The following is a 144179-nucleotide window of genomic DNA, read 5'->3' as shown; positions in this document are numbered from 1 at the left end:
TTGCTGTCTGTAAGCTGTTTGATTAATGCAGGGTATAGTGTTAACTTCACACGGGATGGCTGTCTGATAAAGAATGGAACTCAGGTATGTGGCCATGCAAAGTTGGAAAATGGGTTATATGTAATGCAGGACAAGCCTGTTAAAGCAGCCCAGGTGGTTCAGGATAATTTGCCAGTTCATAAGGGGTGTGTACATGAACTGCACAGAAAACTGGGTCACGCCAATTTCCGTGTGCTTTCAGAGATGCAAAAGGTGTGCAAGAACCTAAAAGTAAACAGCTGTAACTGTTTCCTAGATTGCAATGTATGTAAAATGGCCAAATCTAAGAGGAAGCCTGTGGCTTCTAAAAGTGACAGAGTATCTAAAGAGGTTTTAGAACTTGTCCATTGTGACGTGATAGGCCCTTTTCCACAGAAGACTGAAGGAGGCGCCAGATATGCTTTTCTGGTAATTGATGATAAATCACGTTTTAGTTGGTTGTTTTTGTTAAAGCAGAAATCTGAGTGTTTCCCCACATTCAGAGAATGGGTTGCCCAAGCTGAAAAGCTCTTTGCTCGCCCTGTTGTGCAGTTGCAAACAGATAGGGGTGGAGAATTTCTGAACAAACAATTTGGGACATGGTTGCGACGTAAGGGGATCACTCATCGTTTGACTAACCCTTATAGCCCTGCTGAAAATGGTCTGTGTGAAAGGCGTGGGGCTGTAATACAGCCAGTAAAGGACTGCCTGCTAGTGGATGCAGGATTGGGTCACAACCATAGGCTGTGGGGCGAAGCTTTTCTGACAGCGAACTTTTTGATTAATAGAACCTGGTCTAGCTCTATAAAAGATATTCCTTATCGTGTGTTGTTTGGGAAAGAACCAGAGTGGACAATGCTCCATAACTGGGGTGCTTGGGCACATGTAAACATCCCCAAAGCTCAGCGCCAGAAAGGGGGTGCTAGAGCGCAGAGACTGCGGTTTGTGGGATATCAGTCCTATGGCAAAGGGTGGCGTTTCAATTTACGCCCAGGACGAGTAGTTCTGTCACGAAGTGCAGACTTCGCTGACCAGGACAGATGGACTGTGATCCATGCCAACCCAGATTGCCTACTGCCCCTGCAAGTAAGAGAAGAGGCTTCTTCTCAGCCATTGGCAACGCAGGAGCAAGAGGAGGAGGAGGCACAAATTTCCCCAAAAGATGTGGCAAAAGATAATACTTCTCTAGAGGAAGAGGAAGAAGAGCCAGAGATAAGGGGGGAAGAAGAAGTAATAGTGCCTAGGCGCTCCCAGCGTTCAAACAAGGGTGTACCTCCTCAGCGTTTGACCCTAGGAGGAGTGAGAGTATGCAATGTGAGTTGTGTGGAACCACAAAGTTATAATGAAGTCTTAGACTTACCCCCTGGGGAACGTGCTTTGTGGGAACAAGCTATGAAAGAAGAAATGGACTCTTTTAAACGTAACAAAGTGTTTGAGGTCATAATGCCGCCACCTGGTGGCAGAGTGGTGTCATGCAAGTGGGTTTACAAAAGGAAAACCCTTGCATCTGGGGAACCACGTTTTCGAGCCAGATTAGTAGCCAGAGGGTTCACTCAGATTAAAGGGGAGAGTTATGATGAAGTGTTTTCTCCCACTGTAAAGAGTGAAACTTTTCGCTTAATGCTTTCCATTGCTGCTGTAAGACAACTAGCAGTGCACCATTTTGATGTTGATGCTGCATATCTGCATGCAAATTTAGACCATGAAGTATTAATGAGACAACCCCCTGGGTTTGAAGAGGAGAATGGTGCAGTCTGGCGTTTGAGAAAGGCTGTTTATGGTCTCAAACAAAGTGGAAGGTGTTGGAACCAGTGTTTAAATGAAGCCCTTGTAAAACTTGGTTTTAAAAGGAGTGTGGCTGATCCATGCCTGTACACCAAGGGATCAGGCAACAAATATCTAATGCTCTTAGTCTTTGTTGATGATTTGCTTGTGGCAGGGAGTTCCACAGATGAGATCCAGAAGCTCACAAGTCAACTGGAAAAGAGGTTTAAGCTTAAAGCCTTGGGGCCTGTAAGCAATTACTTGGGAGTAGAAGTAAGGCAGGAAGCTGATGGAAGCTTCCTATTGAGTCAGAAAGAGAAAATTCTTTGTTTGATAGAGCAGTTTGGCATGGAAAACTGCAAGCCAGTTCAGACTCCCATGACACCAGATTTCCCAAAGACAGTGTGTGATGATAAATTTGATCAGCCTGAGTTGTATCACTCAAAAATAGGATCACTGTTATATTTAAGCCAGTGGTCAAGGCCAGACATTGCATGTGCTACAAATGTTCTGAGTCAACGTGTATCTAAACCCAGTACTGCTGATTGGTGTGCTTTGAAAAGGCTTATCAGATATCTAAAGGGGACATTAAATGTATGTTTGAAGATATCTAGTACACAAGACGAAAAAGTAGAAGTATTTGTTGATGCGGACTGGGGAAGCTGTGTAGCTACCAGAAAATCTACAAGTGGAATGGTTATGATGTTTGCCAATTCCATAATTGGGTGGAGGTCAAAGAAACAAGGATTTGTTGCAACCTCATCCTGTGAGGCAGAATATGGGAGCCTGTCGCTAGCATGCAATGAAATCATGTGGTTTATACAGATCCTAAAAGATCTAGATTGTAAAGTTGATTTGCCTATCCAAGTGTATGAAGATAGCCAATCGTGCATTGCATTAGCGGGCTCGGAAATAATGAAATCCGCATCAAAACATATTGCTATCCGTCATGCGAATGTTAGAGATTGTGTACAGAATGGGGTAATCAAACTGGAGTATTGTCAATCACACGATAATATTGCTGATTTGTTCACCAAGCCTTTGCCAGCAACATGCCATAATGAACTGATGACAAAACTGGGTTTATGTATATAATGTATGTATGTATTGTTTCTGTTGGGGTTTTTCGCATTTAAAGAAACAGAAGGGGTGTCACGGCAAAAATGGCCGCTGTTTCTTTAATGCGAATAAAGCTGGGTCAGCATGACTCAGCGGTCTGCACCAAGTTGTATATATAAGTGGGAAATGTTAGTTTGTTGCTGAGGCTGGTGTTTGGGTTGGTTGGTGCTGGTGTGTGGAGTTATTCAGTCGTGTTTTGCACAAAGACTTTTAAGAATAAAACTCTGCAAGGATATTCTCGTGGACTCTTTTTGTGCCGACAAGGGTCCGAGGACCAGGCTGAAGAGGCAAAGGGAGGTCAGAACCTTTTCCTCCTTTTTTTTGCTTTTTACAAACACTGACAAATTTCTCCTAGAGTCTTTGAGCTCTTTCAATAAAGACTGCGGTGTGAAGACAGATAAGCTTTGCTTTGATAAGCTCAGTTTCTTGATCAGAGCATGTTAGAAGATCATTTTTCTTAAACAGAAACTCAAAAACGGCTGAATAGCTAGGTTCAAAACCTTAAACATCGTCTGCAGAAAATCACATACACCGAATTTCAGACCATATGGATGCAATTTGTCAAAGTTATGAGTAACTGAAAAAAGAGCTTGATAATGAAATGTTGTTGTTGGCTCTTTTAACTCTGACATATATCTGCGTGCATGCTCTGACAAATGGTATGTATTCCATATGAAAATGTCATGGATTTAATTACATAAAAATGACAGCATTACTCGTTTTTTGGGTTAGGGCTTTTTTCGCAGGTTAAAGTATTAAAATGCATTACTGATCTTACACATTAGTTCTGGCACAGGAATCATAGAGTAAATGCTGCTTCACATATTTCATGAGAATTGATATACCATTCCCTCTTACGGCTCGTTTTGCAGCTCTGCAATATCATTTTAAAGGTGCTGCAACCAGAATTGAATTAGCCCTCAAAGTTTATGCTATTTAGATACTCGCCTTAAATAAGCTCCAAAAATTCAAAAATCGTGAGGTATGTACTAGTCCCCCCACCCTTTTAAGCACTCATCAGCCCATGTTAATGCTGCATACCCACACATTTTTCAGTCTTGTCCTTTTTCAGCCCCATAGATGCAACATATAAGTATTTAGGGGAAATCTTGCTCCAGAACAGATGTTGATATAGAACCCAGGTGACATATGTGTGGATCCAGAACTGGCCTCCACAGTCACTTATAGACATGCGGTTAAGACTGTGTTAATGGAAGACAATCTTACTTGGATACGAGAAATTGTCAAAGAGAGAGGGGCAATGCATGTGACCATGGATGCCTCTCTCTTCAGCCACGAACTCAGTAAGAGACCCTGGTTACTATTGGCAGTAAGTATCCAACAGAACTTGTGCTAAGAGAGCTTAACTTCCCTTTCCTCTCACCACATATGCCCCCTGCACCTCCCAAATATGTTCTAGGGTTTCTCCCAGTCCCCTGGAAGAGACTTGAGGGTGTTGCATTGGGGAGAAGAGAGGGAAGGGGAATTCTGTCGCACAGCCAGAAGTCCTTGTGCTAATGGAACTGCTTAGGGCAGTATTGAACAATGCCTCAAAGTCTGTTTCTTTATGTGTGTGTCTAAACCTACAAGAGCTTCAGATTACAGAGAGGAAAGTGTGAAGTCTCTTATTTTTCCCAGGTGTTTCTTGTCATAGACAGGCAGGCAAATGCCAATTGGCACGTCTGTGTCAATAGTATTATCATGTTTCCCAAGTTGGAACTGCAATCCCATCTGAAGGGCACCAGGTTGGATATAGACTTAACCTGAAGCATGTAAGAGAGGATACATAGCCACAGGCTGTGTGATCCTTATGCCTTCTGTCATGTATTTTTTGTTCATATGTGGTCAAATGGAGAGTTCGACTTTTTTTTTCTGAAGTATGATTATTAATGTTGCTAACTTGGCCCGCTTTTGCTCCTCAGTACATAGTGGTGCCAATATATTTAAGTACTTCTAATTTTGACGCCCCAGTAGTGATGTATGGAAGTGAGAGCTGGACCATAAAGAAGGCTGGTCACCAAAGAATTGATGCTTTTGAATTATGGTGCTGGAGGAGACTCTTGAGAGTCCCATGGACTACAAGAAGATCAAACCTCTCCATACTGAAGGAAATCAGCCCTGAGTGCTCACTGGAAGGACAGATTGTGAAGCTGAGGCTCCAGTACTTTGGCCACCTCATGAGAAGAGAAGACTCCCTGGAGAAGACCCTGATGTTGGGAAAGATGGAGGGCACAAGGAGAAGGGGGCGACAGAGGAGGAGATGGCTGGATAGTGTTTTCGAGGTTACCAGCATGAGTTTGACCAAACTGCGGGAGGCAGTGGAGGACAGAGGTGCCTGGCGTTCTCTGGTCCATGGGGTCACGAAGAGTCGGACACGACTAAACGACTAAACAACAACAACAACAATTTTGACGCCAGGTTCCTGATTTTACGATATATAATTGCTGTCAGTATTCCTTCCAAGCAGACCATAATCATTGTACATTACTCAACACGAATTGCTTGCTAGCATCCCTGAATCAATTAATTTCACTTATTATTATTTTTTATTTGCTTACTTTGGACTTGGACATGCAAACAAGCAGTAAAAAATGTATTTGCATTCTGCCTAACTGTGCCAGCCGGCTTTGAGTGAAAAAAAGAAAGGGCAAATAGAAGTGTTGACATTATGAACAATTAAGGATTTGGAATACGGAGTAAAAATGGATTTGTGGAAAGCTAGCTCTAGTTAGCAGCTTGGTGAACAGATGTCCATGTTTGCCCTGAGTTCCAAGCTGATAGTGGCAGTACCAGTCGTGGCAGCCAAAGCAACACCTGCAAATGAAACTGGGTCTGTAATTCTATCACTTGCACATTCTTTTTTGTGAAGCTGAACAAAAATAAAACAATGAGCCCATGGTTTTCAATCTGTGATATAGGTACATTAAAATCCCATATGTATCTAATCAAGTTCTTTCTGGATTCTGGTCAAGTTTCCTCTTTTAGTTATTTTAAAATAAGCACCTTATGTTTCAAGTTGACATGCGCTTTTCCACAAGAAATGCATGGTAGTAATTGCATTTTAAAAGATGCTGCGTTATAGCATACTGTGAAAACTTTTCGTTCTAATCCCATGGAGGCAAGAGATGCTGTCCATAGCCTCTGGACATTATAAGGAACATGGGCTGGTAGGCACAGGTTACCTCATTACCAGGGAATCTCTCCCTTTAGTATCATGTGGATTAGGCATTACTGTGCCTGGAGCCATGGTTTTAAAATGCACTAATCAGACTGCTGAGACATCGTTCCATCTCCTGGATAGCAGAGAGCAGATGGTCTTGTAGTTTAATAATTCATTTTCCAAATGCAAGAGCCGGAGGAGCACTGAGAAGCGCAACTTTTATTTGATTTGGGATGTAGGTACAAGTGTCATACTTTGCAATGCTGATTTTGTGTAGCTGTCCTTGAAGTGTACCCGGAAGCTGCAGTTAGTGCAAAATGCGGAGGCTCAGCTGTTCAGTGGGTCAGAGTATCTCCATCATGCGACACTGCTGCTGTGAAATAATTGCACTGGCTGCCAATTAGCTGCCAAGCTAAGTTCAAGATGATGGTACTGGCATACATAGTCCTTGAGACAAGAATACCTAAAAGATGGCTTCATCATACAGCCAACAGTTTACTTGTTCTGCAGGAGAGGGCAGCCTGCAGATACCACCTTATCATGAGGTCCATTTTGCATGACGTATGTCAGGATGCTCCCGGCTGGTTGTCCAGGAAAGTATAAAGACAAGGAAAAGTTTCTTACAGTCCTTTTTTATTTCAGTCTTTACAGAGAGAGCCTATAGAACCCAGCTTCTTGGATAATGGTGTTGTCCCGAGTGAATCTCCCACTTCCTCATTTGTCATTCTCATCGTCTCCTCTATGGGTGCTGCTACATGCCCTCTGTCTTCAAGCTCTTTGCTCTCCTACTTTTAACGCTTGCCGGGTTCTGGGAGATGGAGGGTCTGGAATGCTTTTTAAGGACAAAGTATCAACTGGGGTGTGTGTGTTCTGGCTCTCCCATGATTTCCCAGCTTTCCCCCTCCACCATTCCCAGTCCCTGACAATGTAGCAATCAAACCTTTAGAATGGCGGACACCGATGCTTTGACCCTCCCATTGCATATCGAAAAGGCGCCATCGCTATTATCTTTTGGGTGCCTGTTGAAGACTTTCTACTTTCAGTGGAGACTTTTATTCCAGCCAGCATCTATATTGGATTTGAAATTGTTTTTATATATCCAATTTTCTATATATGTTTTTATTGTATTGTGAAATCACTGTAAAATGAAGTGTGTAACCCTGCAGGATACATGATAGTTGGAGCTGGTATGTATGCTTGTGTTGGCTGACACGTTTGAGAAATGGTATGTTGCACAAACTGGCATGTCTCCTGTAAATTTCAATTGAGTCAAATTCTTGCACAATGCAGAACATCTCAGTTTGGTTTGTAAAACTGGTGTGCTCTGAAATACGATGTCTCAGATAAGCTATAAATTTAGGCCTTGTGTTCTCTTGTGGATGGAGTATCTGAATTTTACATGCATGGCTTGTAGCAGTTTTGTTCGCTGTCAGTAAGCTCCAGCTTGCACTGTCAACACGATACAACCTGGAGGTAAAACTGGACAGAGTGTGCTCTACATGGCAAGTTACATACATTCAATTGATTTTAACAAAATGATTGCAAACCACAGCATAGAAAGAGGAGGTGCAAACTACATGATGAACTTGCTGGAATAACATTGAGAAATCCCAGTTCATTTGAGTTTGGAGTCAGAAGCTATACCACTAATATGTGATAAACAGACATTAAGTAATCTACTAAAATAGGGGTAGAAAACTTTGCCCTTAAATAGTCTTGGACTTGACTTATTCCTCAAGACTAGTCTTCTTTTTCTTCTTCTTCTTCTTCTTCTTCTTCTTCTTCTTCTTCTTCTTCTTCTTCTTCTGGAGGAGAAGGAGAAGGAATCATAGAATCATAGAGTTGGAATAGACCACAAGGGCCATCGAGTCCAACCCCCTGTCAAGCAGGAAACACCATCAGAGCACTCCTGACATATGGTTGTCAAGCCTCTGCTTAAAGACCTCCAAAGAAGGAGACTCCACCACACTCCTTGGCAGCAAATTCCGCTGTTGAACAGCTCTTACTGTCAGGAAGTTCTTCCTAATGTTTAGGTGGAATCTTCTTTCTTGTAGTTTGGATCCATTGCTCCATGACTGTTTCTCTGGAGCAGCAGAAAACAACCTTTCTCCCTCCTCTATATGACATCCTTTTATGAGAAGAAGAAATTTATTATTTATACCCCGCCCATCTGGCTGGGTTTCCCCAGCCACTCTGGGCAGCTTCCAATAAAATATTAAAATACAGTGGTCTGTAAAACATTAAAAGCTTCCTTAAACAGGGCTGTCTTCAGAGGTCTTCTAAAAGTCTGGTAGTCTTTGACATCTGATGGGAGGGTGTTCCACAGGGCGGGTGCCACTACCGAGAAGGCCCTCTGCTTGGTTCCCTGTAACTTGGCTTCTTGCAGCGAGGGAACCACTAGAACAGTGTTTCCCAAACTTTTTTGGGCAACGGCACACCTGTTTACTGAAAAAAAATCTCACGGCACACCACCATTAAAGCCCCGCCCCGTGACGTCAGCGCGCAGCGTCACGCCGGGAGGGACGCACGAAAGTGAAAGTTTTTTCCCTCCCCCTTGCCGGGGAACCTCCAAGCTTTGGGGGTGGGAGGAGGCAGCAGAGCGAGGGACTGAGGGACGGCGGCAACTGAGGCGGCGGCGGCTGTTGTGGTGGTGGCGGCGATAGCGGGCGGAGGAGGGGGCGGCGGCGGGGCTTGAGGAGCCGTCGCCGGGAGTTGCTGCTGCTGTTGTTGCTGCTGCTGCCCGGACATGCCGGCCTCCTCCTCCTCCGCTGTCTCGCGCTCCTCCCTTTTGCACGCGCTGCCCCGCCGCTCGGCACCACCACCGCGGAGCCGCCCCCGGCTCGACGCGGATCCTCGCCGCCGCCGCCTCTCACCGCCCGACTCGCCCGCCTCCCTCCCACGGCACACCAGCCAATGTCTGACGGCACAGTAGTGTGCCGCGGAACACCGGTTGGGAAACACTGCACTAGAAGGCCCTCGGCGCTGGACCTCTTTTTTGCAACATGGAGAAAAATGACTCTTCATTAAAAATGCTTCGTAGGTAATTTCCCCCTTTCCAACTGAGATATCTGCTCTCTGCCTCTTGAACAGGGCAAAAACCATTGTGCATTTTTATATTCATGTTGTCCACAAGTAGTAATTTTTATAATTTTGACAGAGTCTGAGAATATCCTAAATAGTTACTCTTGGGAGAGTAAAATGAGATCTACCTAATCAGAATGTTTGTTTCTGTCTCTGCACCACAGGCTCCTAGTACTGTTTTCTCGACTGCAATATTTTCCCATTTAATACTCTTCTGCCAATATATCAGTCTTTGGCTTATGCCTATGCCAAGACCTATTTACTTTTTGCTTCGCTGGACTAATTGCTACTAACAGTTGACTGTTCCACTATCTTCACCACCATCAATATCCTGTTCAAGTAAAAAACCTCCTTTTATCGTATCTCACTGCAAATATCACCCTTCTGTCTAAGCTTGTGGAATGCTCTTCAGTGCTTTTATTTAATGTTTTCTGACTTGCTCATATATATTTGATTATGTTGGTTCAAAAAGTTGTGGGAGAAATTTATCAGCAACTGGATGTTGAAAACAGCTTGACATATTTGTGTAAATTATAGTAGTAGTATTCTGTAGTATAGTAGTATTCTGTAATACAGGGGCTATAATGAGCCCCCTTTTCTGACTGGTATCAAGGACTGTTGTTGTAGTATATATCCTGCCCTTCTTCCCAAAGGAGTCCAGAGGGGCAGTTCACACATGTGTGCTTTTATCACTCCGTGGTCAGCCTGGATAACTCAGTTGGTTTGAACATGGTGCTGATAATGCCAAGCTTGTAGGTTCAACCTCTCTATGGGACTGCTGCATAGTCCTGCATTTTAGGGTGTTGGACTAGATGATCATCATGGTCCCTTGCAACTCTACAATTTTATGATTTCCAAGTCAAGGCTCAAGGATTGACATGCATGTGTGAATAAGATATGGGAGATCAGACACGGGTGCAAATGCATTCAAAACAAGTTGTAAACTGCCATCCAGATAAACAGTCTTCTGAGACAACAGCAGTTCTGTCTTACCTGGATCAAGTTTCAGTTGTACTAACAAAATGCAGAAAACCTCTTTGGAACTTGAATGTTCTTGTTTGGCAGTCACTTATAGTTCTAACTAGTTGTAATGAAAAAAGTAAACAAATGGAAGTTTTTCCTGTCTGCTATATAAAAAGCTGGTGGGCGAGATGCAAGCTATGAAAAGGTGATGCATTGTGTAAGTGCTGTCACAATGATCCTGTCTAATGGGCATAATAGAGTTTCCACTGTAAGAATATTTGGCTATTATTTTTGTGGCTTTGCTTTAGGGTAGGCAGAGAGGGAAATTATGTGTATGTTGTAAGGGCAGTATGTTAATGCAACTTTCTATAATGACACGTCTCCTACTTAACTCCTTAGTTGTTTCAAAGGTTGTGGGTGGTGGCATATTCAGGAGATTTTGAGGTTTGATTAGGGATCTGCTAAGCTTAGCAAACAATAATGTCTTGTGGTTCGACTTTCACTTCCTGGAGAATCCTTGCTTTGTCTAATGTACTTTGAAACACAGAGAAATGTTTAACCTGTAAAATAAAGTTAAAAACCCTCCCCAGTACTTAAGGATCTTCACACATCTTGAAGCTCAAGAAGCAAATTTCTAAATTAAGGTGTGGCAAATGAGCCCCCCTGGCTAAATCCAATCCACAGAGGGTTGCTTGGCCCTAGAGCTAGCAGCAAAGGTTGACAGCAAACTCCAGTAAGGGAGGGATTTTGCAAGACTCTCTGTATATAAAAAAAGGATGTAAAATACTTCAAATGTGCATCTGGTTGTCCCCATACTGATATCAAGGGAGGTGAACCATTCACCCCATCTGCATGGACCAGCTTGGACAAGCGAATTTTGTGATCCTCCTGCCGGTCAGCTGATGTCATGATGACCAATAGGTGGGCAATCTCATTCACTTGTCAGTGTTGACCTGTGGGATAGGTGAAGCAGCACCCAGAAGTTTTCAACTACCTAGCCACTCATCAACCAGTGTTACTTAGTCATGTTAGCTGATGGGCAGTTGGGCATGGCTTGGGAGACATGGTCTTGCTAGATGGAGGTTTCCCACCCACGCAGTGTCAATGGGGGCGGGGAGCTGATTGTATAAAACAAGCTTGGGAGTGCTGTGGGGGTAACGCCACTTTTACACACAAGGTCAAAAGCATAAATTCTCTACCCCTCCTTCCTTCATTATATAAACCCATGTCTTCATAACCAGAGGCATGACTACCCTATGGCACTCTGAGCCTTCGCTTGAAACTACTTGGGAATGCTTGGTGGTACAAAATATGGCCACATCCCTTCTGAGGGCCTGTTTTATATTGTCCGTTGAAAACACAGCTATGAACACTTGAATGCAATGTGTGGACTTGCCACAAGTATGTAAAGATCACAAATGTAAAACTTTAAGTTTGTCTGGTTTGATATTTTCTGAAGCAGCAACTAGGAATAGATCAGACATCCACTTTTGGATTTGTTAGTGGGAATTTTCCACATCCGTGCCTTTTGAATTTGTAATAATAATCTAGCATATTTTATTGTGCGTTGGAGAGAGAAAGTGTGTGTCCAGTATCTTGTTTCTACAGCTCATTGTTAACCATTGTCCCAGAAGACATGCAACCTTCACTTGTCTTCCATCTCTGGAACATTTTTGCTAACTCCTCATTTTCCATCTGTTATAAGGGGTTTGTACTATTACATGTGCAGAGAGGGGCACTAATTACAATTTATTGGCTACGTTAAAAGTAAATTGGCCACCACACGGCTATTCAGGTTAGCACTGCTTTTGACAATTCACTACCTTGAGTAGTATTAAAATCAACACTTAGTGGTCAAATGGGTGTCCCCTACTTTTGCTGTTCGTATAGTTAAAGCTATGGTTTTCCCAGTAGTGATGTATGGAAGTGAGAGCTGGACCATAAAGAAGGCTGGTCACCAAAGAATTGATGCTTTTGAATTATGGTGCTGGAGGAGACTCTTGAGAGTCCCATGGACTGCAAGAAGATCAAACCTCTCCATACTGAAGGAAATCAACCCTGAGTGCTCACTGGAAGGACAGATTGTGAAGCTGAGGCTCCAGTACTTTGGCCACCTCATGAGAAGAGAAGACTCCCTGGAAAAGACCCTGATGTTGGGAAAGATGGAGGGCACAAGGAGAAGGGGGCGACAGAGGACGAGATGGTTGGATAGTGTTTTCGAGGTTACCAGCATGAGTCTGACCAAACTGAGGGAGGCAGTGGAGGACAGAGGTGCCTGGCGTTCTCTGGTCCATGGGGTCACGAAGAGTCGGACACGACTAAACGACTAAACAACAACAACTTTTGCTGTACACAGCAGAAAACACTGGAAATTAGACGGTGTCATGGTGCCCCTGGCCCTGCCTGCTGTTGTAGATAGCCCTGTGGGCAAGAATGCTTCCCACAACATGTAACTGCTCTCAGAGGTGTTAGTTCAGTTGGTTAGAGCATGGTGCTAATAACACCAAGGTTGCAGGTTCGATCCCCATGTGGGCCACCTGCATATTCCTGCATTGCTGGGGATTGGACTAGATAACGCTCAAGGTCCCTTCCAGCTACCCAACTCTATGATTCTTTGAATCTTTGATTTTGCTTTGTGAAACTCCATAGCACTTAGCCTGCTTATCTCTTAAAAGGATCTGTTCTGCCACATGCTCGAACAAGTTCCACACCTTGAGTAGCTGTCCTGTACATATGCTAAATCTGCCTCCTTGTCAATTGTTGCTCTTTGATTGTGTTGTAATTATTTTTAGTGCTTTGGAGACATGTTGAGCCACGACTTCAGGTTTTAAAACGCAGATTCTGCAGCATTGTTTGGGTGCAGTGTGCATCTTTCCCATTTAGTTAGTGTCGAAAGGGACCAGTTTTGTTTAGAAATACGTTGTATGGACATTACATCCAGCAAATGGAAGCTTGAGCTTGTAGATGTGTCTTGCATTTTTACTCTCTTCAACCCACTGTCTGAATTGTGCATAGGCTAAAAGGCTCCTTTTGAATATCACCAGCAAATTCTGCCACCTGAAAAATAAAGCAGGTTTGGAAGTAAATACAGAATTGAATTGTGACCTTTCACTATAGCTTGAGTACAAATCATCCATGTGCTGTCCAGTCTAAGGGCCAGCAAGAACCACCTCATATTAGCATGTGGTTGCAAGCATGCATCTATTACTGCACAAGAGTCCACAAAGCCCACCACAATCATAAAATTTTAACTCGGGCAGCTTCCCCTCATCCTCTGGATGTTCAGTGTGAAACGATCCCCCTTCCACTAAGCAAAATGTTAAAATGCATTCTATGTGTCCTGTTTCTTTCTACTTTGGATCAGGGTCAGGACCTCATTGCGCAGAGAAAAGGAAGTTTAATCCCCCCCCCAGCCCCATGTCCAAGTCTTAGAGAAAATTGCCCCCTCTGCCCCAAAGCTAATTTTAAAATATGAAGCCTGTGAAGTGTCCTCTCCTCCCATGTGGTTGCAATAAAAGTTAAGTGATATGGTTTGATAAGATCAATTATATCACAACAAGTAGCCTTCAGTGTGCCATTGTTTGAGAATCACTGGTTTATAACTCCAGTACCAGATTCAATTCTGCATGTCAAATTATTTTTCAAAGTAGGGGCCTTTGAATTTATATGCACAAGAAAACAAATATTTTGCAGAGTGGGATTTTGCAGGAAACTCATAATCCACGTGTGATGTAGTCCTACCCACACTATCCTGTGAGTTTGATGAGTGGTTCCCAAACCTTTGCTTCCCACCTCTCGAACATAGCTGATTGTCTTGGCAGACCACCTAATGGTCCCCCTGCCCCAGGTTGTAGCAACTGTTATACGCTGTGATAGATGCTGCATGATTTTTAATTGCTTTTTTATTTCTTGCATTGTATTTTATAGAACTACAATTTTCATTCCATAGAATTCCAGTTGCAATGCAACAAATTGCAATGTAACGAATAAAAGAAGCAATAAGAAAACAGTTGAAATCAATATGAATATTTAACATAGACATGCCACTGACCAACCAAATGATTGCAGATCGCTGGTGGTCCATAGCTTGGGAAACCCTGTGTTAGATTATCATTTATACAGCCGGGGGGGGGGGGGGTTCTTGGAAGTTTCCACTATGCTAATGTGCCTTTCTTATAATATGTAAATTAAAAAGTGGGTGGCCTGTTTAACACTCAGAAGCTTAAAATCTACAGTCTTATTCTCTTTGTTACTGGAGATCCAGTGAGGTACAGTGAGATCCATGTTGAAGTCTCTGTTTTATCTATGATCCCTCTGGGTGACCTTGGACGTTACCTAACCCACAGCATTGTAGCAAGTGGAAGGTGGGTGGAGAACCTCCTACATGAGTTCTGTGTCTCCTGCAAAGTCCCACTCTTATTGATAGGCACGCCATCTTTTTCCCGGTGTTCTCATATTATTATTTATTCTTATTTTTTTGCAACTTTGCTCTTGGGGGCAATTTTTTTTTTAAAAAATATCAAAACAATACAATTCAAAATAAAATAGAGCAAACAAAAGCATTTAAAATTGTGGTGTGTAAACGAAGTAGTTGTCTATGTGAGGTTCCTCCCCATTGTTTTGAAATGTCTAATTACTCTTTGCAATATGATCACTCTGCAAAAGTTAATGCTGTTTCTATTGAACAACTAGGAACACATTGAAATCAGGTAGAGGAAATGTTGCAATTCCTCCATATATTTATTGCAAGGTATGCTATTTCTTAATTGAAGTGCTACTTTGTTACACACAATTTACCTGAAACCTATTTGCATTAATTGCCGAGGAGGGAGAGAGTGCACCTGCCCTTCTGCCAAAATTTGGCACATGGGGTGGCAGTGAGAGATAAAGATCTGGCCCAGAGGGTCAGAAGGGCTCCCATCCCTGCAACAGAACATTTACAGGATAATTTCCCAGAGGATAGTTTTAAGAGCTAAGACATAAATGAAGAACCAACCAGGTGGTTAGCAAAAATAACTTCTTTTTCTTCCTTCCTCTAAATATCTCTGAGCAGTGTACAAGGCCACCCAACATCAATGAGAAGTGGGTTAGGCAGAGAGTGAGAGATATTTTCCCAGAACATTATGACTGAATAATAAGACATCTCCAAGTTTGATGTTAAAAGGATCCATGCATTTATTTTCTACATTTCCTAATTTTGGTGTAAATCTGCACTTTTCACCTGCCTGGTGACAACTTTAGACTTGAGCTAGTGGCTTGAGTTGTGCTTTATTATTATTATTATTATTATTATTATTATTATTACTATTATTATTATTATTATTACAGTGGTACCTTGGCTTACAAATGCTTTGGGTTATAGAATCCGTTAACCCAGAAGTAGTACCTTGGGTTAAGAACTTTGCTTCAGGATGAGAACAGAAATCGTGCTCCGGTGATGGGGCAGCAGTGGGAGGCCCCATTAGCTAAAGTGGTACCTCAGGTTAAGAACAGTTTCAGGTTAAGAACGGACCTCCTGAACGAATTAAGTTCTTAACCAGAGGTATCACTGTATTATTCTTATTCTTATGGTTTAAGGTATAAATGCGAGACAGTGTGCAAACGTTCCGCTCTAGTGGTATTCTGTTTTGTAGTACATCTCCCCCCTCTGACCTTGAATGCAAATTAGTCCCAATAACTGTTTATTACTGTAAGAAAAGGTAGCCTTGTCAGGTTTTCTTTGAAGACAGGAAGCCGAGTGTGCCAAAATTAATTCTCTTTTGACTTGGGCCATGTAGGGTTTTAACAACCACACCTCTTTGAAGCTGCCTTCAGGTCTTTCTTGTAATCTTTGTCCTTTCCTTGTAATAATATCTGGTGCTTGTATCTATTGGAGTAAAGCAACAGCTGAAGCGTATTAACGTCCATTCTTCTGGAGCGGTGCTGGAAGTTGTAAAATTCCTTCAAGTGAGCACAGTTTTGCTGGCAGGCTTTGTTTGCTAATTGTATTCAGTTGCAGTTGGGCAGCAGCAGAGTTTGATGGATTCTGGTAGGTGGCTTTTAGTACAGAGTACTGTCTATGGCAACTCTTGGCAGCACTTTGACCTTTTGCAGATGCTTTATTGAGGTAGTAAAGTGGACTTCAAGTTCCCTCCCCTCAAGCAATAGTTTGGAACTGACTGCATGAACATATTAGGCACTGGTAAGGTTTTACACAGATGTAAAAATGCGTGGTGCCTGCCCTGAAAGGATGCCATGTGGACTGACTGTTCATTTGACCATTCTTCTTTATTTCATCTCCCTGTGCTGCCAAGGATGCACAGCAATCTGTGGCCACACTGTGTGTATCATGCCGTGTTAGATATATAAGCTAGGAGCCAAATGGCTCCTTAAACCAAGGTTACAGTCACCAAATGTCTAGTTGCCATTTTGGGGCGAGGTGGCTCTGAAGTCTTATATTTCAAATGATGGACTGACTTTGATTTGATTCTCGGTTAAACATCTGGCTAGTTCAGATGACAACCTTGAGTTAAGAGCGTAGAGAAGAATAGTCACTTGATCCAGGGACATATTTTGGCCCATTCCGACCTCTTTTTCCTAATGATGACTGCTGTTGCTCAGGCTGCACAAAAAAAGCATTTTGGTTCCAGAAATCCATTCTGATCGTGCAGATTAAATATAACTCGATAGAATTCTACAGGATGGGTTATTCATGTGTAAAAACAGTGCAGATCCAATTGTCCCTAGGCATGTAACTCCAGACAGTGGAGATGTCACATGCCATTTTGGCACCCAGGCATTTGGTCTCAAGTGATCAAAAGCCAGGTGTATTGTTTTTAACACTCGATTGGGGGCCGCCCAGAGTGGCTGGGGAAACTCAGCCAGATGGGCGGGGTATAAATAATACATTATTATTATTATTATTATTATTATTATTATTATTATTATTATTTATTAAAATGTACCTGGTGCCTGGCTAATTTCGAACACTGTGTGTATGCTCAGTCTTCATTGAGTTACCTATCCCACCTAAGCTCACACACCCTCAGATACCTGTATTTTTTCAAACCTTGAGGCCCCCCAAGCCTATGGATTTAATTTTTATTTTATTTTATTAAAAAACCTTTATAGACCACTTAATATTCCATAATTCTGATACCTCTCCTTATTGCATGGATAGCACTACATAACAATAATCACTCCGTGAATTAGCTTTAGTATTACAGGACTAGTTTCCAGAGTTACTTCATTTCCTCTAGAGAAGCCTTTCTCAGCCTTGAGTCACATCAATTAATTAATTAATTAATTTCCTGTCAGAGACTCAAGGTGGCTTACAGATAAAATAAGAACAGTTTAAAACATTGGGGGAAAACAAACTTTTTTAAAAATTAAACATTAATAGGATTAAAACCATATATAAATTGTGTGTGTGTGTGTGTGTGTGTGGATATATGTATGTATATGTATATATTCTGTCCTCTGGTTGATGGAAATCGGTTTATGAAGAGACATTGCCCCCAAAGTCTGATATATTCTTATCTTGCTAGAACATTAGTGAATATGATAGGGATTCCCATTCCTTTCAATACCCCTGCACTCCCCCTCATCTGCTCCAGAAGGCACCCAACTTGCTGGAGCAGATTTTGGTCATGCACAGGGGGCTATGGGAAGGAGAAAGGTAATCCCGGTTTGTACAAGCTGGAGTATTAAGTGGAACACCAGAACCACATGTTTCCTGTTACAACAGTGAATTGTTTGCTTGAGCATTGCATGTTCAGAACGTCTTCTCTTGTATTATGGTCACACACCATTTCACATCTCTATCTGGGATTGTTATAAAAATGTAGATAATATTTTCATTAGCTCAGTTGGTTGGAGTGTGGTGCACCAAGGTTGCAGGTTCAATCCCTATATGGGACAGCTGCATATTGCTGCATTGCAGGGGTTGGATTAGGTAATCCACAGAGTCCTTTCCAACTCTAGAATTCTATGATTTTAGCAATCTAATTTAAAAGGGGGGGGGGAATTCCCTACTTGCTAAATTTGTGGTTAAAACAGGCCATCAAAAGAATATGCACCCCTTTATGCCTGCAGCAGTCAACACAGATATAAGCAAATGTGTAGTTTGCATATCAAAACAGTTGAATTTTCCCATTCAAACACTTTGAAAATTTGGACCCCAGCGGCAAATACTTCTTTGCCAAGTTCATGATTAATCCTTTTTCTCCAAACATGCCTATACATAATGTTTGCTTGAATTAATGATAGCCATCTTTACAGGTGTTGTAAAAATTGTGAAGAACATCTAATTTTTGATCATTCTGCTTTGCATTTTCATTTAATGAATCTGTATGTGTTTCCCATTAACGTAGGTTCTCACCTAGAGAAGTAGTTTTTGTGCCATTCCTAAAAGGCCTCCTCATTGACATAGTCTTAATGGGTGAAAAATTCAGTTCCTTAGGTGAGGCTATTTGTCAATTTGTCTACTTCGACTGGCAGCAGCTCTCCGGGGTCTTGGGTAAAAAATCTTGCTCTTTGCTTGCTACTGGAACTTTCTATCTGGAAATGCATCCAAATCAAGTTGCAGAGTAGAAATTGACACATAAGAAATGCTCCACTAGTAAAAGACATTAACCTGGACAGTGATTAGGGATAGGGAGATACATCTACCCTCTTTAATGACGTACATAAAAGTTAGGAGAGGAGCCAGTGTGGTGTAGTGGTTAAGAGCTGTAGACTCGTAATCTGGTGAACTAGGTTCGTGTCTCCGCTCCTCCACATGCAGCTGCTGGATGACCTTGGGCTAGTCACACTCCTTTGAAGTCTCAGCCCCACTCACCTCATAGCGTGTTTGTTGTGGGGGAGGAAGGGAAAGGAGAATGTTAGCCGCTTTGAGACTCCTTAAAGGGAGTGAAAGGCAGGATATCAAATCCAAACTCCTCTTCTTCGAAGTTGAGCTTAACTAGTAAGAGGTTCTTTCAGGCTGTAGATTGTACCCTTTCACATGAATATCAGCAGCTGATTATGCCGAAACCAGATAATTGTGGTCGACACAAGCCCTAAGATGATGATCATGATTGCATGGACCTTTGCAACATAAAATTGAGCAGTGAAAGATTTATACGATCAAGGAAAAACAAGCCGACACAATCTACTATTGTGAAATTGCTTTCAGCGTTGACTTTTGCACTACTCTGCAAATAATTATAGGCCTCAGGATATGCCTGAGCATGCAGATGTACCTGCTTGCATCTTAATGACTTTACAGTTTATTTTTATTGCCCAAATGTTCTGGTTCTTCAGCTTTTTGCTGGTGAGTCCAATCCCTAAGTCAGCCTTTGCTAACCTGGTCTCCTCCAAAGTCATTTTGGACTATGACTTCTAACATGGGGGTGCTGGCTGGGGCTGAAGGAGTTGTAGATCAAAACATCTGGAGGGCACCAGATTGGTGAAGATTGTCCCAAGTCATTAGAAAGCTTCATGCCCTGTAGACCATGTTTAGGTGAAATGCTTAGCTTTGTAGTACGGGTAGATACCTGGCAATGGCTCTTCAACACTTCCTTTTGTTTAACTGATTGCCTGTAGTAACAACACCAGTTACTGTCCTCCTTGCTGGATCCCTATAGAACTATGAAATCAACAGATCTGTGGGCACTGTATCATCGGTAAATTAAAATTCCTGTCTTTGCTCAAGCCATTTCCTGTCTTTGTCTAAGGTGGACCTATTTAGCCTCACTAAAGGAGAAGATCTGGGACATGTCTACTCTGGTCCAGAGAATATCAACATGGATGATGATTTTTGTTAGGAGGAATGAGGATATCTGCAGCAGCCTCAAATACATTTTAGCGAGTGACTTACATGCATCTCCCACCTCTTTGTGCTCACTCACCTTATTGCAACTTCTTGTGGAAAGGTCTGCAGTTGTTGACTAGTGTTCTCGAAATCTATCTTTAGCATACCAGGCAATTTCTAATTAAAGTTTAATTGCCAACTGGGAGTCTTGGATCAAATTAAACCGTAAATTGTTCCAATTTACACTGGGTTGCAAAATCAGCCTTACGCTAATGCAAGATGAAGAAGTACAGTGGTACCTCGGGCTACAGACGCTTCAGGTTACAGACTCCACTAACCCAGAAATAGTACTTCGGGTTAAGAATTTTGCTTCAGGATGAGAACAGAAATTGTGCTCTGGCTGCACGGCAGCAGCGGGAGGCTCCATTAGCTAAAGTGGTACCTCAGGTTAAGAACAGTTTCAGGTTAAGAACAGCCCTCTGGAAGGAATTAAGTTCTTAACCAGAAGTACCACTATATACCGAAGAGTGAGAAGACTTCAAATCTGCTTAAAGTGTACAAGAGATTTGTGCACATAATAAAGTTAATTAGGTCTCATTTTGTATCCAGTCCTGGGCGAACATTGTAAGCCAGAGTCAATTTTCCCCAGGATGAAATGTTAATCTGAAGAAGTCTGAAGATAAATATTATTAGGTACCTAGTGTGTTCACTTGCTTTTATTGTTTGCAAAACTTTGATGTGGAAAATGCTCAATATTTTTGTTGTTAAAAGTCTGCCATGCCCACCTGTTACTGGACATCTTGTCCAGATAGTATTTGATTTGCATGTTCTAAGAACAAGAATAGAGTAGCAGCAGGGAGCACACCATGCATCTGATAAAATGTCAATGGAAGAGCTAAATTTATCCTGGGAGATATTTTTCTCTTAAAGAACAGTACATTTATGACTTCTCAGAAACGTCAGGAGTCAGAACCATCAAGGGGACTATTGGGTTTCCACTAAGAATCAGCTATGGAAATTTGCCTGATCAAAGATGACACCGCGGAGGTATAGCATCTGTTCTTTAGATGCCAGAGTTCTGGTTTTCTAAAATAAGCAGTACGCATTATGTTTTATGACAAGCTGATGTGCTGGGATAAAGGGATAGCCTTTTTGAAACAAAGGACGTCCCTTTGAAACTTGGGGTGAAAGTCATTATGCATGCAGAATTGCCTTTTGCTGTTTTTTTTTTTAACAGATTGCACAATATTGCAGAATTCATTTGTTTAAGGGGATTTTAGTTTAAAGACAGACTCGTGGTTTTCATACATTTACAAAATGCTTCAGTCTTGAATACTTGATCCAGAGGTATGTGAAAAGCATTATACTGTTCCAGTACTTGGCAGTTGTTTTTAACCAAGACCTAGGAATGTTGGCATTATCCGGTGATGTCCTTTGGAAGGCTCCAGTGCATGCAGATTGTTCTCATGTTTGGGATAGCTTCTTTACTAGAGGCAACTGAGGAAGTCATTCTAGATGTATATTCCTCCCGGGTATGCTCAGTGAATTGACATCGGTAGGAAAACTTCTGCGCCCAAAGAGTATTCACAAGCATTTGAGTATATGCAGATCGAAGATTCACACGGGTCTGATCATTTTTACTAATTTTCAGAGGGGGAACTGTGGTAGTCCATGTTGCAGCAATGAACGCAAAGTGTTCTATGGCATCCTAATGGCTGAAGCTGCATTCCAAATCTCCAATCCACCTTGTTGGGCGGGGATGGAGTTGGGTTGAATGGAGTGGAGGCCTTCCACCAGCAGAAGCTCCACCAGCTTCTGCCCTCAGAGTGATGCTGGCATGACTCCTCTGGTGTGGACCACCTTGTTTTGGCTGACAAAAGTGCAGTCCTAACCCTGGAAACCACTGGGATTCTGGGGTAGCCTGTGGAAAGCCCCAAAGCAGAGTGGTGAGAGGCTGACCTGACCTGGGATCCACGGGATTCCAAGCTGCCCCAGCTCCAAGCTGAAGTAGCATATGCCCCTGGCCAGTGTGAGTACCATGGCTGATAATGTGGAGTGGCTTTGTGGATGCACCATCCCTTGCTGTTGCCCAGTCAGGTTAGTATTGCTGTATAAGAAATTCATTATGGCATACACCTTTGTGGACTGTAATCTCCATCATCAGATGTATTCTCAGTAACAGGTAAGCCTTGTTGAATTACCACTTTGTTTTAGAATCACAGAATTGTAGAGCTGGAAGGGATCCCAAGGAACCCACTGCAATGCAGGAATCCCAACATGTGGTTCCCCATCCACATTTGAAACCATACAAGACCCTGCTTAGCTTTGCAGATGTGCTAGCCATTTTATTTCTGCACCACTTCACACTGGCCAGCCAGATACCTATGTAAACCCTGCAAGCAGGACCTGAATTCATCAGCACTGCTTGTGATTTATAGGTATACGTGCACACATATTTCTGCTCCATTAGTCTTTACGAAGCCTGAAACTTCACAAATCTTTTCAGTGCTTTTCCTGCCCTTATTTTTCATTTTTAAACACCTTATTACTATATTTTCTATAACAGGGCATTCATCTACCTCTTTAAGTATCCTTGGACTTGGAAATTAGCATTATTCTTTGGTTTTCCTTTGACCTTTTCCTGTTCACAGCTTGGCCCTTTTATCACCTACCCACAAACATGCTTACTGTTACATTCACTTCCTCATTTGTGCAACTATTTTGCCTTCCTTCCTGTATTAGCATCCTGCTTAGAGCAACTGAAGAGGATGAGAACCAAAGGAAGGGCAAAAAAATTCTTTTGCCTAATAAACTTAAAATCAAATTCAGTTACCAACTTTGAGGCTTAATATTGAACCATGATTTTGTGGGGAGGAGAGCATTCTGTGTTCCATGAATCCTATTTCCTTGGTGGATTGTTTTATATTTCATGAAAATTGTAAATTTAAATGTTGCGTGCTATTCTTAGTAGTGCTTTAACACCAGAAGGGCAGGAAATAAATATAATATATGATTTGTTTAATGTACTCTCTTTGACTCCAGCTCCCGAATGCAGCTTAGCGCATAGTGCAATGAGGGAAATCTCTAACATGCATTAGGCAGGTGATTGGAGGCTACATTCACGGGATTGCATGCTTCCAAGAGAACGTAACTGGCCCCAGTGCCGTGGGACACACTCCTGGAAGAGGTATCCAATGCCCATTTATTTTCTTTGTCTTTTAAAGCAGCACATAATGCAACACCTGTTTCATTTGGACTTGGAAAGTTGGGTTTTAGGATTCTGCTGTGGCCTCTTCTCCCACCTGCTGTGTATAAGTTGACTCCAGCCTTGGGTTCACCATGCATGGAGCCAAAGAGTGGAATTGTGCTTGCTGGCTACAATCAAAGCATATTGATGTGAAGTTTTAGAAGGATGCTTGTGTGTGCACACTCCAGCTGTATGCGCACAGGGCCTTTCACATGTTTGGTAACCTTGGCTGACCAGTGTCCCTGGTTGCATGGAATTGTCCATGCCCATAGAAGCCCATTCATGCCTTTGCCCTAGTATATGGAGGTTGGGGGCTGAGGTCAGCCAGTGACATGCTGTTCCTCCTACCTGCACATCAAGCATATGCGAGTGTCAGGTTTAGATTGGGAATGTTAGTCTTTCATGTGTAAAGGTTTTGATTATACAGTGGTACCTCGGGTTAAGTACTTAATTTGTTCCGGAGGTCCGTTCTTAACCTGAAACTGTTCCTAACCTGAAGCACCACTTTAGCTAATGGGGCCTCCTGCTGCTGCCGTGCCGCCGGAGCACGATTTCTGTTCTCATCCTGAAGCAAAGTTCTTAACCTGAGGTAATATTTCTTAGTGGAGTCTGTAACCCGAGGTGTATGTAGCCTGAAGCATATGTAACCCGTGGTACCAGTGTAATTTTTTTAAAGTGGATTCAACTGAGATATGAGAAGTCCTGAGTTTTGGAAATGTGGGATAAAAATGATCAAAGATCAAACGAAAAAGACCTAAGGCATCCTGGACTGTAGCTTATGCATTGGACTTTTGGACACAAACTCTTTGAGCGAATGAAGATGGCTATTGCCTCTGTGCTTCCTTGTGTTTCTATGAACAAATTCTTGCTGCCAACAAATGACATCCGGAAGATGGGAAGCTGCATTATGCTGAGCCAGACAGTTATTCCATGTAGCTGATCACTGTCTACACTGACTGGCAACTGCATTCCAGGGTTTCAGACTAGGATCTCTTCCAGCCCGAGATGCTGGGGATTGAACCTAGAACTTTGCTTTATGCAAAGCAGAGCTATGGCCCCTGCCCTCATGGAGATCTTACATTTTCTCCAATGCTATAAGTGATGAATGAGAATCGCCTGCTCATCATCTTGTAGGTTGAATTGGTCTGTCAGGTAGCTAACACCTCTCAAGACTCACTCCTCAGCTTGGACTATCCTGACCTCTCCTGGTCTATGTTTCACATTCCTTGTGAACCAAGTTAATCAGTCTTCATAATGCAAGCTAACACAGCTTTCAGGCTTCCTTGGAAACTGAAATTTAACGCTGGCATTCCTTGATAATTGCAGCAGCAGTTTTGCTCCTCTTTAAAGACCCTTGTAAGAGTCTGGATCCCTCCATATGTAATTTGTCCAACAAGCACACTTCTTGCTTCTTTATCCCTCTTTCTTGCTGAAGCTCTGAGCTGGCTTCACTGGGCTGGATTGTCTTTCCTGTGCTGAGAGACATGAGGATTCAGCAGAGGAACTTGCAGTGATGCCTCTTGACATTCTGTCTGCACATTCTCTTGACACGACCCCTTTGGCCCTTTCCTCATCAGCAAATGTGGCGCTGAAAGAGACGTTCCTTCGCAGTTTTAGAGCTTTCTCTCTCTCTCCCCTCTCCTGTCTCCATCTCCCTGGTGATGGGTTCAACAAGCCCTATTAGGAGCACTATTTCTTTTCTTGATCTCTGTTGGAGGAATTCAACATAGCGCTGCGGTATTTGTTCTGTCAGTAGAGCTTTTCAGCTTGCCGGATGGAAAGACCCCCCCTTCTCCCCCTGCATGCATGCTGGGTTTTTTTTTTGGGGGGGGGGGTTCTCCTGACCCCCACCGCCGATTCAGTTTGGGAGGAGGGGAAAGCACTAGCAGAGGCCCTTGTGCGGACTTCCCCTCGCAGAACTTGTTAATTGAATCTGGCCTTTGGTGCCCTTAGAAATATATAGATCAAACACTTTAACACTGTCTGCTTAGTGCTGTCATTGCCATCTTTTTGGCACCTACACAAGACTTTCTCTTTCTCCTTGGTATTTGTTTGTTGATCTTTCTAGCTTCTCTCTAGCTTTGGGGCTATCTGCTAACTTGGTTATATTTATGGGGATCATGTTGAGGTTGCGAAGTTTCTTTCTTTTTTAATTTAGTGCACTGCCATTTTTTGTTGCTCCTGTATGCAAGTTGTAAAATTATGCTGCATTAGTTTTTTGCTTTCGTTAAAAAAATATTGCTTACTGTACATTGCCTTGGGGCATTTTTGGCATACATAAGAATGATGATAATAATAATGATGTTGATGATGATGTAGGTAGATATACAGATGCAATGCCTGAAAAGAAATGGCAAAGTTAGTCAGGCCCTGGACTTCCAATCCACCATACTGCTCTCTATAGTGCTTTGGAAAATGTTTCATGAATTCTCCTCCAAGCTTGAGTGATTTGCTATGCAGAAATAATAATAATAATCTTCAGGCAAAACAGCAGGGAGACTCAGAGGGTAGGTGGGAAAGATGATAGCAATAGCCCTCGGGACCCAGCGGGGCTCAGTTGGATTTGTAACAACTTGGTTTTGATTTACAGTGTTTAGCTTTTTGACTTGGGAGGAAAGGGAAGTGGGTCACACTGGGAGACAAGTGCTACATCCTGTATAACAACTTATTGAAGTATGTTTTAGACTTGCCCTTTCTCTGAGTCACCACTGCACAATAAAAATTCACAGAATGTTCACTGGGTCAAGATAATTTACTGCTTTCCGCTTCTATTCTGATCATGTTAAGAAAAAAAGGAACTGCGGACCAGATGGCTTGTGTATGCAGGGATGATACCAAGGGTTTTTATCCAGCCAAGTTTTCAGTGTAGACCCATTGAAATTAATGGACCTAAGTGAGTCGTATTCATTAATTTTATGTCAAGGAGAACTTAATTAGGAATCTTCTGTATACTTCTCATTTTTCTTCTTCTTTTAAACACACAGACACACTTTTTAATCTTTGTAACATTTTTTAAAATCCAAAAACTGTTCTCAATGAAACTCTCAAATGTATACCCCTTCTTCTGGAAATTTTGTATTGGTCTGAAATGCCTATAGAACTAATGACTAATGGTGATGATGGATCTTCTGGGACCTTTGTACACAGAACCTTGATTGATTGATTGGTTGATTGATCGATGGATATGTTCTCATAGATGCAGCTTTTCCTTCCTTGCTGCATTTTTGATTTCAGGGGCAGAAGCAGAAAATCCAAAAGACTGAGCATCTTTCAAGAAAAGGGTTCATGTCTCATAGACTGTAAATCCTTATTAAATAGAAGCTGCTTTGAGTGTGTTGGCAGAAAGGCACAAGGTGTATAAATAAACATCAACATTGGTGTTTCTTGCAGGGCTGTTACAAAGATTATGGAGAGAATATCTGTGAAATGCACTGAACGCTTAAAACTATTAAAAATTGTTAAAATATTAATACTCTTGGAGAGTCCTCCAGGACCCAGGATTTGATATTTCAGAGCTGCATAAGCATTTTTGTATGACTGGTGTGGATAACTGGCTGATCTGTTTCTGTCGTGGGGAATGCTAGAGCAGGAGTAGACATCTGTACCTCTTGGGATCAGGAGTAGACATCTGTACCTCTTGGGATCAGTCCTAGGTCATGTAGCTTGAGCTTTCACAGCTGTTGCTCACCATGAACCACCATTGGCAGGACTGGCAGCAACAGCAGCAGATACCATATTTATGCGAATCTCATGCACCATCAAATCTAATGCGCACCTCAGTTCTGAAAACCTAGAAACAATAAAAGTATTTACTGGCGACTATAAATGTATCTAATGTGCCCCCTAATTTTCACAGCGTAATTTGGCCAAAAAAGGTGCACATGACATTTGAGTAAATACGGTATGGTCTGTGCATAAAATTTATTATTTTGCTAATTGTGCAGCATTAAGTATTCAGTTTATATTTGACTACCTTTAGTAATGTTTTCTCTGAAATTTGTAAGTTTCTTTTTTGTTAACTGCTGTGTTAAAGGTGAAGAAGAAGAAGAAGAGTTTGGATTTGATATCCCGCCTTTCACTCCCTTTAAGGAGTCTCAAAGCGGCTAACATTCTCCTTCCCCCTTTCTCCCTCACAACAAACACTCTGTGAGGTGAGTGGGACTGAGAGACTTCAAAGAAGTGTGACTGGCCCAAGGTCACCCAGCAGCTGCATGTGGAGGAGCCGAGACGCGAACCCGGTTCCCCAGATTACGAGACTACCGCTCTTAACCACTACACCACACTGGCTCTCTGGTGCATTCTGTAGTTGGCCTTTGTAATGTTTTCTTTTGAAAAAAAAATAACATATTTTGGTTTCCTGTTAATTTGAATTTATGCTTTATTTTTGACTTACTTCTGGGTTGTTTTGTTTGATGTTTCAATGTAGGTTGTAAACTGCTTCAAGATTTTTTTCTTAAAAATATGAATCAGTATAGAAATGAAATTAATTATAATCTTTCGTGCGTGCACACGTCTCTGTGTGTGTGTGTGTGCGCGCACGTATCTCAAATAATTCAAGATTCAGACTTGCAGCAAATGAACTGCTGACCCTTTTCATAAGCTTGGTGAGAATGAGTTTCCCTAAGAAGGAATTTATATCTGCCTCAGTGGCCTCAGACTCATTTGGTTCTCAGGAGTGACTGCAGCCTTGGAGTGGTGCAATATTCCTATTGCTTGGGGATTTCTACGGATACAAAATCCATCCCTGGAGCAGACTAGCTGCTACTAACACAGATTAGTTTTCTCTGATTAATGGGACAGTTTTATATATTTTGGACCGGCAGCCTGTGTAACAGTATTGCACAGTTATGTAGAGACAGAGTAGGTAGCAAGTGGTTATTCTGACCATTTATATTCTATTATGTGAAACCGAAAAGTTTCACTACTGTGGATAAAGCATTAACTGGTACTGGTCTGTGGAATGTGAGGTGCTGAAAAGTAGGAGATGCCTACTGGCAAGAATCTTGCGTGCTAACCTTGCCTGGTTGACACAGTTTTCTCTCTTTGATCCCTTTTCAGATTAATCGTCACGAGAGCCATATATCCTCTTTTACGTGAAAAAGATCTGTCGAACTCAAATTTGGCGTTCTTGTTCTTGGCACAGAAAGGAAAATAGTGAAAACATTCTGCTTTTATAAGCAAATGAAAACTATATTTATTGTGCCTAAAGCAACAACGACATACTTTTGAAACATCTGTCATTCTGAGAGGGTGTGTGTGTGTGTGTGAGAGAGAGAGTGTGTATTCATTCTCATGCTCTATTTTTTTTTATAAACGAAGCTTGCTTTTTGAAAGCATAAGCACATATTTCTGATTTATAATTCTCTCCGTACTCACCCACCCGAAGGAAGACTGGAGTGTGCGAATGAAAACTGATCTGCAGCAGACTAGCATTTTGTCCCATGTGTGATTTTGCCTGCTGCGTCCTCTAAATTGTGGTATTGTGGCAGGACGTAGACCAGAGAAGCCTCAGCTTCGCCTTGAAGCTTACTGAGTCATTTGGGCCGTTCATTTCCCCCCTCTTCTTAACATGGAACACCAAATGGCTATAAAGATAAAATTGGGTGGGTGGGGGAACAGGAGAACATTCATGAATTTTTAAAAAGAAGTGTGGGATGCAAATATAATTTCAAATACTGTGAGGCGAACACGGTATTCTGAGTTTTAACTGTTATAAGTATGGTGGTTCTTTTTTTTACTTGAACAGGAATTGCAGTGTTTTGTACTACATGCATAGCAAACTTCAGCTTTCTGTGGGGTGTAAAAGCATCTTAACTGGTTTTGGAGCACGCTTTGAAATTAAGGAGAAATGGGTACCAATTTTCAGATTTTAATAATACATTCTGGGTTGGATCCAAAAGCCTCTTCTGCATATCAGATTGGATACAGGAAAAGCTCTTCTATTAAATTAAGGGCTCCTTCAGACTTGATTGAAGAGTGTTGCATGAGAAAAGTGACTCCAGATGCAGATGAGTTACTGTGTTTGTGCAAATTCTTCTGTAAGGCCTTGATAAGCTCATTCTCAAGAACTTTTTATGATCCACTTGGGTTTAAATGCACGACAGTTTGCAGTATATGCATTTTATTAACTGTTTCTTATGCTGTAATGCAACCCCTCATATTTAGTGGTGCTGCACTGCATATTCATGGAATAGCTTTTCTGAATTTTCTCCTTCTCGTTGTTGACTGGATTGAAGTTAAATGTGTATATTTTTAATGCATTTATTTTGGAGAAGGAAACCCAGGAGCTGAAACTTCTGTGGTGTGCTTAGGAATAAATAGTTACAGAGTGAAAAATAGATACTGCTGCCCTAGCAAAATGCGAAAACTATGCATTCCTTTGTGGAACTCCTTAAAAATGTTGGTTCTTTTTATTGTGGTTTCTGCATTCAGTCCTTGCTACCGATAATTGGATCTATAACATTTGTATTTAAATCTCGTCCTTTCCAAAGGCTTCAGGGTGGGTAATTAACTTTTAAAGTAAAATCCCAATTACAGTCATTAAAGCACGCTCAACCCACCTTATGCCACCATATTCCAGGGTGAGAAAAAGTTATCTGAATTGTTTCTTTAAAAAAATAAAAATGAAATAAAAGCTGTTGGATTCCCCCCCCCCCATGGTAGAAATGTTAACAAGGTTAAATTGAGCCTTCCTAATTTCACTGAAATCTGACACATCATTGTCCTTGGTCAGATTCCTTCCGTCTCTCTTCCATAATTCAAGCTGCATGATGCCTTATCTTGCCAGGTATTTGAAATGCACTCAATGATACAATTACTTTATAGCATGGTAAATACACCACATCCCTTTCAGGTGGAGTTAATTGCAGTTTTGTTCCATTTGATCCATTGTTCGCAAAGAGTTTAAAAAGAAGGTGTTTCAATGTTCTGTTGGAACTTGAACACTGAAGCCTTGTTGGAAAATTGCATGTACTACAAATCATGGGATTGTCAGCTCTTGCTTGTGTAAGAAGAATTGCTTGTGTGGCCAACTGCGTTTGATGTTTTACTGCCGTATAGTGAAATGCCTTCTGTAGTAAATGGTAGACCCTGTACACTTTTAAAATTATCCCAGTAGCTATGAAAGTGCATGTTTTAGAGCATTGGTGTTTGGTATTCACAGTTGACACACAGATTGTCAATGGAATTTAAACACTTTAAAAAAATGTGTACCCCTATGTGTTCATCAGCTCCTTAGAGAGAACATAAAATTAACAAAACATACCCTTTAAGAACACAATCTCTGCTTCTATAGTTCTCTGCATCTTTCGTAGCTTTGTCAAGTGTGCTCTGGAATTTAGAATCTTTCTGAGTTGAAAATGTGACTGACTTCGAAGGGTATGAATTAAAATTCTCTCCTTTTGGAACACTTCTGATCTTGATGAAACCATGCTGGAACACTGCCCCAAGTCCATTCACTTGATTGACGATGGGTACCTAGTCTTGGAGAATAGCACCAAACCCAGGTTGCTGGCTAACCAGTGTGTTACCAGTGATTGCATACCTTTTATCTGTCCATTTGGAACAAAACAGGATTGTCTGTCCTAACCTATTGGCTGCTGTTTTATTTTGCATTGTGCTTTCTATTACCTGTATATACCACCTTGTGATTTCAGTGAAAGATGGTATATGAATATTTTAAAACAAATCATAACGTTGTTCAGGTAAGATACCTCACTTCTTTAGATTCATATAAACACAGGCATATAAATATCCCCAAATGTCTTTGCCTTCCAGAGCCTGACTGGGAACACTTTTTCCTGTAAGTGTAGTGTAACACCAGCCAGGTAGCAAACCTAAATCTAAACAGTATTTTACATACGGACTAGAAATGTTCTTTTCATAATTGCTGGTGTATTTTAAACAAGAAAGATATCCGTTTACACTATTCTTTGTATAATTTTTATTGCAACCATAAAAATTCCAAAATCTAAAATTACCACCTGGCTATTAACAAACTTGAAAAAAGGTCAAGTCTCGAAATGGACTGTTGTGTTTATATGATGAGTAGCATCTACTTTAGCACTGGCTTTGTGGTTTCCCTATTGTTCTGGACTGCTATTCACATCTTTTATTCTATTGCTAGTTCTCTGACTTGCTAGTTAACTTGTGACTAGGTCGCAGTCCTACACATACTTGGGAGTTTCCAGAGGGCACCAAAACAAGAGTCTTGTGGCACTAATAAAACCTATCAAATTTATTTTGGTAAGTGCGTGCACACTCTTTTGGAGGCCACGGGTGGTGGCAGCAACAGACTGTGAACATCAAAAGGAGACAAGTTTTGTTACACAAATCAGAATGCTTGCCCTAATGGAACCACATCACTGGATGCTAAGCAGTAGCTGTTCCTCCAAAAACAGCTGGTAGCACTTAATATCTTGGAACTGGCAAACCAAGTCACACATGCAGTGTGATAAAAATCCATTGTCCTGCTTCAGTCCACAAGTGATGAATCATAGAATAGTACAGTTGGAAGGGACCCCAGGGGTCTTCTAATCCAGCCCCCTGCAATGCAGGAATCTCAACTATATCATCCATGACAGATGGCCATCTCTGCTTAAGAACCTCCAAGGAAGGAGAGTCCACAAACTCGCGAGGGAGTCTGCTCCACTGTCGAACAGCTCTTACCGTCAGAAAGATCTTCCTGGTGTTTAGTTGGAATCACCTGTCTTGTAACTTGAAGCTTGTAACTTGGCCTTGGTAGTCTTGATGAATGTAATTCAGTAGGTTCACATCGCAGTCTGCCTTTGCGGTTCCACTGTGTCCATTAACTTCCATGAGTCTGCTCTGAGTATGACTTTAGATACAACCCTTTCAACTGAACTTGAACCAGTGAATAACTATGCCCCAAGCGTCAAAATCTTTGTAATTTCAGCATTAGGAAGGACTCGCACATTAATCTTGGGGATGCAGTAGGAAACAAGCCTGCCTTTCTGTTGGGAGAGGCTTACAGTCAGAACAGGGAGCAGCAGGAGACTCTGCACTGCCCTGCTGACCACAGAACCATTCTTGGCTTCTTGAGATGCTAATGACATCTGATTGTGGTCACTGGCTGGCCCAGGAGCTTGTTGATGGAGCAGTTCTTTAAACACAGTCTATGGCATAATTGCAGGGCTTGAGAGCTGTGGCGATAACAGAGTGTCTGTTGAACCAGGTGACTTTACATGCTATTTTTTTTCTCCTGACATCGATGTAAGATTGGGAGTTAGAAGGGGAAGCAGCAGGCGAGTGAGTTCCTTCCTCCCCATCCCCAACTGATATTAGCTGGAAACACTGTGCCAGCTTAGTTGCATGCCAACTATTCGGAGCTGCTGGAAGTTTTTTTTTTTTTTTTTTTGGTTTTTTGAAATCTGTAATTCTTGCTAGCATAAGGGTAGAACCCAAAGTGGGCTGCTCATATACAGAAAATGAGATTGGCGACGGGTGGGTAGGAACTGGGGGGAGATGGCTGCAGGCATATCTGCTCCTGTGGCATATGCATCTATGTTCCTGAATGTGAAAAACTTAACAGGTGTGAGGCATATGGACTGCCTTTGTGCCAAAGGAAAATTGTCACCTTCAAAGCCAGCTCTTGAGCAGCTCAGATACTAAGTTAGCAATTTATTTGTAGTGGGAAAAGTTGTAAGGAATGGGCTGAATGCGCAGATCTGAAGTTTGACTGGTAGACATGTTTGTTTGTTTGTTTGTTTGTTTGTTTAGTAATCATACTGTAGTAAAGGTTAACAACTTAAGTTTTGATTATTTTAATTTTTTTTTAGGTATGTTCTTATTGAGCGAAATGCTAAACTAGAACCTCCATGTTAAACATCAGCCAGGGTGAGGAAGGAGACAAAATGTATTCAATTTCTAATTTACGTAGGCCTAGAAAACAAAATGTTGAATTCCATTTCCACAATAAAAAGGCCTCAATTTTCAACTCTTTCCTAAAGCTACTATTAAATACTGATTTTCAGTAACTATATATAGAGAAGGGTTGTTTTTTTGTTTTGTTTTTTGCATTGCACCTATAGTGTTTCTAATTCTGTCCTTCTTTCCTTAATTTGCACAAAATGCAGGACTTATCCCATTTTTGTGGTACAGAAGGTAAAAGAAAATACTTCTGTCATCCCAAGTATGTGAATCTTCCCTGGTTCTGTCTTAGGTTTCTGCTTCCAAGTCAGTGCTGACTCAGGAGTGGGGAACCTGTGGCCTTGCACATGTTATTGGACTATAACTCTCATCCTTTACCAGTGGTGTGGTGAATGGGCTGATAGAAGTTGCAGTACAACAAATTCAGGAGGGCCATAGGGTCTCCATCCCTGATTTTATTTGCCATGCAAAGGGTACTTCTGAATCTAACATTTTAAAAAGTAGGGCTTCCAACTTTCCTGTGTCTTACAGTATCAGTCAGCTAACTAGCATTGGCATCTGAAAACCCAGTAAACCTCCTATGCTTACAACTGTTTCTATTCTGTGGCATAGCATTCCTGTTGAGATACGACAGGCAGGACACTATCTGCATTTTACCGGAAACAAATGAAGACATTTTGTTCAGACAAACTTCCCCAGTTGGGATATATAGCTCTCTGCCACGGGTGTCTCCTTTTTATTGTTTTCCAATTCATTTGCTTTTGTTTTGGTTCTCGTATTGTTTCAGAAAGTGCAGAGTGGAAGGAAAGGAAGACCCTTTTCTGCCTCCCCACTTCTAGCTGCTCTCTGAACACTGGAGAAGAGACCTCTCTTAAGAATATTAGGGGGGTGGGCAGGGGAAAACTAGACCATGTGAAAAATAAACATAATATTTTAACTACAGCTCATTAATTTTCAGCTTTCTATTCTTGTTATAAAAAAGTGTGCCTAGACATTCTCTTGTTGTGCCCATAACCTAGGTTTAAGGTGCCATTTAGCTCCTAGCTTTCCTATCTCAGTTTCTAACACTGAATTTTTCACAGAAAGTCTTTAACTGCTCTAAGAAAGCTATACCACAGGAGGTAGTTCCTAATTAGAAATAGGTTGGGCCACGCATTAGTATTCTGCGTCAGGAAACAGATACTGATGCAAATAAAAGAAATCAAATACATATTTGGACAAGGTGCAGCCACTACCACGCTACTAGACATTGCAAATAAGTAAGTAAGTAAGTAAGTAAGTAAGTAAGAAGACTATGCATGAAGTTCAGCTTAGAAGCTGCAGAGTATACAGGCTGTGTGTTGGGGTTACTGATAGCTAGTTCACAGAAAGGAAGAAAGTCTAGGGCAAGTTCACAAAGAAACCAAACACTTAGATAAAACGCTCAGGGCATCACAGCCACCCAGCATTCATTTAACTATCTTATATGCACCAGCCTACAATGTTTTCATTCTCTCTGGCATGTTAAACATTCATATTTGTAAACAATCCCTGTAGTTTGACTTTTTCCACTTTTTCCGTTTTATTGATTTTGAATTTTGTTGCCTATATTTTCGTGCTGCTCTCCTAGAGTGGTTATTACGTTTTAAATTGTACTATGGGACCCCGCTCCCGACATTTTAAATATATACTTTGAACAAAATAAATTTAATCATATGTGACTGAAGCCTGAGGCAGAGCCATTTCTGAACTGAAAAGCATAGGCTGATCTAAGTGCATTACTTGGGACTTTGAAGCTCTTTTAAAGCAAGGCTCTTGTGGAAGAGAATTCCTAGAGGGCAACACAGTCCCACAACACACACTCTGGATAGCCTCTTTTAGTCACTTGCACCCTTTTTGCCAAAGTCCCATAGCTGTTGTGTGAGGGAGGTGGTTTTGGGTGCCATGAAAGGGCAGCAAATGGTTAGTTATCATGGGGAGGGTTATTTTTTTGTTTCTTAATATGTTATGTATTTTTGGTTTGTTTTTTTATTGTAAACATTCCTGTTTTCCTCGGGTGAAGGGCAGTATAGAAATTTAATAAATAGTAATAAAGAATAGCTTATTGTTGATTTTTTACTCCCAGGAGGCACCTGGGATTTTTCTGCACCAGGTGCCGAAATAGCTTGATCGGCTTTAGGGTGACTTTCATTTGCTGCGGCACCTCAGGCCCATCCCAATTTTGCCTCTGTTAAAGGGGCGGTTTTTGGGTATTGTTCCAAAACCTTTCAAACTCTGTTTGACCAGAGGCAGCAGTGCAGTTAAATTAAAATGCCCAACAATATGAAATATGATGCAAGCGTCATTCAGGAAGAAATATTGTCTATCTTCACTCAAAATTCCATCATAACCCCTCAGAATTTTGACTTTATCAAACTATCAACAGCAGCCACCTAAGTATAAATATTTCTATGTAGCACTTCCAGTTGCTCATGAATCAAACCACATTTCCTCTAAGAAAGATGAAGTAAATCATGAGGGGGCAAAATAGTCTACAGAAAGTTCAGTTAACCGCAACAGAACAATGGCAATATTCTGTTAGAAAAAATACATTAGTATTAAAGAAAATGCATGCAGTGTGATTACAAGCTGGCTGTGTGTTTCTTATACAAAATTGCACTGAATAGTCGGTTCATAAACCTGCTCTTTAAAAAAAAGTTAAAAATCATTCTTTGATTTTTGTTTTATTTTTCAGATCTGAATTTTCGCCTCTTCCTGAAAATGCAAATGCAGAAGCATCATACTAAATCAATACTCTCAGATATTAAGAAATCCCCACCTCTGTCATTAAATTAGCTGACATTAAATCCATTTGCTCAACTCCTTGTCATAAAATGCTTGCAAAGACAAGAAAAAAACCTCATGGAAACATAGCGGGGGTTGCTGTAGGGGTTCAGATAGAACAGTTACATTTATGAGTTACGGGAGATAGTGGTTTGTTTTGACGTGGGTGTATGCCTCATACCTCCATAAACAGGAACATTTAAACTTATCTAAAGGAAATGGTTTAGCAGAGCTATTTTGTTTACGCATCCTGCAATAAACCTAACTGTTGGGGGGACGGGACTACAAGCCAATATATACCCTGGAGGGTGGGGCAAAGAGAGGCAGAAAAGATGTGAATAAGGTTCATTACTTTAAGCAGATATATTAGTGGTCTACTCATTCACACACACACACACACGAAGGAGACAGTGTTGGACAGCCACAGAGTGCACAAAACTTGCCCACATTTGAACTTGTAATTTATGGGTGAAGGGTGAAGGGAGTGCCATTGGAATTTCAAGGATAAAGTGTTGGACCAAGACTTGAGTGAGTAGGAGGCTATATGCACAGTAGGGGCCTTCCCTACTGTTGCTTCTTGTAGCATCCCCAAAAGAAATTCTGGAAGGTTAGAGACATGAAAACTAAGAGCAAAATGGCACCTTAAAACTAGGTTATGGGCCCAACAATGGAATGTCTAGGTATGCTTTTTTATAACAAGAATACAGTCATACCTCTGGTTACAGACACTTCAGGTTGTGTTTTTTGGGTTGCGGACCGCCGAAACCCGGAAGTACCGGGATGGGTTACTTCCGGGTTTCGGCAGTCACGCATGTGCAGAAGCAGTAAATTGCGCTTTGTGCATGCGCAGAAGCACTGAATTGCAACCTGCGTGTGTGCAGATGCGCCACTGTGGGTTGTGGACATTGCGGGTTGCGAACATGCATCCCACATGGACACGTTTGCAACCCGAGCGTCCACTGTACAAAGCTGAAAATCATTTAACTGCAGCTAAAATATTATGTTCTAGTCCTTCCCCTGCCCACCCCCTAATATTCTTAATAGAGGTCTCTTCTCCAGTCTTCAGAGAGTAGCTGGAAATAGGGAGGCAGAAAAAGGTCTTCCTTTCCTTCCACTCTGCAGTTTTAATCTGAAATCATAGGCGCAACACTGCGCCCAGAGCTCAGAAACCTCTCGTGCTAATGAAATTCCCTGTCTCAAAATGCACCTAGAACAATGGGAGTCTTGAAAACTGGAAAAGTTATTATCTGCTTCCACAGGTGACAATTGATACTTGCTGTGGAACATGACCATTTAGTATTTCTAACTCTGCAGCACATTTTTTGTTGTTGCATGTAGTGTAATATAAGCATTTTATTTACTCTATCTTTCTGACAATTGCTGTCTTGTAAAACATTAGTAATTAACTGTAATGCCAGTTTAACCTGATTTTGCCTCTCTAGAATTCAGTGAGAATTCAGTAAGCTCTGTTGGAGTGAGTAAATCAGTGCACTGAAATGTGATGACAACTGAGGGCTTTTTTAAATGCATAGTTATATTAAGTGTGAGAGAACAGTGCTGCAGTAATGCACTAATTCACTACTGTATTATATGCTACACACCCATTTATGAATAAAAATGCCGTGTATCTTTGTTAGCCAGTAAACATTACGCTAGTTCTTTTCTAGGGCTCCTTTTTCTTTGTATTAAAATCTTGCATTTCGACGGCTAGGCGCTTGGAGAGATGTAAATTTCTTTTAACATATTTAAGAGATGTTGGGGGTGGAGAGTTCTCCACACAGTAAGATTGCTTTGTTTTGACATTTATCTTGCTGTGATCGTTCTGCCAGTTGGCTTTAGGCACGGCTACCAAAAGAGTGAACACATGTTGCATTCATTAACTTTCCTCTGGCTCTGCTCAATTTTGCAAGTCAGACAAAAGCATGATCATATTAAATGGACTGTAGTGCAGTTGTAATATGAGCTCTCTCACACACTTAATGAAATGATAATCTTCGAGAAACCTGCATCTCTCCTTCCCCTCCCACCCCTCCAATTGTTGGGAGTTACTATGCCTCTCCAACTCGGTGCAAATTCTTGTTTGTGCATGTGTTGCCCCCTCCTTCTAAATTAAAACGCTGCAGCTGTAGATGTATCATTCAGCCTTATTTGCGTCTTCTCCTTCTTCCGTGATGCATTTGTACATGGGGAAATCCCATGCCATCCTTACAATGGTTGTGTTAGGTTGGCCGGATTGAGAGAGTGAAATCGACCAAAGTTTGCCCAATGTGCTTCTTCATGGTTAAGCAGGAATTCCAACTTGGGTCTCTTCCAGCCATTTGCAGTGTTCTGTCCAACCACACTAGATGTAAAACCACAGACTTAATGCCTTTTCAAACTGACTGTGTTGGATAATTCTGTTTATGTGTGTGAGCAAGTCCGCCCAGGTGCAGCTTGTTTGCTACGCATATTGATCTTTTGACGTGGATCTTCTTTTATCGCTTATTTGTTGGATCTGTTGGCTGCCTTTCATCAGTAATGGTCCCAGGATGACTTGTAGTAGTAGCTACATAGCAAATGCCACAGCTATATGCAAACTACAATTCAACTATACCATACCCTTCAACATGTTGATTCCCAAAATGGTGATGTACTTCTTCCCATAAGTGCTCCTGTATGGGTTAAGTGACCCGTGTGATATCATGGTGCCCCAAAGATGTGCTTTTTTGGGGGGCTGTGCTCTCACAGCACCCAAAAACACATGTTTTGGGGTTCCGTGTGAGATCACAGCCACCTAAATGACCACTGTGCTCTTGCCAGGGCAAAAACCTGGATGTCCTGTTTTTTTCTGGGACACGTGCATGGTATGCTATAATCATAAAGCCGTACGGGCCAGTCTTGACAGACTCTAGGGTTGTCCGCTCATCTCACTCTATAGGCCGGGAGCCAGCGCTGTCCGCAGACACTTCCGGGTCACGTGGCCAGCGTGGCAAGCTGCATCTGGCGAGCCAACGCAGCACACGGAATGCCATTTACCTTCCCTCTGGTAAGCGGTCCCTATTTATCTACTTGCACCCGGGGGTGCTTTCGAACTGCTAGGTTGGCAGGCACTGGGACCGAACGACGGGAGCTCACCCCGCCGCGGGGATTCGAACCGCCGACCACGCGATTGGCAAGTCCTAGGCGCTGAGGTTTTACCCACAGCGCCACCCACTATAATCATAAACATCCCTAAATATCAAAACACTGAAACCATAATTATATCAGCAGCAACAGCTGCAGTACCCCTGGCTGGCAATAACCTTGCACAAAGAAAGGAGACTGTAGCTAATGCTAGTCAATAAGGAGGCAAAATAGGAAAAAGGCATAGCTGGGGGACCACTACTAAGAAACCGCTGCCCGAAGCCCACTTCCCAAAAGCTTCACTTGCTAGTGGGCCTACCAGAAGAGGTGCCACTTCAAGTGTTTAAGCTCCAAGTCATGCTTTTAGAAAGCACATGATAATACTTTTTTATCAACATTGACTTAACATGATTTCAAACCACTAGTGTCTATTTATTTTTTTTATTTTCTAGGTGCATTCATAGGAAGTACAGCTCTCCCTTGGCATACCTTTTGACTTTATTTCTCATTTTTAAAAGTAAAAATAAAATATTTCCCCTTTATTGTCCCTGAAGTGACTAATTGTAGACGTATATATTTTATAAATCAAATTATGAGTTCTCTGACCATAATAGAAGAAGAGGAGTTTGGATCTGATATCCTGCTTTATCACTACCCTACCCTACCCTAAGGAGTAAAAATGCCCAACAAATGAAGGGGCCAAATCGCCCATCTCCTTATTTTGATGCTGCAGGAACGCAGCATTTGTTTATTTAACGTCTTATCTGCTGATTTGTGGGACATCTTTGGGAAAAGAAAAGGCTAAGTAGTAAACCCTATGCAAATCCGGAGTGGACTCCCTAAGACGGTGGGATGGCATCATGTTACACCTCTTTCTGGCAACTTTTGCAGCCAAGCTGTTGCCAAATGTATTGTTCTGCTTTACTTTGGACTACATCAGCGATGCTAAAAGTGGGATCTTGTCATCTAGGCCAGTGTTTCCCAACCGGTGTTCCGCGGCACACTAGTGTGCCGCGAGACGTTGCCTGGTGTGCCGTGGGAGGGAGGCGGGCGAGGCGGGCGGCGGGAGCGCAAGGCTTGCGGGCGGCAGCCGGCAGCACGGGGCGCCCTTCGGAGGCCGCCCCGTGCTCCGCGCTGGTGTCGGCAAGCCTTGCGCACCCGGGGGATCTCCCCCCGAGAGCGCAAGGCTTGCGGGCGGAAGCCGGCAGCACGGAGCACGGGGCGTCCTTTGGAGGATGCCCCATGCTCCGCGCTGGTGTTGGCCAGCCTTGCGCACCCGGGGGATCTCCCCCCAGGAGCGCAAGGCTTGCGGGCAGCACCTGGCAGCGCGGAGCATGGGGCGCCCTTCGGAGGACGCCCCGTGCTCCGCGCTCGTGTTGGCAAGCCTTGCGCACCCGGGGGGTGCCCTGAAACAGAGGGTTCCCCATGCTGCGGACTGTAGCCTGCCGCCCGACGCCGGGGCGCCCTGAAGCAGAGCGCCCCTCGCGCCAGGCAGACATGGGCCAGCCCCACAAGCTCGGGGGACAGCGGGGAGGTGCAGCACCGCCATCCCACTGTTCCCCGACCTGGTTTTGGGGGGGGGAATAAAGGAATTTTTTTTTTCCTTTATTCCCCCCCCCAAAAAAGTAGGTGCGTCCTATGGGACGGAGCGTCCTATGGGACGAAAAATACGGTACTTACTATTTCATAATAAAGTAATTATAAAATACTTTCTTTGTGTTTATTTGATGCCTATTAAAGAGAGTTACTTTATATATAGTCAATATAGGCACAGAGTTAATTTTTTAAACATTTTCTAATGGTGGTGTGCCTCGAGATTTTTTTCATGAAACAAGTGTGCCTTTGCCCAAAAAAGGTTGGGAAACACTGATCTAGGCATACACACTGTCCATGCTTGCACCCCGGAGACGTCACTTCTGTGTTGATAACACAGCAAAAGCCATGTGGGAGGCAACCTTAACGAGTTACCCATCTCTGCAGCCACAGCAGGCTCTCTGATTCTCCCAGCAGTTTAATTTCAGCTCTGGAGACACACTCCATTGTCTCTTGAGACAGAAGAATGCCGCAACATTAAAAAACAACAACATTAAAAAAAATTTATACCGCCCTTCATCTGAGGATCATAGGTGGCTTACAATATAGAAGCACAAAAATACATACCATAGTACGAAACAAAAGCAATACCCCCCATTGGCTACAATTTGTTAAATTAGCCAAAGGTCTGGGAAAGGGAGGGACGCCTAAAGATATGTAGCGAAGGTGTCAGGTGAGCCTCCATGGGGAGAGCATTCCACAAGCAGAGAGCCATCACGGAAGGGGCCCGTTCTCACGTTTCCGCCCCTCTTGTGGAAGAGGCAGATGAAGAGGAGCCTCCGATCACAGGGTCCAGGATGGCTCACACGGGTAGAGATCTGTTAAGCTGCCTGTGCAAATTGTGGCAGCAATTCAGCCTGATGTGAAGAAAATAAAGGAGCTTAAGATTTAGGGCTTCGAATGCAATCTCTTGTTTCAGCTGCTTTAAACAAAAGATTGGTCTCTATTACGTTGACACTGTTGTGTCCCAGTCAACTCAGCATGCTAGCTAATAATAATAATAATAATAGTAATAGTAATAATAAATCATATAGCCTGCTTAATCACCAACTTTTTTAAAAAAAAGAAAGAAGAAAAAGCAAACTTTTATCCCTTAGTGAGCTCTTTAATTCTTACTTTGTGCTGCAAGACAGATTACTGTGTTGTGTCTGTGCTAGTAAGTGCCTTTATTAGTGTATTTGTGACGTCTAAGGTTTAGCCACTCCTTACAGCAGTCTCAGATTTTCTTCCCCCTCTCCCCTTATGTATCCCACCCCCTTCTGCCTCTCTCCCTCTCTCTCTCTCTCTAGCACACACACACACACACTCGCTCGCTCTCAAACGCAGAAAGCTCTTTTGCTCAGTAGAGTTCCAGGGCTCGGAAGGAGCAAAGCTGATTGTCGGGACTTCTTGCTTGTGCTCTGCATAAGTGCTTTTGTGGCGGGCCATCTGGACTGGCAGGATTTCCTCAGAATATTTAAAGTATGTTGTCTGATTTGGAAAACTCAGGATTGCCGTGAAACTCTGGGAAAGGCAGCAAGCAGGGAACGCAGACAGAACTGGTTCGCGGCTCGTAACGTAGGTGGCAGGAATGGAAGACGCGTTGCCTTGCCTTGCTTCGGTGTGCAATTCATCAGCACTTATGAACTTCTGCACCGGTAAAGTATAACTTCTTTCCCTCCCTCCCCCTGCTTTAATTGGGAACACCAGTACAGCCACCACAGTTTCTTGCTAACCCACAAGGGGAAAGGACTATCTCTCTCTCTTCTCTTCCCCCCCAAAACCTTGTTTTTTTATTTTATTTTTTGTAAATCTTCCTCTACAACTTCCTTCACAAATACATACAAAGTTTGAAGAAAAGTAATTTACCTCTTTGCAGTCTTAGTTCTTTCCTAGCCTTAAAGGAAATCTGGTTTTTTTTGCTAGTTAATGCCTTTCATGTACAATGGAAAGCAGAAACCAAATGATTTCGTTTGGTGAGACTACTCTTGCGGTATGAAAAATCCCCTCCCATGAAATAAATCTGAATATTGCATGCTTGGAAAGGGGGGGGGGAGAACCTGTTGTATCATTGAATTTTAACATTCAGCATGTGTTAAACATGTTTCCATATTTGTGTGCAAGATGCTTCAGTTAGACTTAACTTTCAGTGAAAGGTTGAACCCCTAGAGGAAAGTTTTGGATTGCATAGGGGCCCCCCTCAGGAAGTAGTACCGTAAAACATCTATGCACAATAAGTCATTATGTATGCTGCAGTCTTGAGCATTCGCAGCACGGTTTGTATTTCTGAACAGCATGTGATATTTTCCAGACCAATTTATTCCTGGCTTTCTTGTGATCGTTAATCTGCAATTACTGAAGCATCTCAGCACAACTTCATATGCATACATCATTATCAGTAGCTAGATCTGTGTATATAGCAGAAAGCTGCCTATAGAAGCTCTTGCTTCATAGAGTTTTTGCAGTGGTTGTTTAGAAATTTTGGGCCAAGAGTACAGAGCCAAAACAAAAATGTGGAGGAGCTCCAAATGCAACCCTATTTTACAAATGCACCTAATGATAAGTGAGTATAGAAATATTCATCTTGCTGATTTGTCCAGATTAATACATGTGTAAAAAAAAAGGCAGGTTCTTTTCTTTGGGGGGGGGGCAGTTTTAGACCATTAAGATGAAGAGAAAATGACTTCTGCAGAAAGATATAAAATGTTAAAATAGAAACTGCTTCGAACACCAAAAAAAGTTATATCTTTCCACACTTACTTTTATTGGTAGGAAAAAACACACTTTTGAAAATAAATCCTGTAAGTAATGTTCAGTGCTGCAAAAACAACAAAAAACAATGATAGCACAATATGTAATACCAAGGTGCTGAAATCCTGGGGTGGGGGGGTGGGGGTTAGTTGGATTTTGTTGGTTTAGAATGCTTGCTAATACAAGAAGTTAAGTACTCCCATGCAGGATAATATTTGTTCCCTTGGATTATGCAGATATGTGGCAGGAAATGGAGTGGAGGGAGGCAAGAGATTCACCTTCTTTGTTTCCACTGAGTTCCATATTGGAGATTGCAAATCCAAATCCGGTTGATACTGCTGGCACTGGGTTATATTTGTGGGCTTTGATAACAACTTTTAAAGGACTATTATTTTCCAACAAAAAAGCACTAAACATAGTTGGGGAAGGGTTGGTTAAAGTTGAATGATGAGCTTGAGTTGCACATGCCACATGTCGGTCTACAGCCCTTGAAATATTTGTGCTTACAGGTAAGCAAGCGGGGAACCTAGTTTGCCTGTGGCTGACATGTACATTGCATTTGTATTTATTTTGACACCTGTAACCTTGCTTTGTATGCTATTCCAGTTCACCCCAGTACAGGTTTGGTATCTGGTTGTGTTTCATTTCATGAGCAAAGCAGCTTTTAAGTGACCTAATTCATTAGCACTAGATCAGACATAACCCACAGATATTATAAAGGATGCTTTTAGATGAAAATAACAGGGGAAATAGTTCCATTTGTAGCATTTTTTTTTATTTAAAGTGAGTTGTACCCTTAACATAAAAGGTCGTTTCAACCTTTTTAGGAGGGCAGAATTTAGAAAAGCAAAATTTGTATAATTGTGTGGGAGGAATGCATAAAATAGCTATCGGGCTTTAATTGTACATGTTCACAATTTCATTTTACTTGGGAAGCTGGTGAGTGTTTGTTGTTGTTCATTTTTAACACTTGAAACAAAGTTGAGCACTCATTTTAAACCAGTCACCTGATTTTATTTTAAGGCTATGGTCTGAGTAAAGTTGGAAAAAACATTTTATAGAAGTTCTGGTTCTGTTATGGTTCACAAACAAACTTTTTTATCAGTTCAGTTTGACTCCCTGCAAGTAAGTATGTTTTGTGCTGTAGCCACAATTAATATAGAAGTAGTATGGGCCACATCATGTCACACATTTCTGCACTTAACGAAACAGTAGGGGAGGACACTGAAAGGTCATCTGTGGACCAATGTTGTGCAAAATCAATTCATTTGTGGTTGAGCCAAATTAATAATGCAGGATCAAAGAGCTTTGCAATACAACCTGTAATTTTGATTACAATCTGACATTACAAATCAAACTGGTGAAAGCAAAATAACTAATACAGTCCACTCCATATATTCTTATAGTCTTACTGTGGACAGATACATATTCTGGAAAATCATTTTCCTGGTGGTGACAGTTACTCTCTGTAAGTTACTGTTAAAACTATCAACCAGGCAATAAGGATCTGTCTATAGGTGCCACTTCTAGAGGATAGTGCTGTATGCACCAGATCTTTCATAGAACCCGAATACAAAACAAAGCCACTTTTAGTGTAAGGTCATGATTAGGAAAATATTTCACAGCTGTTCACCCTACTGCCACAATTAAGCACCAGTATGTTGTAGGGCTGGAAATTGCTTGACTTAAACACCCCATATATAAGAACCCCGGGCACCTAGTGGCCTGGAATGTTTCCTGCTTAAGTCCCAGGCATGACAGCAAGAATATCTACAAAGACCAGTGTTCAAGCCTTAATTTGAATATTGTGCATACTATGGTTGCTGTGTCTCTTAATAATAATTGTTATTTTATTTTTAAGAGAACTAGCAGTGAGAGTAAGGTTCACATCACAGGTATAAATTTGTGGCCCAGGTTTCAGTGATGCATATTCCCGCAAAGACTTTAGGAGTCTCTATTGCTCACATATGATATCATTTTTCTTGTTTGTTAGGGTAGTGGGGAAAGATGAGGAAACAACAAGATTTTGAGAACAAATGTTTTTTTGCTATCAGGTGCTATGTATCTCCAGCTTTTGCCCTTGATTCCGAAAAATAATCCTAGGTGCTTCACCTGGTGTCATGAAATGTATTTATTCCATAACATTTATATACCCTTTGATAGTAAAAACAAACAAAACAAACCTCAAACCAGTACTGAATTGGCCTTGTGTAGGACTGATGCCTGAAAGAATTATAGTTGGTACATAAGAAAGTGTGCAGTGTGCTGTTCAAAGAGTCTTGAGTCTAAAGGTTCCCAGATGGGATAACTCTTGAACTGTGTGGAAATTGATCTAAGCTCCTCAGATGAAGAGTGGGGTATACACCTAACTCATAAAACAATTTCCCCTTTATTCCTATTAATACCTTCGATATTAAATAAAACCAAGTTGGACCAGCAACAATATATTGCAAGGTAGAATGCTTCCTGCTTAGGATCCCAGCTCCATTCCAGTCTGCTTGGTTTGGTTTCTTCACCCAACATTTAGTCAGTATTTCACAGATATTGAGATGGTGGTGGTTAAATTTATTGAGGTTGCTGAGTTCTTATTTGGCCATTTTGTCCAGCTTAGGTTTTTCTCCTCCTTAAAGTTCCCCTAGGGCTGAAGATTTCACTGTCTTGTGGGTTGATGCTGCCGTTTTGGCTGCATGAATAATGCCCCTCACACCATGAACTTTAGAAATAGTGGAAGTGATTATTCTGACAAAGGAGCTGAGAAGGTGATTTTTTTTTTTTTTTTGAGTTCCAGATTCAATATTTTCATCTGACAGGATGAAAGGAAGATTGTGGTAGGATGGTTGTCATCCAAAGAAAGTTGTTTGTTTACACTTTGTTGTTTAATCGTTTAGTTGTGCCCAACTCTTTGTGACTCCATGGACCAGAGCACGCCAGGCACTCCTGTCTTCCACTGCTTCCCGCAATTTGGTCAAACTCATGCTGGTAGCTTTGAGAACACTGTCCAAACATCTTGTCCTCTGTCGTCCCCTTCTCCTTGTGTTTACACTTAGCTATGCCATTATGTGCAAACTGGGCAAATGAATGGCAAATAAAAGCAGCAAATAACAACTTGTGCCTCTAGAGGTTTTAATTTTAATTTCTAAAAAAGAAAGAAAAGACCCAACCTGTAATGCTATCTTGAGAGGTAGCTTAAAGCACTTGCAAATATGTTAGGCTTGTTCATTATAAGTGAGAAGATGCACATATACATAAGTTTTGCAAACTGTGGTTTCCACCGTGTGTCAAAAAATGAAGGGAAGTTAGTAACTGCTTTTCTTCAGGGTTGTCTGGATCAGGCCCACAATTTTTATATTAAACATACACTCTGAATGCTTTTCTGATTTGCGTCTCCCTTTTCAGGTAATTGATACCTCAGAGCATGTCTTGCCTTTTCCAGCTGTGCCCAGAATAACCTAGACTATGTCAGCACTGTGCAGAATGATGAGCAAAGCCTGCCTTTAAGACTGAACAAACGATTGTTTAGCTGAGCAGCGTAAACCAGATAATGTAATGTGTAGCTTACAAAGGCTCCCCTTTTGGGGGGGAGAGAGGAGACTTATGGCTCTTCCAGCCTTAGTGTGGTTTCTACGGCCACTATATGGTTTGGTATTTGACTGCAGGAAGTAATTTCATTAAAGAGATTAATACTTGCATAAGATAAATATGCAGAGATTATAGGAATTACAGTTCCCCTCTCACACTTCTCTTTACATAATGGTTTACCTCTGTGTAACCTCAGAGAGCAACCAGGCAACATTAGTTAATTATTATCATTTTTTTTTGAAGCTGCTGGTCATAATTACACTGGTGACATCAGCCATCCATCATGTGCTGCTTGCACTCCCCCTTTGTAATGACCATAATAATTCATCCAAATAACTAGGAGCAGGGAGGTTGATCAGAGTATGATAATGAGTAATATACAAAAAAGTATTTAACATTAAAGCAATCTTTGTTTTAGGAAAGAGTAATTCTGCAGTTAATTGATTCTAAATGAGTATATGTAAATCAAGAAAGTGCATAACCTAGATTCCCTATTTATTATTACACCGTATTATACATACACTATATTATTACATACTCTTTACACAATTTCACAGAAAATGCCCATGTTCCCAGTTTGCCACCTTAGTAAACCAGAAACAATGAATTCTCCTTCCATGTGAGGTTGACCACCAAGGAACTGAATGAGCACGTCTGATTCCTATCTGAAATGCAGAAGATACTTCCTTAAGGCTGATTCAGACATGCAGCAGAATCTCATGGCACAGTATTTCCATTGGACTGCATGCAAGGGAATTGCAACATTTTATTTCTCCACTGAGCAATGGTTATCCTGAACCAAGGATGGGGTACTTAGACAACTAGCATGATCTCTGCCTTGGCCATGTTTGGCTTGTGGCTGGTGGGAGTTGGAACCCAAACGAACCTGGAGAACCTCAAGTTTCCATCCTTGACCTGAGCTATTCTCTGTGAAATGTTAGGTTTTTGCATTCTTCATTTTTATAGTAGAACGTATAAATATGTGAGCTCCACAATAAACAAATATTTAGCCGGATAGTGTAGTATTGTCCAGACTGTACCTATGTGATTCTAGCCATGCATCACTTCATCTCTTGGGAGTAGTTGCAGTTTTCCCTTCTGACTTATTATGTGTGTGTTTGTGTATGCAACAGTTTGAGCAAAACAGATGTAGATCCATTACAGAGGGTCTCCTTTTTATCAGTTGGAAAGTGCTTTTTAACCTCACAGGAAACAGCATGGAATCTGAGAGAACAGCGAGATTGACAACTGAACTGGGGCACTGAAACTGTAATAGGTTAGGTTTGATTTTCACTTATAAAATACGCATTCAGTGCAATAAGTGGCAGTGGTGTATCCCTATAGATTTGGGTGAACATTTTCTCCTACACACACACACACACACACACACACACACACACACACACACAAACACCCTTTTAAAAAAAATAACTAAGTGACTTTCCCAGGTCCTGTTTCTGAGGGGTTTTTCCCCTCCTTTAGATAAGTGTGCATCTAAATAGTGTAAATGAGTGCCCTTAAGACCTGACAGGACACACACACACACACTCTAACTTTGGACATGTGCTGCATGTTTTCAAAAAGGAAGAATAGGTCCTGTTGTAGCAGTGAGGGTGATCAGTGGTAGCTCAGTTAACTTGGCCTGGGAACGGAGGGTTTTTAACGAGCGTATGTAAACGTGGCTGGTGAAATTATTCTCCACCTGGTACCAGTTAGTCCACATAAACAAAGCCTTGTATGACATCCTGTATTTAAAAACAAAAGCGATGTGTAAAACAGGATTTATAAATAGCACATTCATGCAAATGATCCCATACGTGGAGCTCTTCTAAACATACCAAGTCTATGATGTGGGACTAAATTAGAACTCTGTGTGGAATAATGGGAGCAGACGTCCTGGAAGTCCCGGCCACTGAAATGCAGCTGTGCTCTTGCTGCATGTGATCCTAACCAAAGGGTCTGAGTAAAACTTTCCCATGCAAAAAGATTGTGCAGGTGGGGTTTGGGGGGTTGTTGATTACGGGAATATCAAAACACATCCAATAGCATATGGAATCGAGATGTGAAAGTTTTTAAAAACTTATTTTCAAAGCAGAGCTCATTGGAACAGGAAGTTCCAAGAGCAGCTTGTTGTCATTTCACATGCGTTTGTTGCAGAAATGATAGGGTAGTAGGATATGAACAGTCTGGTCTGAAGTTCTTTCCCAAGGCCACACTTCATTCAAGTTTTAGAGTCCTCTCTTCTGCTTCAGAATTTGTTCTCTTGGTGACTGTTCTTCAGGAAGGTACCTGCTACTGGAAAGCTAAAATCACACCGTAGGATAGGAGATAAGAGGGAGAGTATTCCAAAGGCCACTTTACATCCAACACCTGTGGATCCTGTGCACATAATATGTCCTTACTGCCACAGGTATATGGTATGTTCCAATATTGTGAACGGCCCTGACATCTTCGGATAAAGGGCATTATACAAATTCAATAAAACAAAAAAACAAACAAAATATTGTGGGATTAAAAACAATACTTGCTTCTGCATGTGGTGCCTGAAACACATTCACTTGAATCTCTCCCTAATCATTCATTGCGTGTGCAAAGACTGTTCTCTGTTTGAGTGTTTTCAGTATTGGTTAACCTCAGCAACTCACCCCCCAAAAGAACTGTTTGTTTTTTGTCAGTTTTAAGTGGTTGTGTGGACATCTAGCTGGTTATTATTTTTTTCTGCTGCTCAAGTGTTTTGTTAGACTTACCTTGTACAGTGAAACCTCTACTTAGAGCCATAATCTGTTCCGGAGGTCCAGTCATAACTAGAAATGGGGCCTCCCAGTGCCGCAGCACAATTTCTGTTCTCATCCTGAAGCAAAGTTCTTAACCCAAGGTACTATTTCTGGGTTAGCGCAGTCTGTAACCTGAAGCATCTGTAACCTGAGGTACCACTGTAACATACTCTTTTGGAAGTTCTAAAAAATAATAATATAAAGATCTATGTACAGTAGGATGAGCATGTAAGAACTATTCTCCTCCACCCTGTGCTCCCAAATGTGCCTAGTGCAGTCTACATGGTTTTTCTTTTTCTAATTAAATTTCGAGTTTCAAGATGACTTAAAATTATTTGACAAGTGTCCTAAAAGCTATGAAAGGGGGATACAGAAAGAGAGCTAAACCACAGTAGTGAAGGAAGGGGAAATTACACTAGTCAGAATTGGGTTAAAAAAAAACACCTTTGCAAATAATAATGTGTTACTGAAAAGAAATAAGGAGTTAGTGCAAACGAAGACTAGGGAGATGGCTTTTCACACTCATCAATACATGAACAACTGCAGTTTGCACCAGTTGAAGCCTCCAATCCGTTTTCAAGAGCAGCTCTGCCTAAAGTACACAGGAACCAGTGCTTAAATAAAAGATCAAAACCTGAGAGAGGAGTTCGGCTAGCTTAAGCTGGTGAAAGGTACTTTGAGCTGCCACAATCACTACCTCTGAATCCAGCAGTAGTACCAAGTCTTGAAGAGATTCCCCAGGATTATATATCTGTACCTTTTAGGGGGAGTGTAAACCCATCCCAAATTCCAACCCAGCACTCTGAATCTGCTAAACTATCAAGTTCTCTTTATTGGCCCTTAAACAGCTCATAATGGTACTTGGGCAGTATTTGGGGAAAAAACCTGCCTTGCTATTTACTTCTAGTTCTGAACTAAGTAAGAAAAAGAGTCTTATGCCAGAATATTGCCTGCCCTTCCTCACTCCTGCAGAATTTTTTTTCAGGGGAGGGGGGGTCCTATAGTTTGCCTTTTTCTGAAAGTTCTTTGAACAGGCTTCCCAGAAAGATTGCCTGACTTTTAATGCCTCTTCCTGTCTTGAAGCCTCTCCACATGATTCCCTTCGAAGCCGTGTTGTTTCTCATATGACACACACTGCTGGAAGCTGGGATCAAACAAGAGCTTTGAAGAACCACATGCAATGCATGAGTCCCATTGAAATCAACCAGACTTCCTTCTTTGCAGGTGTTTGCGATTATGCTGTTCAGAAATGTTGCTGCTTAGATAAGTAGGCACCGTAACTTTAGGGCTTGGGCATCCCGCCATCGTATGCCCTTTGTGTTTAAACTCATTGCGGCGACCTACTAGCATGGCTGTTCCACAGAAGCTAATACCTAGGAGAACAAAAAGTCCAGGGAGGAATTCAGTGTTGTGCTAAGGCGATTATTCTATATGAGAAAGCATTTCCACTTACCAGATGGAATATGATCCCTGTTCCTTCCACCTGCTTGCTGTTCTGGCATTTCTCCTGGCACACACACACCATGAGCCAATTTCAGGGGAGGGGGAAAGGCCCCCCCCCCCCCGTACAAATGGAGGTTCTTGTGCAGGGCTTCTGCCGATGGGACTCAATTGTTGAATCCCACCCATCGTTTGATAACGTGCAGGTGAGTTTCAAGCCAATCCTATGCCTAGTATAATAGCTTATACTAGTCTTCCTCAACCTATTGCCCTGCAGATGTTGGTGAACCTGCAGCTCCCATCTGTTCCAGCCAGCATGGCAAGTGCTCAGGAATGATGAAAATTGCAGTCCAGTGGGGGCATGAGCTGGGGAGAAGCTGGCTTAGTGATCCTTGAATAAAACTTGGCTGCAGAATAGTGGCACAGGCTGCAAGGGTCTGTAGTGCTTACCTGTCTATATCTTGTTCATTTCAGCAAGATGTTAACATCAGCATATCACTGGTACCTTTCAATGGTAATTTTATTTAACGATGCTTGTTTTTCTTTTTAAAAGCAACTTTAAGTGGAGCTGGAAGAGCTGATTCAGGTTAATTTTTCTTTTGAGCTGACTTCTCCTTAACAGCAGGATTTTCTTGCTTCACTACCTTGAACGGGAAGAGGTGGGAGTGTTCTGTGCTATTTGCATTTTAAAATTTATGTCTGAACAGCAGTATATTTCTTTGTCTCCTCCTGTGTTGGTTGTTGAGAAATGAAGTTGGTGGTTGTTTTTGTTAGTAGTAGTAGTTCACAATACAATAAAAGAATACAGAAAACAATTGCATGTATAACAATGATTAAACAACTACGTATATAAAAACAATTTCAAATCCAATCCAGATACCACCTGGGATAAATATCCCCACTTAAAAGGCTTGTTATAAAACAACAACAACAAAAGTCTTCAACAGGCATCTAAAAGATAATAGGGACATGATTGATATATAATGAGAGAGAATTCAAAAGTGTAGACCTGATTCCTATATTCTGAAAAATGGACTTCCTGATGAACCTATTATCTTCAAGATGCACATTCCTGCAGAGCGTAGCAATCAGCTGTGTATATATTGTATGAGACTAACAGTTAGGTATCCTATACCAGCAGCACTTGGAACTTAGCCTGATAGCTAAGTGAGAACCAGTGTAGTTCTTTCAGCAGCAGCATGATATGATGGCAATACACTGCCCCCGTGAGCAGATGAGTTGTTGTCTTTTGCACTAGTTGCAGCCTCTGGATCAACTTCAAGGGCAGCCTAATACTCTGATAAGGGGCAGGGGGCAAGGAAACACATGGAAAAACAACAACAACAGCAGCAGCTGAAGAAGAAGAAGAGGAGGAGGAGGAGGAGAAGGGGAGTTTGGATTTGATATCCCGCTTTATCACTACCCGAAGGAGTCTCAAAGCGGCCAACATGCAAAATCACATTTGCCCAAGAACTCCCTGGTCAGAATTCTAGTCCCACTGTGTTGTAGTGCTGCAGCTGATTCATGAAAGTTGGATATATTTTTCAAAGTATTTTTTCACACATCACCATATCAAGAAAGGGTATGATCCATCAAAGAACTCTTACAGCTGCTGCACCCCACTGAAATGAAAGGGCAGCTTTGTGTTGTTATTAACCCCTGTGTCCATGCCCAGGCTCAATTACATGGAAGTTTCCAGCCATATTACATTGCATGGATGGTGCCAGTAGCCTTAACTGCATGGTGATATCTCTACAAGCAGTAGAGATTCAAGCTGATGCCAACTCAGTTATGTGACCAGTGTTCGAAACTCCAATTGTTCTAGGAGCATTTTGAGATAGCGAATTTCATTAGCATGTGCAGTTTCCGAGCTCTGGGCACACTACTGCGCCTAAGATTTCAGATTAAAACTGCAGAGTAGAAGGAAAGGAGGACCTTTTTCTGCCTCCCCACTTCCAGCTACTCTCTGAAGACTGGAGGATCATAAGAATATTAGGGGGTGGGCAAAGGAAGGACTAGAGCATGTGAAAAATGAACATAATATTTTAGCTGCAGTTCATTCATTTTCAGCTTTGTATTCTTGTTATAAAAAAGCTCACCTAGACATTCCGTTGTTGCGCCCATAGCCTAGGTTTAAGGCTCCTAGCTTTCATATCTCAGTTTCTAACACTGTATGTGACAGCTCAAAATTGCAACCGATAAATTAGTTAAGTTGTAATTACTGCCTCTCCTCCCCCCTGCAAAGTTACCACTCTTGCTCTTTCCTCTAAAAGACCAGCTTTCTATTGTAGAAGTTGCAAGAAAATACAGATCCTGTTGGAATATTGTAAAATTGGGAAGTGTTCCCCATAGAGTGCCAATGTGGTGTAGTGGTTAGAGTGCTGGACTAGGACCCAGGAGACCAGGGTTCCGTATTCCTCCTTGAGCTCCCTAGAGGAAAAGATGGGTATAGGTTTGGCAGATAAATAAATGCGACCTTGTTTCGGGAAGGAAGTTCCCTTAATTTCAGACTGCAAGCATGTCTCTGAATTGGGAGAGCGAATAGTTGCAAACTAACATCAGTGACACAATAAAATAAACATGAGTTCATAAATGAAGAGTCAAGCGTGCGCTGTCTTAGATTATCTAGCATAATTACTTCAATATTTTTTCCTGTTCTGTCTTTGAAATGTTCCAGAATTGATCAGGAAATGATGGGTTTAAACAGCACAACTCTGCTTCTGGGCAGAAATGTTCTACAGGCCACACAGCACTTTTTTTTTTTTAATTGCCAAAGTTTGTTATTGGAATAAGCAAAACATGTTTACTAGGTTTGTAAAAGCTTTCTGTGCTGGTTTGAATAAAACTCCTCCTAGCAGTACTTTGGATTAATGTAGTTTACAGCACAATCTCTGTCACAGGAAAGTTGCTATGTGCACACAGTGCAAGCAGGGCACAATTGCTCAGAGATGCATGCAATTGAAGCATGCAGTCAAAGACTCTATTTACCCAATTCATTCTCTTTCTCATGTCCTTCTAGTTCACAGTCATTATGTTTCTAAAGCTTTTACTTCCTGCTAGCCCCATATGAAGTCAGCCAATGCTTCTCTCGATTCCTTCAGCCCGTTAACTCTGCTGGCAGATTACTGCAGGGGGCAGTGAATCACAAAAATCACGATGCAGGAAAAAACATGAAGCCAGCCCATGCCTCTACATAACTCCATCCGTACTTCAGGCATCATTATATCTCAGTATATTGTGATGTTTAGGTGGTGATATGTTGCAGTGTTAAAAACCAGATATTGCCCAGTCCTAGCTTAGAAGCAAATTGCCTTCTCTTGAACATGAATCATATAAAGGTGACTTCGTTGGTTCAGCCCAGTGTTGTCTCCTTGACTGACAGCTACACCCCCAGGGGTCTTTTTCCACCACCTGCCACCTGAGTTCCTTCTAAGCGGAGATGTCAGGATTTAACCCTTTGGGCTTTTGCGTGTAAAGCAAAGAGAGCCAGTGTGGTCTAGTGGTTAAGAGCGGTAGACTTGTAATCTGGTGAACCGGGTTTGCTTCCCCGCTCCTCCACATGCAGCTGCTGGGTGACCTTGGGCTAGTCACATTCTTTGAAGTCTCTCAGCCCCACTCACCTCACAGAGTATTTGTTGTCAGGGAGGAAGTGAAAGGAGAATGTTGGCCGCTTTCAGAATCCTTAGGGTAGTGATAAAGCGGGATATCAAATCCAAACTCCTCCTCTTCCTTCCACTGAGTTATGACTCCTTCTCCATGAGCAGATACCAGAAGTTCATCTTTCTAAGACAATGTGCAGTTGCTAGCTTCCTCATGTTCCCATTTGATTGCTCCTGGGATACCCTCACATGATGATGATGACGACGATGACGACAACAACAACAACAATTATTTATTATTTATACCCCACCCATCTGGCTGGGCTTCCCCAGCCACTCTGGGCGGCTTTCAACAAAATACTAAAATACAATAATGCATCAAACATTAAAAGCTTCCCTAAACAGGGCTGCCTTCAGATGTTTTCTAAAAGTCTGGTAGTAGTTGTTCTCTTTGACATCTGGTGGGAGGGCATTCCACAGGGCAGGTGCCACTACTGAGAAGGCTCTCTGTCTGGTTCCCTGTAACTTGGCTTCTCACAGTGAGGGAACCAACCAGAAGGCCCTTGGTGCTGGGCCTCAGTGTCCGGGCAGAATGGTGGGGATGTAACCATGACTGTTGCTCTTGGCAGAGGGGAAGAATATCATGGAAGAGAAAAAAAGGCAATTTAGCTTCTATTCTTCCTCTATTCAACACTAGATGCAAGTTCAAGTAGTTTCTCACCCAGGACTTAAACCTTGGTGGGCTATGTGCCAGGAACAGCAACTCTTTATAGAATCAAAGAGTTGGAAAGGGTTCCCAAGGGTCATCTAGATCAACCCCCTACAATGCAGGAATCTCAGCTAAAACATTCATGACAGATGGCCATCCAAGCTCTGTTTAAAAACCTCCAAGGAAGGAGAGTCCGCCGGCTCTCGTCAGAGTCTGTTCCACTGCTGAACAGTCAGAAATGTATGAGAGATGTTGCCATAATATTTTTTTTAATGGTTTACCAATGTGTTATCTTCTACTTGCTGTTAAAACAACCAGTTTCTTTCTACTACTTACAAAACACACCAAGTATCTCTGTCGCCAGGAGTACAGCTGCTCGAGACCCCAGGAGGGTGGGGTTGGCACGGGAGATGTAAAATGTTAAACAGTTCTGAAATGTCCGTAACGGCGTGATATTTGCATATGTTTGCAAGCTATTTAAATCCCCTTTAAAGATACACGAAAGCCAGAAATATGTATCTGTTGAATCTGGCTCCTGTTGAAATAGAATCGGGAGTTGGAAGGGCAAATTCTCTAGAACATCCCTAGACATAACAGGTGTTATTCATCCTCTCGCTAATAACCTTTAGAGATTCCACAACTTCTTGACTAGTCTGACCCCCCCCCCCCAGCTGTAAAGCTTTTCCAGCTCAGGCTCTTTATATCTATGGGATGGCCCCCAACTGCCCATTGTATTTCAGCAGAGCTGAATGTATGTTAAAGAAAGTGTTCTTGTTACTTTTGCATCTTGCACGTTTTGCTTCTGATAGTAAGCCCAAAATAGCACTTTCCATGCAATGGGGTCACATTTCTGCCACGAGTCACTAGCACTTCTTTAGATTCTTATCTGTGGAACTGCATTATTGCCCCGTTGATTTTGCATTTGTAAATCGGGCCTGTTTCTTCTTCAGTCACCATTGTATTAACTCGCTGATGTAGGTGCTGAGCAGCTATCATAATTATCGCTTAAAAATATAATCAGTTGATAATTGCCAAATTTAAAAATAATACTGGCAGTGGAACATCTTGAAATGATCAGCAGTGGGAGATGTGAATCATACACCAATGTGAGTAATCTAGAAATAGACCAGTGATACTTTGAATTGAGTCTGCGGTAGCAGATTCGCTTTAAGTACTGATTCCTGAGTAATTTCATCTTTCCTTTTTGTTTTTGTATGCCTTCATTTGATTATTGCAGGAGTGTCTTTAAATGTGTTTCTGTGTTGCTCACTAGCATCATTTACATTCAATATTCTGCTCACGAAGAACACCAGTTGTAACTGGAGCAGGATGGTATGAGAATAGGGGCATGAGCCAGAAATTAATGTTGTTCAGCAGGAAGGATCAGGCAGGTGGTGGTGGGGTTCACTTCCTCAAATTAATGAAACAATGGTGGTAAGTTTCATTCTATGGCTTGTATCCAGTCTAGCAATAAGTAACAACCCCGTCAACACAAGGATTTCTGCTTATGCAACAGGGCTTTTCACTGCGCACCATTTAAATCCATTTTGGGGGTTCACACAACCCCCCGAAGCAGATTTAGGGGAGGGGGGCAGGGCAGGTGGAGGACAGTTCCCGCTGCGCAAGAAGAAATCCTTGCGCTGATTGAACACTTACTTAGCGGTCCTTTGGATAGAAGCCAATGTATTTTTGACCCAGTGACCTCAGCATATTCCAAGGGCAGGTTTTGAATGTCTACTTCATATAAGATATCCCCTAAGATCTCAGATTGTTGTTAATAGCGATGCTCTATTCAAGTTGAGATTCTGCATTTCCAAAGATTAAGATTCTATAGACAATTCATCCCTCTTTCTTGTTCAGGAGCCACCCTTAAAAGAAAATTTTAAGTCTGATGTTTAGAGCAGCTTCAACTCAGCACTGTGTCGGATCACATTTGCGTGGCACTCTACCCATGAGATAGTTCGCCGGGAGAGGCGATTTTCATCAGTTCCTTTTGCAGAGCCCTGCTGTCCTCCTGAAAAGCTGCTTCAGAAGGACAGAGGACCGCCAGCACTGGGAGCTCTAAGGGAAATTGGCAAAATCTAAAATGCTAAACAGTTCTGAAATGTCCATTAGCAGTGAAGCTGTTTAAAGCTGCCCCTGTGTGGTGTTCCTAACACAGAGCCAAATGTGTTAGAATTGAGCTTCAGAGCTTTTCCTTCTGTTGTGCATTTTTGCTGACTTAACATTCTATACTGTGGCATTGCTTAATGGTGTTAAGTGGACTGGCTATTTTTCATGCTGATTTTGCTGCCTTCCACTTTGGGCACTTTGTATAGAAGGGTTGGGGTATAAACATGACTAATGATATATTTGCATTCATTTCAAAACCCTTCACAAACAGAGCTTCAGAACGCCGCATGACTTTCCTTCTGATTATTTCTTTCTTGGCAGATGACAGCATTTCTGCAGCAAGTACATCCGATGTCCAAGACCGCCTTTCGGCTCTTGAACTGAGAGTGCAGCAACAAGAGGATGAAATCACAGTGCTGAAAGCAGCTTTGGCTGACGTTTTGCGGCGCCTTGCCATCTCCGAAGATCATGTCGCATCTGTGAGAAAATCGGCACCAAGTAAAGGTAAGGAAGGCCTCGAGTGCACATGGTTTGGCATTCATTTGGGGGGGGGGGTGTTTATTGATTTAAAAAGAATTTGAGAGTGCTGTACAAAAGCACGAAGGGGAAAGAAAAGCTAATTCACAGAACACATTTTAATAACAATCATTAAAACGTAAAGCAAGACAAAGGCAAAAAAAAAAAAATTCCACATGAACAAACAAACTGAAAAGCAGTTCTTGTAGAAAATTAGTGAAGCTGATTGAGCTTGACCCAATGCACCATAGGAATTGCAAAAAGCTCGACGAAAGAAGAATGGCATACGAAATTAATGGACTATGCAGAATTAGATAAGATGACAGGAAGGATTTGAAACCTGCGGGACCAGAGATTCGCAGAAGACTGGAATAAATATGCAAACTATTTGAAAAGCAACTGTATTCAGCAGATTACGCTAGAAGGACTGCAAGAAGTTTTGTAAGGAGGAATATATGAAATATTGTAAGGAAGGCTATGATGAGAGAGCTAATAGATAAGATAATTTAAAGCAATAGTGAAATTAAGAAATGTAAATTAAGTGAAGAAATTGGAAAATTTTCAGATGTGATGTGGTTGATGGAAGTCCAAAAGATTGTATAAGATGTGAATTATGTTGAATGAGTGTTGAAAATGATATATTAAAAACATATATATATATATATATATATGCTTTCGTAGATTTTCACGGGTACAGGAATGCAGGTTTTGGTGTCCTCGGGTGTCTTCCCGTGTAAAAGTTGGGGTGTCTAGGCGACGTTTCGACGAGGTCTCACTCGTCATCTTCAGGCTGGTGCTTTCGGCTTCTTGTTACTGGAACAGAGCAGGATCTCAGTGTTTGAGTTCCTATAAATACTGTTGAGGGGGTGTGGTGTATAGCCTCCAATGTTCTGGGCAGAGAACATAGCCCTCCCCACAAAAACTGACACCAGATCCAGAGGCACACAGAACGCCATCACCAATCAACCACACCAGACCCAAACCCAGACCCTCTCCACAGATAAATTACACACACCTTCCAGTAGCCAAACCATGGTGGCACCTCCGGATGCTGCACCCCCCTGCAATCCCTACACAGATCTGGCTGACACAGGCCACAAAACCACAGCTCGCCCCTATACACGAAGCCAAGCCAGAGCACAACTAAGTGCAGTACAGCCATCTTCTCAGAAAAACTCTTCACAAAGTTCAAGAGGTCAAGACACAAAGACTTTAGCAACTAATCCACACCTAATGACCCACCTAAGTGGTACTCAGGATATCACTCAAGAAATCACTCAAGATATCCCTCAAGTAATTAAGGAACAAAAGAAGAAAAGGCACACTAGCCTGGGAACTTCCTCTCTGCCCAGAACATTGGAGGCTATACACCACACCCCCTCAACAGTATTTATAGGAACTCAAACACTGAGATCCTGCTCTGTTCCAGTAACAAGAAGCCGAAAGCACCAGCCTGAAGATGACGAGTGAGACCTCGTCGAAACGTCGCCTAGACACCCCAACTTTTACACGGGAAGACACCCGAGGACACCAAAACCTGCATATATATATATATATATATATATATATATATATATATATATATATGTGTGTGTGTGTGTGTGTGTGTGTGTGTGTATATATATATATGTCTATTAGCTCAGTATTGTTTGCACTAACTGGTACCAGCTCTTCAGGGAAACTGAGTGCATTTTTATTAATGTTCTTAATTGTTAATCATAGAATCTTAGAGTTGCAAGGGACCCTGAGGGTCATCTAGTCCAACCCCCTGCAATACAGGAATCTTAACTAAAGCACCATTACAGATGACCATCCAATCCTCTTAAAAATCTCCAATGATTCAGAGTCTACCACCTTCCAGCAGAGTCTCTTCCACTGTCAAACAGCTCTTACTGTCAGAAAGTTCTTCCTGAAGTTTAGTCAGAATCTCCTTTCTTGTAAGTTGAAGCCATTGGTTTGGGTCCTACTCCCCCGAGCAGAAGACAGACTTGTTCTATCCTCCATGTGACAGCCCTTGAGATAGTTGAAGATAGCTATCATATTTCTTCTCAATATCCTCTTTTCCACGCAAAATGTACCCAGCTCCCTCTATTGTTCCTCACAAGGCTTGGTTTCCAGACCCTTGATCATCTTGGTTGCCCTCCTGCATACATTTCACCTTGTCAATATCCTTTTTAAATTGTGGTGCCCAGAATTGGACACAGTACCCCAGATGTGGCATGACCAAGCTATAATAGAGCGATACTATGACTTATCTTGACCTGGACACTAGAATAGCATTAGTTTTGTTTGCTGCTGCATTACAACATTGACTCATTTTAAGCTTGCAGTCTGCTAAGATCCCTAGATCCTTTTCACGTGTACTAATGGCAAGCCAGGCTTGTTATATCGCTATTGGCATAGCAGTCACTTAGAATGAACATAGGTAGGGTTGATAGAGTGGCTGGGGAAGCCAGATGGGCGGAGTATAAATAATAATAATAATATATTATTATTTATTTATTATTAGTCCTTTCCCCAAGGTGCTTACTTAGAGTAGGCTCACTGAGTATGAGTAACATTGAATAGCATCCTAAGTTCATTGGCTAGACTATGGCTTAGAATCTTCTGTAATTCACCGAAATTCTGTGGCAGCTTGCCAGCAGGTTCTTCACAGACAAATTGGCATGGACATTCCCTCAAGGCAGAGACTCAGAAAACCACAGACGTGCTTTCTCTAACACAACCTTTCCCAACCTGGTGCCCTCCAGATGTTTAGAACTGCAGTTCACATCAGGCCCAGCCAGTTTGGCTGCACTGGTTGGACCTGATCAGAGCTGTAGTCCAGAACATTTGGAGACCACCAGACTGGAGAGGTCTGCTCTAAGAACTAATTTGTGAGCTATTTTCAACATGATACTGTTAAAAATGTATGAAGCTGTTCTCTATATGGACAGAATATTTGTCCATCTGTCTCAGAATTGTCTATTGTGACTGTTAGTGGCTCTCTAGAGTCTCATACAGGCATCTTTCCTAGCCTACCTGCAGATTTTGTGACCTTTTACATTCAGAGCATGTACTCTACTGCTAGTTGTGGGCCTTCCTCGTAAAAAATATGAGAAAAGCTAGTGCTAGCAATGAAGGAAACAAAGTGTGCGTGTTGGGGGGTGAGGAGAATTTTAGAAGCACCTGTAAAATGCAATTTGCAGATTTTTTTAAACAAACAAACAGTAATTTTCTTTTGCAGTCTTGCCACAAATTAGCAGTTACTTCATCTGCATACTATAATATTAGCAATGGCAAGAATTGCCATGCTGCATTGTTATAAAGATTTATTGGCCGTATTCCACAGTAAGTGTCTATTGTCATTTGTGGATGCAGTTAATAACTTTTCCCAGAAACGGTTTAGCAGCACCAAGAAAGCTATATCGCAGAGGTAGGTGCTAGTTCCTTATTACTTGCTAATTTGGGTCATTCATCTGGCTCTACCAATAGGATATGAAGGAAATACTTTGACAGCAAATAACCAAATGCATATTCGGGCATGGTACAAAACATCACAATCGTAGCACTAAGTCTGCTTCCTGTACGTATTTGTTCTTCCCTCCCCATAAAATAAAAAATATTAGCAATATTTATTCAGTCCAATGCTAATGAAAATGTTTCAGCTATTGGAACTTCGCAGTAGTTTTGATACATAAAATGGGGAGGATTCACAATACCTCCAGAGCACATGTCTGTACTTAACTTGAGAAAAGCTAATGTATGGAACGCCTTGCCACAAGCAAAACTCTACAGTAAATATGTTAGCAATTTCCGAAGATAAATTACCAGTAAATATCAGGTTTTTTTTTAAAAAAAGTTAGTAATTCCCAGGTGATTACACCAAACTCTGACTCCCATCTGCCACCATTTTGTTACTGGTGTGCTTCAGTAATTTCTGTCTTTCTCAGGTGGGTCCTGGGGGCAGAAACCCTGAAACAGGCCACATCTTGTATTCTTGTGCATCATTCATCAGTAGGAGGACAGCTGATATTTCATCTGTAGCTTGTGGGACATACATGCCACAGTTTAATATATGTACTATAATTTATGCATTGGCTGATACACCATCCACATAGCCTAGTGAACTGATCAACAGGTCCACTGCAAACTGTCTGGCACCTGAGAGCCCCAGCAGAATTTTATTATATTAAAAGCTTGTAACTTTTATGTTAAAAAAACACCTAGGTCTTATTGGCTTTCTGTAGGCCACCTCCTGGCCAGACACTCTTCTTTGAAACCTATGGAAGGGTGTCCTGATATCTTGTCCTCCTATGGGCTTAATAATGTTTCTAAGGTAAGGGCAAGAAGAATAGAGAAGCCTCGAATCCTGTTTCCCGGTTTCCCACATGCACCTGAGGGACCACTGTGAGAACAGGATGCGATACTAGATGGGCCATTGGCCTGATCCAGCTGGCTCTTTTATGATTCCAGGAACCCCTCCCTGAAAGCTTTTCACTGTAGTTCTGCCCTCCTGCCCTCACGAAAGTGGGAGGGAGGGAGACAGCCCTCCATTCACAGTTTCATGAATGTGTGGGTTTTTTCCACAGCGTTAATTAAAGTATCTCTGTTGATCAAGGAGTTAATCTATTATGTGTGAGGAAGGGGGGAATGGTTATTTAAAAGTACTTTGCATCTAGTTTAAAGCAGGCCAAACAGAATGAATATAATGAGTTGGCTGAAGGCTGTAATCCCACCCAGAAAATGCTTTTGATGAAGTAAGATGATATCATAAGAGGATCCATGACAAGTACATGAAGCAAGATGGCATTCATAAAAGCAAATTTGTTGTTTTAAGAGCCATTAGCAGCGTTCTAGTGCCTTTTGTTATTGGCAGCAGTTACACAGAAATTCTTATTCCAAAGTAGAAAAGCATAATAAATGTTTGGGCCATTAATTACAGGAGCAGCAGGCTGTTTCAAGGTCTTAAGAATTAGATGGGTAGCATGAAGCAATCTTGTAATCTTGTGTGGAAAGCACATTCAGCACTGTGGGCCACAATTAAAATATATAATATATGCAAGGCTGGATGCTTCTTGGGTGCTGGTTTTTAAATGTAATTGTCTTTATATGAATGCCTTGCTTGCAAAGCCACTCACGTGTTGTTCATGTTATATTCATTCTGCATATGGTCCTTGTGCTGGCAGCTTCTTGTAGCAACACAAGAGCTCAGTCCAGACGTCACACCAAGCCATGGTTTACATGAACCATAGTTTAGAACCCAAACCATGATTTGTATTTCCAAACTATAAGACAAACCAGAGTTTTGAACTGTTTGTCTGTTTTGGTTTTCCGTCTGCTCAGCTCTTCTGCTTGCAGAAACAGCTGTACCATAGAGACATAATTATGGCTGTGTCTACAGTTTGTCAGTTCAGATGTCAGTCATGGCAACCATACTTAAGATTCCTTTGCCATGGTTTGGCATGATGCCCAAAGGAGCAAAAAAAGAGAAGGCAGGTTTTATCTCAGACTGCTTTAAAAACCAGCCATGCTATTTGGCTGATTGGAAGAAATATAATTCCTGTGGCCAGCAATGCTCATGGCAAGCCTTCAGGGGGAAAAAAGAGTTCAAGAGAGAACTGACAATTCTATTTCTATCAGATCCTTAAAAAGCAGATGGGTTGTTGTTTTTTTGAAAGTCTCAGTAAATTTTTTCTTCTGCAGCATCAGTGCAGCAAAAATTATTTCTGGAAGCAAGCACATTTTAATTTATCCAATGTCATTGTGAATTTTGGGTCATCTTATGTAGAAACAATATTTATTTGAAGAAAACTAGAGAAAACTGAATGGATTCAAAATTGATAATCCCTCTCCCCTCCCCCCCCCACTACACTTATAAACAGAAAAGGTCAATTCAGTTATTGGTATAGATTTTACAGATTTTACAGTACTGTACCTAAACAAAATGGGGTGCAAATACTGTGACCAGGAAAGAGACTTGAAGATTCTGAAGCAGCTGTTATTACTTGCACATTATCGATGGAAACTACTTCAGCCACTGTGCATTTAAACTGAAAATATTAAAAAATTGGAAGCAGAAATCTTGCAACAGAACATTAATTTGGAGGGGAGGGGAGCTTCCAGAAAACTGTCTGGCAAATCACAGAAGTTGGTCTAGGTCCAGCAATATTTCAAAGTGATTCATGCATGATTAGCCTGTTACCCAAGTCCAGTTTGGGGAATCTTGGTGGCCTGGCCACGGTTCAAGCTACCATCGTGGCTGAGTGTATTGTCTAGAGTCTAGACCAGTCATTTACCTCATTGACTGAATATTGCAAGGGCAACAGAGGGCCCTTTAAACTCTTTGGATTGGCTGTCCAGCCCAAGGTAATTCGCAGGTACTCCATGAGTTTACCTACAATGCCCACTTCTCTCTTGTCAGTCAACCAGTTGGAACATCAGTTGCGTGGCTATTTCCTCCCCCCCACAGGTGTAATGAATAAAGACACAGGACACAAGAATTTTAAGTTAATGGGCGAAAATGGCCACAACTTTATTGATTACAGGAAAGAGAGGTATTGGCTTTAGGCATTGGCCCCTAACCGACTATCCGATCTAACCGGGAAGGGTTAAACACCAACAGGGGGAGCTACCCGAGATGCGTATCCCTAGGCGCTCCCCGAGGGGTTACCGCTCGGGGGCGTGCTTTAGGCCCTAGCCTCCATAGGTTTCGGACGAGGCGTCGCCCCTCGGAGTCCTTTAACGAACTACCCTTCAATCTTTGGGGGAGGTGATGGTGCTCCTCCCCCCCACCTCATTTGCATGACAATACCCCGGCCAATGCCTACCGCCAACCGGGAAAGTTGTGACGAATTGCTACGAGGTAGGCGAAAAACCAAGTGGCTCCCGAACCAGCCAATTAGCCAAATGGGAAAAATTCCTACCTGGCCCCAAGCGGCGACCAGCCGAAGCCCATAGCAAGGTCGATGGCGGAACCTAAAGGGGTGGGTGGGTGGGAAATCGCGCTCGCAGCCAGGGAGAAAAGGGGCGAGCCGGGGGCTGCCCCGACCTTATGTGGCCTCTGGAAGGCCCGCCCCGGCCGCCAGCCGATTGGCTGGTGCGCGGGGGTGTGACTGGGGAATCCCTGATTCCCGCGAGGCTGACCTCAGCCTCGTGGGAGCGTGGGCGGGGTGACTGGGGACTCCCTGCAATTCCCGCGGGGCTGACCTCAGCCCCGCGAGAGTGTGGGCGGGTCGTGAGCCCGCAACTCCACCCCCTCCTGAAGATCGGTAGTGGCATTACGGTCAATTTCACATGTACAAACGTCACATTTCTGAATGTCAGAAACTTGGTTTAAATTGCCTTTTCTCAGTCTGGTGATCTCAGTATGTTTCAAGACTCTAACTCTCATCAGTCCCTGTCAGCATGGCAATGGTCAAAGGTTATAGGTTGGTGAAGGGTGGATTTTTTCCAGCACATTGTGTTTCACTGCATCAACAGTTGCAGAGCCTTGTTCATTCTACAAGTTTTCTAAGGATGCAGAAATCTACATATGCAAACCAGAAACCTACAGTTTCCATTTCCTTTCTTCCCTTCTATTGGTTGCCTTGAAATGGATGTGTATGCATTCTGTGAAGTACTAAACTGGAATGTTGGGACGAACAAACAAATATGGAAGGAACAAAGTGCTAAGTTCAGTTTTATTTCCTCATTCACACTGAAGGATTGTTTCATCACATGCTGAAGACTCAAAGTCTGTTTCTTTAGGGTTGATTTTTTTCAGTACTGAGTGTTGTCTTGTTTTTGTTATGCTGAAATAATTTTAATTCATCTGTCTACACCCTCTGTTTGTTTAAGTACATTTTGTCTTCCGTGTCCTTCTCAACCCCATGACTTTTCAGTTCCACCTGCATGCAGTTGACATCCAGGTCTACTGCTCTCTCTTTCACTACCCCAAATTATCCCCCTCACCCCAATTCTACATCTCTGGTTTTTCTGCTTTGTTGCTTTGTTGTTGTCTCAAACGCAATCTGTGCAGAACTGAGCTTCCCTTAGTTTCTCCCAAGCCTCCCTCTCTTGTGCGCATTCTTTATCAATTCCTTGGCATCCACTCTGTGGAACAAGCACGCAGCCTTGACTTTAGCTTTGATTGCTTTCTCTCTCTTGCTTTCATTACCCATATCCAGTCTGTTGCCAAAACGTGTAGCTTCTTCCTTTCACAGCACTGCAAAAATATGGCCCTTTTTCTCAGTCACCTCAGCAAAAACTCTGGCTTCCTAGCACCTAGACTACAGTAATCTTTTCCTTTCCCTGTTATTCTCTTTCATTGTTTCATCTTGGTCCCTCCCCTTCTATCCAGTGCTGTCCTGCAAAAACCAGTTTGCAGAGACCTCTCTTTTTTCTTTGATCATACGACACACTGTCTTAAATGCCTTCACTGGATTTCTGTCATCTGGATCCAGCACAATCCCCCATGTCCTTGCCGTCAGAGCTCTCCATGGTCTTGACCCAAGTCTCTCAGCCCTTGCATCCCAATATATCCCTGCACCTGAGCTTCTCTCCTCCAGTTCTACCATCCTCCAGTGGCTGAGGATCTCTTTCTTCCGCCAAAAGGCTTCATACTTTTCTTTCTTGCTGCCTGTACGCTTGGAACTGTCTCCCAGAACACCTGTCTTGCTTTCTTCACATTTTCCACGAAGACCTAATGTGTAACTGAGCTTGCAAATAAGCCTAAGTAAGTGTAATTGAAATACATTGCTATCAATGTGCAGATGACGTGCCTCTCTGTTACTCCTTTTCATCTATGTCAGGGAAGCGAAGTGTCTTGGAAGAGGGCAAGGAGCTGAATGAGTGCTAATAAATTGAAGCTTATTCCAGACAAAACAGGTGCTCCTGGTTAGAAGAGAGGCAGATTCTGGATTTGTTTTGGGATGACCTTTAATGGATAAAACTAATTAGCACAAGGATTTCTGTCTGTGCAATGGGACTTCCGCTCTTTGTCCAATCTCACCCCCCCCCCACTCCCTGTTCTGGGGAGGAGAGGAAGTCCTGTTGCACAGACAGAACTCCTTTTGCTTAAACCCTTTATTTTGGATGGGGTGTTAATCCCCTTGAAAAATCAAGTTTATAATCTGGAAATGATCCTGGATTTGGGGTTGCCTTTTAGTCTTCTAAATTTGCACTTAGATTAAAACCACAAGGTGATCTCTTAATAGGTATTTAAGAGCTAGTGTGTTGTAGCAGTTAGAGTGTTGGAACAGGAGCTGGGAGATCATGGTTCGAATCCCCATTCATTCTTGAAATTTACTGGGGGCCTTGGACCAGTCACTACCTCTCAGCCTAACTTACCTCAAAGGGTTGTTGTGAGGATAAAATAAGGAGAACTGCGTACGCCCCCTTGAGCTTCTTGGAGAAGAGGCAGGATATAAATGAAATAAACAATTTTGAACTCCGACCTTCCACAGGTGTACTTTTTTGTAGTGTTTTTTTCATGAAGAAATTATTTACACATGATAGGTTCCTATATATCCCTACCAGCAGAGGTTCATGCAGGTGTGTATTATGCAGTGGGACAAACAGAGAGGCAGATCAGCAGCATCTCTTGTTCCTGCTAGGATGTTTTGCCTTCTGGAAGGTCTCGGAATGTCAGTATTTCATGACTTTTCCCTTCACACTACAAAATGTTGGCACTTGCATAGTATGCCAGAAAACGACAACCTGAAAGCAGCGGAGGAGGAGAAGGAGGAGGAAGGTATACTCTGGCGCTTGTGGCTGCCAACGAGATAGATTGCACCACAGCTGGTGTCTGGGAAATGCATTAGGACCTCATAGGGTGTCAAAATATATGTAACATAAGACTGCAGGCCCGGACTGCAAAGACATGTCCACAGCACACACAATGGCACTAGTTAGAGACTGCTTGGATTAAGCCTGCATTTGAAGGGCAAGATGAAGGCTACTGCGCCCCCTCTGAAAAAGCTGCTTCCAGGCTGAAAGCCTAGCGTAATGCATCTGACCCCAGAGGAAGATAAATGCACCAGCCTCTCTTGCTGAACGTGGAGGCAAAGAGCTGAGAGTTGGCTTAGATGGAATCTCTAATGGCGAAAAATTCTTTGCACTCTGTGTGCGGAGAATAGGAGAGTATAAGAATGTGATATGTTATCTGTCTCCCACATAAGCACCGTTTCTGGAGATGCAAATGTGTGTCACAGCTGGATGGAATTGTCTTACAGGAGAAGTACAGCCAGGGTTCAGTTTACATTTGAATGAATGTACAACTTTTGTAGCGACTTTGAAACTAGATGGCTCCCCCCTTCTTTTCTTTCTTTTTTTAGACAATTTCCTGTAATATCAGCTACAAACAGAATCTTTACATGTTGATTTGGGGAATATGTTGACAAATAAGCAAAACCTTTTTTGAGTAATGATCTATGGTGCAGATTTACCCCCCTGCAAATTGCGGTTTTAAAATGAAAAGATCTCTCCCCTTCCTGTTTTTCAGTTTCCTTTCTTTATGTGCTTTAACATTGCCTTATCAGTACAAAGGCTGTACCAGAAGAAGAAGAGTTTGGATTTGATATCCCCGCCTTTCACTCCCCTTGAGGAGTCTCAAAGCGGCTAACATTCTCCTTTCCCTTCCTCCCCCACAACAAACACTCTGTGAGGTGAGTGGGGCTGAGAGACTTCAAAGAAGTGTGACTGGCCCAAGGTCACCCAGCAGCTGCATGTGGAGGAGCGGGGAATCGAACCCAGTTCACCAGATTACGAGACCACCCTGGCTAATGCTAACCAGAGTTTTCATTCTTAACCAGGGTGCGTACCCCGGTTTCAGATGAAGCTAGAACTTCCTCAAAGTTTACAAGGGAAGAAACTGAGGAGTCTTGAACCTACCTCCTCACCCTTGTGGGGAACCCATGGTTGTCTTCTGCATTGAGTTTAATTATTTTCTAAACAGTCACTCAGAATTAGCATTTTGCTAACATTTAAATTGATGAGAGAGTAAGGATTTTGCACAGATTTTTGGAAACTCCCCAGTATTTTCTAAAGAATTCTGTAAAGATTGCACAGGGAGGTTTTATGCAAGCATTTCTTGATCAGACCTGTGTTGGATTTGAGAAGCTGGTTAAAGCCACTCATTGCAAATGGATCTTGCAATGGAGAATTACTGGTGGTTTATTTTATTCTTAACTGCGCCTAGATGCTAGAGGTCAGTGGCCATTTAGTGGCTTCAGAGATGCTCCCAGAAGCAATGGGATGGATAGTGCCAGAGTGCTTCTCTTTGGATTTCTTTTGTAATGACATGGAGAGATAAGTGGATACCAGATGCTTTGGACACTGCCCAGGAAGTATGAAAAGCGGAAGCGCTTCTCATTCACACTTACTCACAGCTGCCGTTTCTATTTTAATATAGAAGAGCCTACATTTGTTTCTCTTTTGAAGAAATTATTTGTGAACGTAATTTAAAAAAATCCCTTGATTATATTTTTCTGCGAGTATGAATTATGAGTAAAATGATGGACTTCTGATTAAATGTGAAAGATGCTTCAATTTTTGTTTTTAAAAATTATTCATAGGATGAGTTGTGCATTAACACACATATAGAGGCCATCAAGTTCAGATAGGGAGTTGGGGTGGGGAGATGATATGAAACAGACCAGTTAATCAACAGTTCATGTGCCTACAAAATTGAGTGTTGTGTAGTATGTCACAAAGAAAATAATAGACCTGACAGACCCTGTCCCTACAAAACTCTCACTCTCTCAACTGACAGGATCACACCAACTATCTTAACCGTATGTCATGCACAGTGCCCCCTGATGTCTGAGTGCACAGTGCAGGTATCTGTGCAAAGTCTTCTGGAATCTAGAAGGGTTCCAGATTTTGTGGACACCATCATGCATACAGCTGTATATGTGAAAGCTCCCTCATTGCAGACATGCTAAATGTGTAGGCATCAGGAGGTGAGGCAAAATAGCATTTGCTAGTAAAAGCTAGTCAGTATGGCTGATCTGTTCATGCTCTGATGGAACATGTGCTTCTTATGAACAGTGCTAATATTTTTAGTTAATCTGTGGGGTTGGTTGGACCATCAGCCGCTCATGGCAGACAGCATATCGGAAATTATGAATCATAGGCTGGAGCAGTACAGTCATACTTACTTTATGATAAAGCTGGAGAATCTGATATCCCACCCCGTGCATTGAGTTTGTGCATTTGTAAACATTAATTAAGGAAAGCAAACAAGTACATTTTACACCCCCGAATATACTTTTGGTGTAGCAGTTTTTCATTAAGGAATGCAATGCTACTATTATGCATGTGCATTGGCGCTAAAGAATTATTAAAGTATAGTAATAGCCATATTTATAACATATGTTACGTATCAGGGCAGTTGGGGATTTGGATGGCAGATTTGTAGCAAAGTGGAAGCTTTAGGGTATGAAAAGTGAGTTTTGGTTTTTAATAAAGTCATTTAGTGCGTAGCCACGAGGTACTGACAGCTTTATTTCCCTTTTCTTGCCTCACCCTTATTATGTATGACCACCCGGTTCCCTTAATCTCTGTCAGTTCTATCCCGACTCTTCTTGATCTTTCTTCCAGTCCTGTTGCACTGAGCTGTCTTAAAGCTTCCAAGGGTTCTCATAGTAGCTTTCTAACGTACCCTGTAGTCCTCCTGTCTGTAATTTTTCTGTGTATCTAAAAATGCATATTCACCGTTGTTCTCTAATGGCAACCAGTTCTCCCCATAACAGCTTGTAGCCTGCAAGTTCTCTGGGTGCAAACATTCTCAAGTTGTTCTAGAGTGAAGATTGTAAGATTCAGGTCAGTTCAGACTGTGAAAAACAAACAAACAAACATATTTTTTATCTCTTTGCAAAAAGGGTTGTGGAAAAAGAACGTTTTGTTACTTTATTATTTTTATTGTTCATTCCTTACGGTTGTATTCATTTCATGATAAATTCCATTTGTCTTCAATGTTCCTTTTTGTTGCTTTTCTTTGTACTTAATTTCAGGGGGAGTATAAGAGGCAACTAATGATGTCTGTTATTTTTGGTGCTTTTCATTTATTGACATGGAACGTTTCAGATCTTCTTACCTTCCAAAGCATCAAACATGCCAAATTTCAGACCGGCAGAGTAGGGAGAAGATCTCTCTTTTCTTACAGATAATTAAAAATGCCATTGCAGGCACAGTGTTAACTCTTTTCTAAACTGAGAGGGGAAATGGGGCAGGTAGGGAAAAGCACATTGTGGAATAGATTTTAAGAGCTTAAAGGAACTATAGGGTAATTGAGAAGCTGGAATTTTTGTGAGGACAAAGGCAAAGCCCAGAGGAACCCACAAATGTTCTGTTTCCCAAAGAGCAATGTTCATGCATTCTTGCAACAAAATTGGCCTTAATCTTTCTCTAGCCATTTCTGTTCTCTGATTATGTGCCTGTAGGAGCAACATAAAAGGTTTAAAGAGGGCTTTGTCTAAATCTATGTTATCTTTCATTCACACACACATACTTGACAGGTTTTTAATGAAAGGGGTCTCTCAAGCTTGGCAGATATTATTCTATGAAAATTATCAGAATGGAGATGGAATCCATTATCTGTGGAAGACATTTTCACTACTTTGATCTCCAGCAGTTTGGCTCTAATCCTCATTGCCCAAACACAGGATCTCATTTTACATTCAGCTTGCATCTGGCTCCTGTCCTGAGCCAAAAGATAACACCGAGAGCTAGTCTAGCTGTAATGGTTCGTTCTGGTTTGGCAATTTACATGCAGCATAAAATCAGATGGTTGTATGTATAGTAAGTGCAAAAATGTTACTGTGTTAGGGCTGTTTGAGATAACCAAGCTCCGTTTGGACTTTCATAAACGCCCCCTGCAGTGGTTACACAAGCTGGATTGCTCAGTTGTTTTTAGAGCATGGTGAAGGTTGCAGGTTTGATCCTCGTAAGGAACAGCTGGAATATTCCTGCATTGCAGGGACTAGAGGGTCCTCAGCGTCCTTTCCAACACTTATGATTCTTGGATCATGCTTCTCATCTTGGAACGGGGCTTCCCCACCTTCCATCCAGAGTCTGTTGGATCAAGCCCAATGGCTCATCTATTCCAGCATCCTGTTCTCATAGTGGTCAGTCAGATGCCTACAAGTAGAACTTGAGTGGAAGATCACTGTCCTTTCTGTAGTTTCCAGCAACTCCGACCATGAAGATGGAGCATAGTCATTGTGGCTAGAAGCCATTGTGATAGCCTTAATCCCCCATGAATTTGTCCAACCTTCTTGATGGTCCTGTTGTGCGCCTTCCTGGAAACCTTTGGGTGAAGGGCCATCTAGAAATATAAACAAATACAGTGGTACCCCGGGTTACATATGCTTCAGGTTACATACGCTTCAGGTTACAGACTCCGCTAACCCAGAAATAGTGCTTCAGGTTAAGAACTTTGCTTCAGGATGAGAACAGAAATCATGCTCCGGCGGCGTGGCAGCAGCAGGAGGCCCCATTAGCTAAAGTGGTACTTCAGGTTAAGAACAGTTTCAGGTTAAGTACGGACCTCCAGAACGAATTAAGTACTTAACCCGAGGTACCACTGCATTTGCAAACAAATCACACAACGCTACCTTTTATACATCCAGTAAGTAAAATCTATCACCCAGGACAATTTGTTCTGTTGAATGTCATTGCAACACAAATTTAGCCCTTTTCAGGTAATTCAGTGTGACCAAGTGAGGGGGAAATTGATGTGGGAGGCAGGGAGCTTGTGTACCAGCCCTCCCCCCTCCCAAAATTATAATGCCTACTGGTCTCTCCCACTCTATTCCCATCTCTCACGTATTTAAAATAAAGGTCAGATGGGGGCTTGTAAGCATGTTTAGCTGAGCAACCTTAGAAGCCTCTCCCCAATCAGGAAGCCTTTATTCTTCAGTTTATATGGATGCTAGTGATTTTAGGATAAATGAAAGGGGAAAACATTGACATCTCCCCCACCCCAGTTCTTTCCTTTCATCAAAGCAAATTTTATTCCTCTTGAACATCTGATAAATGCCTGTTTCGGTTCTGAATTTATATATTTCCTGTGAAATTTGAAAGCATGTTTTTTTTCTTTCTTTCTGTCTGACAGGAAATTTAGAGCTGTGGTAGTTGTGTCCCTCCCATTCACAACTCCATAGAACTGGCAGCCTCTGAGGTATTGATCTATTATGGTAATGCAGAATGGAAGGGAGTTCACCTACAGTTCAAGGGCGAATGAAGCGTCTCAGATATAGTTTCTGCCTTTCTGATCCCTGGGAAGGATCTCAGAAATAGTTTCGTTAATAGTACTCGATGGCACCCAGCCAAAATTTCCTCAGGTTGCTGCGTGCAAAAGGAAGTTGCTTTCGCTCTGAAGTGACCAGGGCAATTCCTGTTCTCATTGAGCAATGTCTGAGCCCAAGTGACTGAGTACACATCAGAGCTGTTAAATTATTTTCATAATGTTCCATGTGCAGTGGTAACATTTAGACATTTAAAGAATATCATCATTCTCCGTACCTGGCATTCTCATCATGGTGTCTGTGGGCATCACAATGCCCACAGACACCCCCTTGGCACCCGCCAAGGCCCCTGGTCCTTCCCAGTTTTTAAATGGTTTTCTGAATTTCCAGTTCAGGGAGGGGGAGTTGCCTCCTTTTTTGTGTGTCTTTGTGTAGCTGCTCTGCCTGTTGGGGAGCTCTCTTTAAAACTTTCTTCTGTGAAATTTATGGTGCCCACAGCAGTTTGTTAGATTGCCAAATGTGCCACCAGACTCAGAAAGTTTGGGGACCCCCTACAAAATATAAATATATTAGATATCGTCGCCATCTCCTTATAGAACAGACAGGGCAAAGAAAGGATGGAAGAAGACTGGAAGAAATTCAAGATTTATTTACAAAAATATTATGATTTATCAGAATGTTAAAAAAGATGCTTAGTTATAAATAATTGGCCATCACTAAAATAGATTAGGAACTGATGATAAGAGAGATTAAGAAAAACAAATTTGCAGGAGAACAATTTTATTGTAATTAAATAAGCGGTTTTAAAATTTGGAAATAAGATGATAATTTGCTGGACAAAATTTATTAATGATGCAAATGGGAGTGGGAGGCGTGAGGAAGTTCAAAGAGGATATGAAATTTTGTTAAACAAAGTAATATTGTATACTGTTATTGGATGTTTTCTTTTTTTTTCTGTAAAAACCTTAATAAATATTTATATATAAAAAAAAATAGAACAGACAGGGCAGTACAAGCTATTAGTGTACATTCCTACGTATTCATTGTCATCAGACCATATTAAGTAAATAAATGTAATGGCGAGCTGTCATGATCAGGTGTGCAGTGGGAAAATATTGCTGTGGACAGTAGCTCATCTTATTAAACTGAAGCAGTATGTTAATGATGGTGGTCATGAAATAAGAGCCATCTGGTGGCCAAAACCCATGGAGGGTTTTGAAGAATAAGTTGCAAGGCCAAGTTATCAGAAAAGAGAGGAAAAATGACAAAGACCTGGAATCTTTTCTGTACATGACAATGTACTCTGTCTTTCATGGAGTCACAGTGCTGGGCAAGATGCATTTTAGTCTGACTTTGTGTGTGTGTGTGTGTGTGTGTGTGTATTTGTATTCCTAGACTTCACTTTAATTATAATCTTGCTCTCTGATCTAGAGTATGGGGGGATCCGTTAAAAATAATAACCCAAAACAATCAAATGACATCTGGCAACCTGATGGTATTTGGTTTATTTTTATTTCTAATGATAGTCTTTGAAGTTAAAAGAAAGAAACTTTAAAGTTAAATTTTCCATTTCAGTATTTTATACAACAACAAATGCACTCCAAGTTCTGGTCAGCAAGTTACTTGTTTTGTTAACTGTGCATATATAGAGTTTTGATTATTAGTTTCTACAGTATTCACAACCTTTGCAGAATAGGACAATGTTGAAAGCTTGGGTGGGTGGAAAAGTGATATTTATTTTGTGTGAAGGAAAAATGCTTCCTGTATAAAACGGGGGTGGGGGGAGCAAGTTATAACTGTTTTTCCAAATGGTGGTTTATTGATTTTTAAGGATATCAAAGGGCTGTTTTGCTTGGATTCTGCTCAAGTACCGTTGTTGACTGACAAGCCGGCCACACATATACCAGATGTGCAGCCTTTTTATCTTCACTGTTGTTCTATCAAAGCCAATCTCAAATGTGATAAATCTCAATTTGAATGTCAGTGGGGGATGTTTTTGAAGGCTGTTACGAATTACCTTCTCATTGTGTTTCTCGTAGGTCAGCCGGGCCTCCGTGAAGCTATCTCCCTGTCCTGCATCACTAATGGAAGTGCAGGAAGCAGAAAAGCTAGCCATAGCCCTTCCATACCAATAGCTCGAAAAGAAACACTTTCGTCTGCTGCTAAAAGGTATACCTCGTCCTTGAAACAATAAATACATAAACTTGAGAAATGTGGAACACAAGTCAGAGTGTACTCAGTTCACAGAGCAGAGTTCAAATCCCTATCCACCCAGGAACCTCACTTGTGAATAATTCACAATAATTTATATGCTGCTTGATTGTAATAAAAGCCTCAAAGCAGTTTACAAAAAGAACAAAACTATAAAATCAACCATCGAAAAAAAAGCAATTTATAACATTCCAAAAATAAATAAAATCACTGATAAAATTAAAGCACATTTCTACATTCTACAGGCACCAAAAAAAAAAAAGGAGTCTGACTGATGTCAGTAGTCAGCACGGATATTATTATTGTTATTGTTACTACTACTATTACAAGTATTACTACTATCATTAGAAATTTTAAAAAATGGCTGGCTATATCACTTTGTAGCCTATTTGGCCTTCATTCTCCCTTTGTTTTGCCTCCGTTTTACCTGCTTCCTGATTTAGGGCCAATTATTTCCATTTTTGTCTATCGAAAGCCCAAGGCATAAAAAGAGATAGGGAGGATAGAACTTGAAGTTAACTACTTTTCTTAACCATTTGCCTGATGGGCCAGAAGCTAACAAAAACATGTTTGTTTGGTATTCTGATATATTTATAGGTCCTGGGTATTCTGGGCTTATTCATTTATTTTAAAGCTTTCTGTTTGTTGCATTTGAAAATCTCAGGGTTTTTCCTAGTAAAGACACAAAGCTGAAGCAGTTTCTCTGAAGGTCTGTGTCATATATCTGCCATGTGCCCATTTGCATGATGATGATTGTGTTGATGTCTGCATTGTTTGTGGTTTAAATACAGCCTGTCCCTTAATCCCTTCTGCCTTTGACCTACAGGAATGGCCTGTGTTGTTGTATGTGCAAATAAGTCCAAATTGCTGTTCTTTGAAATTTCATTGCTCTATCCATGGAATAAGATAGTTTCACAGTATAGCAGAGATGAGGAACCTGTGGCCTTCCAGAATGGCCAGTGATCGAGGAAGATGGGATTTGTAGTCCAATGACATCACGAGGATCAGTTTTCCCATCTCTGCCCCAGGAGTTAATGATCTTAGCTCATGCATGCTGAATCTAATATTCCCCATCAAGTATGATATATGCCATATTAGTAGAAATGCTGCTTAAATCATCAATATTTGCAACATATTTTAATAGCAAGCAGAACATCAGTGGTTCCTTTTGAAGTCTAGCTGTCACTTCCAAACGAGTCTTGATTCAGGATGTAACTACCCTGGAAGAGACAAAAAAGAAAGAAAGACAATATTTGATTCACTGTAGGATAACTGGCATGATGACTGTCACAATACCAGCAAGCAAGAGCTGCCAGTACATCTGTCATAATAATAAACTTCAAAGTTGTTTTCTCTAGTGGTAAGACATTTCCTACGGTTTGTTTTTCCATACAATATTGCTTTGTCAGAGATCCTGGAAAAAGTTGAAAGTTAATTGCAGCAGAGGTTTACCCCGTAACCCCCTTCTTCTTAACTTTATTTTTCAAAAATGTTACCTATACTTGCATCCAACAATATCGCTTATGCCAATGGAAGGTATTTTGCTCCAATGGGGTCTTCCATCAGAAGAATGGGGAGGGACATTTTTTTTTACCAATCCCTCCTCAGCTTGCAGCTTTCCATAGACTTCCAAAATCTGCTGCAGATGGTTCAGGTATCCTGTGGGAACAGCTAAGGAAATAGCATGGGGGCTGTAGGGGCAGAAATCTCCTCCTCACTGTTCTGCTGATGGATGATCCCTGTTGGATCAAAGAGCCTTCCATCAGCAGAAAGGAAACCATTGGATTCAACCCTTCAAAAAATTCATAAGAAAAAGAAATATGCATGATAAATTTGGGGGTGCATTTATTTCTTAAGCAATGAGACCAAAGCTCTCGTTTATTCTTCAGAACACTAAATGTGCATCTACAGAAGGTGAGGACATATAATTTTGATGATTTAGAAGCATATTAGACATAAAAACTACTCTGTTGCAACTGCTTGCTTTTTGCAAAATAATAATAATGATATGTGAACACCAATACAGCACATAACAACCTATACTTGTGAGTTTCAGATGATTTATGTAATCTAAAATACAGCCACTTTTTATGTTTGGTAGATAAATAAAAGATCTTAAAGCAAGCTGTTTATGAAGAAAATGAATTCCATATTTGATTTCTGTAGCCGTTAACCTGACATATTATTTCTTTTGCACAAATGTTTTCATTGTGTTGGGTTTTTTCCCCCCTTTCGCTTTTCTCCATTTTGCGTTCATTTTAAAAATACAATCTTTACCTCTTTCTTATACTTTGTTTTTCAGTGGTACAGAAAAAAGGAAGGAAAAACTTCATGGACAAACAGAGAAAAAAGAGGACTCTCATTCTAATGATCAAAACCCACAAACTCAAGCATCACCTTCACCTTCTCCCCAGCCCTCTGCACAGACTCTCCCAACACACAGGCAGACCCCAGAAGTCAAGAGCTCTGCTCCAGGCAAAAGGTTTCCTAAGTACCCAAGTACACAGCTAGGAAGTGGTTGCAACGATACTAACATTGCGCTTTGCTCCCAATTAAAAGCATGCCTATGTCTTTTATAAAACCATTTCCCAAAAGATTAGCATAACGGGTTGGTTTGCACATGGTGCCAAGCCATGCTTTTAGTGGCACAGCATATGAGCTGGAAGAAGTTTTAGGAGAATCACAGACTCACATGTTGTCTCTCTGACAATGACGCTCCCCAGCTCCAGTCCCTGGGAAATCGACTACTTCAGAGTTTAGGTTCACTTTTCATGAATCCTGGCTTGTTGGAACCAGGGGTCCTGGTTTATGACAAGCTCTGGTCAGTTTCAAAACAGCTTAGCTGCACACTGTGACTTTATGAAGGTGGCTTTTGATGAAGCACAATCCCTGGTTCATGTCTAATGGCTAGGGAGGTTTTGTGGAAAATAACACTTGAACCCAAGCCAAAAGGGGGGCAGAAATGAGCCCATTCCAGGCCGTGAGCATAACTCAAAGCCATGGTTTAAAGTGACATGTGAACCAGCCAAATGAGGATAGATATTCCCTTTCTTCTTTTCAAAGGAATGGTATTCCACTGTTTGCCAGAGAGTAGCTGTCCCCCACAAGTCCACTTCTGAGCCCCAACCCCAGGGCTTTATACTACAGTAAAGCATCTGGCATGAAAGGGGAAATTTGTGTGAGAGTGATGGGGCTGACCCAATCAGCCCTGTTGAGCATGGACTCCCTATTCTCAGTGGCATTTGGCCACTCAACTGAATTCTTTATTTAATGGGGAGGTAGAGGGCAAGAGCTGGCACATCATGGTGCAAACATACTGACCGAGCCCATCCACAGCTCCCGCTGGTACATAGGTATCATGCCTGCCCTGCTGCTGCCTCGCCCCTCTGCATTCTAGTAAGAAGCCGCAATGCAGTCCCACCAGCCACTGCTGCCACCTACTCTGACTGTATCAGCCTCTACCCAACCACCCTTGATACAACTGATTTTCTTGTAAACGCGGTAGAGACACTTTCAGTTTAATGAGCTCGAGCCCAGCATTCACGTCTATGACCATAATAGAAATCTGCAAAGATTACATTTGAATCTAAATGTGTTCCATAGTTTCTGTAAACATATCTAACTAATACTTTGTGCTGCCTGTGCGTGATGGCATACTAATAGCTCTCGGGTCTGCTTGGTATAGTTTGCAAACTTTAATTTTGGCTCCTTGTTTCTCAAACAGCTGTTCAGTCTGTTGCTTTGCCTTCTTTGTCAGTCTCTGCATGGGTGCACAGTGGCCCCTTCCTCTGTTCACCAACAATATCCAGTTCTTTACACCTAGATTAACTGTATGCCTCCTTCCGGCAACTCAGGCAACCAAGCCGGTGCCCAACATATTGCTCTGCTTTCCTTTGGACCACACTAGCGAGGCTGAGAAGGGGGATCTTGTGATCTGGGCAACCCAGGACCTCCATGCACACTGCCCAGGCTTGCGCCCTGGAAAACTCCCTTGCATCTCAAGCAATTACATTAAGTTTTAGGCTGCAGTCCATTGAGGTAATTATTATAAATATCACACATAAGCACCTGCCGTAAACCAGAAAATAGAACAAAGACCATTCATGAATTGAGCAACAGCCCTGCCTGTAACAAAACCACCCACGATCTTTCTGCGTGTGTGTAAATCAGCCCTTAAGTGCTGCATCAGGGTGGTACTGGATGCTATTGCACACTGCTAAACCGAGCAGCATGAGAAAGTGAGTTCATGGCTGGATGATGTGTGCATTAGGACCTCTGCACAGGACTGTTCAATGGACAGATGGGATATAAATTCCTGTCTGAAGTCTCTGCCAGTACCTGCACCATTCCCCACAGGGTGCTGGGAGAACGGGGACAATGCAGAGGCACCGCTAGACCAGTGCACTGGGCTTTTGTTATCCCCTTTTCATCAGTTTACAAATTCAGATGTTGCTTGCTGCTGTACACGGGTAGTTTCTTACACCAGCCGGGTCAGACTGCCCAGTCTAGTATCTGGTTCTCCAGGCAGAGGTCCTTCAGAGTCTTAGACAGAAGTCTTTCTCATCACCTGCTACCAGACTCTTTTGGCTGGAGATATCAGGGATTGAACCCAAGATTTTCTGCTGGCAGAGCATGTGATCTATCACTGAGCAGTGGGTTCTCAGCAAGGTTAGGGCAGAGCATAGAAACAACAAGCAGCACCCCCAGTGCTGTTCTGGAAGAGAACAATAAAGCTGGGGGAAAATGAACTGCTATGTCCTTGGAATAAAAATTCTCAGTGCTTCTGAGCAATAACTGTATAAACTGAATATAAACAGAAACAGACTGTACATCCTGAAAAAAAGACAATGCATGTACTTTTCTAAACCAAGAAAAACTTTAACAAAAAATATACATAAAAGATAAAAATGAAACAATAATCCTCTCGCAACTGAAAGTAGCAGTTGGAACTCCAAAATTATTCAAATACAGTGGTTGTTGTTATTCTATCTAGCCGTTTTTTTTCAAGAGAGAGAAACCCCATAGCAGGTCACGACTATTAAACCTTACCTTCAAAATATATCAAATTTTAGTGCCCTAAAATAACTCCAGAATTGGATAATTGAATCCAGTTCGGTTGGATAATTGAATCAATTACCAGCTGCCTGACCATCTCCTTAGTTGCTGTGTACACACCATAAATTTAAAGCACACAATTTTCCTGCCAAAGGATCCTGGAAACTGTAGTTCATTAAAGGTGCTGGGAATTGCAGCTCTGAGAGGAGCAAATTGAGTTCCCAAGATTATGTGAGGGAATAAGTGTGCTTTAAGTGTATGGTGTGTATACGGCCAGTATTGTCTCATAGGCTCTCAGGGGCCTTAAGCAAAGCTCTGTTCCATTAATTGCTACCCAGTCTTGTTAATTAAAGATGCCAGCCATTGGAATCTGGGACCTTCCAAATGCAAAGCAATATGGTCCATTACTAAGAGCAGCGCCAGATAAATAACCCTTAAAATCTCTTGCTAAAAATCAGACTTAAATGCTTTACACAGAACAACCAACCACATCAGCAGTTAAGAGTTGTCGAAAAACATACAATAAGAGTTACATGAATTAAAGCAGAAATTCTAAAATTAATTTAACTTGGTGGAAGCTGCTTCAAGATCAAGGGGGGGGGGAATAACTTTAACTCTCCCTTAACAAAGGATTTCAAGAAGATGGTTGCTTCAGTCATACTTCCAAAAGGGGGAGTGGGGAGAGATTCCAGAAATTCTTACTTCAAAGTTAATTCAATTATTATAAACTTTCCTACACTGCTTGGCTCCTAAGACACATAAGCAGAATTCCTCTCACTCTACCGGTCTTTCCTGCCCCTTCCTTCTCATTGCATCATTCTGCATTCCTTGAAAAGCCCGTGTTGAAGGTCTGAGGACCCCCAGCAGCGTGAGATGGGGCCCTGCAGGCTTCAGCATAAAGAGGGTATCTTGCGTGAGTGGAAATGTCTGCTTATGCCAGAGCACCTTTGAACTGAAGCCTTTGTATACCTGTGACTCCTTCTGCATATGCCGGGACGCTGCAGCCACAAATCATTTCCCAGCACCTGGACACATAGCAAAGTAGATAAACTTGTAATTGCCACACATCCGGCTTGTGTGTTTTTCCTCTAAATGGCAATGCTTCCTGCGTAGGAAAAGCATAGTGTTTGATATGGCCCCAACTAATGCATGTTTAAGTCTTTCATAAACTCTTTCTCTGTTATCTTGCACAAACTTAAAGTGGACTTTGGTCTGTTCTCCTGTCTGGCATTTGGCTGTACGAAGGCATTTGTTCTTGGGTTTAGCATATTAATCTGCCAAAGCAAAAAGAAAATGTCTGTGTGCACTTTCCCCCCCTAATGTTTGACTTCCTAACTTTTTTGTCACTTTCCCCCCTTTTTAGCTTCTGAAGGTCTTGCAGAAATAAACTTGCCGTTGGTAGCTTTCGCATACCATCCTTCCGGAAATTGTTTTAACTGGATAAGTTGCTAGGCTGTCTATTGGGCAACTGTGGAATTGTGATGTGAACTAGCATCTGCCCCTATAACCGTCCTTAATCTAAAACCAAACCAAATTAGAAGCATGCTTTTAGCAAATCTGCATTTGCAGAGTTTTGAATTGCAGATGGTGCATTGGATGATTAGATTACTCATCCATGAAAGCCTTTGTTACATTTAGCATGAATACTGTAGTAATAATAATAATAATAATAATAATAATAATAATGCAGATTGCAAAGTATGAGAAAGCATAGCACATAATTTTAAAAAATGGCATTTACATTGCACTTGACAGTGTTCCAACATTATACTGATGAGGTTTAAAGTTGCCCTTTTGACGGTTTTCAAACATCCATTTAGATCGCTTTCTCTTATCCTTATTTCTGGGGTCTTCTGGATTTGCTTGAAAGATGTCCTGGCCTGGCCTCACTTTCATCTGCTGCTGCTTGAGCTGCTGTATTTCCAGTACGAATTGTTACGTGGCATCATTCATTCCTGCTTTAACATTGGACATAAAATGTGCTTGTTTTCTAGTGTAAAGAGATCATCAACACTTGAAAAATCACACAGCGCATGGGAAAGTTCAGAAGAGAGTCGTAATAAACTAATGAGGGCAACCTCTGCCTCAAAATTGATATCAAAAAGTGGCAAGAATGCAGACAAGTAAGTGCTTGATTCAGTGCCGAACATTTTCTCCTGAGTTAATGCTAAAGCTCTGTAAAATGTGTATTAGATCATTGTGTGGTCCTTCACCCTGATTTATAACTCCTTTCGTGCTTCGATGCACAACTGATGCTCCTGAACACTAGAATTTCCCCCTTTTCCAGTTTGTGTGTTACATTGAATGAGTATACAATCAGAGTATACAAGCCCTGTGTGCACGAATAGTTAAGCTGTACACTTATACAGTTACTCACATGTAGCATTCAGTGAGTGCACAATCTGTACACAAGCGTTTGAGCTTGTACCCAGTGGTTTGAGCTGCATACTGTTTCACTCAAAAAACTTGTGCATATGTAGAGGCAGCTTGCACCAGTGTTCAGTGCAATGTATGAACAAAGCTCAAACAATGCAGCTCTATCTGTTGGGTGAAGCTCTGCATGCGTTGCAGCCTTCCACAAAAAATAAATAAATAAATAAATAATTGGAACCGAGTACTCCCCCCTCTTTAAATACTTGGCTTGGAATAATCAGCTCTTTATTGGATTAGTATTGCTTAACTGGATATTTTAGCCTGAATTCCACAACACACCAGGTTACTTTAAGAAGAGAAATTTATTTAATTAGAGCTTTTAGATGTGTTATGTAATTGTAAATTGCCATTTTTAAAAATGTGTTTTATTCACCTCTCAGATAGATGGTGACTATGTAATTTTATTCACTATAGTTAGGTGTCTCTTCAAAAGATTTCTTTCCCAACATAGTTTCATAACATCTAGGCCAGGCATGTCCAAAGTCCATTTTGGGAGCCTAATCAGGCCCACCGGGCAGTTTAATCTGGCCCCCGTGGCAGTTTAAAAAAATAAAAATAAAATAAGGGCAACAACTTTACAACTTTGGTTGGCCCTCACACATGTCCACTTCATCAAATCTGGCCCTCTTTGGAAAAAGTTTGGGCACCCTTGACTAGGCACTCAAACTAACATTTAACAACACCTTTACTTTTCAAGTTAATGTCTGTCTATCTATCATCTATCTATCTATCTATCTATCTATCTATCTATCTATCTATCTATCTATCATCTATCTATCTATCTATCATCTATCTATCATCTATCTATCTAAGATCTATCTATCATCTATCATCTATCTATCTAAATATCTAAATATCTAAATATATATATTAATTGAACCTGCATTTCTCTCCCTAGACACAAAGATGTCATCGTCAGCCAAGGTAATTGGAAACATTTGTTTTTGAGTAGACCTTTACTCAAGGTCAGCTTGTTGCTTCTGCTAAGACTGATAACAGAAATCGTGTGGTGGCAGTGGGAGGGCCCCATTAGCTAAAGTGGTACCTCAGGTTAAGAACAGTTTCAGGTTAAGAATGGACCTCCAGAACGAATTAAGTTCTTAACCCGAGGTACCACTGTATACTGCATCCAACAGCATTTCTCTATTGACTCCAGACCTATAAAGATGAAAAGAGTATCCGTGTCTCCAAGAAACTTTGCATGCATGAAGCTCCACCTGCTTATAAGTGGTTTCCCATTTAAGCTGCTCCACATTCACATTCCTTTGTGGGTTTGTATCTGCTGCCTTTATGCTTATAAACCAGCGAGGCTTCTCACATGTCCAAACACTCTGAAGAGCGCACATAATTCACACGAGGCTCCGGATCAGAGCGAGAAACTCCCAAGCACTCTTGAAATTGGCTTGGTCCCAGCAAAGAGGATTCTGCCTCTTGTGAATGTTGTATGCTATTCATTAAAAAAACAAACCCAAAAAACAGGAAAATCTACAATGCGTATATGATGTGCTATATGTGTTTCCCATGTGCATTTTAAAAATACTAGATTGGGTTTGAATGGTAGACTTCACCCAAGGCAGGAGACACCTGTAAGCTGTTTTATTTCTGTCCCATAACCAGCAAAAATGTCAACTCGAGAAAAGAACAGCCAAGGTAAGGATTAAAATTATGCAAGCTGGTTGCTTTCCTAGTTAAATGCTTTTTTTGATCTTTTATTTGGCTTTTTAGTCTCCCAAAGCACATGGGTTCAACCTATTCAATTTTAATAGAAACCTATTCCTGTATTTTTTACCTAAATAATGCAATATTGTAATTAAGAAGCATCATATTCCTCCCCGCAACCCACACCCTCAAAATCTGAAATGTTAATTGATATATGCTTAATTTCCTCTTTCCGAGAATGGACATGATATACATGTACATTAAACATTATCCAGGCAATTGTCTTCTAACAGTATCCTGAAATGCCAACTAAAAGATCCTTTTTGCCCTCAGTATTCTGGGTTACAAATTGTGTACTATGCAATCAAATAACAGAAGATATCCTCCTATGGTAACAATTAAAAAAAAAAGATTAAAGTTTGTTTCTGTCAGTAAATTCTGTCTGGCTGCTGCTGGCTTGTTGAAAGAGAGAGAAAAAACAGTGTATGTATCGTTACTGTCTGCTAAGAATATTATTCCTGATTGAGAATGACTGGCTTTGATCTGCAAATGTCACTGAAGCATGAAGCTTGAAACCTGGAGCATGTTGGCTCATGTGCATGTCATATAGAGCATAGCCATTGCATTTTTTAAAAAAAAAAACCACACACACACAAATTCTATTCTTTATGCTTTCCACAAATCTGTAGTCTGCACAATTCCCTGCTGGAAGAAATCTGGGGATTCCTTTCCCTGTACTTGGATCACTTGCTTGCCTTGTAGCAGCTATCTGTTCTGTTCCGCAAATGTGTCATTTGTTTGCTTCTGCACTCCTCTTGTGGCTCACTGTATGTAGATTATTATATATAGGGTATATGATATGTAGGAGAGCATAGACCTTAATGAGCTTGTGGGTTTCCCTATCCCTAGAACTTAGGACCATGTTTGGGTCCAATCTTACTGACTTACTCATTTGAACAAACAAACCAAAATTCAAAATGGGGATAATGGAGTACAAAATAGGTCTGAGCAGGTGCTGATGGGTCTGTTTCTGTTAGATCTTGCTTTTTCAGTCTTGTATTACTTAACTGTGTGCTTAATATCTTAATTAATGTTGTTGGTTAGCTGGTTTGGATGCAGACGTGAATAGCAGTTCAACGCAAGGTGTCTCATCTGATTTTCTTACGTAACGACTGATAGTTTCAAACGGCAAGGTGTTGAGAAGGAAAAAAGTGCGATTAATTGTGAAACTGAAAGGCTATGACTTTTGGTAATTGACATATTATGCCTGTTGGAGCTTTCTCCGGTAGCCTTACGACTTTATAATGCCCTTCAGGCATTTTCCTAATCTTGCTGTATAGTTGAGAAATCATATTGGACGAAGCTGTAAATTCTCATTCCATTGTGAAACCCAGCTTTGGAGCTCTGAATGTCGTGTGTGGAGGTTAACTACCTGCCTTTTTCTGGCACCTCAAATGTGTAACACTTCCAATGGCATAAGCAGTCATGTACTGGAGTCCCCTTTGTCAGATGTGTGAACTAATGGGGCACTGTCTCTCATATATATATCCTGTGTTGCAGTGAAGTGATGGACTATGGTTATCTTAACGGGAATGAACCTACATGATTCTTCCATTCATGTGCTTCCCTTTACTTGTTACTTCTGGTTCGTCTATGATCTTTTGAAACAAGGCAGCTTCCTAAATCAAGATTTGAAATTGGTTTCAATAAACCGTAAATAAGACTGACCTCAGTTTGCCCAAAGTTGGACATAAAATTCTTTGCTCGGAATCTGTTGTCTCCAAGGTTTTTCTTTACCTGATGACACCAGAGATCAAACATGAAACCTTTTCCCCAAAAGCAATGCATGCCCCTTCTCCTACTGACCAGAAGCTTCTAAGCTATGGCCCTTCCCCCTGGTGACCTGAAAGCTGCTGTTCTCATAAAAAAATCAAAAATAAAATCAAAATGAGATTCCAGAGTAGAACGGATGAATTAGAACTTGTCAACAAGTATTATTTCTGTTAGTTTAGGCCTTCATCACATATCTTTAGGTGCCAGTCAAAAATGTTTGTCTGTAACCAGAGCTTCGTTTAATCAGCCAATCCATGGCCTTTTATATGTGTTTTGTAGGAGGCGAGTTATTGGTTTGTTTTCATTATGTGTTATGTGTCCTCATTTTGTAGTTTTATGTTGTGATCTTCGGATGAAGGGCATTATACATGTTTAATAAATAACATAATTATTATTTCCTTTCCTACTAGTAGTGCTAGAATAAATTACAAATTACTGATATTGCAAGTGGTCATTGTGCAAGTTGTGTACACATTTAAGGTTTGCATGAATTATCATGGGCTAGCTGGTGGCTTTATTTTATTTTATTTTATTGCTGTTTGGCCCTGCTGTCTACTTTCTCTCATTGCACCTGTATATAAATGTACTTGCCAACTGAGGATATCTGATGAAGTAGACTCTGGTCATGAAAGCTTATGCCAACCTTCTTGCATTTGGGGGTGGTTTACATACAGCCTTACACATCCAACTATAACAAGTTCAACTGTGGGCACTATAAACACGTATGTAGATGGGAATCTTATTGTTACTCATGTTTCCTGTTGCCCTCCCACTATGTTGAGTCCAAGCCACTCAGCAGCTCTGAATTCCTTCTAGTTTTTCAGGAGTCTCTGGTCTTCAGAAATAACAGCAGTTACAAAGGGGCAGTTACATTCTTTCCTACGTGGCGTCTGCTGTCCTTTTGTAATTGTCGCCTTCAAATTCAGAAGATCATTTAAAACATTTGTTCTGTTTAAATAAAAGAATTCATCATGCCCATTGCATGCCCATGGGGGCACCCTTCCCTTTAAACCACTTCAACTCTCTCAGCAGCTATAGCCAAGTGTACGTGCATTTTTTAAAAAGCGTACAAATTCCTTGAAACTAACATCTAGAACATGCCGTGACTTTTAGAATCTGTTCTAACGGTTTAATAAATTTTCTGCCATGTTTGGCTTTAGATCAAGGATGCAGTTGTGTGCCAGTACCTATTTTAAGGACTTTGCTTTTAACTTGGCTGCACGTGAAATACAGCCTTTATGCTTGGCTGCCAGTGGCAGCAGGTCTCTACATGCAGATGCCTTCAGCAATAATGGTGGAAATGAGATACAGGATTACATGCTTAAGTACCTGATTTGAATGTATGAAATTATGAGGCCCATCCCCTCCCTAAAGCTGGGTTTCTTCTTGAAGCACTTTGCAGTTTGTACATAGAGCTTTTTTTAATGTAGGGAATTTATTTATTTTTGTTCCTTAAAACCAACAGAATAAATTGAAGGAAGGGTTTTTCAGACCTCTTATAATTCCGCACTTTGCAATTTACCTTTCTAGTGCAGAATGGTTCTAAAAGAGCTCTAAAAATTAAGACCATGTGCCCATTCATACATTACTGCCTTTGGATTTCTTTTAATTTTAAAAATAACACATTGAAAGTGTCCATAGCATAGCGGTGATGAACATCTCTGGGTCTCTTCCTAAATGCACATCTAACTTACTCCGCATTGCAAAGATGCGTATCTCATCTCTTACTTGTTTGCATTGTTGCATTTATTTTTTTCCACCTCGAGTTGCAGCAAGGAAACATTGGAGACAACTCTGCAATTATTGTAGAAGGAAAACCTCCTGCAGAAAAGGCTGCCAAATCATATAAGTGCTACTACAACACCACAGATTGGTGCCGTTGTTTTTCCAAAGTGAAAAGAAGACCAATGGATCAGAATTTTAACAGAAGGATCTCTTTCCTTAGGAAAATAAGAGTTGGTCTCAACATGGCCTTAAATCATATAGGGACTGCTTGGAATTGCCTCTATGTGACGGCTTTCCCCCACTGCAGTATGTAGAAGCATTTCCATTTTGTACTGCTGAACTGTGTGGAGTGTTTGGATACCAGTGACGTGTGTTGCTGACATGCATACCTCATGATGCCCAAGTACGTTATGGCAACTGGCTCACGTCTGTTAACAGCAGCAGCAGCAGAACTAAACCACTGAATGGTCCATTTCAAACTATCATTGCATGATAGTTGAATTAGCAGCTGAATCACCATGGAAAACACCAGCTTTCCCATTCCCTGCTTGAACATGACACCAATAAGAAACTGTGAAAAATTCTTCCTGATTGCTCTAATTATGCTATGGTAGCGAGCTTTTGGGTTACATGATTTTTCTGCAGGCAGCAACAAGAGAAAACCTCCGTGTCTTGCTTTCATGGGAAGAAGAGTTCTGTGTACATGGATGTAATAGCATGCAATCCATTTAATATGCATAAAACAGGGGTGGGCAACCTGTGGCCCTTCCATAAGCTCCAGCCAGCTGTTGCAGCTCACCAACATCAGAAGGACCAGGCTTCCTCAGCCTCGGCCCTTCAGATGTTTTTGGCCTACAACTCCCATGATCCCTAGCTAGCAGGACCAGTGGTCAGGGATGATGGTAATTGTAGTCTCAAAACATCTGGAGGGCCGAGGTTGAGGAAGCCTGAGAAGGACCATAGGTTTCCCATCCCTGCTATGAAAGGTATCATCTTGAAGCAATTCAGGGCAGGTTTTTTCTTACAAACATTCCATATGCTGCATTTACAGAGCTTAATAAAAGGTTGCGGCTCCCACCAGCTGGATGACATTTAAAATTAAACCAGTGTCTCCTTCCTCTTACAAATGCTTTGGGTGTTTTGTTTTTCATTTTGGTTCTATTTGTTTTAAAATGAGGCCTTTTGTTTTCTTATTTGGACGAAAAAGGGCAGGGGACAAGAGGGTATAGGAAGTATGCTTGAGGTACACATGAAATACTTCATCTTATTATATCCTTAAAAAAAAACCCCACAGTTAAACAGTTTGGGAGGGGACCAATAAAGTTCAGTTTGATGTTCTAGAACACGGCAATTAAGCTAATATAAATTAAAAGGGAGTTCAACTGCTGCTTCTCCTAGCTTGTATTTACAGGAATTTGTCCCTGGGCAACAACCTTCTGTTTGGTAAAAATGCTTTTGTTGATACGCTGCCATTATCTGTACAGTTTCCAAAAAAAGTTTTGCATTAATGCTATAATTGCCCTGTGGGCTTGTATACCTAAGAGAACGTTTTGTAGTGTTGGATTTCAAAAAGAGAAACAAGGATGTGTGTGAGGCTTTACTGTCCCCATGTAAGGTCAATCAAAATTTGTTTATACAGACTTTTTAATTTAAAAAGGTCTGAAAATGCGCTCAGTGAGTTCTGTGAAGTTTGCGTAGCCTACCAGAAGAAAACAATGCTACTTTGGTTTTCCTGTTATTTCTTTGGGGTGAGGAAACAGGAGAGATGCTTGGTGTCTTTTGTCAGTGCTATTTATAACCTGAACTTCCACAGCACCACACTTGAACCTCCTGTTTCTCTCGTGACACTTCTGAGTTCACTTAGGGCAATAATTGCATTTCATTTATTTCAGTCAATAACCAGCTGAGAAGGAGAGAAGAAAACAAAATACATAAGACACAGTATGGTACATTAAGTACAATATTAAATATAGAATTTAAAAGCAATGTAAAATATCAAAACACTAGGAAATATAAAATAATTACAGTGGAGGGGGGAAAGGTTGATGTGCATTATAATGAGTGAAATAAGTAAACCCTATCAACCAGCCAGATGTCAGGCTACCTGGTATCTTCACTGTATGTAACAAGCTGAGATTAGAAGCACCTGCTGTAAGGGAGAAGTCTTACCTGTAATCACAGCTCATTAACAGTACCTGTACAAAAGACACCTGTCGACAGAAACAATCCAGCAGATTCCAAAGCAGCCACCATGACCAAGACCAAAGAGCTCTCCAAGGATGTCAGGGACAAGATTGTAGACCTGCACAAGGCTGGACTGGGCTACAAGACTATTGCCAAGCGGCTTGGTGAGAAGGTGACAACAGTTAGTGCAATAATTCGCAAATGGAAGAAACACAAAAATAACTGTCAACCTCCCTCGGTCTGGGGCTCCATGCAAGATCTCATCTCGTGGAGTTGCAATGATCAGGAGAATGGCGATGAAGCAGCCAGAACTACATGGGGGGGGGGGACTTGTCAATGATCTCAGGGCAGCTGGGACCATAGTCACCATGAAAACAGTTGGTAACACACTACGTTGTGAAGGACTGAGATCTTGCAGAGCCCGCAAGATCCCCTTGCTCAAGACAGCACTTGTACAGGCCCATCTGCAGTTTGCCAGTGCACATCTGAATGACCCAGAGGAGAACTAGGTGAAAGCGTTGTGGTTAGATGAGACCAAAATCAAGCTCTTTGGCATCAACTCAACTCACCGTGTTTGTAGGAGGAGGAATGTTGCCTACGACCCCAAGAACACCATCCCCACCATCAAGCATGGAGGGTGACATATTATGCTTTAGGGGTGTTTTTCTGCTAAGGGGACAGGACACCTTCACCGCATCAAAGGGATGATGGACAGGACCGTAAATCATCAAATCTTGGATGAGCACCTCCTTCCCTCAGCCAGGGCATTGAAAATGGGTCAAGGATGGGTATTCCAGCATGACAATGACCCAAAACACACGGCCAAGTCAACAAAGGAATGGCTCAAGAAGAAGCACATTAAGGTCCTGGAGTGGCCTAGCCAGTTTCCAGAGCTTAATCCCATCGAAAATCTGTGGAGGGAGCTGAAGGTTCGAGTAGCTACACATCAGCCTCTAAATCTTACAGACTTGGAGAAGACCTGCAAAGAGGAGTGTGACAAAATACCTCCTGAGATGTCTGCAAACCTGGTGGCCACCTACAAGAAACATCTGACCTCTGTAATTGCCAACAAGGCTTTTGCCACCAAGTACTAAGTCATTTTGATTGGTTCAAAATTGGGAAAGGAGTACGACAAGGCTGTATATTGTTTCCCTGCTTATTTAACTTATATGCAGAATTCATCATGCGAAAGGTTGGGCTGGATGAATCCCAAGCCGGAATTAAGATTGCCGGAAGAAATATCAACAACCTCAGATATGCAGATGACACAACCTTGATGGCAGAAAGTGAGGAGGAATTAAAGAACCTTTTAATGAGGGTGAAAGAGGAGAGCGCAGAATATGGTCTGAAGCTCAACATCAAAAAAACGAAGATCATGGCCACTGGGCCCATCACCTCCTGGCAAATAGAAGGGGAAGAAATGGAGGCAGTGAGAGATTTTACTTTCTTGGGCTCCATGATCACTGCAGATGGTGACAGCAGTCACGAAATTAAAAGACACCTGCTCCTTGGGAGAAAGGCGATGGCAAACCTAGACAGTATCTTAAAAAACAGAGACATCACCTTGCCAACAAAGGTCCGAATAGTTAAAGCCATGGTTTTCCCAGTAGTGATGTATGGAAGTGAGAGCTGGACCATAAAGAAGGCAGATCGCCGAAGAATTGATGCTTTTGAATTATGGTGCTGGAGGAGACGCTTGAGAGTCCCATGGACTGCAAGAAGATCAAACGCATCCATTCTTAAGGAAATCAGCCCTGAGTGCTCACTGGAAGGACAGATCGTGAAGCTGAGGCTCCGATACTTTGGCCACCTCATGAGAAGAGAAGACTCCCTGGAAAAGTCCCTGATGTTGGGAAAGATTGAGGGCACAAGGAGAAGGGGACAAGAGAGGACGAGATGTTTGGACAGTGTTCTCGAAGCTACAAACGTGAGTCTGACCAAACTGCGGGAGACATTGGAGGACAGAAGTGTCTGGCGTGCTCTGGTCCATGGGGTCACGAAGAGTCGGACACGACTAAACGACTAAACAACAACAACTAAGTCATCTTTTGCAAAGGGATCAAATACTTACTTCACTCATTATAATGCACATCAGTCTCTGACTTTTGTCTTCTGGGTTTCTGGGGGTTTTCCTGTTGTTATTCTGTCTCTCACAGCTACAATAACCCTACCATTAAAATTACGGACTGGTCGTTTCTTCGTCAGAGGGCAAACAGGCAAATTTAGCATGGGATCAAATACTTTCCCCCCTCACTATATATTAAAATGATGAGGAACAACTTAAGTGTTAATAATTTTAAAATTAGGGCAAGATCCTGCTATGACAAGCTATGGCTACCACACAAAAACTAGCTTCCTTGGCAGTAATCTCAGGAGACCGGTCAGCCAAAAGATAATCAATATAAAACACTTGAATCAGCCTTCATAAACCTTTGATCTTCAAAAGTTGTTGGACTACAGTTCCCATTATCCCTGGCTGTTGGCCATGCTATGTGGGGATGATGGGGGCTGTAGTGCAACAACCTCTGGGGACCCAGAGTTGCAGCAAGGCTGCCTTAGACAATAGAAGACCCCTTGAACAATATTGATTTATGCAGATTTAATAAACCTTGAATAGAATAAAACTATAATCCCTTTAAGTCAGTGACAGCCGTAGTTAGCTTTACGTGAACGTTTATCAGTCTGGTGATAATGTTGAGATGCGTAAAAGTTCCCCCTTGATAGGTATTACAATAAAACACCTGAAGAAGAATAAAGCTTGCTCTTAAGAGTTTAATTGGGATGAGGTGTATATATTATTTACCGCATAGGCCTTACCTCTCATTTTAAAAACACATTTTTTTAATAGACTTGGCCTTACCTCTCTCTCCTATGAAATACTTTCTTTTTAGGCTCTAAAATGTAATGGTCTCTGTTTGTGGTGTCATTCACACTGCAGGCTGCATACATCTTGACTTTTTCAGTGTGTCTAATCCATGGGTGGGACGTGCGGGTGGCGCTTTGGGTTAAACCACAGAGCCTAGGACTTGCCGATCGGAAGGTCTGCGGTTTGAATCCCCATGACGGGGTGAGCTCCCGTTGCTTGGTCCCTGCTCCTGCCAACCTAGCAGTTCGAAAGCACATCAAAGTGCAAGTAGATAAATAGGTACCGCTCCGGCGGGAAGGTAAATGGCATTTCTGTGTGGTGCTCTGGTTCGCCAGAAGTGGCTTAGTCATGCTGGCCAAATGACCCGGAAGCTGTACACCGGCTCCCTCGGCCAATAAAGCGAGATGAGCGCCGCAACCCCAGAGTCGGTCATGACTGGACCTAATGCTCAGGGGTCCCTTTACCTTTACTTTAATTCATGGGTAGGCAAACTAAGGCCCGGGGGCCGGATCCAGGCCCAATCGTCTTCTAAATCCGGCCCACGGTCAGTCCAGGAATCAGCGTGTTTCTACATGAGTAGAATGTGTCCTTTTATTTAAAATGCATCTCTGGGTTATTTGTGGGGCATATCATTTTTATTTTTCTTCAAAATATAGTCCAGCCCCCCACAAGGTCTGAGGGACAGTAGACCGGCCCCCTGCTGAAAAAGTTTGCTGACCCTAATCTATCTTTTCCATTCAACGTGCAGTGGGTGGGGGTGAATAATCTCAAAGTGGAGACAGTCTTGTGCTCAACCGCAAAGGAAGTAAATTTTCTATATGGCCCAGAGCCCAAAGTTAGAGAAAGGTAATGGGATGGTTATGCCAACCTGAAAAGCAGTGGGATGGCATCTCACCCACCAGGCATGGCTTAATGAGCCTCTTCCTGAACCTGTAAAAATTGGTCCTTGCTTCCTGCTACTTGCACATTTTGCTTTTTCTTAAGTTGTGCCTTGGGCTGGAAGAAGAGAGGTTTCAGTCTCGCTATCCTTAGAAATTTTAGGAGTGGCCATGTAGAACTGTTAAATGAATACCGAGTGAATGGAGAAGTGGGGAGAAGCAGCAAATGTTTACAAAGATTCAGTGCCTTTCAGTAAGAGGGCAGCAGCCCATAGATTACATCTATCGGGCTTTGAAGTTGATAAGATGGTCAGAAGCATATCTTGGTGGGTGGTGAGAAAGAAGGATGTATTTGTTCCGCCTTATTAGGTCTGAGCCTGAAAAGTTGTACTGATGATGTCCCACCAGGATCTGTATCAAATCCATAGCTTACAATTTTTTAAAATGTAGTTCTTTACAGGGTCTGTTAACATTTCTGCTTGCAAAGCAAACTCACTTACAGTGCATGCATTTGTTTTGTTTTGACAGAAGGAGAGTACATCAAGATGTTCATGCGGGGACGACCAATCACAATGTTTCTTCCTTCGGAGGTAGACAAATATTACGAAATCAAGACAGAGCTGCCTTCTGAGAAATTAAAACTGGAGTGGGTGTATCCTTATCACAATCCTAAAAAACCCAGCAACTTGTTTTTTCCAGTGGGTTTTTTCTTTTTTTCTTTCCCCACCCCTCCTTTTTCTGTCTAGTTTCCTGTTTTCTTTTATCACTGTGAAGCCTGCATAATTTAATAGTAGTGTAAAGAAAAAGAAAAGTCCTTCCTCTAAGGGAAAAATAATTTTGGGATCACTAAATAATAGGCTATTGGTTTTCATCTGGTAACCACTCATAGTTTCCTGGTGCTGTTTGTGTTGACTTCTTCCTTCTTGCTTGGCACAGGCATTTTCCCACAGTCCCTCCAATGCTTTGCACATTCCACACAGTTAAGCACTGGGTTACTGTTTCGTTTGAGAACATTTAAGAGTTTCTTTGCAGGATCAGATCCAAGCACCCATCTAGTCCAATCTTTTCCAACATGGTTGGACCTCCTGCCCCTTCATCCCTGAGCATTAGGCATGTTGTCTGGGGTGGTGGAAGCTGGAGTCCAGCAGAATAGGGGGTGCCAAGATTGGGGAAGATTGATTTAGTTCAGTAGAGGATATCTAGTGCTGACACCCCAGAAATGTTTCCAAATAAAATATATCAGTGCAACGAGATGTATTAAGGCACCTATACCTTTGCAGCTTTTAGTTAGCCTGGAGAGAGCGAAACCATCAACCCAGATTTGGTCAACATACTAAGCCAAACCATGGCTTAGCAAAGGAGCCATGATCTCCTCTAGGTGATGCATCCTTGCTAAACCATGGTTTGGTTTAGCATAATATGCAATTCAGGCCAGTGACTTAGTGCTAACCATGGTTTGTGAAGGTACCAGCGCAGATACTATGCTGCCACTATGCTAATCTCCTGAAATAATAAGGGTGTGTGTGTGTAGGAGTATTTTAGCTTCCATTCTCCTTATGTTTTATGTGTATTTATTTAAAGCATTTTTATCCCACTCTTTAGTCAGAAAAGACTCCCATGAGTAGTTGACAGATTTCAGTAACCAGACAGTCACTGCACAAAACAAGACAAAAAGGTAAAAGAGATTTGGAGGGAAGCAGTAAAACGACAACAGCTAGACAGAATTATTGTAAGGAGCAGCTGGAGTTTATAAAGATTTCAAGGAGAGGAGAAGGCAAAAGTTGCAGTTTTTTCTGGAGAGCAGGTGGAGAGGCCCTGCAGCCCCATCTCTCTGCCTCTCTCCTCTTTACCTGGGCCTCTTTTATTCATTTATATTAAAAAAAGAATATCCCACCTGTCTGTCATGTATACAGAATTCAGGGCAGCTCACAGCTGAAACCAACAATATAATAATAAATAGAGACAGGTAGCCGAAACTAAAAAGAGGCAGTGGATAAATATTTTATTTATTTTCTTCATGTTTCTATTGTGCAGAAGTTGTTTTATTTCACACCATATTTTTAAAAATTACCTTTCTCCTGCTGGAATCCTAAAAAGGGTTCTGAATATTTTGCAATTGCTTAGCGGTGTCTTGCCACCTTGCGAGGAGCTTTTGGAATTTTCACACACTTCTTTTAAAAGGCCAAATGGAACTGATACACTTCCTCTCCGGAATGGAGCAATAGGAAGGCCTGTGCTGTCTGATGCAATTCTGTGGCTGCAAAACAGGTTAAGGTACTTAAAGGTTGTGCAGCGGCTTCTATTATTGCCTAATGAAAATTTCATATTTCAGGTTTACAAACTTGACTCTGTTTTAATCTTCATACTTCTGGGTAGTCTTCGTGTGTTTGTTCTATACTCACACAACTTGCAGTACATTTGTTTCCTATGTGGCTTTTATTTAACACACACCAAAAAGCAAGGGGAATCTAAGTTCCCAAAAGTTAAAATATATGTATGGCGGAGGTACTGTGTTTCACTTCTGAGGCAGATTATGAAAGAATGGTCTATTCATTCCCATTTCCACAGACCTTCACGGTGTGAGATTTGTGGAACTAATTCTCTCTTAATATTCATGGATTTTAAAAACCTTGACCTAAAAAAAAGATACGGCTATCGTGGAAGGGACTGTCGAGCCAATGTTTACCTCCTTCCTACTGGAGAAATAGTATATTTCATAGCATCCGTGGTAGTACTGTTTAACTATGAGGAGAGGACTCAGCGCCACTACTTGGGACATACAGACTGCATTAAATGGTTAGTGTTGTGAAGTTTCTGTGGTATGTCTTACAAGTGTGACTATTCATATTCTGTACCAGATTTTGCATACGAATGATCTGCTGAAAATAGTAGCAAGGTCATTCGAATCTGAATTAGAGCAACAGGGTTTTTTTTTAGTGAGGAAGAAGAAGAGTCTCCTTCTCTGGAGCTTGGTCCATAGCAGTGATGGGATACATTTTTCAGCCTTAAGACCACATTTCCTCCTGGGAAACCTTCTAAGGACCACAAACCAATGGCAGGCTCTTCCAGAAGGAGAAGCGGGTGGAGCAACAAATGCCATTTTTTTCTCCATTGTGGAACAGGATTGGTTCTGGGCACATTCACACACACTCCTTTCTGTCCAGACAAACAAGGGTTCAAGGACACATTCCAGCCAGGCAAAAGCACTCCAGCTGCAAGGCAGATTCAGTGAGGGTTGTGGCATGGAGAGAGCTCTGAAGGCTACAGAGGCCTAGGAATACATTGCAGGCTGTTGGACTAGATCAGGCATAGGCAAACCTGGCCCTCCGGATGTTTTTTTGGGACTACAACTCCCATGATCCCTAGCCAACAGGACCAGTGGGCAGGGACATGGGAATTGTAGACCCAAAACATCTTGAGGGCCGGGTTTGCCTATGCCTGGACTAGATGACCCTTGTAGTCCCTGCCAATTGTATGATTTTATGAAATCTTCGCCTTCATCACCATATAACAGATTTAGCACACTCCAAGCTGCACACGGACAGCACAACCCTCAGAACCAATGTGCTGTTGTTGTGCTAAAAGCTGTTCAGTGACACACTCTTCTTTTCTCAGAACAGGGGTTCCATGAAAGGGCATTTGTAAAAGCAAGTTGTTACCATGAATGTTGGCCCACAACAAGTGACTTCCTTGTTGGCATTGTGTCTTCTAGCCTTGCTGTGCACCCAGACAAAATCAGGATTGCAACTGGACAGCTAGCTGGAGTGGATAAAGATGGAAGAGTAAGCTTTTAAAGAAATCCTGCCTCGATAGCTGGTTTGTGTTTATGGGAACCAGGAAGGCCTTGTGGAGTGTCCACTTTTCACTTCTGCTCACCTCTGGTGCATAATTTGAAAAGCACAAGTTCATGCATAATCTTGCGTTGTGTGTTGCATATTTCTTGCAGAAGGCCCACGGGGCTCTTGAAACATTTATTTTAGCCAGACTTCCCATCCTTCTTCTCTCCCCTTCTCAAAAGGGGGGCGGGGAGCAATTCCTACTGGAACTGTGGCTACCCATGTGCTCTCACAGCTTCAAGGAAAACAAAACATGACCTCGTGCCTTAGTCAAAAGACCCAAAGCCTTTGGCAAAAAAGCACGTCAGGAGCACACAGCAAAGTGGCAGCACTCATAAACAGTCCAGTGTATAGCTGTGATTGGCACTTAAAGCCAATCTCATCTCTGCAAAGTATATATAGATGGACGACTTGGCTGTTGGGAGGAAGAGACACTTTGACCGAGGTCACGTTTTGACAAATTCACTCCAAAGAAATGTAGTTACACCAGCTGATAGTTGACCTAATAATATAATAATAATTTATTATTTATACCCCACCCATCTGGCTGAGTTTCCCCTGCCATGCTGGGTGGCTCCCAATTGAGTGTTAAAAACAATACAGCATTAGATATTAAAAACTTCCCTAAACAGGACTGCCTTCAGATGTCTTTTAAAAATAGGATAGCTGCTTATTTCCTTGACATCTGATGGGAGGGTGTTCCACAGGGCGGGCGCCACTGCCAAGAAGGCCCTCTGTCTGGTTCCCTGTAACCTCACTTCTCACAGTGAGGGAACCTCCAGAAGGCCATCAGCGCTGGATCTCAGTGTCCGGGCTGAACAAGGGGGGTGGAGACTCTCCTTCAGGTATACAGGACTGAGGCTGTTTAGGACTTTAACACTTTGAATTGTGCTCGGAAATGTACTGGGAGCCAATACAGATCTCTCAGGACCGGTGTTATGTGGTCCCGACGGCCACTCCCAGTCACCAGTCTAGCTGCCGCATTCTGGATTAATTGCAGATTAATCTTTATTGCAGAGCCTGTTGCATCAGTCATTTTTGCTAGTTTCATGATTTATTAGCTTTTTTGTGTCTGTTATCACGAATCCCTCAGGGGAGGCTTTTTTTGGGAGGGGGTGAACCCTGTGATGTGAACAGATTTCAGCTTGTTCAGCTCTAGATCCCACCCATTGCAAATATTGTTTTACCAAATACCTGGTTAGTTGCTATTCAGACTGGGGTTTCAATGCACTTTCCCCCTCTCGTGACAAGGTGTTTGCAAGTAAGGCTGAAATCCTATACCTACTTGCCTAGGAGCAAGCAACATTGGAACTTGCCTTAAAGCAAACGTATAAGATTACACTGTAAATCCTGTTTCTGAAGGTTGATCTGAAAAGCAGCATGCTCAGTTACCCGTATTGTTGCAAGGTTTTCATTTCTCAGTAATTGGTGGTGTTCACCTCAACCAAAAGATTAAACTGCTTAATGTAAGGCTAATTTTGCCTGTCTCTGTTTTCAGCTCCTTGCAGTAACCATTTCTATGAAATTGTTTTCATTTTCAGTCTTTGCCTCCCCATGTTAGAGTATGGGATTCGGTGAGTGTGGCAACTCTGCAAGTCATTGGCCTTGGGACTTTCGAGCGTGGAGTAGGATGCCTGGATTTTTCAAAAGCGGTAAGCAGGGAAATGCATTTTTAAACAAACGAAACAAAAAAATGATACTGGATTTTACAACATCACCCCCTCCCTCTGAATCAAACCAGAATCATGTAAGATACAGGGCTGACAGGCATATATAGTACACAACATCGCCTTTTAAAAGAACTAGCTACTATATGCAGGGATGCGGGTGGCACTGTGGGTTAAACCACAGAGTCTAGGACTTGCCGATCAGAAGGTCGGAAGTTCGAATCCCCGCGACGGGGTGAGCTCCTGTTGCTCGGTCCCTGCACCTGCCAACCTAGCACTTCAAAAGCACGTCAAACTGCAAGTAGATAAATAGGTACCGCTCTGGCGGGAAGGTAAACGGTGTTTCCGTGTGCTGCTCTGGTTCGCCAGAAGCGGCTTAGCTGGCCACATGACCCTGAAGCTTTACACCAGCTCACTAGGCCCAAACGAGATGAGCGCCACAACCCCAGAGTCGGTCACGGCTGGACCTAATGGTCAGGGATCCCTTTACCTTTAATATATGCAAGGTTGTATGAAACTCCTGTGGATTTGTATGTATTTTGCTAGTTAAGCAACAAAACTTGATATTGTATTCTGTGGACTTAAGGGACTTAAGTAGCTTTGAGGGTTTGCAATATGCCTTGTGCTAACCTTTTTGTAAAGCTGCATCCAGTGGCAGATAAAGGGAGTAGGAGAGTCTGCCCCATCCATGCTGCTAATCAGTTCCATTTCCACTATGGAAGAATATGCTTCATGTTGTGTGCAGAGTACTGTACTCACGAAGCTGGTGCGTGGTTTCCAACTCAGTCCTGTCCAATTGCAGCCATCCTCAGATGCAGTTTCTGTGCATTCTTCTTGTTGTTTGCTTGTTTGCTAGTTAACTGCACCAGGGCATTGTAGCTTTGTACAACAAAGCTTTGTCCTAAGGTTACTGTCAGCCTAGCAGTTCGAACCAATCCTCCCACAGCAGCATGGTGCGCTGGATCAACACATGACATGCACACAGTACAGTGGCATGGGAGTTGTGGTGCTTCAGCTCAGGGATGGGAAATCCATGGCCTCCCAGATGTTACTGTATTCCAGGTTCTGCCAGTGACCATTGGCAGTGCCTGGTTAGGGCTGATTGGAGTTGGCATGCGACAGCATCGAGAGGACCATGGGTTTCCCCAACCCTACTTTAGTTCTCAAGCAGCCAAATCCTATGGAAATCTCCATCAATTAGTGTTCTGACAGTTGATGACAGCAAGTCTATGCTATGACATTTTATCCGCCCCCCCCCGAATTGCCCTAATTGTGAAAAATAATGAAAAACCAGAATGAGTCACCTAACATGCAACTTAAGAGTGTTGAGAACTGTGGGGATGGGTGTGTACATTCTACTAAAACGCGGCTCTCTGGAGGGTAGATAGCTCTCCATGGTGCAACACAGGACAGATGACCGAAAACAACACACAAAAGAACCCCACAAAGTATGCAAGCAACGCCAGAAATAGAAATGAAGGCTGCGTTGTGTATTTGTTTCAACACCTGCTGAAAGATTTGTTTCTTGTGAGGAAGTTCAGGAAGGCTAAATTTTGGCAAGCTCTGATACAAAGGATTTGTTTTCCCCTCTGATGTTGGACTTGACCTAGAACAGGAAATAAGGAAACCCTTGCTTTGCACTTCTGCCCTTTTCAAAAATAGCTTAGCCCTATCCATTTCTTTAAATAGCAACTGTCTAGTCTCAGTACTTCAGCATTGGCCATATCAGTGTTTATAGCATAAAGATTTGTATTTCTACATCTCTGGTGGGATGGTGATAGCAGTGCATCCTACATTTGTCAAAATAGTGAGGTTTTGTGGAAGAAGAAAACAAGTATGAGGTTTCTCAGGTCAAAGGTGACCTACCTGACTTTAATAATAGTTTTTATCTAAATTAGAACCAATGGAACGTGTGCATGTGTTACATCTTGGGCACATTTAATGTACTTAGGGATATGTGGCAGTGGACAGTATACTAGACAAAGGTAGAAAAGAAAATTAGCTGCTTGGATTGACTTTTAGGATGTGATAAGACGTTTCCAACTTTTCTAATGTTGGGCATATTATCTACCCTAAGCCTGTCCAGATGTGATTGTATTCTTATGTTACTGTGTGATTGTCTCAGAGTCACCTAGTGTGCTTCACAGCTGAGTGAGGATTTGAACCCTGGTCTACCAGGTCTAGTCCAACGCTCCCAACTACTACACCACAGCATGAGCAGCAGCTGCTCTGGTGTGCTAAGACTTTACACGTAGCAACTTGAGAGTCTAGCAGAAAGATTAAGCTGGACTTATGGAATGCCACTTGTGGGCGATTTCCTTCCACGTTCAGAGTCATTTACAGATTGAGCATGTAACCCAAGCCATGCTGTTGTTGCACCTGGTTTGTGTGTGAATCTGCACCTGAAAGTAAGTAAAATGTCATTGTAAGTATTGAATGCTAGGTATTAATAACCTCAAATAACCATCAAAATAATAGGGAAATGGATTTGTACAAGTTTTATCTGCATTATTTGCATACATCACATTGGCCTGGTTCTTATGACTTGGTAGGCCAAACTGTGGCTTACCAAGACCAGGAAATGTGTGGACTGACTCTTGGAGTGATGTTGCAGCCATTTTATTCCTCCTCAGCCCTTTTGGCTCATCATGTCATCCAAACTGGGATTTGTGGTTAAACTCTCTCCTCACTAACCACAAGCTGTAGCCAAGGTCTAGGAAGGAGCAATTGCAAGGTCTTCTCCACTGTCTTGATAAACCATTGTTTGACATACTAGGCCTTTTGAATTCTATATGACTTGTAGCTTAGCCTACATCTAATGATGACATGCTTTGCTAATTTCTTCTCTTAAGGACTCAGGTACACATTTGTGTGTGATCGATGATTCTAACGAGCACATGCTGACTGTCTGGGATTGGCAGAAGAGATCAAAAGTAGCCGAGATTAAGGTAATTAGTAGAATTCATATATCCGGTATCCTGTACATATATGTACAAAATCATTACACAGATGCACATGCCGTGAACTGTAGTAAATGTTTGTTATCTGAGACCGCAGCTTCTTCAGTGTTTGATATTGAGAAATGTGAATGGAAAACTTAGAAGCCCATGTAGGTCAGATAATCTTAGAAAGCCTATTTTAGAGCAAAATATTTGCAAAAGTTCAGCATATATGCTGTTTGTTTTTATTTATTTGGTGCTTTTACAAAGCCGCACGTGGTTTCTGACACAGAAGTTATCTTTATGAAGGATCTTTCATTGTATGTGTCAAGAACCTAATGTCATTTTCTCAATCCCTCGCCCCATTTTTCACATCTGCAAACTGAAGAGAGGCTAGTGTGTAGGTGGAATTAAACCCTAGATCTCTTCTGCTTTCAGCCTCTTATTATTAGCATTGGGAAATTAATGTATTCCAGATAACAAGGATCCTTTGATCCTGTGATAAATTAACTGAAGGAAGTTCACGATGGAAGGTTTTCCATATTTCCCTTCCCTCTTCAGTGATTCTGAAAAAGCCTCTTTTCAAAGTAGGAAGCCCTCCTTAAAAATATGGGACAGAGTGCAGGGGCCTGGTGGCAAAGATGGAGTACATTCAAATCAGGCATGTGCAGGGGACAGTGGCTTGGAGAACCCCAGGTAGCAAGAATGAACTGCTATTAATAAATATACTCATTTGCATGCCCATTATGTGGTATTTGTTTGCATAACGGTGAATTGTCTCCACTTATCTGCGTAAGCAGGAATGTTAACCGTGGTAACTGCCTTTTGTTGTTTCAACAGACTACAAACGAAGTTGTTCTTGCAGTAGCATTCCATCCAACTGACAAAGACACAATAATAACATCCGGCAAATCCCATATTTTTTTCTGGACTTGGAGCGGCAATTCTTTGACAAGGAAGCAAGGGATTTTTGGGGTAAGCATTCTTCCTCTCTGGGCAAGCTTCCTTCCTTGGTAGTCAAGATCATCTGAATTTATCGGACTGATGATCCTTAGATAACTGTTGTGGAGAAGAAAGGACTGTTCTGCCTAATAGGTCCCATATCTAATATATTGAGTGACTACACAAAGACATGCATTTAACTACTTCCAATGTAAAATGCACGTAGCAAAGCCTCGAGAGAGTGATTTTGGCCAGGGGGTGCAGGGTCACTAAACCTTGTGAGCCATATTCCCACTCATAATCATGTCTCCACCTCATGCAATAACAGGGTGGAGCTCTCTAGGCCATCTTCTAGCCCAGCCATCAGCTTGACATAGGGAATCCAGAGAAAGAGTGTATCCCCCTCAGATAGCTGTCCTTCTTCCATTTACAGATAGATAGCCGTGTTGGTCTGCCATAGTCAAAACAAAAAAAATTCCTTCCAGTAGCACCTTAAAGACCAACTGAGTTAGTTCTTGGTATGAGCTTTCGTGTGCATGCACACTTCTTCAGATACACTGAAACAGAAGTCACCTTCTCACCCCTTGCTTTTTCCTGTAAGACCTATTGCGGTCGTTAAGAGTCGTCAACAGGCTCATCACAGCTATCTGCCAATCACCCATTCCCACCACCCTTCTGAGTAATACCTCTCCCCACCTTCTCACTATATAGAAGTGTCTGGTGACTTCTGTTTCAGTGTATCTGAAGAAGTGTGCATGCACACGAAAGCTCATACCAAGAACTGACTTAGTTGGTCTTTAAGGTGCTACTGGAAGGATTTTTTTTTGTTTCTTCTTCCATTTGAAGACCTGTAGGAAAGGAGAGCTCGCCTCCCTTCTAGGTAACGATTTCCATTGTTGAACCGCTCTTGCTGTCGAAAGGTTTTTCGTAATATTCAACTAAAGTCTTCCCTCCTGTGATATCAAGCCTGTTAGATAGAGTCCTGCCTTCTGAGGCAACGGAAATCAAGTCTTTGTCTTCTTCTCTGGGGCAGCCTTTTATTTATTTGAAGAGCACTATCATGCCCCTGCTCAGTGTTCCTTTCTCCAGGCGAAATATACCCAATTCCATCCATCTTGTTGGACTTTTTTCCCATACTCAGCTGTACATCTGTGTTGCCCTCTTCAAAAACCTTTTCTGGTTTCTCTAGCACCTGTATTCTCCTCATCCCTGTGGAGTTCTAAATGCATGTTCAGTCTCCAAGATACAGGTCTTGAACTCCACAGAGTGGGGTGGGGTGGAAGCAGCAGTGAAAGCAGAAAATGGGAGAGAGCAGCCTAAGCATCTTGTCCTGCTGCTGCTCTACTCAAGAGCCAGTGTGGTGTAGTGGTTAAGAGCGGTAGACTCATAATCTGGTGAACCGCGTTCGCGTCTCCGCTCCTCCACATGCAGCTGCTGGGTGACCTTGGGCCAGTCACACTTCTTTGAAGTCTCTCAGCCCCACTCACCTCACAGAGTGTTTGTTGTGGGGGAGGAAGGGAAAGGAGAATGTTAGCCGCTTTGAGACTCCTTAAAGGGAGTGAAAGGCGGAATATCAAATCCAAACTCTTCTTCTTCTTCAAGTGCTATGGCATAATGAATGGCAGCCATCCCTCACATTTTCCAAAGCAATGGTTGAGATGGAGAGAGTGCTACCATGTTTGAAGCAGCCCACAGAAATGTCTCGGGAACGGGATGTTTTGGATTGTGCCCGTTTTGCTTTTTGTACGTCTGCCTTGCACATTGTACTTTTTTTAAAAAAATGCATTTTGTTGTTCCTTCTTTTCTTTTTTTTAGAAATACGAAAAACCCAAATTTGTTCAGTGCTTAGCATTTTTAGGAAACGGAGATGTTCTCACTGGAGACTCAGGTGGGATAATGCTTATATGGAGCAAAACTGCTGTAGAAGCCACTCCTGGGAAAGGATCGAAAGGTATGGCAATTTGTTAAAATGGCTTATGTATATAGGGGCAGATAGGTTTAAAAATTCATAAAATGCAAGGAATTACAAAGGTAATTGAAGGAATTTTCAAGTGCATGCAGGTTTCATACATCTTCAGCCTGTTGTGTCAATTCATGAAAAAACACCAGGTGACTCTTAGTGAACTTCCCTCCAGCAAACCTTCTTCCCATTTTGACACACTGGAGCAGCAGCCATAATGATTTTAAAAAACCCATGCTTTCATATTACAGGCTAACCATATAATTTTCTCCCAGGCTGCTCTGAAATCAGCAAGCGCTTAACTTTCCCGTTCATGCTTCTCAGCAAGAATTTTTAAAGAAGGTTAAAACCCACAATTTTTACTAGTATACTTCAGAAGAGACTTGGATTCAGGACGGGCAAAATGAAGCTACTTCTTCATATGGCATGTGCTTATTGGAAGTCGCTGCTGTGTAGGCCTGTCAGTGATTATTTGCTACCTCCAGCAGTTTCAGGGACACCATGGCACTGAAAGCCAGTTGCTGGGGAGCAGAAAAGGCAGAGAACCATTGCCTTCCATCTCTTGTTTGCGGGCTTCCCAGAGGCATCCAGCTTTTCACTGTGAAAACTGGGAAGCTAGACTAGATGGATCCTTTGGCTTACCTAGCCTGGCCCATCTTAAATATCAGCATATTCTACACTTGGTCCCCTTTCCTTAGGGACTCAAGCAGGTACATGTGGCTGCCTGCGCCGTCATATGGGCTATGAGATTGTCAAGAATCGCTTCTGCAGTTGCTCAGTGCTTAGGATGAGGCACACTAAGAAATATGCATGAGCAGTGCAAAACCTCTTAACTGCGATGTGTAATGTATCACATTGGAGAAGATGTCTTAACATAATACAGTTTTATATAGCAGTATTTGGTCTTTAATACTGACACACACATGAAAGGAACACGTAAAAAAAATGCAATGTATCAGATACTGGCATTAGAGTTTGCTCTAATTTTAATTTTCTGCCTTTCAAGTTAAGCATGCTTTATAGGCCAGCGTTTTGTTTCAATTTAAAATTTTAAAGAAGAATTACTATTTGCAACCAGCCATATGCAGGTCTGGCATTGCTGAGCCCTAAGGTAGCTCTTAAATCCAAGGATAATTGTTGTTTTTGGCAGCTAATTAAAATGCTGGGGCTTAAATGGGCATGCCAGAAAAAACATACTGTCAGAACAGGACGTTTTTACTGCAAATATATATATATTCAGCAAATTTTCTTTCTGAACAAAATAATAAAATAAAAATTTAATTATAAAATGGATCATACATTTAATATCATAATAACCTGCCTAAAGCGAATGGCTCTTTGCTATAGTTGTCATAGCAAATATTCCATAATGAAAAGTTGAATGTATTAATTATTTGAATGGTTCCAGGATTTTGTTGAGTTGGGCTTTTTATGGCTGATGTGTGCTGTTGAATTTATCATGGCTTTAATGGAGTTTTAGGTCTGTGTGTGTGTCTCCGTGCTTACATCTAGAAATAAAGCAAACTGCTCCCTAGGGATGGCCTGCTAAGTAAAGTTGGCATCTTTTACTTTCACTTGGGTTTTATGGAGAGCTTTGAAGCTAGGCACACATTTGTTATATATACATTTTATCCTAGAACAGATGGTAGTTCACACCTAATGGCATCTGCCCTTTAAAAATTAATCTTGAAGATTAACAAAAAAAACCAACCTTTTGCAGTAGCAGCCAGATGAACTAATGTTATTTGGTAAGGTTTTCTAATTAAAATATCTGGGCACATTGTTACGTGCAAAGCCTTTACACCAGTAATCCAATTCACACCTGAGCTGCACTTAATGCAGATTTTATAGAGGGGTTTTTTACATTTGTTTCTGAATTCATCCTTCAGTGTTTATGTAGAAAATTAGCAAACCCTAGCATTCCCAACTTTTACTAAAGCCACCCTAGACATCCCCGGCCCCCACAACACACACACACACACACACACACACTCCTCTCGCAGATACATCCTCTTGTTTTTAAAAATTTGGGCAGATAGCTTCTAGTCATGAGAGCTCAGAAGCATCCCGACTCCCTCCAAGTACCTGGCGTTCAGAATCCTACTGCCTCCGAGCCTAGAGGTTCTATTTTATCTTTCAAAGTTAAAAAGACATCAATTCATTTTAAAAGAGCATATATGTAGCTTTATTCAAACCATGATTCACCAAGGCAGTTAGCCCCAGAATATGTTTTAGTTCCAGAAGTACTTTTCTTCTTTTGCTGCCCCAGAAGAAAGGACTAGATCTTAATGGACTTGAATTAACAGCAGAGCAATTTTTGGTTGAACAATAGAAGAAACTTATTACTGGAGGGCTTTGACAATAGGACCAGTTATCCAGAGACGTTGTGGGCTCTTATTCATTGCTGCTGTTCCAACAGAAGCTTGCCAACCATTGCTTGGGGGGAAAGGAAGGCTCTTAGCTTTGCAATTCCTACCTCAAGCAGGTGGTTGAAATAAAGGGCCTACAAGACATTCTCCAATTCTTTATGATTCCATGGCCCAGTTCAGATCATCACATTAGCAAGCCAATATAAGCCTATGCCTGCACGTGCAGCCATTTCCTTCCCCGCCCTTGTCGGCATACCACAGTTAAACTTACAAGCCTATAGTCTCTTGTTCCACCCAAACCAGGAGTGTGGTTTAAGATTCCAGCTTGTCCCCAATCTGGAAACCCTAGTTTCCCAGTTCAGGTGCAATGGGAAATCATAGCTAACTGATGGTTCCCTAAGTTACTGCTGAGAAAGGAAGATGGAAGGGGTTAGCGCAAGCGTGGAGTGTGCAGGCGGAAGCTTCTTAAACTGAGACACGGTCATCCAAACTGACTTCGTGCTTTTGTTATAATATTCAGAGACGACTTTGTTTATTACAGAATGGCAGTGGGAAGCCTCTGCCAGTCTAGGATCTAGGGCAAAAGATTCCACAGCATAGTTAGATTGCAAATTCAGGCAGAATTTATGAACCCATAAAATCTCTGTTAGGAAATTGACCACCAAGTTCCCAACAGGAGTGACCATGAAGCCATCGAAAGTTGCTTTGTAAGCACTTTTAAGTTCCAGTTTTGGCAGGCTAGAAAATCACGGTTTTGTTGAAACCATCTACATAGGAAAAAATACCCACCCCCAAAAAAGTGTCTGTCTTTAATGTCATATTTTCATTTTTCTGATTATTCTTCTGTGTAAGCTGGCAAAACCATTATAGCAACTTAGTGCTCTTTCTGTTGTGACCACAGGTGTGTACCAGATCAGTCGGCAAATCAAAGCTCACAATGGCAGCGTGTTCACCCTCTGCCAAATGAGGAACGGGATGCTGCTCACTGGAGGTGGGAAGGACAGAAAAATAATTCTGTGGGATCATGACTTGAACCCTGAAAGGGAAATAGAGGTAGGCATATTACTGTCACCAAAGAAATGGAAGCATGTAGCAGTTGTGGTACTGCTGTTACTCTTCTTGTTATTGCTGTGCTACTTGCAACTTCATTTACATTTCCCCCCCCCCATTGATTTCGTTATTAACATTTTTACCTTATCATTTCTCTGATGAGCTTAGGACAGTATACAAGATTCCCACCCCCTTCTGTTTTTATCTTCACAACAACCCTGCGAGATTGGCTAGGTCAACAGTCACCTAGTGAGCTTTATGAGTTGGTAGGGAACACAAGACCCTTGAGCCTATTCTGCCCACATGTGGCTATTTCGCTTCTCTCATATTCACACAACTTTGCCTGCTAACTTCAAGCCCACATTTGCTGTGGTGGACTCTCGCCAACACATGTCTGTACCACAATACGTTTCTTGGGGCTTAATCCAGTGGGAAGTGTTCCTTGGTAAGCCCCATTGAACCAGGGTTGTGTAAAGTGATGTCTGTGCAGCTCTGCTCCATCTTAGTGAACACCATGCAGAGAGATGTTGCTGATTAATTCTGCCCTTGGTTTTATGTGTGAAGCAAGTTCAGTGCCACTCCCAGTTTACAAATGGGGAAACATGACAGATGCATCACAGCTTGTCTTGAAATCCACAGGTGATCGGCAGCTTGAATCCAAAATTGCCAAGTCCCACTCCAGCACACCCCTCACCTGGCCTTGGCAACTCCCAGTAAAGAGCAAAATGACATTTTAATCTCTATTTGCGGTGATGAATTCACAGCCTCTGGGGCTGTTAATATACCTGTTGGGTAAAGGAAATGGCTTCAGAAGAGTCATTTTAAAAAGATAATTAATAAAATCAACAAGTTTGATGCCAACTGGATATAAATCAGCATTGAACTTAGTAAACAGCAACCTGAGTGATGTAGATTGTTATCTCTCCTAATCCTATTCCCTTTGTTAACGTGCCATGTTCTCTGTATACAGCTGTTATTTGATGCTGAAAAATCCTGCCAGCTCTTCTGGGAAATAATATAGTAGTTAGATAAACATCTTTGCATTTTTTTAGTTTGAGGTCCCCCATCCCCCGTCCCCCATTTTATTTCCTCTTATAGTGCTACTTGGCATTAGACAGGCAAGCAAATCGAACGTTTTAAAAAAGAAAGCAGCCAGCAGATGTTAAGATTCTTTATCACTCCCAACGCTTGTTCCTCACATGTTGAGAGATGTCTTTAACATACTTGCATGAGAAGCCTTCATTCTATTGAGACTACTTAAAACGGTGTGCAGCGAAGAATTCAGTATAGTAGGTTCTTCCTTGTTTGTATCCATTCTGAAGTCTTCTTCAATGCTTGTGTTTCTGAAATCAGATAGCAGTGCAACACAACTCCTTAATGGTGCATTCTAAGAATCATCCCCACCACTTATAGAATTTAGTGGGATTGCTCCTTTTAAGTGGCCTTTACAAACATAGTTGCCAGAAGAGGCTTGCCAGATGTGGTGGATCCACTATGCTAGCTTCCTGGCAGGTCAGTTTCATACCAGGAGGGGCAAGGAAGTGGAGAGGTCAGTGTGGTGTAAATGCACAGGCAGGAAGATCAAGTTGGCTCCACTGTTGCATTTGCACCACACCGACTTCCCCTTCCATCCCGCTCACCCCTCCTTTCGTTGCCAGGAAACCAGCACTGCAGCTACACTCAACCCAGCAAGCCACTTCTAAATGCTGCTGTCATCGGCACCAAGGAAACGTTTTATTGATGCTTCAATAATCCAGGCTACTCCTGTTGATGAGTAGGGACAGAGTCTGCCTTCATTTGAGCAGCTCTGTATGAGGCGAGCACAGTTTGCCCTTTAAGCAGACCCATTTTCTAAACTGGATCTCGCACTCCTGTCTCCGGGCACTCTACCTTCCCTGCCAATCCCTCCTCAAGTCCAGAAAAGCCTTGCTTTGGAAAAGTAGGAGGATAAGTTGGCAGCAGAGGGTCTAACCAGCAGGCATGTCCCTCAAATCTAACCACTAGCCTTTTAGGCAAATATTGATAGCTGTCCTTACTCCACTCCATTCAATGTGTTCTTTACAAGTATTGTGAATGTATGTCATGAGTGGAGCACTAGATTTAAAATAGTTTGGTGCCGATTTAGACCCATTTCCAAATTCCTCCTCAGCTCTGCATGTGCTTCAAGATGCTATTGCTTTTAGAAATTATAACTGTTACGCTCTGAAGACTAAAATATTTGAGCTTATGGGAAATCTGTTTTATTAGGTTCCTGATCAATATGGGACAATCAGAGCTGTAGCAGAAGGCAAAGCTGACCAATTTCTACTTGGCACTTCGCGGAATTTTATTTTGCGGGGAACATTTAATGACGGTTTTCAAGTGGAAGTACAGGTGAGTTCACTTCGTCCCCTTTCCCACCCCCCACCCCCGCTACTTCAACTGCGCCATTGAGATTTAATCGGTTTGGTACAGGTTATAGAGGGACGCGGGTGGCACTGTGGGTTAAACCACAGAGCCTAGGACTTGCCGATCAGAAGGTTGGCGGTTCAAATCCCCGTGATGGGGTGAGCTCCCGTTGCTCGGTCCCTGCTCCTGCCAACCTAGCAGTTCGAAAGCACGTCAAAGTGCAAGTAGATAAATAGGTACCACTCTGACAGGAAGGTAAACGGTGTTTCCGTGCGCTGCTCTGGTTCGCCAGAAGCGGCTTAGTCATGCTGGCCACATGACCCAGAAGCTGTACGCCGGCTGCCTCGGCCAATAAAGCGAGATGAGCACCGCAACCCCGGAGTCGGTCAGGACTGGACCTAATTGTCAGGGGTCCCTTTACCTTTACAGGTTATAGATAGCTGTCCAGTAATTCAGGTTTGCTTTGCTTACATTGTAGGGGCACACAGATGAGCTCTGGGGCCTGGCGACACATCCCTTTAAAGATCTCTTCTTAACGTGTGCTCAAGATGGGCAAGTTTGTATGTGGAACTCAGCGGACCACACACTTGAATGGACCAGGTTGGTGGAGGTATGCGAGCTTCTTTTTCTGAAGTTGTCAGCTGTAATCGTAGGACGCTTCCCTGCCTACACAAGTAGAGCTTCCTCTTACGGGTGGAGCCGGCCTGTACTACTACATCTCATAACAAGCAATGGCAATGCCTTTGCAGTGTCAGGGGTGGGGCATAGCTCAGAAGTAGAGCACGTGTGCTTTGTCATTGGTGTGGAGGAGGGTTGGCACTGTTTTTGTACGCATGTTATTAAGAACAATACAAAAGTGTGGCATTAATATAGTCTGGTTAGTAGTCATCTGAACATGGATTCTCAGGATTGTAGACATAGGCCTATTGGAATTATTGGACAGAACTAACTTCAGGTCATTAGTTTCATTGGGTCTGCTCTGGGTAAGGGTTAGCTGAAGGCAACCCTAAGTTTCTTCTTCATTTTGCATTTACTTACGGTTCCCCTTCATTGAAGCTAGTAAGCTTGGCATCTTCCTTGCACTGCACACATATACTGTGCTTTAGTAATCGGGGACAGTGAAAACGCTCTTGCATTGTCCCCTTTAAAATTAGGCATGAGGTAGGGGTGGCGCTGTGGGTTAAACCACAGAGCCTAGGACTTGCCGATCAGAAGGTCAGCAGTTCGAATCCCCATGACGGGGTGAGCTCCCATTGCTCGGTCCCTGCTCCTGCCAACCTAGCAGTTCAAAAGCACGTCACAGTGCAAGTAGATAAATAGGTACCGCTCCGGCGGGAAGGTAAACGGCGTTTCCGTGCGCTGCTCTGGTTCGCCAGAAGCAGCTTAGTCATGCTGGACACATGACCTGGAAGCTGTACGCCGGCTCCCTCGGCCAATAAAGCGAGATGAGCGCCGCAACCCCAGAGTCAGTCATGACTGGACCTAATGGTCAGGGGTCCCTTTACCTTTACCTTTTAGGGGACGATTAAGATTTCTAGCCCTCCAGATGTTGCTGACTGAGCTGGTGGGTTGATACCCAACAACAGATGGAGGACTACAGGTTCCCCATCCCCAAACTATATTCTTCTATTGAATCTCTTACCATGGAGAGTTGGAGTACAGTTCTTTCCATTTCATCAGGGTACCAGAGTGACTAATTTATTCGGAAATGTTATTTTTGCGGGAAAGAGTTAATTGATTCAAATCTTACTACGAGGACAATAAATATTGCAGCAATCACTGACCATCTTGCTTCATAAGTTAGAACTGTGGTGCTTGCGCCATTTTCCTTTTTTCAGTCCAGGTGAGGCAGTTTGGCATATATGTTGTTTTTGTGTGAATGTTAACTAGGTTTCAGCCTAAATCGTAAGACCAAAATGTGTCTTTCAGGAACCAGGACATTGTGCTGACTTCCATCCAAGTGGAACAGTGGTAGCGATAGGAACACACTCAGGAAGGTAAATGCTTTTGTGCCTCTGCTCAAGCGAAGCAAATGCGATTATTATATCTCAGGAAATTGTTCTGGTAATTTGCTTGTTTCACCCCAATGTCTTCTCCTTTCCCTACATATCAGGTATGTAACCTCCTCTGGGTAGGTGGGGGGGAAGAGAACATAAAAATATAATGGTGACACATTAACACGTTTATATATTTTTTGAAGCCAGTGGAGTTTATCGTTACACAAGCAAAACAAAGTTGACCTACTCCAGTTAGAGATCTTGTGTATTCATATTTTCATCCTTTGTTTTTTCATGGTAGTAAAATGCAAACGTCTTTTGGAATAATAAGGAAAACTCCTTAGATCAGATGTTCTCCCAAACAGGACTCTGTTTTTCATACTCAGTTTTGCTGAAACATAAGAAAATTTTGTCTTCTCTGTAGGCTGGAGGAACTGAATACTTGGGGGGGGGGTAGGAAGGGCTGTATTGTGATGATCAGCACAGTGATATGTTACGATGCAATCCCATTCAAATTTTGTCAAGAGGGAGCCAATGAACCTTGCAAAAAAACAACAACAACACTTATATATGTTGTCTTTTTACCCTGTTTCAGCCCTCCAGGCTTTTATCATGCTTGCTCTGCATTCAAACAGCCAAACATCCATCAACTGCTTAACAATTGAGTCATCAATTCTACAAGGCCAAGCACAAGAGATTTTTTTTTCCCAGAGAGCTGCGATTTCATTATTGCTTGGAGAATTATGGAGTGGCTTTTTTTTCTTCTTCTTTTTCTTCTACCAATCAAAAGTATTAATGTTTAGTTTGCAGCCAAGCCCAACATTTCACAGCCTGCTACAACTTTACTGGGCTAGTTTACCATCTGCTTGCTGCCTACGTTTTCACTTGGAAATGAGAGATCCTCGAGGAATGTATATTTTCCCCAAAGCGAAACCCAGCTGTAGTAATAAAAAGCTCCAACGGAGCTTTGCATGTGAACTGCTGGATTTTCATATACAGGAAATTCATTTCACGGAGTCGTGGTCTGTATAAGCAGACACCTTCCATGCATGTATCAAGTGAATGAAAGAGCACCAGTCTTCGTTAAAAGTAGGAGCTTTGGGGCATTCATTGTCTCGAATGTGGACAGTGCCAGACATGTAGCCCAAGCTTTGTAAGTTTTAACAGGGCTGACTAGGGGTCTAAGGGATTGCTGGTTTTCTTTTTAAATTAATCCCATGGGGTTACTCTCTTATCCTTCTATCCCACCCACTTCTTTAAAAGGTTTGTGACAGCACATGCACACACTATTCATAAAAAAAAGTTTGCAAACAATAATGCCTCAAGTGAACTTAACACCCAAATTTGCTCTCTGCTTGCTTATTACAGGAACACATAGCTGCTTCTTTCAGTGTCTTGATTGAAATTAATTATCTGGCAGCTAAGATCCCGGGAGCTGTGCTAGAAATTGCACCCATATAACTAGTTAATACTCTGTGCTGTCCTAGGGGTAACATCAAGAGCACAATAGCGGTGTAAGCAAAGAAGAAAGAGCTCCATACTTTAAAGCAAAACACCCATAGAGTCCCTGGCAACTTCATCTGTGCCCAACAGTCATAATGTAGATTCATGTTAATGCTTCTCCATTAGCTATGCCTATGTATGGATGGCACTAATCAACATGCTACATTGATGGGAGCAACATAGTCAATGTCCTCTCTGGCTAGCAACAAAATGCAAACTTATATGTTTGGGGTAAAGATCATGGACGTGCTCCCATGTCTGTGCAAATGCACATGTGAACCCTTATCTTGCATATGTGTCCACGGGAGTGAACTGTACAGAGGTTATGGTAATGGGCATGGTTACTTCAGAAACACCAATTATTTCCTCGCTTACTTTGGTGAATTGGCAAGAGCCTACAGGTGCCAATAGAAATGAATACAAAATCTTTATTTGCACACAGTGGCAGTAAAATAGAAAGCTTGGAGCCGTAGTGCAGAAATATAAAATAGCGGGATAGATGGATAGGTACCACAAGTTGCACAGAATAACCAAGCCCTGCTGTTCCTTGTGCTCTTGCCTTAGGCATTTGACTGAAGTGCCCAGAGGCAAAGCAGTAGGTTGGCTTCACCCAAACCAGGTTGCTCTGTATTCCTTGAGACTCAAGCAGTGCAGACAGAACCAGACTCTAAAATTCTGGAGCAGATACTGAAAAATTCAAAGATTTGCACTGGCTGCATTCAAGCCATCAAGATCTCAGCTTAATAAGCAAAGATACAGACAAGTTTTATGCACCCATATGCAGATACTTAGCATGACCAGTGAAGCAAGCCAGGAAGCCACGGTTAACCATAGCTTCCTATTGCATCTGAACTGGGAAACTAATATTAATGGCTTCTAAACCAGCTGGAATATGAAATCATTGTGTAAAAGTTGGCTTCCAGAAATCCTGGTTTGTTTCGAAAGTATTCACTTCAATTCACCGTTGGGACGTAACATGAAGATATGGTTAACTCTGGTTCCTGGCTTGTTTACTCATGTAAAGTGAAGAATGAAGCAGTTGTGTGCAGCTGCCTGAAGCTCCTGTACATCTTGACTATCGGAACCAAGCCACTGATTGTGCAAAGTAACACAAGCTTCCTATATCAGTGGCTTCTCGTGGACCCACCGATGAGCATGCACAGAGCTCCTTATCATGGATATGCCATTCCATTCACTGAAGAATGCAGATCTGCACATCCCTGCCTTCCTTTGCTTAGATATGTAAAATTAATGCTTAAGGTCCTGGATTGTGGCCTGTTCCTCTGCCCCCCAAAAAAACTTCTTTAAAATCTGTAGCATTAAGTTGTCGTCATCCGTGACAATTTGTAGAATCAATTTTAGGAAAGGACACAGTTTTCCTCTTCCTGGTACCCTTTGCTAGATTCTCTCTTCATTAAGTTCACTTTTTAAAATACTTGCTGCATTATTTAAAGTGAATAAGAGATCCCAAGTAGATGACAAGCTGCATGTATGGTGGTTTTGTGTGCCTTCGATAAAGAATTAGCACCTTCCCTACTTTAGATCTGTCGGGATTTAACACGAATAGCAGAAGCAAACACCAGCAATTTCGGTGGCATTAAAAAAAAAAAAAAGCTTGAATGTTATTCAACACTAAAGCAGCAGGCTGAAACATGTCGGTCATCCAGCTGCAGTACAAAATTGGCTGTAGGTGAAACCCACATTTTTGCGTTGCCCCCCGTGATATTATTGAAAGTGGTTTCTGCTGCTGTCCAATGAAAATATTTCAGCCATTTTTTCCACTGGTTCCATCCATCTTGCACACAGCATATTCACAGGCTGTGGTGGTATGCTGAGCTGCTTCATGTTTTATGTCTTTCATGTGGTCCCTTAACCACAAATTGGGTCCAAGCCATTTGGAATAGGCCATTTTCCAGATATCTGGTTTTCAGACTTGGGAGTGCTTTTTGAAAATAACGAGGGATGACTTCTTCTTGAGAACTTAACTATGTAGCCTTGCCCGTGATGTGGATTTTAAAATGTCAAGATGAATTTTGTTTTGCTGTCCCATGTTTTTAATTTTGTGCACACTATTTATAGATGGCAGTCTGGTAGCTTAAGTAAAATGGCCCCAGCTGCCTCTGGCCCAAGAAAAATTCAGCATCCTTGCAGATTTAAGAGAACTGCATTTACAATGTTCAACCTTTGTGGACTGCAAATTTAGTGCGTCCCAGTGCATGCAAATGGGATGTTAATGATTATGTAATTGGTCTCCTTGTTGGCAACCCGTTCATTAGCGGCAGCATACAGTTTTCTTCACACAACAGGTGGAGAAAATCAATCCATATGGATTTAAGTTGAGTGCTGTGTTATTCCGTCATAATAACACAGCGCGCCGGTTCTCTGAAACCATACCTTTTTTGTAGGACAAAGCTGTAAAATTAGCTTTTTGCATTATTCCAGAAGCCTATCTTCTTTACGTACCTCTTCTTCTGAGGGTCATAACTAAAGTTTTGCAGAGCTTAGTCACAAAGAGAAGTGTTTCTCCTTTTTTTCCATTCTTGGGGTGCTTTCCCCCCCTCAGGCATGGTTTCAGACTTGTTACTATTATCATGCAGATATTGCAGGTGGGACTAAGGTGAAATTCGAGCTGCGACTTGCATTCTTGAGCCACTACACATTGCCAGCTTCCACGCTGTCTGCTGCAGTTGAGAGTTTTGTTTGCTCAACTTGAGCATGACAGGCCACTGGCAGGTTGAGTCAATCACGTTCCTTTGTGTTCCTTTGGAACTATGAAGAGTATTCAGTTTTCCATGCATGCTTTAAATGTATCAATGTGTGCTGTGGAATCACAGTTCTATATATTTTATGTTGTGTTCATAGAAGAGATTCCAAGGGTCATCTAGTCCATGGGTCAGCAAACTTGCCACGCTTTGCGCCAGTGTCTCCAGCGCTGATTGCATGGCGGGCCGGAGGGCAGGGGAGCGCGTGCCCATACACATGCGCACAGGCTATTTCCAGCGCACTTCCAGGTCGGAGGAGCACCAGAAATAGCTTGTGCGCATGTGAACGGGCCTCCTCTGACCCGGATGTGCACCGGAAATAATGCTTGCACATGCACACAAGCTATTTCCGGTGCTCCTCTGACCCGGAAGTGGGCAGCCGCACAGCACAGCGCCGGTAAGAGCAGGCGGCGGCAGCGGGCGGTGGGGGTTGCCGCGGGCCGGATAAACAAGTCCCTCAGACCTTATCCAGCCCACAGGCTTTAGTTTGGGGACCCCTGATCTAGTCCAACCTGCTTTAATGCATATACAGCATTTGTATACGACCCTTTAATGCAAAGTTATTGGGGCAGTTTACAATAGATAAGTAAAAAATAATTAAAAACAGAGTTAGACCTCAAACCATTGAAAAAGAAGTATTATTATTTATTGAATTTATATACCACCCTATACCCGAAGTTCCCAGGGCGGTTCACAGAACAAAATCAAAATATAAAGCCACAAAATATATAATCAAAATAAAAACAACAACCCAATAAACCTCCCCTCCCCAAAATAGCCCACATTTTAAAAGGGCATAGGATGTTAGTCAAATCAATCAAAGGCCTGGTTATAAAGGAATGTTTTTGCCTGGCACCTAAAGGTATATAATGAAGGTGCCAGGTCAACTTCCTTGGGGAGAGCATTCCACAAATGGGAAGCCACTGCAGAGAAGGCCTGTTCTCATGTTGCTGTCCTCTGGACCTCTTGTATTAACATTAATACAATGGAATGGAACTTTCCACACATTCCCAAATTTATAAACCGGTTTCAAAAACAGAGGCCTAGACTACCTCAGTCATGTAAAAGTCCTGACCGAACAAAAAGGTCTTCACTTCATGCTGAAAAGACGACAAAGATGGTGGCAGGCAAACCTCCCTGGAAAGACTAAAAATGTGTCATATTCAGAAAAACATATCACAAATATATGCATGTACTACACACACGCAAAAAATATATTTTTCAGCACCGCATGTCTCTAGGAATATAACGTCAGAGGGATGTGATCATAGCCCATAGAGCCTTAAAAAAAATTGGTCATAGCTTTTGCTAGAATGTTTCCCTTCTGTTTCTTCTTAACAGGTGGTTTGTTCTAGATGCCGAAACAAGAGATTTGGTTTCTATACATACAGATGGCAATGAGCAGCTTTCGGTGATGCGCTACACAGTAGGTAGGCAGAACTGCACTGAATTTCAGTGTTTGCATCCTTCCAAACACATGTTTAGATTTATCGTTTTAAAAAACAAACAAACAAGGTAACATTACATAGGTCTTAGTATGGCTTTAACACTCATGTCAGATTACGTTCCAGCATTAACAAAGTAGATCATTTGTAAAGCAGGTGCAGAAATGAAGGATTTCACTTGTGTTTTGGCTGCACCTGAATCAACAGTCTTGTTTGCCAGCTTCTCTCCATGAATAGCAGGCTAAATAAAGCATTTTGAGATGTTAATTCAGATGGAAAATATAACCCACCAGGTATATAAGCAATGGCAGGCCTACAAAAATGGGACAATTTGTTATGGAGTTATGATCCAAGCATGTAAAACAGCTGCTGAATGGGTCAACCTCAGCAGTACAATAATCTTTGTGTATTGCTAAGTTGTTTATGCCCTTAATATTTTAAGTCTCTGATATAATTTGATGTACTTACCTATTTTCATATTGCTGGGAAATGACTTGGGGTGGCTTCGATAATCCATGACAGCTCCCCCCCCCCCCCCCCCGCCCTAGGAAGCAGCACAGTTCTTATTAGTTGCCATTTCCTATTTTTTGCAAAATATTTTAGGGGGAAGGAGAATCAGTGGAAGTTTTTGCTCTGCTGCTTTCATGCCAGGTGCCCCATTGATTTGCCAGGCATGTAGGCCATTTGTTTTGAGCCTGACCCTGGATAGCTCATTCATGTCCTCAAGTGGAGCCCTGCTAATACTGAGAGCAGCATTCAAAACTCCCATTGTTCTAGGCTCGTTTTGCGACAGGAAATTTTATCAGTGCGAGCAGTTTCTGAGCTCTGGGCTCAGTCCTGTGCCTAAGATTTCAAATTGAAACTGCCACTGCTGGAAGGAATGGAGGACCTTTTTCTGCCTCCCCACTTCCAGCTACTCTCTGAAGACTGGAGAAGAGACCCTCTTAAGAATATTAGGGGGGTGGGCAGGGGAAGGACTAGACCATGTGAAAACTGAACATCATATTTTAGCTGTAGTTCATTCATTTTCAGCTTTGTATTACTGTTATAAGAAAAGCACGCCTAGACACTCCATTGCAGCACCCATAACCTCGGCTTAAGGTGCCATTTAGCTCCTAGCTTTCCTATCTCACTTTCTAACACTGACTGAGAGTAGCCTGCACAGGAGGTCTTTCATGCTGTAGCGGAAACCAGGAGTTCCTTGTCTGAAAAGGAACTTTTTTCTGTGTCATAGTGTGCCAAGCATAGAGGCTACATTTGCGAGGAGAGGTATACTGGAGCTCGATTAGATGCAACTCTGCATGTTGTAAGATTTTGGCTGAGATTCTCTGTGGGAGGCAGTCAACATAAAGTCTCTTCTTTTCCCCCCTGAGCCTGTCAAATTGTCACTTTACACGGACAGCTCTTCCATTCCTGCTGTGTGAATCAGCTTACTTAGAAATCATTATCATTTGCAGACACTTCAGAGGACTCTTTTGTCATGTTCCAAGCCCATAGCATGGCTAATTGTGCTTTAAATTAAGGCGTTCAGATGGACAAATATTTTCACAATCCAGTACTGAGTTCTCAGTTAGCACAGGTGCTTCTTGAGCTGAATACAAAGTGTGAAAAAATGCCTGCATTCTGCAGGAACACCCAGCTATGCTAGTCTTACTCCAAATAGCCTTTCTGCATGTTTAGAGTTTTTATGCATGGAATAATTTAAAAAAAAAAAAGTTCAGTAAATCTGTATCCCACCTTTCCAAAGTTTTTTGAGACTGCTTACAGAAATCATCATAAACCTTCCACAGAGCCTTAAACAACACCTGACCAACATAACAGGAGGTTTTTTAAATAAGACTCACACATGGCAGACTCACACATGGACTGCAATGACTCTTGGTTTGCTACAAGACATACACTCAGTAGCTTTGCCAGCCAATCCTGATTCTGGTGCATTTGCCTACCACGTACATACTTTTAATTGAATGCTAAAAAGCAAAACCAAAACCTGATTCTTTCATAGTTTTTTGCACTATGGCCAGATTGTGGTTCCTGAAAGTAGGTGGGGGCGGGGAACCAATGTGGGTTGATGGAACGGGGAATGCTGAAAACTGGGTGCCTCCATCTGAATTTGACCACTTCTACCCAGCGCGGGTGGCACTGTGGGTTAAACCACAGAGCCTAGGACTTGCTGATCAGAAGGTCGGCAGTTCGAATCCCCGTAACGGGGTGAGCTCCCATTGCACGGTCCCCGCTCCTGCCAACCTAGCAGTTCGAAAGCATATCAAAGTGCAAGTAGATAAGTAGGTACCACTCCGACGGGAAGGTAAACAGCGTTTCCGTGCACTGCTCTGGTTCGCCAGAAGCGGCTTAGTCATGCTGGCCACATGACCCGGAAGCTGTACGCCAGCTCCCTCAGCCAGTAAAGCGAGATGAGTGCTGCAACCCCAGAATCGGCCACGACTGGACCTAATGGCCAGGGGTCCCTTTACCTTTACCCAGCCTCCAGAAATGGCTTTCAGGAGTTGCAGGGGAAGGAATTAGGAAAATTGCTATCTGCAATCTTCCTTCTCCTCGCAGTTCTCTGGGGCCAATTTGGTAATGGATTATGAGAGGCTATCCTGTATGGCAGGGATCGGAAATGCGTGGTCCTCCAGATGTTATCGGGCTCCCAACTCCCATCAGCCTCGGCAAATGTGGCCGGTTGTGAGGGGATGATGGGGCTTGGGTCTCCAACAACATCTGGTTTCCTATCCCTGCTGTTTGCATCATGTGGTGTTTTCAGTCCTCCTTCATCACCAACAGCGAGGCCACCCCATGAGCTCTGGATGATGTTATACAGGGAGGGAGTTGTTCAGCACATCTGGAATATGTTTGGTATGCCAGTCGGCAGTGGATATCACAACATAGAGTTTGTTTCTGATTTTCATTGCAGATGGCACCTTACTTGCAGTGGGATCCCACGATAACTTCATTTACCTCTACACAGTGACAGAAAATGGAAGGAAGTACAGTAGATATGGAAAGTGCACTGTAAGTTCCTATGCAAGATGAATTGGTTACAGTAAAAGGATTTTGCATGCAACATAATGGCAACCAGTGTGGAACTTTTCACATTAATGATCAGGAACCCTAATAATGCCTTTAAAAACTGTGGTGGGGTAGCATGTATCTCTAGAGCAGGCATGGCTAACCTGCAACACATGAGCCCCCATAATAGTTTCTTCTGCCCCCACAAAACCCCCAAATTGTCACTTAGGCAAATTCCATTTTATTTTATTTGTTTTTTAAGTCTGGCTGCTCCCATAAGTCCTCACTGTGGTACTGTGGGTTTTTTTGTGAGTCACAATCCACACCCCACACAATTTCAACAGGCAGGGAGCAAACAGCCCTCACACTACTGGTAAATGTCAACAAAGTTTGTAGGAGGAACTGATGTTGTGCACCCACATCCAAAACCATAACATGATCCATTGCAGCATGCTAACTTCAGGATTCGTGTTGGTTTTTAAAAGGCAATGAAAAATTGGGGTTTTCCCACCCGCTCTTTCCCTTCATACGTTGCTGTAGAAGCATAGCAATTCAGCTGTGATCATATTAGAAAGCGGGAAGCATGTGGTTGGGGTCAGTGGCACGGGTCCTTCCCTCCCATGCAATATGGGCTCTTTTAAGTGCATTAACTGTTAGGAACATGGGTGTCAGAGATTGCAGTTAACTCTGGATCAGTGACTACCAGTTACAAAGATGAAATGCCATGTGAATTTTAAGGGAAGGAGTGTCTCTCAAGGGTAGGAAAACTTCATAAGACAGAGGAAGACTTTGATCCATCTAGCTCAGTTTTGTCTGCAATGACTGCAAGCAGCTCTGCAGGGTCTTGGACAAGGTCTTACCTGGCCCTGTCTGTACATGCAGGAGACTGAACCTGCAGCATTCTGCATGCAAAGCTTTAGCATTGAGCTGCAGCCTCTCCCCTGAGATTTTGAAGAGCCTTAATTAGTCAGAGTAAGGAATACCAAATTGCTTTCTTCAGCGATGAAGCGCAAGGCAGCATGCATATGGTTCCAATCTGTGTCGTCTCCCATCCGTGCACTAAGTAGACCCAGACCTGCTTAGCTTCGGCAAGGGTCCTGCACCGTGTGCCTTCAGACCATCCTCTGGGACCAGGGCTCCAGCTTGTCAAAAATGCAGGCTTCCACTAAGTTACACAGGAAATGCACATAACCTTTTCACTCACGCTGCTTTCAATGGTTGATGCGGACTTTTATCGCACAGCATTTATCCTCTTCTTCCAGAGCGCGAGGATTGTGTATCTGTAGAATCTATTGCCCCCTTGTGGGGAATTTCTAATTTAACATAATTATTTGTGAAAAGAACCGATGGTTGTTAAACATTCAAACGATGCATCGCAGGCGCATCTGTTACAGAATTCCAGGTTTTCTTTCCCCTGGTTGTTTGGTTGGTTTTTGGTCATTTTTAATCCTATGTTACCCTTGCAGTGCTGTATTAGGTGTACTTATGTAGATGCTATTTCCAAGAGAAACAAGAGTCAAAACTGGTAGGCTGACACTAGATCACAGTGACATTGTTTAGGACATTAAGAAAGGTCATGAAACAGTATAGCAGGTCACACTGGCACCTCTGGCTACAACCACTTTGACATGGTGGGAACTAGAAGGGGTGGCTGGTGTGTGTCAGGAATTGGCGCTCATTCTCTGCCAGACTGCTTTGACTGTTATTTTTCCTCCATGGTCCCAGCCTCCAAATGCTACAGCTCCCATCAGCCCTAATATGCATGGCCATTGGCCAAGGATCACGGGAGTTGTAGATTGGCAACATCTGGCGGGCCAAAGAGTCCCAGCACCTGACTAAAAAGGAAGCCAGAGAAGGATGCCGGTGGACTTATCAAACAGATGCCTGGCATTTCTTGACAGTCTTTCATACAAAAGTCTCCACTGCTGATCCTGCTTTAGGGTTGCCGTTGTTTTAATACTTGCTAATACTTTCCCAAGCCTTGTCCCTTCTGTGACCCCTTTCCCCAGTATCTGCCTTGAATTCCTTCCCAGCCTGGTCTCTACGGCTGCTGCCCCCTCCTGCCTTTCTGCCCTGTTATTGTTGCAGCCAAAACATACCTCCCAGACTCTGAGCCTTCTGATGTTGCTCACATGTGCTATGGCCTGCCTGAGGCTGCAAACACAGCAAAATTATCAAGTAGCTGGCCAGTGGCCCATATTCAGCTTCGCTGGCTAAGTGTTGTGCAGACTTGCTTTAGATACAGGATACTCTTATTTTGCCTAACTCCTTACACATGATCTTGTGCAGGCAATCCTCTTCAGGGGCCCTTGTTCCAACACATGGAATCAGGGCCAAGCTTTGCCACACAGTGTCATGGGTGGGGCGATCTGTGCACCTTGGAAAGGGGCTGCAGCCCAGTGGCAGAACGCATGCTTTGCATGCAAGCAGGTCCTAAATTTAGGTTCCCTGGCATCTCCAGGTAGGGGCTGGGAGAGACACCTTTCTGAAACCTTGGGGAGCCACTGCTAGTCAGTGTGGGCAGTCCTGAGCTAGGTGGACCAAAGGTCTGACTTGCTAAAGGCAGCTTCCCATGTTCTATGCTTTGGACAATCATTCAGACCAACAATCCAATGGAGAGCCATTTCCGACACTACAATTCCTATTAAAAGCTCTGAATTGCTTGCCTCTTGATTTCTCTGCCAGTTCATAAAAAAGGTGTGCATTATGTTCTTCCCAGTTTAAATGAATTAAAAGGCTCCCGGAATTTCAGTTTCCATTATTTCACTTGCTAGTTCTGCGAGTGTTTTCTTGTTCAGAGGGATTGTTTTGGGTGCATATTTTGAATATTGAATCATGGTAAAATTGCCTCAGCTTAGCTCATCCCTGCTTTGGTTGTTTGTTCTGTAATATGATGATTCCAAACACTGATCAGAATAGGTTTGGTCTGTGTGTTTAGGGCTCTTTTGTGTGCCTCGTGTTTGGGTACCAACGAGCTCAAGATTCCCACCGCCCAGGAGAAGGAAATGCAAAATGCAATGCACTGTGCTATCTCCCTTGAAAATGGGGGCATTGGAGTGGAAGTTTGAAGATTTCTGTGTTTCGAACCGAAAGGAGTCCAGAAAATATGTAGATCAATGCGATATCTCCCTTGCAATCTCAGATATCTAAATGAAAACTGGTGTGCTTATTCAGAATAAAATTTTGCATTCCATGTTCAAACCTGAGGTCAGCCCATACAGATGATGTCCAGATGGCAGGGAGGACGTCAGGGCTCTCGAACACTGCGCCATGCTTACAGTAGTACATAATTCATATTTCTAGCACCAGAAGGAGACATGGCCTTTGTGCATTAAGCTGTATCTTCTGTGTACAAGGACAGCATTGTATCCATACACTGCCTTCAGATATTACCGTCACATTGTGTGCAGCACGCACTTGTGTGTAGATGCATATGTCCGCTGATGTGTACTATGTAACAAGATGACACTGTATCCCTGTGGTTGCTTCAGAAACTTTTAGCAAACTATTAGCAAAGTCTTGCCAGTGTGGTGTAGTGGTTAAGAGCGGTAGATTCGTAATCTGGGGAACCACTCCTCCACATGCAGCTGCTGGGTGACCTTAGGCCAGTCACACTTCCCTGAGGTCTCTCAGCCCCACTCACCTCACAGAGTGTTTGTTGTGGGGGAGGAAGGGAAAGGAGAATGTTAGCCGCTTTGAGACTCCTGAAGGGGAGTGAAAGGCAGAATATCAAATCCAAACTCCTCCTCCTCCCCTCCTCCTTCTTCTTCTTCTTCTTCTTCTTCTTCTCATTGTGGAGTCCTAATTATTTTGTGTTTGATGAAATGGCTTCATTCTGTTTAGAGTCTGTATGGATGGTTTTATTGTTCTTAAGAGTTTGTGCTTTGGCGTTACTGTGTGCTGTCAATGGCTTTATACCATGAAGTGGTATAAATAGGTATGATAATGCAATATATGCAGAGTGAGAGGCGTGTTCTGGAATTTTTATGGGCGTGTGAAGGTTCAAAGTGTGGAGGGGGCAGGGCTGCATGCAGAATTCCTGTGCCAGCATTCTTGCATGTGCTGCGTACCTCTGCTTATCCCCATCCTTTATGCAGTAAGGAAAGACTTCAGAGTGCTTCTGCTCATATATATACAATGGTACCTTGGGTTACATACGCTTCAGGTTACATGCGCTTCAGGTTTCAGACTCCGCTAACCCAGAAATATTACCTCAGGTTAAGAACTTTGCTTCAGGATGAGAACAGAAATTGTGCTCCGGCGGCGCGGCAGCAGCAGGAGGCCCCATTAGCTAAAGTTGTGCTTCAGGTTAAGAACAGTTTCAGGTTAAGAGCGTACCTCCGGAATGAATTAAGTACTTAACCTGAGGTACCACTGTACTTGAATGTGAGTAAGCTTGTCTGGCCGTTCAACATAAATCACTCTTAACAACTCTTAACTCCTAACATTTTCTCTCTCTCTCTCTCTCTCTCTCTCTCTCTCTCTCCCCCCCCCCTCTCCTTCTCATATCCAAGAAGACTGTCGTTAGCGATGAGAAAGGGAGCTTCCCTGTTCACTCACTCAGTTTTACTAGCCAAAGGTGCCAGTAGTGATTACTCTCACTATGTGAACCGTAGATCAGAAGCGAAGTGTAATATGTCTCTCACTGTGGTCGCTGCCGAGGGGAGGTTTTTTCCTTTCGAATGGAATGCAAAACTCTGCTATTTCAACTATTGAAGCAATGTGGTGTCCAGACCTCTCCCATCTCAGTTGCTGGCTCAAAGGGATTTTCCGACTCAAGAGCGCCCCTTCCCAATTGGCCCCCACCCACCCACCCATTCTCTGCCTCCCCTCGGAATGTTTACAGCTGCCAAATGTCTGGCAGGATGTAGTAAATGGTGGTCCCAACTCTCTCCCCGCACCTCCCCCCATGTCAGTTCTAGCTTCCAGCATCTTGAAGATTCAGGATGAGGAGAAGGAGCAGGGGAAGGGAGAGAAAGAGAGAGCTTTTGCTTTTTAACCCTGGCGCATGTCTTCCAAACCAATTGAGGACATTTTTAAAAGCTAGTTCAAATAAACCAGTTGCTTATTTCCCCCCTCTACCTGACAGATCTCCCTGCATTTTGAATCACATGAGGAAATCTTGGTTGTGAACCAGCCTATACGTAGATGAATCTCACAGCAACAATTTCCACTTGAACTGCAGCTGGATTAATTGCAGAAATGGCTGCTGCAATGTGTAAATGGCTGCTCAGATGTGTAACACCAGACCATGGATTGGCAAAATGTGGATAATGTGGATGAGCCCTGAGTTTCCCTTCTTGCTCCCTATTTAGTAGTAAATTATAATCTGTCAACCAGGCAAATTATGTATTGCTGAAATGTTAACCTGCTGGCAAATTATGATTTGATACTGGTGGAATCTACCCCACTATGAAAATGCTTTTTTAAAAAACATTTTGAAATAGATATTGAATTTGCCATAGCTCACCATCGCCATCTAGTGTAATAGTTTTATATTGCACATTACAACACACTTAAAACGTTTTATTTGCAGCTGTATAGCTGAGTCCGCTGAGTCAGAAGTAAGAAGGGCAATCAGAGATGCAGGACGACGAGCAGGGGCAGCCTAAGCACATGGCTAAACCATGGTCTGAACCTACTTATAGCTCAGGTCATGGGGAGACTTGAAAGCAGCAAAAGCTAAACCTGCTGTAGACGAAAGCTGCTGTTCTTTCTCTCACCATTTGCCAGATACAAATTTAGCTTCAGACACTTCAAACAGTCCTTTGTTACATTGCATTCCTGCATATCTTCTAGCATCCCATCAGCTTGCTTTTGTTGAAGATTTGGTGAAATTTTAACACAGCATAAAATCCAGTTATCTATAATAACCAGGCAGAAGAACTTAAGCATTTGTATCTGTGGGGTGCAATCAGCAGGCCCTATGCAGTTCAATTCATGGGCTTCTACGTGCATTCCATCAAAATGAATGGGTTCTCTGCAGCGATAGAACTTGGTAAATTACTCCTACAGTCAGTCGTGACGTTTTGCTTCTATGAACTTCTCAAAGGGGGATTAAACAGCCAAGCAGGCGGAAATACTTCTTTCTGCTGATCGGAATTTTGATAGCTTGCTTGTTTTCTCTTTTTTTGGTGTTTGTGTGTGTTTTAGGGACATTCCAGCTATATTACGCACCTTGACTGGTCCCCAGAAAATAAGTATATAATGTCAAACTCGGGAGACTATGAAATACTATACTGTGAGTACAAAGCTGTAATTACCTCCAGCCTACAGGAGTGCCTGAACATTCATAATGGGAGGCAGTGGGGCGGGAAGGTGGAGGGAGAGAGGTCGTGGGGCGAGCTGATGCAAGTCAAGCTGTTGGTGCAAAACGCTTGCTGACAGGGGATACTGGCGTGACCTTCTGTAACCTGACCTTCTGATATTATTCAGAGCTGCTTCTTGCTAACAGAGCTTCCAAATATAGCTTACATCTCTGCAGGGACATCAATCAGTTTAACAGTTTGTAGGGGAGAGTGGTGCTGGTGTGTGATGTGTCACGAAGCAGGTTTTCGGCTTCAAAAACAACACACACCCTTGCCTCATTAGAGCCCTGTGTCACTTACTGGTGCGGACACCTGCTGGCATTTTAAAACTTCACTTTAGCAATGGAATAATGCTACTTGGCATTTATTTAGCATTCTTTCCTTAGCACGCCACGTGCTTCGTGGCCCTTCGGCCTGCCCAAAGGCAGGACACTGGCAGAGTGTAGCAGCTTGCTGGGTCTCCGTTAACCTCCTGGGTTTCCAAAAACGGGGTGAAGTTGAACACTTGGGGACCCTGGTACTTGGCTGGTAGCTGCATGTAGCTTTGTATACATTCTCTCCCTAATATTTGGTATAGCCCTGCTGGTTAAGCCAGTGTTTATATATCCATGTGAGAAAGACAGGCTTGCCTTAGGCCAGGTGCGGGAGACTTGTGGCCTTGCAGATGTTGCTGAACTCCCCCAACCAGCACAGCCAGTGGTTTCAGGGACAGGAGTTGTACTCCAGCAGCATCAAGAGACCCATGAGTTCTCAGTTCATACCCTTAAAGCTATAGAAATGCTAGAAGATGCACTTGGATGCTTGTTCAATGAAAGAAAGAAAAAAGTAACACTCTTAATGTCAGCAGAAACAGCTAAAACAAATGCCGCTTATGTGATTCCAATAAGAGTTGGGCATTTTTTTTTTTAAGGGGACATTCCAGCCGGCTGCAAACTAATGAGGAATCGTTCTGAGTGTAAGGATATCGATTGGACAACGTACACTTGTGTGCTGGGATTTCAGGTGTTTGGTGAGTAGCAAAGAAGACCCTTCTTGCATTTTGAATCAGGGGTGCTCCAGAAAACTAAGCTAAGTGTTAACTGTGAAGCACTTTCTTAGCTCTACTATTTAAGCAAGGATGCAGCTTTTCAACAGAGGCTAGTGTTGCAAAAAATAAGTGTCTGTGTGAAGAAAATGGCCCCTCCCACCCTCTTTTTCAAGAAGCTGCTTCCGAAATTGGTAGTGGAAGGGGTAGGTTGCTTGACTTTTTCTTTGCACACAGTGATTTAAGCCATATTCCTCACTCTTCAGCCACTTTCCCTTGCAGGATTCCATTCTGTGCATCATCTAAACAGTGCCTCTGTCTCCAGAACTGCCTTGCTCACTCGTGTGACTAATCAGCAAAGATTTCTTCAAGCAGGTGACAACCCTAATTTGTTGGCTTTCCTCTATTGAAGGAGTGTGGCCTGAAGGATCAGACGGGACAGACATAAATGCTCTTATCAGGTCCCACAACAGGAAGGTGATCGCAGTTGCTGATGACTTTTGTAAAGTCCATCTATTTCAGTATCCCTGCTCCAAGGCAAAGGTATGTCTAGATGACACATTCTTAGGGGCAAGGGTGATACATGCATGTGTGGAACCATGTGTGTGCTCATACTGGAGTGGTAGTAAACTTGTTCCAGTATCACATCTAAAGGCTCACCAACTCCCCCTGCTCCCTTCCTCCCCACTCACAGAAATATTCTCTTGCTCCCAGGGTCATTGGTGCAAGTGGATTTTTGCCCCCCCCCCGACCCAGTTTTTGATTGGGATGCAAGCTGTTTTTCCTGGGGGTGGGGAAGAGATCCATTGGGCTTCATGGGAGAAGTGGGAGGGGTTTGTTTCAACATTGCTTCCCCAAATCACTGGTTTAGAGTGCCCATGAAAAATAATCCAGTGTGATTAAAGTCTAAACCTGTCATCCAAAATGAAAAATCCCCCTTGCCTCCCAACCCACGACCCGCTGGAGCTCAGAGTATTAACTTTTTTGGCCTTACTTTTTTTAAATGCAGCATTTTGGGGGTACCTAAGTCCACAGACTCAGGAATCTAGGGAGTCCAGCTTGAGATTCCTTGTTAATAGCACCATCCAACTCAAGACTATGAAAATCTCCCCTGAATCACCCCTACTTTCCTTCTAAATTGGGAGATTCTTAGATTGGCCTTGTAAGAAGCATATTTTTGTCCCTGGGTATATTCGCAGTGTTGAAATGCTGGCATGAAGCTGCTATTCCAATTGGTCTTCTGATCCTCATCAAGTAGCACAGACTGTCATTTCCTGGTTTGTTTCAACAGGCACCAAGTCATAAATACAGCGCCCACAGCAGCCACGTGACTAACGTCAGCTTCACTCACAACGACAGCCACTTGATTTCAACTGGAGGCAAAGACATGAGTATCATCCAATGGAGACTTGTGGAGAAAGTAACTCTGCCACACAACGACATCACGGTAGACATGGGCACGGCCAAAGTGCCCGCTAGTGCCAGCGAAAGCTTTGTGCAGCCGAGTACCCCCGTTCCCCTCGCTCAGCCGTTGGACGGAATGGCAGCCAATGAAAATGCAACGGACGGTTCCCCGACGTCCTCGGAGAGTAATCTGGAGCAGACTGTGGAAGCCAATGAAGAGCAGAGCGAGGAGCAAAGTGAGGGGAGCAGTCTGGATCCAGGAGAGCCAAATGGTGAAGAACCATCCAACGAAACAAGCGAGGAGCAGAGCGAATCCACTATTACGGAAGACCAGCAGGAAACCTCTCCGTTGTCTTAACAGCTGCAAGTTCAAGATGGTCTTTTTAGAAGAAAAGAAAATCCCCTCAGTGTGCATACTTTTGTAAAAGGGAGTAAGAAGGGTTCAAGAAGAGGGGAGAGGGAAGGGGAAGCATCTCCAGTCTAGGAGCAACCCAAGTTGTTGGGTTTCAGTTGACGACCTTTAGTCCGATCTTCTGTTTTCAATGCATGGAACTATTGTAAGGACCCGTCTTGGCAGTTCCGTTCAAGAGCTGGTCAGGATAGTAGGATGTAAACATAGATTAAATGTAATTCTGAAATTGCCGTCGGAAAGAGGCATGGTGCAAATGGCCTGGGGCTAGAGGAGAAGGGGGAATTAGCTCCAGCTGTATGCTGAGGGGCGGAGGGAAGCCTCCTGTGAAATAACTTTTTAACACCAACCAGAAGGACTAAGTCATACCTTCTGCATAATGCAACCCGGGTGCCGCAAAGCCAATAAAACGGCAAGCTCTTGATGGGAGCTCTTCCTTCTTTTTTTATATTAAAAAGAGAGGAAGAAGCGAAGAGGACAACACGATCGCGCATCATGCCCTCTGCCTTCTTTGTTAACACCTATGCAATTTTCTAACACTACTAATTCCTACTAGCCACCTGGGTGCTGCTAGCTAGCTCTAAGGCAACTCATATTAACGAACACTTCTCCTTCCCCGACAATGGATTTTAAGTTGGGTCTTTTAAGACAACCACCTTCACGTAGTTTTTCTAATTGACAGGCACCGTAGGACGTCTTTTCCAGGGAGCTACTTGCCTAGACATATTGAAACTCAAGAACACCTACTGTGACCTTGATGTGAACTGACTTGATTGCATGATGACACAAGTTCAGATTCTCAAGTTAAACTTGGCCTTCAGACGATACAGCTCATTCTCTCGCAAAGAGGCTCAATGTTAGAGGAATATCATTGTTATGAAATCTGGTGCTTGGGATTAACATAACAAATCAATTGCTTACAAAAACCGTCATAATCAGAAAAATTCAAATGGGGTTTTTTACAGCCTCCTTTTTTAATTGCTCTAATGTAAATGTCACATTAACTTGGATTATGTAGGATATTTTTGGATTTTTTCTCTTCTGCGTGCTACAGTTTTTGTGTGCTTGTTTTATTCCTCTTGCCCTGTTGCTGTAAATCTTGCAGCTCTGAGACGGCTGGACCCTGGCCAGTTATGGGATACCATGGCATTTTATTATGCATTTGGAAAAGTACCATTTTTAAAAAAAAACACAAAAAAAAATCCTGTCGGCTAAGTTTTTCTTAATTACCTAGAGTTTCCTACATTTAAAAAAAAAAGTTTTCTGGAAAAAAAATCCTAGTTGTTTTATGTTTGATTTAATAGGGTCTTCTTTTTTATTGTGCTGATATCTTAGAGTTTAGTTTTTAGAGTTGTTTTTAGAAACTTTGGATGAGTTTGTTAAGTCTTAAGTGTGCAAGCGTTTACGTGATTGTGCCATTCCAAAGTGCATCTGAACTGTCATTCCCTTCTAGTATCTTCTCAGGAGTAATTACTACAGATCAGGTATCTATTCATCATTGGTAACATTGAGAACTCGAACTCCCAAAGGACACTTGTATGTATGCATATACATATATAGATAGATATATCTCCTCTTTGTTTACATCCATTCCGGAAAACCTCAAAATAATTCTCTTCAAACGGGAGAGAAGCGTGGATTCCAAGCAACCCATTTATCTGTTCGTTTTATTTTAAAACTGTGCTGTTAAATAGTAATGGTGTTGGAGAACTCTTGTGTGTGATTAGCTGCTTTGCCAAATAATGTCAGTGGGCAAGGCAGACGATTGCAGATGATTGTGTCAAGGTGTAATGCACAGATGGAGAACCTGGGCTGCTCCAGCTGGTTCTTGGACTTTCCCATCAGCTCCAGCCAACATGGCCAATAGCCAGGGATGATGGGAATTGTAGTTCAACCATGTGTGAATGGCCACAGGTTTCCCATCCTAGTGTAATGGATTCCTTTAAAAGGAATACACTTATGGTGAAAAAGTACTATGTAGTAATGTTCTTTTTTCCAAAGCTTATTGGACGCATAACTCTCTTTTTCATCCTCGATGAATACCATGAAACAATGCATTTCATTTTGAAAATATCTATTACCTGGGGGGTTGCCATGTAAAATGAGAGAGTTAACGTGATTTTTTTTTTTCTCATGCTGTAGTCTAAAGGAGGGTTGTTGTTTTTCTATTATGCAAAAAAAAAAAAAAAGCCTTACAGCTTTCGATTGCTGGCAACTACTGTTTAATGGATAATTTAATCTGTGATAATGGATGGAAATGGGTGGGATTATGTTAACTGTAGATGTTCTAGGGGGAAATTGTGAATGAAATATGATTTAAAGAGTGTCATGTGAAGATGTTTGAGCCATTTCTATCATGCATTCCTGTCTCATGGCAGAAAAAAATTTGAAGATTTAAAAAATAATAAAAGAATCAAAATAACATGGTACTTTTTTCTCTTTGGGGCTGCACCTTGCACGTGTTTTTAAGTACCCATCTTCTGCTCACCTGAATTGTTGGTTCCAGTTTAGGTGGGCTAGCTGTGCAACCATTGCACAGAGAGAGCATTCATCCTTTTATCCCCATACAAATTCACAGGCATCAGGAGAAGAAGTGCAAGTCTTCCACAGACTCTCCTTTGGAATGGCCAAAGTGAATATTAATGGTATGGAATCACTGCTCTGTGTAGATTGATGTAGGTGGAGAGGCATTTTTGGGATAGCTTCACCCAAGCAACCAGCTTTTAACTCTGGAGCAAGCCAGAAGGAATGTCAAAAAAGGGACTAGGAAACAATTGGCTGGGATGTGCCCAATAAATTTTGCATGTAAAACCCTTTTTCAGAGCAACCGTATAAGGTTACATCTTAAGACAACTTTTTGAAAAGAAGACATGATTGTGCATAGTTTTCACCTCATTTGGTGTGGTTGTTTTGTTTTATTTGAATCGAGTTATGTCTTTTTTAACATTAGGAGCAATATATCAGTGATTTATCTAATTGGCTTGTTCAGAATTGTTGCCCAATGGAGCCCAGTTTCACTAAAATTAGTATGACATGAGCTTTTAGAACTAGATAGCATTCCTACTGCATTTTTCCTAGAGCAGGGATGGGGGATTTTGTGTACCCATCTCACCCAAAGGTGCTTTTGGACTCTAGTTCCCATGAGCCACAACCACCCTGGTCTTTCAGTGGCGATTTAGTTGTGTTGGACTAGACCCAAGGTCCATGTAGTTCCGCCAGATGCTTGTGGAATTTCAGATTCATCTGGAAATGGCCACTTCTTGGCATTTTGGTAAGGGGATGTTTACAGGCTCTTGAACATGGAAGCCCCACCCCTTGCGATTACAACTTAATGTACCAAAAGATACGATTACATCTGCTTTTTTTTTTTTTTTTTACAACAAAGTGCTTTGAAAACAATGGCTTCTTGGCATTGGAGGAGTTAAAAGCTGGATGGAAAACAGAATTTAATTGCTTGATGTTTGCTCGTTCACATTCCAAGCGAGATTGAGGAGACTTCATTGTTTCAGTCTTTTATTTGTGACAGATGTTTTGCTTGGGCTTTAATCATTAAAGAATGGGGAAGCTACAGAACGGATTATGGCATTCTGAAGAATAAGCGCTTTCCACAATCCAATCTAATTTTTATATGGGGGAAAGGCAAGCATTTGCTCACAGATAAGGGGGTCCTTTATCTCAGGCACTCTCTTTGGTCCTCTGGCCAAGTTTATTGCTAAGCTGCACCCATCCTTGGTGCTGATGTTCTCCTTCCACTCAACTGTGTTCGTTTGCACAAACACTGCAGAATGCCGTTCATATGTCTCTAGAATGGACCGGGCAATAGCCTTCAATTGTTTAATCTGGTGTATACTTCCACTGTATCTGGAGGTTTTACTAAGTTTTATTGCAATAGAAGAGTGGAAAAATGGGGAGGGGGGCAAGAAGAGAGCTGCATTTAGGAATAGACAGGAAATGGGTGTTGGGGTTTAAGGAAGAATGTGTTTCACCACTTGTTCCTCTAACATAATGATGACAACAGGGACCCATAAAGGTGAAACAATAGATGAAAGAGAAGCTTGTGTTACTCAAGGTGGGAGATGATCAAGACATGAACTAGAGCAGGCATAGGCAAACTTGGCCCTCCAGATGTTCTGAGACTACAATTCCCATCATCACTAGCCACTGGTCCTGTTACCTAGGGATGATGGGAGTTGTAGTCCCAAAACATCTGGAGGTCCGAGTTTTCTTATGCCTGAACTAGAGACAGGACCAGCTGAGCCATTTGCCAAAATAATTGCATCAGGCAGTGTGGGGGGCAGTTATTGTTTCCTGGGACCCCAGTCAGGTATCTCGTCTGCCACCACCTCTCTCGCTTCCCTTGCTCCTAACATTTTGCTGCTGCCTTAGCATGCCTCCATTTTCTCTCTTGGGAAGGGAAGGGGCCCTTTAAAAATGGTTAAGCGGTTTGAAAAGCGAGTGTCTAACCACCTTGGAAAATTGCGGGCGGTGCAAGCACTCTCCCCGGCCACTTCCCCCAGAATGCCTCTCTCTGAGGATTGACTCTCTTTTTCTCAGAGCAAGGCCGGAGAGGAAGGAGAGGCATGTTTTTGCCACATCAGCAGCAGAAGCAAAACTTAAAAAGGGATGTGAGAGAGAGCGAGGGAGGGCAGCTGTCCCTCTCGCCTCAGGTGGTGCCTTGTCTCAGGCCCTGACTGGAATTTTTGCCTAATTGCCAGAAGAAAAGTAGTGGGTGGGTGGGTGTTTGAGATGCTGCAAAGGGAGAAGCAACTTCATCTTGGTTAGTGCTCAGCTTTCAGGCTTCAGTTCTCTGAAACTGTAAACAACGAACAGTTGGGTTTTATTTACATAATGCGGCAACAAAGGAACATGAAGTGCTTTTCATTCCACTTGGTTGGAGAACTCCATTTCCAGTACACGCACTCTCCATTTTGGAGTCTCTGTCGGCTGCAGCAAGAACACTTGCTGAGATAAGTTTGGAACAAGATCAGCTTTGCGGCTTCTGCAGACTCTCTTCCTGGTTTCCAGCAGCAGTATTTTAAATACTCTCAATATGCCAATTTCTAAAGAAAATGAAATTTTCTGAAAATTTGCTGTTTCTGTCTGTTATTCTCTCACTAAGTGCAAAAAAAGGAGAATACTGCCAAGTTTTTCATCAATGACTAATAATGTTAGTGGTCTCAGGAGAAGCCTGTCTGTAGACAGCATGGTGCCCCAGGAATTACCTTCAGCTTTCCCACATATATCCCTTGTCTTCTATCATTTTATGGGTCAGAAAAACTCCAAAAACAAAGTGAGCCATGTGGACACAACGTTTGTGAAGTGGCATAACATGCAAGCTGAGTCCCATACAGTTTGACTTCAGTGGGGAAACCACACGTCTTGAACAACGTATGAATGTGGAGATGCTGCTGCGATAGTACCTCATGAATGCAGAAATATTACTACTAGTAACAGTAGTATTAGCTGTCCTTCATCATGAGATCCCAGGGCAAGTTTAAACAATTTTTAGCAATACAGTATTTAAAACGTACAACAATTGAGAATAGGATGGGTCCTAAAATATATATCTCGGATAAAATGCCAGGGAAACAAAAGTATGTTTTCAGCATCTAATGAAAGCTACATAATGAAGATGGCAGACACACCTCTGTGGAGAGGGACACTTAGGAGCTGCCTCAGAGTTTGCTCTTTCCTGGGTTGCCATCACACACAGATCCTGCAAACGTCTGAAGATGGTGGAGCTTTCAAGAGGGCTGCCTCTGTCAATCTTAACACGTGAGGGGGTCTGTAGGCAAGGAGTCACAGTCGCTGAGTTATTTGGGCCCTGAGTCCTTTAGAACCTTAAACACAAACACGAGCACCTCGAATAGGGCACAGAAACAAACTCGCAAGTGATGCAGCTCTTCCCAGCCAGTAATCTGGCCAGCTCATTTTGGACTAGTTGAAGTTGAGTTCTCTTCAAAGGCAGCCCCACATTGCAATAAATCCAGTCTGGAAGCAGAGTGGTTGGTAGGTTAACTTGGCCATTAGGTATGCGTTTCCTGCATATTTCAGGAAGTGGGAAGAAACAGTGGGTGGCCATTTTGTGGTTCCTCTAAGCACCACTGTTCTCGGCACTTAGAAGAGGTTAACTTGTTCACTGTCCTTTCCGAGGCTCGTGCATGGACCAAATGAAATAATCTTTTGTTTTCCAACTATATCAGTAGTGGACTATGGTGCTGAGATGTGAGGGCTAAAGGCCATGTAGCCGCCCTCAAGCTTATGGAGTCCCTGGTGTGCCCGGAGAAGACTTTTTGATGGTGTGATCTGACTCGGGAACAACACAACCTTCCCTAAATTGCTTGAGTCCACCTTGTAATGTGGGGTTCACACACAGCTGATACCCAACCATTAGTATTTCACCAACGTAAAATATGTCAAATGCCCTCTCCCTTCTCTTCCTACAGCAAGATGTGCTCTGTACGCAGCACTACAGGGTGGGCTCCCTGCACTTAGAATATTCCATAGAATATTCCATCAGTTCAGAAAGAAGCTGCTCCAGAGAGATTGGGAAGGCCTGTAGAGCTTGATAACTTACAGGCCTGCTTTTAACTCTTAGCAGGACTCAAGCACAAGGGAAAGAGGATTTTGCCTTCTTCAAAGGACAACATCCAGCCCCATCCAGAACATGCAGCTAGCAGATCTTCTGGGCACAAAAACCCCAGCACCACCACCCACAAAAGGTGCCTGTCTTCCCAGGGTTTAAACTCTGCTTATTGGCCCTCATCCACTGCATAAAGGTGCTGTTCCAGGGCTTGTACAGCCTATCCTAATTCAGATGTTATGGGGAAGTATGAGCTGCATGTCAGCATGCTGATGGCCCTGTGCTGCAAAATTCCTAAGGCCAAACCTGGGCTAAACACAGATAGGCGTGAATCTAGATAATCCAGTGCCATCCAGGAACACTTACATTTGCTCCTCCATGACTATTCCCCCTAAAAGCAGTATTGGTGGTAGGTGGCTTGCACACAATAATCTAGACCACAGCTAGATACATATTTATTTATTTTATATCCGGCTATAGAGAGCTTGTAGAGAAAATTCGTCTGCAATGCCCCATAACCTATAGTCCTTTTATGAAGATAGGGGTTGTTTTCTTTATTGCTCTGCAATTTTGCACAATTCTGAACAGGAGACAAGCTTGGACTATGCTCTACTACCCATACTTTATATGCACATGTTTTCATTACAGATTTTCCATGCCAGGTCTTGTCCTGAAATTCATATTTTACTACATATAATAAAGAGTGAGAATGAAAATCAGATGCTCGGTGCGATTGCTGCAGGTTTTTTGATCGACTCGGCGTTGGCGTTTCATAACTCCGCATTGATTTGTTGTTTGCTGCGCCTACAACTTGCCTGGCGCTGGAGGCCTATAATTCCCCACCCAAAGAGAGGATGTTTGGGAGAGCTACCATTTGCCATATTGATTCCATATGAAGAACATAACAAAATGGTCTCTTCAGAGTCTGCTCACTGGCAGTATTAGTGAATTCAGATTTTTACCAAGTCATGGACAGAGAGGTGGGAAGAAGATGGATCTTGATTTAAAGGAGTGAAAGAAATGCCAGCTCCCAAATCATTAATCGGTGAACAATAATACTAAAGGCAGCAACTGTTCTTTTGAATAAGGGCAAATGCAAGCTGCAGTTAAATCCAGCAAGTCTAGCCGTATTCAGGCATTACACTCGCAAGTAAGTGCAACACAAGTTCTGGGCTTGAACATGTGAGCTCTGCCATCCCAGCAGTTGGTCCCTTACCTTTCCTGCCCCGACCTGGCCACAGTGATCCATGCGACGGTCACCTCCAGGCTTGACTACTGTAATTCGCTCTACGGCTGCCCTTGAAGCTGTCCCAGAAACTCCAGCGGGTACAGAATGCTGCAGCGAGGCTCCTCACGGGGTCTCTGCCATGGGAGCTTATTCACCCAGTGCTTTTCAAGCTGCACTGGCTCCCGGTGGAGTACAGGGTCAGATTTAAGGTGCTGCTTTTGACCTTTAAAGCCCTTCATGGCCTAGAACCCTCGTTCTAGAACCTAGAACCTACGGGACCGCCTCTTCCGGTATGCCCCACGGAGAGCCTCAAGGTTCATAAATAGCAACACCCTAGTGGTCCCGGGCCCTAAGGAAGTTAGATTAGCTTCAACCAGAGCCAGGGCCTTTTCAACACTGGCGCCTGGTGGAACGCTCTGTCTCATGAGACCAGGGCCCTGCAGGATCTGATTTCTTTCCGCAAGGCCTGTCGAGTTGTTCCGCCTGGCCTTTGGCTTGGAGCCAATTTGATTCCCTCCCCCTCTTTCTTCTTTCTTTTTTCTTTTTCCTTTCTCCTCCGGTGATGAGGCTGCATTTTAATATTTTAATGTTTCAATATTTTAATCTTGTATTTTAATCTTGTTTTTAAGTTGTATTCATTCAACTTGTTTTTATTATTGCTTGTTAGCCACCCTGAGCCCGGCCTTGGCTGGGGAGGGCAGGGTATAAATAAAAATTATTATTATTATTATCCCTGTTGCTCTCTATGAGCTGGAAGAGGACATTTGTTGGAGAACTGTATTGCAATGTTCAGATAAGTGCATCGCAACATTTAGATAAGTGCAAATTTTGAAGGATCCATTTTCTGGTTCTGTAGAGGAAAACCAATCTTCAATAACTATTTTGGGGTTGCAAAACAGCTGAAGCAATATATTACTGAGAGGAGCAGACAGGAAACTAGCAGTGTGTCCTGCTTAAGCAAGTCCTCTGAGGAAGCAGGCATTTTTACATTTATTTTTATACTTGTGCATTGTTTTGCTACAGATAAGGAATTTAGGCAGGCCATTTCAAAGAACAAAGATGTTCTGAGCTCATCAGATAAAGCTTATCTTGCAGTTTTGTTCTCTGCAGTTACATTCCAAAAATTTGCTTGCAGTAAAAAGTTCAGAGAACATTGCATTTCCTTCATCATGTGTGCGTCCCCTTCCCCCCTTCCCTTCCATTCATCACTTGTCAGCAAATTTAAGCAGAAAGATTCCAGGCTTAAGATTTGAGATCTGGGGTCTTTTACTCCTGCAGTACTCGTAATTACGCCGTAGAGTGTAAATGTGATAAATTTGGCTTTGAACACGATATGAATCCAATTTTCCACATCTAGGATTTCAGTAGCCCAGCAATGAAAAAAGTGGGGGGTGGGGTGGATCCATATTTGCGGCATAAGAATTTATGGACTTTGACTACTGTAGGGGGAAAAAATAACACCTCAGTTTCATGACTCCAGGGGGATGGGAGATCCAGAACACATCTGGAGGGATTTTATTTCTTAGGCTTCGGACTTAGATGGCCAACATTCACCATCCATGACAGGTTGGGATATATGGATGTCCTGAATTGTTTTGGCCTGTTACCATTTTCCCCTCTTACTAGTTATTTATTGTTTGTTCACTTTGTATACAGTATGATGTAATACAGTGGTATCTTGGGTTACATATGCTTCAGGTTACATACGCTTCAGGTTTCAGACTCCGCTAACCCAGAAATAGTACCTCGGGTTAAGAACTTTGCTTCAGGATGAGAACAGAGATCGTGCTCCGGCGTGGCAGCAGCAGGAGGCCCCATTAGCTAAAGTGGTGCTTCAGGTTAAGAACAGTTTCAGGTTAAGAACGGACCTCCGGAACGAATTAAGTTCTTAACCTGAGGTACCACTGTACTGGAAAACCTGGGACAACACTTGCTCTAACCTCCCCACAAGCCTGCACACGAAAGCTCATGCCAATAACAAACTTAGTTGGTCTCTAAGATGTTACTGGAAGGAATTTATATATATATTTTAATCCCCCATCCCTCCATTCAGAACACACAATAGCACTAATGCAGCTTCCCAAGGCAAAGATCCCACATGCTCAGCAGGACATCACCCAAGCTTATCTGTGCACCCTCTCCAGCTGCAACAGCTGAAATCCTCACAGCCCTCTATGATTCTTTAATGCTCAGCAGCAGATTTCCTCCACTTGCTGGTGGCTCTTGAATGCTAGTGCCCAACAACTTCAACATGTGGAAGCTGAATGGATGTGCTTATTTGGGGAGATCCTTTTTTTTTTGTAAACATTGGTTGGCTAGCGAACTGCATCGCAAAATTCGAAGAAGTGCAAATTTCAAAGCTCTGTTTTGGTTATCGTACTGTTTCAGAATATGTGATTTTTAATAAATTCCGCTTTAAATGGATACTGGACTGGATTTTCCCGCCATCCCTAGTCATGACTAACTGGTTGGGTTATGCATAGGGATGTCACTCAGTTTTCCTCCCCTTGGCATAGGAGAGCATTATGGTTCCAGAAGTTTTGCCTAGCTCAGATTGCAACCCAAACTGGAAAAGACCTCCTCACTCCTCCTTCCCTGGCTGTTGCTCCAGCAGTGGGAGAAGAGGCAGGCAGGGAAGTGCGGCACATTTGAAGCAGAGTTTCCCCTTCAGAGAATTCCCCCGTCCAACACTTTTATGGCAGCTCAAGCTGATAGTCATCATGGCTTTTTCATTAAAAGGGGGGGGGTCTTCCTTTTTCAACAAAGCCCTATGAAAGTATTTATTTTCCTCAGCACTGCTGGAGGATTGACAGCTGCCCCCCTTGATCCTTCTCTTTTAGGAAGTGAATTGCGAACGGTCTGGGGATTGCTTGCTGGCATTCGTGTCCAGCTGTTATTTGGGAGACCTTTCAAAGCTCAAAGGCCGCAGGGCCTGGTGGTTGGTTTCATTCTGATCTTGTGTGTGTTTTCTCTTCCTTTACTGTGACCTTAAAAAAAGGCAAGAAACCAGCTGTTTTACCAGCCTTAAAATGGTGTGCATTTGTGTGTGAAAGGCAGAGCAGAGAGCTCAAGCCTTCCCAGGGTACCTCATTTGAAACGTGCAGGCTTAAAAAAGAATTGGGTCACTTCTGACTGCTACCATCTGGCCCACTTCTCTCAAAGATTACCCTGGAATGCATTTCACATGTGCGTTTGGAACAAGAGTATACCCTGCCAAAAGCCAAAATACTTTGCAGCTGAGTGTTGCCTGGAAGTCTAAATATTCCAAATGCAAGAACCAAGAGCACAGCATTTCTGCATGAGCCTCACTGGGATCCAAAGCACTTCTCATTGGTTTCCTTTTTTTACAAGTCAGAGACAAATCCCCTTTTCTTACCTCTCTCCACTCCCCCCCCCCAGTAAAATATACTCCCTTAAAATGCAGAATAATAATTGATGCAAGTTTTAGTGAAATGGCTGTGGAACTGATGGGCTGCTTCCAGACAGCCTGTTTATTGAGCATTCATCCTGATTCATTTGCTGGAAGGTTAGATGGTGTTGGCTATATGTAAGGAGTATTTCTTATTTGCTTGTGGGGAGGTTAGAACAAGTGTTGTCCCAGATTTTCCAGTACAGTGGTACCTCGGGTTAAGAACTTAATTTGTTCCAGAGGTCCATTCTTAACCTGAAACTGTTCTTAACCTGAGGTACCACTTTAGCTAATGGGGCCTCCCGCTGCTGCCGTGCCACTGTCACTGCACAATTTCTGTTCTCATCCTGAAGCAAAGTTCTTAACCCGAGGTACTATTTCTGGGTTAGCGGAGTCTGTAACCTGAAGCATCTGTAACCTGAGGTACCACTGTACGTTCCCACCTCCCTTTCCTTATTTGGCAGGAAAGTCTGACCTTTTGGGGAAACAAGTTTTTTGCATGAGACCACCTGATCATCTATAATTGTGCAACCTGAATTTGCTGGTTTGTGGATCCCACCTGAAAACAGTGGCACTCTGAAAGCACCCCAGAAAATGGTTGCTTGCACAGAAAAGGACATGAGGACAAAATGGAGTCTTCTTCAGGCACAGGGACACAGGGGGCAGTTTGGTTTCTAAACCACCGAGCCCCTTGGGCTTGCCGATCGTAAGGTCAGCAGTTCAAATCTGCAAGAGAGATTGAGCTCCCATTGCTCTGTCCCAGCTCCTGTCATCCTAGCGGTTCAAAAGCACACCAGCACAAGTGGATAAATAAGTACGACTGCGACGGGAAGGTAAACAGCATTTCCGTGTGCTCTGGCTTCCATCACAGTGTTCAGTTGCAGCAGAAACAGTTTAATCATACTGGCCACCTGATCCCGAAAGCTGTCTGTGGACAAATGCTGGCTCCCTTGGCCTGAAAGTGGAGATGAGCACCATACCCCATAGTCAAATTCGACAGGGTCTTTTACCTCTTCAGACATTTCTTTTGATTGTCCCACAAACAACATGCTCTACTTCCCTGACACCTCACCATCACCACTGCAATTATCTGCAGCAAGGGAGCATATTCTCAATGTTTTGGGTCCAGGGGTGCCAACTTGAATAAAATATGGGGGGTAAGCCCCCCACCCTACATAATTGAGCACAGTGCCACACACACACCATTTGAATGGCAATGCCCATCAACGTTGGGGTGGCCCAGCCTCTTCAAATATTTTTTTGGGGGGGGGGGGCGGCGAAGGGACCTCAGCTCCTAGGAGTTGGCTCCAATGGTTGGGTCCTTGCATGGTGTAGAATCCTTGAAAATCAAGGCCCTACATTGCTCAATGAGGCAAAAAACAAGATAGACAGTGTCTATCACTACACTTGAAATGCCTAAAAAATAATAATCTCTGCGTTTTCTAAAAGGGAGAAAGCAATGGGGACATCAGCTCTGTGGGCTAAGGCTGCAATCCTATATACTCATGTCTGCACAGACATGTAGAATTGCACCATAAACCATGGAACATTAATATTTACAATAGAGACAGTGTGGTGTAGTTGTTAGAGTAGTACTGGGCTAGGACCTGGAGACCAGGGTTCAAATCCAGACTCACTCAGGAAGCTCAATGGAGCTGCTCTCCCTCAGCCTAATTTACCTCACTGGGTTGTGGTGAGGATAAAAGTAGAGAGAATGAGAACTGTATGTGCCACCTTTAGATACTTGGAGGTATAGGGAAGATATGAATGTAGTAATAATAATAATAAGAAGTAAAATATCTCCTCACACATTCATCAAGCTTAATTTTAAAAGTTTAAATATTGTTTCCAGAATTCTGAGTCCTGGACAGGTCTTTGGACTCCTAACATAAGGATATGAATAATTATTCATATAATAATAAT

At 42.4% G+C, this 144179-nt stretch overlaps 1 protein-coding gene and 1 long non-coding RNA gene across 4 annotated transcripts; both read left to right on the top strand.

The window, feature by feature from the left end:
• Positions 1–41784: 41784 nt before the first annotated feature.
• EML4 (EMAP like 4) lies at positions 41785–133458 on the top strand. Of its 3 annotated transcripts, XM_081903800.1 has the most exons (24): positions 41785–42146; positions 57774–57956; positions 75217–75346; positions 77691–77870; positions 82438–82566; positions 83775–83800; positions 84494–84526; positions 94550–94673; positions 96668–96817; positions 97734–97803; positions 99399–99509; positions 102377–102472; positions 103304–103438; positions 105221–105356; positions 108636–108787; positions 111032–111157; positions 111651–111782; positions 113102–113169; positions 118776–118864; positions 121797–121894; positions 128045–128132; positions 129110–129208; positions 129636–129766; positions 130515–133458. In XM_081903800.1, the coding sequence occupies exons 1-24, from the start codon at positions 42080–42082 to the stop codon at positions 130983–130985; spliced, it is 3024 nt and encodes a 1007-aa protein (XP_081759926.1). In that variant the 5' UTR covers positions 41785–42079; the 3' UTR covers positions 130986–133458. The 3 variants fall into 3 exon arrangements, with proteins under 3 accessions (XP_081759926.1, XP_081759927.1, XP_081759928.1); XM_081903801.1 differs by lacking the exon at positions 77691–77870; XM_081903802.1 differs by lacking the exons at positions 77691–77870; positions 84494–84526.
• Positions 125681–127748, top strand: LOC309366128. Its single transcript, XR_014166533.1, has 2 exons — positions 125681–127240; positions 127436–127748. It is a non-coding gene; the product is annotated as an uncharacterized lncRNA (long non-coding RNA).
• Positions 133459–144179: the final 10721 nt, after the last annotated feature.

Source organism: Podarcis melisellensis, assembly GCF_964234715.1.
Source record: "Podarcis melisellensis genome assembly, chromosome: 3".
NCBI classification, from domain to species: Eukaryota; Metazoa; Chordata; class Lepidosauria; order Squamata; family Lacertidae; genus Podarcis; species Podarcis melisellensis.
This window is presented reverse-complemented; position numbering and strand designations above follow the sequence as displayed.

Bases quoted from the DNA above. Each gene is read 5' to 3' on its own strand.
- EML4 (XM_081903800.1), top strand. From the start codon at position 42,080: ATGGAAGACGCGTTGCCTTGCCTTGCTTCGGTGTGCAATTCATCAGCA. The intron at 96,818-97,733 runs GTTAGTGTTGTG...TGTGTCTTCTAG, and splicing joins CATACAGACTGCATTAAATG to CCTTGCTGTGCACCCAGACA. The intron at 99,510-102,376 runs GTAAGCAGGGAA...TCTTCTCTTAAG, and splicing joins GCCTGGATTTTTCAAAAGCG to GACTCAGGTACACATTTGTG.